The sequence below is a fragment of the Engystomops pustulosus genome, chromosome 2, assembly GCF_040894005.1.
Source record: "Engystomops pustulosus chromosome 2, aEngPut4.maternal, whole genome shotgun sequence".
Lineage (NCBI taxonomy): Eukaryota > Metazoa > Chordata > Amphibia > Anura > Leptodactylidae > Engystomops > Engystomops pustulosus.
Window position 1 is genome coordinate 137,165,266 of NC_092412.1, and position 144,179 is coordinate 137,309,444.

Below are 144,179 nucleotides of genomic sequence, written 5' to 3' on the forward strand. Positions count from 1 at the left end.
TGCTTTCTAATGGCAGTTTATGAAAATATATTTAGTTTAGTGGGTTAATTTGCCTGACGGGTTCTCTTTAGAGAACCCCTGGTATTGATGGGGGAAGGACAGAAAAAGTGCATTGATCAACATTCCCTTCAGCCTTCTTCAATATATATACCTCACAATTCTCTCTCCAACAAAAAGAAACAATGCTGTTAGTAACCTGTTGTCCTGAACATCACAGGATCACAGTGTTGTCCTTCTATATTCTGGGAGATGCAGCACTACTGTAACATCAGTGCCAGCGTAGGATGCGTTGATTTTCTATTTGTGTTTTTGCTTGACATTCCTAGTGTGAACCTTTCCTGATTGCACTCTTCAAACAAAGTCTATCTGAATCTGTAAAAGATGCCTGGGTTGGTCATTCTGACCCTGGCATTTTGAAGAAATTTATGGCATTGGCAGTCCACATTGACCACAAGTTAACGGATAGACCCAAGTCTAGAATAGACACAAGTCATTCTTGTTACCTGTCAGATTTATCTCCTCCTGGGGTGTAAATATCTTAAAGGAAGGATATTCAATCTATCTCACCCAGAACATGAAGCTTTGTGTGAATTTACTTGGAATATACTTTCTTCCCTTGAGTACTCCATAGGGGGTAGATTTTTTCTTTGTTGAAAAAAAAGATGGTGGACCTTGAATTGAACACCAACAATTTAACAGCATTACAGTCAAAAAGAAATATCTACTTCCTTTGATTTAATCAGGTAGTTGGCATCTGCTGGTTCTCCAAAATTGATCTCTGCAGGGCCTGCAGTCTGATTCAAATCAGAGAAGGCCGTGACTGGAAGAATGCAGTTGTTAAATGGCCGTATATGAGGAATTGTCCACATCATCTATTACAATGTGCAAATATATATTGTATAAATGTAATACGAAAAAAATAGAGAAAAAAGAGTGCTTATGCTCACCCACCGAGATGCATGTTGAAGGTGGATCCGTGCTGGATAGAAGATGGAATGCGCTTGGTCTAGATCCGCGTCTTGAGATGACGCGTTTCGGACAAAACACGGTATTAGTCCTTAATCATATCTAACCTAGCATAAGTGTGAAGTTGTATTTAAGGAAAGAAAGGAGGAGGAGACAGGAAAAGGAAAACTCCCAATGCAATGGAACAGCTGTGTGTTAGAGGAAGAGGGAGTTGAAATGTCTGACGTTGGAAACAAGATGTCATGTGATGTAAGTGCACGTGATGAGAAGGAAAACCCTCTCGAAAACATGCAACATTATGGTAACCCAGCAACCATGGACGCGATGTCTGATATAAGTAAAATAGGTATAATATGTGCAATTGTGCTAGAACATGGCGCCGAAGGCTGAGATAGACATATGAGTTAGATGTTAGTGGATGAAATAGTATAAATGGACGCCTTAGTATATGTACATAAGATCATTTTTAAAGTTCATGCCCTTCGGGAATCTGGTATCCAGGCGCATGATCCAATATGCCTCATGTATGTGCAAACGTTTTTCTCAATTGCCACCTCTCTTATTCTGGGAGATGTGTTCAATAGCTAAGACACTCATGTGGCGTACTGAACCCCTATGTAAAATGTTTAGAAATACCAGAGACACTGCGTATACTATTGTTATTGTTGGTATTGGCCCCACTGATATGTTCTGAAATGCGAATTTTTAATTTGCGGGTAGTGCAACCGACATATTGTATATTGCATGCTGTGCAGGTGATGAGGTAAATGACAAATGTGGATTCACAGTTTAGGTAAGTATTGATGGAAAAGGTAAGATTGTTTACACATGATGTGAAGTTGGTGGTCTTGCACATATATTGACAGATGTTACATCTGCTGCCTCCGCAGCAGACATTGCTCTTATAGGAGAGCCAACTAGAATTGATGTTCATTCTGTGAAAGAGATTAGGAGAGAGGATACTGCCCAAAGTGGGTCCCTTAGTGGACACACATTGTATGCCGTTCTGTAGAATAGTGGCTAATGCGGTGTCACGATTTAAAATGGGTAAGTATTTTTTGATGATGTGTGAAATCTTCACAAAGTCTGTACTGTATTGTGTAGTAAAAGTGAGCCTGTTGTAATTGACTCTAGATTCTTTGTGTCGTGTATGGGAAAGGTAATGTGATCTTTCTTGCGATTTGGGCTATGTTGCGGGCTCTGTGGCATAATCTAGTGCTGTAACCTCTTTTTAATAGTCGTTTTGTGATGTTGTCACATTCTGCATTATAAGCGGCTTCACTTGATGAGGCTCTCCTGGCCCGTATGTATTCTCCTATTGGTAAATTTTTTGTGGTGTGATTGGGATGGCAACTGTCTGCTCGTAAGGTGGTGTTACCTGAAGTGGGTTTTCTGTAAAGTTGGGTATGAATAGTGCCTGAGATGGTGTCTCCCTGTAAAAGAATATTCTTTTACAGGGAGACACCATCTCAGGCACTATTCATACCCAACTTTACAGAAAACCCACTTCAGGTGGATTCTCTTATTGTATAAATGTGTTAAGACGAGAAAGCCTCAGGTCTTTGTGTGACCAGAGCCTGTCATAGCAACGGAATGCCGCTCCCTGATGATGTCACGGGGGAAACGACGAGCCAAACCAACAAAGCGGCACAGCGTTCGAAGGGTTAACACGGTGGGTGTAAGCCTTCTCCAAACAGCAGCAGCCGACGCGTGGCATATTAATATGTCACACGTCGTTAATACAAATACTTGGAAATAAAACATCAAGAATCTTTTTTGGATGGCACTTCTTCCAAGAACAAAAACACAACAACCACCTGGGAACACATACTACTATAATATTTTCTCCTACAGGCAGTATATTGGGGGCAGGGGCTGCAGGCTATATACTACACGGGCTGGCAGGCTTTACACTACAGGGGCTGGCTGGCTATATACTACAGGGGCTGGCTGGCTATATACTACAGGGGCTGGCTGGCTATACACTACAGGCTCTGGAAGGCTATATACTACAGGGGCTGGAAGGCTATATAATGGGGGGGGGGCTGGCAGGCTATATACTGGGGCTGGCAGACTATATACTGGGGGGAGCAGGCAGGCTATTTACTGGGGTGGCTGTGACCAATGCATTTCCCACCCTCAGCTTATACTCAAGTCAATAGGTTTTTCCTCTTCCACCAAGCATTGTAGATGTCCTGCAACGGTCTACAGTCCACATCCTCATCCTCCAAAACAAGTTTTTGGGCATCTGGGAACATGTCTGCCACTAGGGTAGGGGCAGGTGGATGGCCCATAAATCCCAGCTAGGAGAGCATTAGTGTCTACTCTATGACCTGTGGGTGAGACGTCGGTGCTGTTTTGAATGGGGTTGAGGTGGAGAACTTTGCACCACCCCAAACTTATTAAATATAACATACCAGAATTTAGGGGATTGCACACTGATTCAGGGGCAATTAGAATTTTTCTCCTTGCCTCCTCCATTCCTGAGATATGAGCCCGGTGTCTGACTATTCAATCTTTGCTATCATCAGAGAGGAGGAGCTGCAGCACAAGTGGGGGGGTGTCAATATGCTAATCTTCTATTTCACCATCCAATCGGTGGTGGATGGTTTCAGAGAACACTCTGCCAGCTGTGCGCTCCCAGCATAAACACTCTGCACTGCTGGGTGCAAACAGCTGCTCGGCTCCCCTCAGCACACTGAACATGTGTGATCTCGCAATATCTTGAAATATCTTGCGGGTGGTGAAAGGTCCTCTTTAAGGCGCTCTTTGTAATGTAATTGAGCAATGCCTTAACTTTGTTTGGCCTCTCCATTATGGGAATGCATATGTAGTACATCACTGCCTTGAAAAGACCACTTATTTGTCATTTCTAGCTGCCCCCACTGTCATTCTAGCCACCCCCTCTTCCATGAACAGTGCTGGTCGGGTCCACTCATCACTACCCATTCTGTCATCAAGCACAATATTTTTATTATTATTTATTTTTATGTTGTTATTTCAAGTACTTTCCCTAGCCCATCGTGGGCAAGGAAACTGCCCTGTTATTCTCACCATTTATCATCCACGCCCCATTTTTGCGTGACAAAATTCAGGTCACACTGGCTTCAATACAATTTGTGTTCGTGTCAAAGTCGGGTCCCAAATCAGGTTTCAGCCAGTTGCGAAATTGGGACAAACTGGCCAAAATTCAAACCCGCTCTTCTCTACTAGGGGCAGATACAGAGGGCCCTACTTGAAAGAGTTTACAAACTATAAGGAAAAAGGGATGCCAGAAAAGGTAAATGGGCCTGGTTTTCAGCATAGTCTTGTCATCTTTTATAAAAACAGGATCAACCCACATAATGTCACATAAAGTGTGAGTTAGTTACGGTGTCTGCTTAATTTCAAGTATGAAATGCGTGACATGTCATTGTTAGTGTTGGATAGTAGTGAAGGAATAGTGAAGAAATAAAATGGACATTGGGCTTTAACCTGTTTGGAAGGTTTGCTTTACAGAGGACATTAGACTTAGGCCTCTTGCCCACGACCGTATGGTCTTTTCTATTCTGTATATACGGCTGTATTCTGGCCTTAAATACGGGACATATTGCAATAGTATGACTATTGGTTGAATCACAGAATGCACCTCCCACTGTTCCTGGATACTGCACGTATATACGGCAGCATAAAGTGCTGAGCCATATGCAGCACGTATTTAGCCCATATTTTACATGTTCCCATTGACTTCTTTGGGCCATACAGAACATAAATTCGGTGGAAAATAGTCCCCGCAGACACGCGCGCTGGCTCTGTATAATTTAAAGGCCAGTGTGCCTATAATTGGCGCTGGCTGGTCGATGCCCTGATAAATTCCAGCCCCTTCCTGTGTCCCCTGCCGGATCTTTGTGCTCCTATGCCTGAGAAAAAGCTGAGGTCCTGTGACCTTGATTCCATTCCTGACTTCGCTCCTGTGCTGCCTATTCTGATCTACCGCTACGTCCACGACTCTGATCCTGTGTTGCCTGTCTAGACCTCCTTCCTGTCTCCGACCACGGTTTTGCCTCACGACTCCGTACTACGCCTTGGCCGCCACCACAGACAAAGCCGCGGCTGTGGAACCACCTGGTGGTACCAGGCCGCAGCAAGTCCAACCCGCTCTGCGGCAGGCTCTGGTGAAAACTGGGTACCACTTAGACCCCACTACCAGGTCGGCTTGGTCCAGTAGGCCCACTATCCCTGGTCCCTGAAAACAGCCATATACACGGATGGCCGTATTGGGTCCGTTTTTATATGGTCGTGTGCATGGGGCCTTAGATAATCAGCAGAACAGAGAGCAGGAGTAGGGTTGTAGTCGGGGATAATGGAGTAGATGCATCCTGTAGGTTGTAATATTATTATTATCCAAATAACATTATTATTTTTATATTTTGAGGAAAGAAATGAACTACACCCTGTTTTTCAGCTCTTTTAAACAAGGAATATTATCAACATTCTTCTGGTAAAGAAATGCAGATATTTGTACTACATGTGTGTTCATTGCTTCTAGTGTAGAGGCTTAAAAAGAGCAGATGTAAATGACATTTTTAATTTGTGGTACAGTATAGCTGAAGGCCCAAGGGGCAAGGTGGCAGCCGGCTGCCAGAGCACTGAGGTCTTGGTCACTAGGGAGAAAAGTATGCTATTACAAAGCAGTGATAAACACAATGAAAGAACAGGAAGAGCCAATAAAAGAAAAGGATGAGGCAATAGATGCCAAAGGATAAGATAATAGAAGGATTTTGTGCTGACTAGTTAAGGCTCAATATAGGGCTTCAGTAGCATGTCCCCCCTCCCTTTACTCTGCGGCTTTTACCAGAGTTTACTAGAAGACACAGCTTGTAACTGGTGAGGATGAGATTCAGGCAGCATCATTTCATTATAATAAGGTAAAGGAAGCAGCTGCAGGACGTAATACCAAGAGTCAGATAGCAGCACTTAAGGGAGACATCTAACAGAGGTATCACAATCATATTCTCTACACACAACTCTACAGATACTTTTTGTGTAAGTAACTAATATTAATAGACATGCTTTCCAGTACGATATTAGCTTAGGTTTGTTATTTGGCTATTTGGTTATGCTGGATTCTAGATGTCAACATCAGAACAACCTTCTGACACCTTAGAAGCAAGGTAAGACCATGATCTACACTCATCTCTTAGTTACCAACTGCTATAATAGTTTTGCTATTTCTATTGCATACAAGACATTAGGGGGAATTTATCACTGCTTCTCTGCCAGTTTTCTGACATAAAAGCAGTGAAATAATCACAAATTCTTGTGCACTGCAAGAATTTGCGATTATCATGCAACTACAACACCTCCACACCATGTGGGATGATAAATCTCCCCCATAGACTCAACTATTGCTACTGGAATAGAGTGTGGCAGCACATTGGTGACCAACTTTCCATTTTGCCAACATGTATTTATGAAATATTCTGTGGATATGTCATACATACTATTAATTGAATACTCTTTTAACCTTTACAGGCACCCCAACATGACTGTATGTCTTGGCAAGAGACCATTTGGCTTACCATGACGTTCAATTACATTGTGGTGCTTGCAAGTCCTCAGAAGCGAGAGGACCAGCAAATACTGACAACCAGGCTCTTGGCCAAGGTCTATATAACACAAATTGCAGTATTGACCACATTGTCGAGGAAGTCCTAAGTGGTCAGTAATTGAGGTGTGCTGATGTATTGTCTTTGCAGCTGTTGGCCTAGTGAAGGTCCCAAGGTCTTACATGCAGCGGAGCCCCAATCACCTTGCATCGTGCTGCCTAACACCTGCTACTGTATGGGAATGTATTGCTGGCTAACAGAGATAAGAGGGCATAAGTCCAAGGCAAGAGCCAGCCATGTAATTCTTTAATTGAGTGTGTTTTGTGCATTGTTTTGATATAAAAATAAAGTTATGAATTTACTTGTTTTAGAATTATTTGGTTCTTATTTGTGGCTACTTAGTACTTTATTTAAGCTTAAAGGGGTATTCCGGGAATATGAACATCTGACACAAAAACCCATGATGATATAAATAAATGAATACAACAATACTCAATGTCATTAGTCACAAAACGGAGCTTAAATAATTTGATTTTATGATTTACAAAATTTATGTCCTCTCTAAGGTAGGTGGAGTTATCACTAAGATGGCCGCCACTGGAAACTACAAGTTCCATGATCCTTTAGTTCTCAGTAACTCCTCCTACCTCTTATGCTCTTCTCCCAGCGATGATGTAACAGGTTTTCTTGCTCTGTTACCATAGTAATGATGTGTAACTGCCATCACCACAGCACTGGCCATACTGGATGCACTGCAACCAACCGGCTACAGCCAAATGTAGTGGTGATCACATGATCCTGCCCAGGCAGGTACAGGACATGTGATGTGGACATGTGACCAGCAGCCATCTTCTGTCCTGCAACGGACCGCACGGAGGAAATCTACAGACTGATTAAAGGGCCGGTAGCATTTTAATTCTTCATTACAGTCTATGTCACCAGCATTTTCTGCTAAGGGGAGCGAAATTTTAAATAACAACTAATTACACATTAGCTTATATTTTGAGTGCCCACTTGTATATGAATTATGCTGATTCCTGGAATACCCCTTTAATTATATTGGTTGAGTATTTGCATGTGAGGTATTGGGTCTTCAATAGTGTTGAGCGGACCCGATCCTCAAAGTATAGATTGATCCCGAACTTTGCAGGTCCGATTCCCTGTGCCTTCTAATCAGGGGGGAATTAAGAATTAAATGGAATATACTTCCTACATATTTAATTATAATTAAGCTTCTTAGGGAATGGAAAATTTGCCCTTCTGTCTGCTTTTAGTCTGTGGTTTTAGTACCTTGGAGGAACTTCAAAGGTCCTAAAATGTCTCTTGTGTATATGTGTATTGTAAGTATGCACAGATGAATGAGTATCTCATGGGTGAAGGTCCTTCTGAGTATAAAATTTAGTGGTTGGTTTGTGTGGACATGGGCCCCCTAGAAGCCTTAGACCCAGGGCTAACACCCATACCGCCTACATTATATTCCACTACTGCTTCTAATGAAGTTCGAGGTCAGGTTCAGCTTAAATCCCCACGCCATTAACGCTTACGCCTGTGATCATTTAAATGGCGCTGGCAAAGTTGCCTCCAGCATTTAAATCACCCATGGCTATGCCATTTTGGGAAGGGTTGTCTCTCTCGATGAAGCTTCCCTGGACGTGGGTAATATAAATGCTGCTGGCGACACGGCCAGTGGCATTTAAACAGTTAACACTTGTGATCAGTGACCGAACCCAGAACCCACACAGCTTTCCTAAATTTGCCATCGGCCAAACTTGGCCAGACCTGAATTTCAACTGCTCCACTCATCACTGTTTTTCTGTATACTCTAAACCAGTGTTTAGCCTATTTGTGTCAGTTGTTTTGCGCTGCGGAATGTTACCCAGTTTTTCCTCTTCCTCCTACACATACAGGCCTGGTTAGCACAATGCAGCAATAAAAGACTGAATTCCATTGAGACAGTCCAGTGTTATGTAGAAGGCTTGGACATAACACCAAACAGTACAGCTTTGAATCAATAACTAGGTGAATTATTTAGTAGCCTGAATCCTATTAAAGCTAAATAGAAGTGTAAAGCAGATTGAGGACCATTTACAACGGTGACTTTAATCAGGCGTGTCTCTTAAGTATTGTAATGTGTCCATTTCACCACATTTCATTGATTAATTTGTCTATGGTATTATATGATTATAGGATCAGTTTTCTTAAACATATGATTTTGAAGTCATATGTGGAGTGTGCTTCATACTGTATGCTGTTTCATTGTTGTGTCTCAATGCTAAATCACCAACCAGTGCCAGACCCGCTACTCTCATGTCTTTTGATAAAATGATTCTGTGTTCTCCCTTTCCTGCACTGCAGATCCCTGGATTTCTGCCCGGGCAGACTTTTGTCTGATGAATAGCGGATACAGGATCCCATCAGCCCATCTGTTTCTTCTGAACTGTCTGTTTAGGGTTTAGCATATGCTGCTGATCCTGCTTCAGCACCATAACCTCCTCTCATGATAATTACAAATCTTGTTATCCTCGGAAACAGTCTTCCTGTATTACAGGAACAGATTCTTGTATTGCAGACCGCAACTCTCATTTTTTTTCTTTACATATAAGCTAAAATTGATGTGAATACAAGTTACTATATTGTAAGTACATGACATGTGCTATATTGTAGTTCAGTGGCCACTGGCCCACTGCAGACACCATCTCTTATAGATGTGCAATGTCCCCCACCGGGACCTAGCCTTTTCTTGGTGGCCTGAAGGCAGCCAGGGCCCAGAATACCAGAGTGGCTGGCTTGTGCGGCCTTTGGCACGCTGTGGTCACAGTGCTTGGTATGGGGACCAAAGGGCTAACCTATGGGCTGGCAGGTCTTCAGCAGGTGGTGTGTGCATGAAATATGGAGGGAGAGACTGATGTAGTGGTTTCTCCATGGGGCAACCCCTGAGGCATCCTGAGGCAACCCCTGGGTGATGGATGTGGAAGCCTGTGGTGGTAAGAAGCCGTATCCAGGGATCATACAGAGGCAACATTGTGCATATCAACTTACAGTTCTTTATTGAAGAGCAGGCAACAGCCAGAAACAGGTAACAGCAGATTCTTTATGTTGGAATGGTCATGGAGAGTTGCTCCGCAGGAAAGGTGTACACAGCCTCCTAGAAGATGCAGGCTAGGCTGGTTCAGATGGAAGTGGTGGAAGCTGCAGTTCTGGGCCTAAGTCTCCGGACTTGTCCTGTGTGCTAGGCAGTAGGCCAGAGGCACTAGTAGTTCCTAGGATTGATGGCTGTGGCAGAACTGAAGGTGTGCTGCTCACTCTGTGCTCACTAAGAGCTAACACTTCCGACCAAGACCATGTGATATCACCCAGCAAGGGTTTTTATACTTCCCCTGGTCAGGTGGTAGCACCTCTCCAATCACCTTACAGCTTGCATAACAGACACATCATTGGATAATGACATACACCAGTTAACTGTTGCCTTGCCAGGCAGTATCTACAGCCGCAATTTCACTATATTCAGATTCGAGAACTTTCCTAGAGAGTTGATCAATCTCCCTAACAGCTCCTGACCTGAGGAGGGCGCTATTTGCAACTGCTCATCTTCCTATGCATTGGAAGGGGTGTTGCAGATGTGAATGAGGGGGGCACTTGCAGTGAGATAGGACAGCCACTACACTATGGGTGGAACTGTCTAGTTCCAGCTCCATCTTTGTTATGTCACATATCCATGTGCAACATCCCCCACCGGGGCCTAGCCTTTTCTTGTGGGCCTGGAGGCAACAGGGGCCAGGAATACTGCAGTGGCTAATGCAGCTTAGGGGATGCTGTTGTCACGGTACTTGGTATGGGGAACGGAGGGCACAACTACAGCCTGGCTGGTCTCCAGCAGGTGGTGTGTGCAAGAAATATGGAGGGAGAGGCTGATATACTGGTTTCTCCCTGGGGCAACCCCCGAGTATCTGTAGGATGAGTCCCTGGGTAAGGCATGGGGGAGCCTGTGGTGGTAAACGTGCCTAATCCAGGCATCAGAAGGAAGGCAATGTTGTGCAAATCAATTTACAGTTGTTTATTGAACCTAAAACAGCAGGCTACAGCCAAACACGATGAGCATCAGGTTACTGGAGTGGTCATGGAGAGTGGTCTGCAGGAATGGTGCACCAACCTGATAGTAAATAAGGTGGAGCTGTGTCCAAATTGTGGAAGCTGCTGCCCTGGGCTAGAGTCTCCTGACTCAGTTCCTGGAATCAGTATCTGTGGCAGCACTGAAGGTGTGCTGCACACACTGTCTCCCTCTTCACTCTGACTGTACCCTGAGACCATGTGCTCCCCCTGGTCAGGTGGTAGACCTCTCCAATCACACTACAGCTAACAATACAGCCATATCATTGGATAATTAGTTACACCAACTTAACTGTTGCCTTTCCAGAATCTACAGCTGCAATTTACATTAAGTTCTCCTAGCATTATCTTCTGGGTGAGTTGATAGATCCTGACATGGAGAGGGCACTATTTACTACCACCTTGCCTATATGTTGGCAGGGGTGTAGCACATGAATAACCTATTCTATTAAATAAATGTCAGTTTACACTTGCCCGATATATATGATGGTCACCTTTTATATGATGGTCAGCATCATTGCAGTATGAGTTAAATCCAAAAAATGCTCCATATACTGCATGAGAAGCAAATTGTATACTACAAATTCAGTTAATTGCAAATGACTAATTCTTTCACTCCATATTTCATTATTCCAGGATAAATATCAATAATTTATATGAATGCCATAAGACATTTCAATTAATCTGCCATCATGACGTGGCAGTCTTCTTATATGTGTTATCCATGGCCTCCACCCTTCTAAAATCAACTTTTTAGATTATGCTAATGCACCTAAAGGGCTCTGTGAGAAGTTTCTAGAGTTGCGAAGCGACATTGCGGGGACCTTCCCTTTCTTAAGCTTGCCACCATGAGAAAGGGGCTTGCCACCTCACAAGGAATGTTTATAAAACCCGTTGTGGCTGAAAAGCTTGCTCTCTTTCCTCCTAAGATGGAATAGGAAACACATGTGTCTGATGCCTGCTGTTCAGACACACATCCTACAACTAAGGTCTCTGAGCCCAAACCAGAGCCTGCCTTGGAGTACTGCATAACAGATCCTCAACTCCAGTCTAACAATTCCTATACCAGGCTGTAAGCAACCTCTGTTGAATGCCATTTAACCAGCAACCTTGAACCAGTTGAATTGTTCCCTGCTGTTGTTGCTTTTGTCGTGTTCCAGAATAAACAAACTGTGAGTTTTATACTTGACATCCCTAGTCTCCTTGTGATCCCTGTCTCACACCTAAGGGCACCCCATTTACCATCTGGCCAGGGATCCCTACACCTACATCGGGAGTCCAACAGGGAGAGATAACGAACATCCGCAGGACATCACTCCTTTCTTGCAAATCCAAAAAGGCTAGGCCCCAGTGGGGAATGTTGCACTAGATTACACAGGCAGCGGGAGGAGGGAGAGAACACGGGGTTGGGTGAGACATGTTCTGCTTTTTGTAACAGACTCTAAAGCTACAAAACTGAGGGTCTCTGGTAACAACCCCAGAGCACTCCAGGCTCATTATCATCATTTTAAAAGTTGATTTTAGAAAGTAAAAGGCCATAAATAATAAATATAAGAAGATTACAACATTTGCGTTGCCTTCCCAACATGTGCCGTACTATTAGGGAACGGTTTTATGGAAAGGGCTCAAGGGCCCTTATGTTTGAACTTTTTTGCAATTTCGCAACTCATAAAAGTTTGTATAAAAAGTGATCAAAAGGTTGTGAAAGGTGTAAATACAGAGCCTACAAGAAAGTGTTGCAAATGTGTTTTTTTCGCCAATTTTCCCACAATTTTTTTTCCCTAATTCCCAGTACACAACAGAAAATATTAAATACCATAATTGAAAAGTACAATTTGTTACATAGAAAACAAGCCACATACAGCTACATGGAAAAATGAAAAATTTATGGATTTTTGAAGGCGGGGCACAAAAAGTGGAAACACAAAAATTAAAACAGGCAATTCGTTGAGGGGTTAAACGAGGGTGATGTAAGGATGTTAGGGATATTTTATTATTTTTTATAAAAAATTTTTTAACATTTTCAAATTTGATTTTATTATTTGTTTTTTGCATTGCTTTTTGTCCCATAATGGCATTTAAACAATATGGGGGAGATTTATCAGGCTGCCTCAGTAAGAATGTGCCTAGTTGCCCATGGCAACTAATTATAGCTCAGCTATAATTAGCTGCCAGTGCTCAGGAATATTTTAAAGGGGAACTGTAATTGGTTGCCATGGGCACTAAGCACTAACTAAGCACACTCTTAGGCAGTTCATTTACAAAGGGTCGTCGGAGCGCATTTTCGTGGGGTTTCCCGGCGATTTCCGTTTTGAGCGGAATTGCCCCGGAATTTTGGTGCACGCGATCGGATTTTGGCGCATCGGCGGCAGCTTGCATGCGACAGAAATCGGGGGGCGGGCCGTCGGACAACCCGATGGATTCGGACAACGCACGGGATTTAACATTTCGAAATGTGTCGTAAGACACGCACTTACAAGCACCGGGAAGAACCAGGTGAACTCCGGCGGACCTCGGCGAGAAGCGACGGATGCAGAAACTCGGGTGCACGACCTTAGTGAATCGCAGCAGACCTGAATCCTCGTCGGACAACGCACCGTGGGATTGCGACAGGACCGGGTAAGTAAATCTGCCCCATAAACTGAAATAATTTTGTATGCATGGTAATATAATATTCATCCCATGCATAAGTATAGTCAGCCTATGCTTATACCTTAGTAATAGGAGTGGGGGGAGGTGAGGGTAGGAAAAGCCAATTAGGTGTCTGGATCATATTTGATTGTAGGATGTGCAGAATTGTGGTCCTGGCTGTTAGTGCAGGGGGAGGGGGTGCTCATAAAACTTTATAATTGCTTTCAATATAATTATTTGCGATATGGATAATTGAAAAATGTCACTGCTGGGGTGGGGGTTATTTTTGTGTTGGAGTTTTCTTTCTTGCTTTTTAAAACTTAAGTGGGTTTATTTTCTACTTAATTTTATGATATGATATGATAACCATAAGACTATGATAACCATTGATCAATAAAGTATATAAAAAATAGAGCTCCCATTCATCACAAACTTTACATGGTTGTTTTAGTCTTAAAGGAAATCTACCATCAGGATCATGGATTATAAACCAAATACACTAACATGTTTGTGCCCCCTTTGTCAGGCTCAACTCTTCTTTTAACTTCTTATGCCCTTGATTTTTAAGAAAATATGCTTTAAAAACTATGCAAATGAGCCTGATGGGCTCCAGGCTCCGGTAACTTCTATGGAGCGTGGAGCCCCTTTAAGCTCATTTTGAAGCCTTTTTTTTCATGAAAACAAAGGCATAAAAAGCTCAAAGAAGAGCATATCCTGACAAAAGAGGCACACTCCAGCATGTACGTGTACTTGGTTTATAAACCATAATTTTGATGGTAGATGTCCTTTAACAAAAGTTACTTTAGTGTTAATGTGCAATCATAATCTTGCCATCTAAGGCTATGTTTACATCTGCATCTTTGGTGTAACTCGAAAAATAATTTGCAGATTCTGTCAAAAATCATTGCTGAAAAGTCCTGTGAGACCATATTGCCACATTAGACATGAACACCAGGATGAAAAACTGATGGAACACATTATAGTCAAGAGGTCCATCAGGATCTCTGTGTGTCCGTTACATGAGACATCGATCCCAGTTGGATTTCAGTTTGATGGGAATATAGCTTAAGGGCAATTACATTATTAAACACTCATATCATCATAAACTGTAGATTTATATTGAATACATAGCATAGCCTCCTGTAGGTTGATTAGTAAGATTAGTAAGAGAGCCACAACTAGAGAGTGGCACTTTGTAATCCTATTGATTTACCACCAGTGCTTTATCTGTCATTTGACATCTAATGAGCAATAGGGGGTATGTTAGGTAGACCCTTGCTGTCAGAGGTTAGCAAAAGCAGAAGTCAGCATATAGGTTTGTAGCTGAGGTTATATGATGGTTTATAGAGCTATGAACCTCACGACCAGATTATGGGGTGGGTTCCCAGGATGCACGGCCTCCCACTATATGTTCGTGTCCGACTGTGTCTCCCGGCCCTGGCTGCAAGAATCAGGCGGTAGCCAGTAGACACTTCTGTCTATGGCAGAGAAGGGAACGATACGCTCCCTACTCTGCCATAATCTGGGGAGGGCACAGGATGTCGGCGTCCTGATGCAGGCGGTGCAGTAACTCTCATGCTCATGTCTCGAGAGAAGAGATCGGCGCACATCGGGGAACATTGGAGTACAATTTTTTATTTAAAAAAAAAGACGTGTTACTGGGGGGAGGTGGCTGTCTATAGATGTATTAATGGGGGGGGGGTTGTATATAGATGTATTACTGGGGGGAGGTAGCTGTATATAGATGTATTAGTGGGGAGGAGGCGGCTGTATATAGATCTATTACTGGGGAGATAGTGGATAGTGAGTAGAAGGAGGTGTATGTATGCTACATTCAGTGGGGCCTTCACCAGAGTTTTTACCCAGGGGGCCCCACCAACCTTCATCTGGCCCTAATGAACCTACATCCATATCCTGTATTGTTTATTATCAAAAGGGTTGTCTGGTTAAAAAGTCCATTTTCAATCAGACTAACACTGAATTAACACCTAACGGAATAGGCTTCTTTGCAAGGCCTTCATATATTAACCAGATTGAAGATCAGCTTCAAATCACGTCTCTCTGTCTCTGGAGGGCCAGCCGTAATCATGAAATACACAAACAGCCCATTGATTTCCATGGGAACAGTGCAATGCTTTATTTCCCCAGTGGTGGCACTGCAGGGAGTTTAACACTTGCTGCCAGGTTGCACTACATACTGTTATGGGTCACAGAAGAATAACCAGCATATTCAATATTCTATTAGCTAAAATATTCTATTTCCAACCTATCATCTCTTATCTAATTTAAAAATAAAAAATATAGTAAAATATTAAAAGAAGCAATTCTAGAATTTATGACAGACTATGACAAATAGGTGACATGAAATTGTACCTTTAGAATGTTCTATTTTGAAGCTGTGTAAATATTAAAAATATATGCATATGCAACATCCTCCCACCCCATCCCCCTGGCTTGGGGGCAGCTAGATTCCCTTGGTACCGGAGTGGCTGGCTTGAGCATTTCCTAGCGCTCAACTGGGTCGTTGGTTCAGGTGGAACAGGCCTCGTCCATGCCAGGCAGGTGTCCAGCAGGTGGATTTAAAAAAAGAGGGAGATGCCGCGGGTGGATAGAACCAGTTCTCCCTGTTGCACTCCCGGTGTATCTATATGTGAGGGTCCACAGGTAGATGGTAGAGCGGAGGCCCTTAATGTTATGGGATCACACTGAGACAAGGAATGTGATACATCAAATCACGGTTCCTTTATTCTCGAACGCCTACTTGACAGAGACCCGTGTAGATGGTTGTATTGTGTACGGGAAAAGGTGCTCACAGCCTGGTTTAAGTAGCTTCAGGCTGGAGATATGAGGAGCTGCTATATTAGTGCTCCAAGACAGGCTCTTGAAGGTAGAGTCCTGCAGAAGGCCATGTGTAGAGATGTGTGCTGTTCCTCAACCCTTACAGAAAGACCTGGAACTTTCCATCCACAAGGAGTTTTGTGAACTTCCCTTGGGAGTTAGCAAGTTCCATTATTCAACCAGGGATCTACTTAAACTATGGAATTAAGTTAAGAAACATGACATCCAGGGCTGGCACCAACACTGGGCATACCTGGGCTGATGCTGGGGGGCCCACATAAGGCAATCCATAAGGAATCCATGGGGGTGAAGGGGGCTGTATCCAATAAATCCATAGGGTATGAAGGGGGCTTACATAAAATAACCATAAGTGGGATGTTTGGTACGATAAATTAAGAAAATATTTTAAGACAGGAGACTGTTTTAGTTTCCAAATTTTGAATGCTGCCATGTGAGTTCACTCTGAAGTCTCTGTCGCCTCGGGGCCTACTGAAACCTGGACCCAACCCTGATGACTTCCTATTGGTCAGTATGTAAACATGTGTGTTCCCAGGCAGGTGTAAAGCAGCTGCAATACCTGCAATACCTATAAACAGTAGATGGCAACATTACTAATGAATGATTATATCATGTTATGGGTAAAAAACATGTTCTTAAAGGCAACTTCCCACGGAACTACACAGATTGCAGTATTAGCTGGCTTTACTTTACCTACATCTGGAGGGCATTGAAAGGGGATAAAGTTTGTAACGTAACCCTTGTGGCAGGCTGCTACACACACATTAAATATTGAGCAATATTGACCTTGCTTACAAATAGCCATTAGCTTCTCCATATAAAGCTTCCTTTTCTGGAGCTCCTTTTTATAATGCCCCCTTTGCTGTGGCCTTTCCTTAGGAAGGGTCTACCAAAAAGGGATAATTATAAGCAGTGGGCTACAGAAAAGGGGGCACTATAACAGACTTTTCTGTAGCCACACACTTAGAATGACCCCCCCCCCCCCATTTATGCTCCCTATCCTGCAGTAGATTATATTTGCTGTGAAGAGAAAAAAACTTATCATATACTCACCTTTCCCCACTTCGCTAAAGCAGCAGCAGTCCTCCTCTTCTATTCTTTTTTTTTTTTTAAACCATTTTTACTAATTTTATAACAAAGGAAATTGACATACAATATATGCCCTGTGGGCACTTATTACATCTTTTAAGTAACAAATGAACAGAAAGCTCAAGTTATATCACTGCATTTCCCGATGTCATACTTCTTGCTCTTGTAATTCTGAACATTTGTATAGGAGTTCTGCAGTAGACATTTCTTAGAATCCGTACTACATAAAGTCGTAGGTGACTGCAAGGCACATACAAACAGTTATAAAGGAAGATGACCCAAAGGTTAAAAGGAATTGTAAATGTCAAATAAGATAGGGGGTTGGTTACTAGACATCTTCCCCTAGTTTAAACAATAGAAGAATAAACAGTAGAACTAGGCCTAGAGAATCATTCGTAAAAATATATTCTTTTTATCCAAGTATCCCATTGTTTTGTAAACGTGTTATAGTTATTATTATTTAGAGAGATAGCTTTCTCATAAGAGCATGTGGTGTTTATTTGGTTGATGACCTCCCTAATGGATGGACTTTGTGTATCATTCCAATACCTCGTAATTGTCAATCTAGTGGACATTAAAACTTGTGCTACTATAGTACGTGATTTAGAAGGAATCTCATTCAGATTCGTTAAAAGAAGTGCTGTTGCTGGGGAAAATGGGATGTTGGTAATTCCCAGGCTGTTGATTAGTTTATATGCTTCTAACCATAGGGGTTGAACCCTAGGGCATGACCATAAGATGTGTATAAGGGAACCTTTCTGGCCACATAGTCTCCAGAAAGTGTTGAATATTTTGTGAAGGCGGGCAGGGGTGAAATACCAACGCATGTGCGTTTTGATTAAAGCTTCCAGGTGGGATACACTGTGGAAAGTAGAATGTGTTAAAGATAAGGCGTTCGACCATTGTTTATTACTAAAGGTGCAGCCTAGATCTTTCTCCCAGGCATACACTCACCGGCCACTTTATTAGGTACACCTGTCCAACTGCTCGTTAACACTTAATTTCTAATCAGCCAATCACATGGCGGCAACTCAGTGCATTTAGGCATGTAGACATGGTCAAGACAATCTCCTGCAGTTCAAACTGAGCATCAGTATGGGGAAGAAAGGTGATTTGAGTGCCTTTGAACGTGGCATGGTTGTTGGTGCCAGAAGGGCTGGTCTGAGTATTTCAGAAACTGCTGATCTACTGGGATTTTCACGCACAACCATCTCTAGGGTTTACAGAGAATGGTCCGAAAAAGAAAAAACATCCAGTGAGCGGCAGTTCTGTGGGCGGAAATGCCTTGTTGATGCCAGAGGAGAATGGGCAGACTGGTTCGAGCTGATAGAAAGGCAACAGTGACTCAAATCGCCACCTGTTACAACCAAGGTAGGCAGAAGAGCATCTCTGAACGCACAGTACGTCGAACTTTGAGGCAGATGGGCTACAGCAGCAGAAGACCACACCGGGTGCCACTCCTTTCAGCTAAGAACAGGAAACTGAGGCTACAATTTGCACAAGCTCATCGAAATTGGACAGTAGAAGATTAGAAAAAACGTTGCCTGGTCTGATGTGTCTCGATTTCTGCTGCGACATTCGGATGGTAGGGTTAGAATTTGGCGTCAACAACATGAAAGCAAGGATCCATCCTGCCTTGTATCAACGGTTCAAGCTGGTGGTGGTGGTGGTGTCATGGTGTGGGGAATATTTTCTTGGCACTCTTTGGGCCCCTTGGTACCAATTGAGCATCGTTGCAATGCCACAGCCTACCTGAGTATTGTTGCTGACCATGTCCATCCCTTTATGACCACAATGTACCCAACATCTGATGGCTACTTTCAGCAGGATAATGCGCCATGTCATAAAGCTGGAATCATCTCAGACTGGTTTCTTGAACATGACAATGAGTTCACTATACTCAAATGGCCTCCACAGTCACCAGATCTCAATCCAATAGAGCATCTTTGGGATGTGGTGGAACGGGAGATTTGCATCATGGATGTACAGCCGACAAATCTGCGGCAACTGTGTGATGCCATCATGTCAATATGGACCAAAATCTCTGAGGAATGCTTCCAGCACCTTGTTGAATCTATGCCACGAAGAATTGAGGCAGTTCTGAAGGCAAAAGGGGGTCCAACCCGTTACTAGCATGGTGTACCTAATAAAGTGTCCAGTGAGTGTACATGTATGGGAGTTTAGACATTGTCCCTTTATTATTGAGAAACAAATAAAAGAAAGAGATATCTTTTTTGCTTGTTGTTTTATCTTGTAGAAATTTGAGGACCTGTTTGTTTATTAGAAGGTTTTCGGTATTGAGGTTCAGCATGCATTTACGGATTTAAAGGTAGTTGAAGATTTCCCCAGGGGGGAGATTGTATTTATTATTTATTATTTAGTATTTATTATTTAGGCTAGAGAAAGTTGCCAGTTTTTGGTTGTTCAGTATGTCTGCCAGGTTTTCAATGTTATGTGACTCCTCTTCTTCATGGAAGAATACTGCAGTGGCAGTATGCAGCTCTAAAGTGGCAGATGCTATATTGTGGAAGAATGGCACCATAAAGGGAGATAGAACAATGGCACCACTATAGCACTACCATCTCCCATGACAGCCAATAAGTTTCCTTGTCTGAAACAACTATTAGATCATGTCATAGAATATATTAAGATCCCAGAAGGATCTTTAAGAAGAGTTACCCCCATGCAAATGGTTCCTGAAAAACAAACCCCCCCACCCTGTACCTAGCAACAACCACCAATTTATAATAGCTCCTTTCCTGCCCCATGCCTTGTACCAGTCCCCTTATAATGGCCCCTTTCCTGCATTTCACCTTATAATGCCCTCTTTTCTTTATAAATGCCTTATTATATGCAGCCTTTTCTCATAAGGAGGGGTTACCAAAAATGGATCATTATTAGCAAAGGACTACAGAAAATAGGCACTTTAAAACCTCCTTTTCTGTAGCCCCTCCACTAAAAATGCCCCTCACCCCACCCAATTTAGTCAACCACCCCCCTTATTTTCCCTGTGAAGGGGAAAAAAAATCATGTACTCACCATCAAGATTGATGCACAGTTACTTAATAACCTCCTTATGGTGGTATCATGGTGGATAATGTGACTTATTATACCACATACAGTCTTACCAATCTGGATCTTACCCTCCCCATATTCTCCTGTCGCTGTATTCTACCATTTACTGTAGCCTCCTTTTATTGTATTCATACCTTGAATTTCCCCTGTGTGGGGTATTTTTTACCTTTTTGTATTATACGACTTCTTATTGTGTTGAAAGCCAATAAAGCCATCCTGAAACTAAATGTAGCTCATGGACTGCTGGTTTCATAATGACCCACCGAATGAAGGTAACACATCGGGGCAGATTTACTTACCCGGCCGATTCGCGATCCAGCGGCGCGTTCTCTGAACAGGATTCGAGTCCGGACAGGATTTATGAAGGTAGTTCCTCCGCCGTCCACCAGGTGGCGCTGCTGCGCTGAAAATCATCTGAACGCGCCGGAATACACCCAGCTGGACCAGGTGAAGGTGAGCGCTTCCCAAGCGACACATTTTCGGTTTTTAAATGCGGCGGTTTTTCCGAATCCATCGGGTTTTCATTCGGCCACGCCCCCGATTTCCGTTGCGTGCATGCCAGCGCCGATGCGCCACAATCCGATCGCGTGCGCCAAAATCCAGGGGCAATTCAGGTACAATCGGCGCAAATCGGAAATATTCGGATAACAAGTCGGGCCCTTAGTAAATGACCCCCATCATGTTTACCAGAAGGTGAACACTTGACCCATATTTTTTCAGTTTCAGCCTGTTTCGTTTTTTTTCTAACCTCTGAAGACATTCTATAGGTTACTAAATTGTATCATTAATAAGTACAAAAATAAAATAATGTATTTTGCAAGGTCGAGAATAAAAAAATGTGTATGGAAAGAACATGAAGTGAAAGAAGAAATGTAAAAAGTGCAGCACTAGACCACCTTTATTCTTAGAATTGGTGGGGGTTATAGCAGTCATATCCCCAACGATCATGAAGTAACTACATAAAAGATGGCCATTCCTCTTGAAATCTCATCCTAGATCATCTATAGCTTCTAACTATACATGAAATTTCATGACTAGCAGCCAAGACTGTACAGTGTGGATAGCCCTATTGGGAAATGTTAAGTAGTTGGTAGGAAACCCTACAAGACAAGATTACAATCAAGAACAAAATCTTAGTCAATGTTTATAGGATATTTTATAAGGAACAAATAAATGAACATAAACATTTTTTTGAATTGCAAGTTAGCATATATTTTTTTGTTTTGTTATCTAAAATCTTGCAGTTCCAACACTTGTAGCTACCAAATCATTAAATTGAGCTGTTATTTTTGGAAAAATATAACAGCAATATTCAGCTATTTTGTTGCTCAGCACAAGGCAGTAATGTTCATAAAGAAACTTATCAAAATGTTCAAGATTTGGAATTTCTAACATTTAGAAATCTAGAGGACAATTGTGCACTTGAGATGAGATCAAAAATCCATTAACCACAATTGGTCACTCCATACAAACCAAATTTGAGAGGTAGATTTGGAGGTAGAGTGTTATTTTGCAATTGCCAGATCTGCTGGAAGACACTCCTATGCTCTTAGCTCTGTGAACACACTGAGCTGGACACATTAATATTATTACAAAGTAGATGTCAGTCTCAAAATATGATGTTTTAAACCCAGCAACAGCGGGGTATTGAATAATTTAGTATTTATGTTTGTTTTTTACTTAAGGTTTTCCTACAAATACTAACCATGGTCTATCGGAAAGCAGTGCTTTTGCTGCACTTGGGATCACTGTGGTATGTTCATAATGTATGTCCCCAGCCATAGAACATCTTGGCAAAACTGTCTTATTAGGGAAGATTTATCAAAAATGTCTAAGAGCAAGACTGTTGCTCGTGGCAACTAATCAGAGATAAGCTTTCCTTTTTTCACAGCAATGCCAATGCAAAACTGTTCTAGTTGCCTATAATAACCAGAGCTCAGCTTTTTCCCACTGCTCTTTATAAAATTAATGACACGTTTAGATTGACTTCCATGGACAAGAGTTTTACTTGTCTCACAGCATGGACTTACATGTCATAAATCACTTTTCCAAACAGAAACTAAATTATTTTTATATTCATGTGACATCCACACAACTACAAAATACAAAGGTCTCTTGGTTCAATGCCATGTGTACTGTATTTTTAATGGATTTGTATTAAAGTTCAACATTTTTAACCGTATGGAGTGCCGGTCCTAAATCTACTTTTTTCTTGGAATTAACCACGGGTCTCCCGCCAGCCCTTCCTTGGGATCCGAGCACCGGACCTCACAGACCAGTTCTTCTCCTCATACCTGTATGGTTTCACGTGAGTGAGCGATTTGCTCAAAGCTTGTTTGTAACTACAAAGTCATGCCCTTTTTAACACTTCATAACACCTTTACTTAACAAATTCCACGTATAAATCCTGTATTTCTTTTTGTATATCTCATGTCATCAAAATGATAACACAAAAGGGGACAGTATAGTGTGCTCCTTATTCTGTAATTGATTTGGTAAGATAAAAAATATAGAACAATTAACCTTTTCAAGACCAAAGCCTTCAGATGTTAATATTTTCAAATCCAAATTTCCCTTTTTGAAATGAAATGTAAATGTGATTGCTTATAGATATTTTATGGAATAGATAGTACTTTATTCTAGTTCCAGAACAGAGCCAGCATCTTCTTAAATTATCTCTTTGAAGTATGTAAAAAACCACTGTGGCAGCCTAAATCGGAATGATTTCAAGATGGGGATATTGCATATATTTAGGGGTCCAGAGTAATTTAACCATTTTAAAATAAATGTATTCAAATTAGTACATAACATATGTCTGAATAGTTTGGCACCAGAATTTATCTGTGTGTTGCTAGTGTGCAATCACTGTTGCAAAGTCTTTTAACCCTTTTGAAAACACCTGTTGCTTATTCAACAAAAGTGGCTAACAATTTTGAATGTAGTTCTCTGTTCCAAAACTTATTTAGGTTGGGGTTGACTTCCCACCTGTATCCTGGATTCTGTTATAGATTACTTGGGCAATGTTTTTATGTGTGCCAGCAATGTGAACTCCAAAAGTTTTAAACGTTTGAAAATAAATCACATTTTCAGGCTGCCCATCAGATACCAGTTTTATTCCAGATTGCTCTCCTCAATGCACTTCAGCTCATGTAATTTGATATTATAATTCCACTACAGTTAGTAATGCATCAAAAACAATATTGTAATTCTTATAAATAAAGAGCTGGTGAATACAAAATTAACTTCCTCATCATGGCTCTATGTCCCTCATAGAATATTAAATTTAGAGCTGTATGCTTCATAAATTCTAATGACTGTCTTTTTTTTAAAACCTCTCTCTCTGGCTATGGACTTGAGTAGCATTATTTGTTGAGGGCTGCTTCAGCAATGAGGCGGTTAATGAGGCATCTCCATCCCAGCTTTTGGCTACCGCAGAAGTGGGTCAGTGCGGTTACCATAGAGACGCTTTAGCAACCAATCTTGCAGGCGCTCCCTCAGTATCTATCCAGAAACCCTTTAAGATTAACAGCTCCTTGTGCTTCCATCTCTTCCTCTCCCTGTCTCCTTCTTTCTGTCTCACTCGCTGTCTCTTGCTGCCTTGGTACTGCCAGCGACCGGCCCTGCTCCATGCTGCAACCCTCCTTCCATGCCCACAGCAGCCTCTCGTCTGGTCGCTGGGAAAGGGAAGGGAAACAGGCAAAGTTGGGTGATCTGTTTGCCTTTTTCTTCAGCCAGTTCTTCTCCACGCCTCCCTGGCACCAAGACTCTGCTAGCCAGCTGGTAAGAAGCGTGGCTGTAAAATGCCATGAATGTCTGCTTTACTAATCTGTCTGCAAACACAACTCCTCTGCTATGTATAGATATATGTCTAATCTGTGTCTCTACTATACTGTCATCTACCCATCATCATGCTGTCTGTATTGTGACAATACAACACTACTACAGAAAGATATTCTAGTATATGTCTTCTACAATTACTATGCATCCTGCTTTATTTACTACCAATATCTGTGTTGTTTTATTGCAATGGATGAAACCATTGTTGGGCGACCGACTATTGTGTGAATGCTTCCTGGCATACTTATGACAATCTAATACCTTACTATTTTACTATGTTATCAAATATCCTCACTGTTCAGTTCCACTAAGACCATCCCTAGTCCTTATGGTCTGGGAAGGTAATAAATAGCAAATGTGAAAGATTTTTCCTGCAAATTCTGCATTTTTCTTCTGAACACTACAATATGCGTCAACTAAAACACATTTCAGCATTCTGTACTAACTACCTGAGGCCACTTTGTGTCCAGATCTGTAAATAATGAATGCCCCTTCACCTTCTTCTCCTAATCCACAAAGCTTGTAAGATGCTGGTATAATTGGTCTCACTGTAGCCTCCTATCAATAGAACACATAGTTGCTCAATTTCATTGATCTCTTACATAGATCTAGAAAAATTAATCACATCTCCGGATTTTGCGGGCCCTTAAAACACAATGACCCTTCCTGACACACTCCAGTGTGTCTGGCTGTGACTCACTCAGTGTGAGGATGCTAATAACATGTATTCTCTAAAAATAAGGTACATCATTTGCCCTCTGGTACAGTGTACCCAGTCTTTCTTTTTCCTTTTGCACCATATTCTGCCCATTATGAATACGTTAATCCAAAGACCTACTCTATAACGTGTGATCTCTAGAGACAGCCAATGCTAATAATGAGAATCTACAGGTCATTGCGTGATCTATTAATAAAGCAAACTGTGGCTACTTCTGCATCATATTTACACTTGCATCTATAGGCAGGTGGGCTCAGAAAGTACATGAGCACTGCATACTGAATACTGATATGTAAACTGCAGCAATGTCTAGATCACGTGACACAGTATACGAAGAGGACAGGAGGTGGCAGACTGTCACATCCAGCTTTCCCAAAATAAATCCAACCTGCCTGTAATAAGCAGCTATGGTCAGACACGCTCAATTCATCCAACTGTCAAGTATAGATGTTTATTGATCCATATTGTCTGTATACGCCTTCTTCTTTGTGTGTGATCATGAATGATTGCACCTTATCAAGACTACCTTTACTTACTGGTAATCTTGTCTTTTTTCAACCATGATGATGAAAAATATGGATGGATATACTTTAATAATTGGTAGAATAACAGGTCTGTTGTTCTGCTGTGGAAAATTTGTAGATGCCACCTCTTCCATCTGTCAGACAGCTGAAAAGTACATCTGAAGCATCTTCCTCCGAAATTGGGTAGTCACACATAGTAAGTGTGAGATGTGCGGCTTCCATGGTGATCAGCATAGAAGGTGACAAGTGTAGTACGTAATAACTGAGGGTTTATTCTAGCACCTTGCCCATAATATGTCTATGTGTTTCCAAATATCTTTACAACAATAATTATATATAATTGACATGGTAAAGTCCAATCTGTCATAAAACATAGAAGAAATCCTTTTCTTGATATTTCATGTCAACGAAGAATAATAATGTTTGCATGTATAAATATTTCACCAATAAACAAACAGGATTACTTAGTGTTGCTTTGAGGCTTATTTAAGGAATACAATTCTTATTACTGTTGTTCTATAGAAATCTCTGACAGGAAGACAAAAAGTCAATAAAAGATCTAGCACTGGGTCTGAAATGTTATTTTCCTTGACACCCTGGGCTAAAAGTGGTGATGGGCCACATGTGAATATGTTTGACCATGCTTTCTATTGTATTATTGCCAACTGTCCATAGTCCATAGCAGTGATAAGATTCTTTGGTGTCAGTCATCAGTAGTATCCTATACTGCACAGCAACAGCATAGATATTACGTATGTTATTCAAATAGAATGAGAAGATTCTCTGGTGCAGTTTATTTCTGGCGTTATTTGACATTCTGCCAGGTTGCATAAGTTAAAAGTATCTATACACCGGACAACAGTAAAAAGCAGCGGAACCCTTTGGAATTCCCTGGATAATTGTGACAATTATAGACAATCTAAAGAAACTAACAATGCACAAATAGCTGTAATATTAAATGTACTATACTGCATCATATTGTTGTGTATTGATTACATTGCGTAGACCATCTACAGTGCAAGGAGCGAATATCATTGTTACTAACAAATGTGGAATTCGGAAGAAAGACTAAATATTGTATTGACATGTCAACAAACGAGCTTAGAAGACTTGTTGAGGGAAAATACTACAAATGCATTCTTCAAAATCTGGGTGTGCACCAATCCACAGTTAGACAATATGGGACATAGTTATCAATCAGTGTACAACATTTATCAATGGTTTTATAAGACACTTTTAGGACTAATGTAACAAATGGGTCATAGGCCATTACTTAGAGGGAAATGGTATGTGGACCAAAAATTATGCAACTATACCAGCATTTTAGCACATTTGTAGGGTATATGCTAATCAAAAATGAAGGAGTTGTAGTAGGACTACATAGCCTTAAAGGGGTATTCCCATTAAAGCAAATTATTGTTATTGTTTGTATTATAACCAGTTATACAATTTTCCAATATACTTTCTGTATCAATTACTCACTGTTTTCTAGATCTCTGCTTGCTGTCATTCTATTGAAAGCTTCTTCATTTACTTTCAGTGGACAGAAATCTGACCACACAGGTGCACAGCTTGTTATAAAACACAGCTCTGATTACTCTATGACATAACGAGTCATCCACCTGTGTGACCATGGTCAGATCTCTGTCCACTGGAAGTAAACATAGCAGCTTTTTAAACCTAGAAAACCATGAGGATTTGATACAGAAAGTGTGTTGGATAACTTTTTGTAATAAAAACATTAACATGATAATTTGCTGAAATAGGAATACCCATTTAACCCCTTAACGCTCTGCGCCGTAGCTCTACGGCGCAGAGGTATAAGGGATGTATGAAGAGGGCTCACGGGCTGAGTCCTCTTCATACAAAGGTGGGGTTTTTTGCATAATGCATAAAACCCCCACCGCTAATAACCGCGGTCGGTGCTAGCACCGATCGCGGCTATTAACCCCCCCCCGTTGCCGCCGGCAAAGTCGCCGGCGGCAGTTAAAAGCAGCCATCTTTTTTTCAATCGCCACGCCCCCGAACGTCATCGGTTGCCATGGTAGCCTCGTGTCTTCTTTTGACACAAGGCTATCTGGCAGCTGCATATTCGTTACAATGAGCCAGTGGCTCATTGTAATGAATGTGCTGCAAAAATGCCATATATTGCAATACAGAAGTATTGCAGTATATGGTAGCAGCGATCTGACCATCTAGGGTTAATGTACCCTAGATGGTCTAAAAGATAGCGAAAAAAAAAAAGAAAAAAAAAAGTTTAAAAAATAAAAAAAATTAATAAAATATTAAAAGTTCAAATCACCCCCCTTTCCCTAGAACGGATATAAAACATAATAAACAGTAAAAATCACAAACATATTAGGTATCGCCACGTCCCAAAATGCTCGATCTATCAAAATATAAAAATGGTTACAGGCGGCGGTGACCTCCGAGGCGGGAAATAACGCTCAAATGTCCGAAATGCGACTTTTACACCTTTTTACATAACATAAAAAATGATCAAAATGTTGCACAGACCTCAAAATGGTAGCAATGAAAACATCGCTTCATTTCGCAAAAAACGGCCCCTCACACATCTCCGTGCGCCAAAGTATGAAAAAGTTATTAGCGTCAGAAGATGGCAAAAAAATGTTTTTCTTTTTTGTACACTTTCGTTTAATTTTTGAAAATGTATTAAAACACAATAAAACCTATATAAATTTGGTATCACCGCGATCGCACCGAACCAAAGAATAAAGTAGGTGTGTTATTTAGAGCGAAGAGTGAAAGTCGTAAAAACTGAGCCCACAAGAACGTGCGTTTTTTTTTCAATTTTTCCACATTTGGAATTTTTTTTCAGCTTCGCAGTACACGGCATGTTAAAATAAATAACATTACGGGAAAGTAAAATTTGTTACGCACAAAATAAGCCCTCACACAGGTCTGTACACGGAAAAATGAAAAAGTTATGGATTTTTGAAGTTGGAGAGCGAGAAATGAGACGAAAAACCCTCCGTCCTTAAGGGGTTAAACAACACAAGATTTATCATTCAGAGAATCACAGGTATCGTTGGGAAAATTCAATTGTATAAAATATAACTTTTAATAATTATACATTAAAATAAAACTCTCCAATATGTGCAAACGTGTGTGCAGAGTCGATGGGGACGTGCCACCCTATCGCACTGGTTGCTTAAAAACGGACTAGTTCCAGCTCAGAGAGTATGACCCACATGTTTCATTAGTAAGTGCACCTCAGTGGCCGGAGAGTAGGTACATCTATAGTCTGGAAAGATGTTCCCATTGGCTCGTGCTCTGTTATGAATACATTGAGGCAATTTCGGGGGGTATTTCCCTAGACATTAAGGTCCTATGTGCTACATGTATTTGTGTCCTAATTTCTCATCACTCCACCTCTACGCGTTTCGCCCCTGATAGTGGGGCTCGTCAGGAGACACCTAGAGGATGAGGTATATTGAGTGAAGATTGCTATCCTCACTTCATGATGGACATATACAAAAACAAAAGGAAAAACGCTGGCGTCCTGATGGTGGGCGCCAGCGTGTATTAGTCGTGTATTGGGCTACGACTAATACACGCTGGCGCCCACCATCAGGACGCCAGCGTTTTTCCTTTTGTTTTTGTATATGTCCATCATGAAGTGAGGATAGCAATCTTCACTCAATATACCTCATCCTCTAGGTGTCTCCTGACGAGCCCCACTATCAGGGGCGAAACGCGTAGAGGTGGAGTGATGAGAAATTAGGACACAAATACATGTAGCACATAGGACCTTAATGTCTAGGGAAATACCCCCCGAAATTGCCTCAATGTATTCATAACAGAGCACGAGCCAATGGGAACATCTTTCCAGACTATAGATGTACCTACTCTCCGGCCACTGAGGTGCACTTACTAATGAAACATGTGGGTCATACTCTCTGAGCTGGAACTAGTCCGTTTTTAAGCAACCAGTGCGATAGGGTGGCACGTCCCCATCGACTCTGCACACACGTTTGCACATATTGGAGAGTTTTATTTTAATGTATAATTATTAAAAGTTATATTTTATACAATTGAATTTTCCCAACGATACCTGTGATTCTCTCTCTCTTCTTGTATCATTGGGCGATACCTAACTCAGCTCCTCAGTGATTCCAAGATTTATCATTCAGCATAAGACACTGTGAAAAATATGGCACATATTAAAATTGTTGGTCTAACTTTTAGACACTTTTGATAAATCTGCCCCAATATCTAAAAATGGAGAACTGTCACCGCTAGTGCTCCTCTCCTTTGGAGATAGTATCCTGTTAAGTCCACTCCAACAAGCGACCTACAAAAAGTGGTGAGAGAGAAAGGGTGAATTACAGTTAAATACCTATAGATTGTCATCTATCGTTTGCCTAAAGCCACCCAGATGTTATAGATTGCCTCTGGGATGAGACAATAGTGGAGCTTCTTAGCACAAATGCATAAAAATATGTCTACAAGACAACGTTCACTCTCACCTTTGCATATACCTGCACAATTGACTTGGCCACAAGTGTCTGAGTAGTTTTCCTCCAGATCAGACAGTTGAATTCTGACTTTCCTTACCCTTATCCCCTCTAATAGCTGTCATTTGGGGACATTGAGCGACCTCATAAGATGGTCAGCCGAACTTGCCAAATGTATAATTTTCCATTTGATGTGTATGTGCGGCTTAGGTCAAACAAAGTATATTCGAAAAAGAAGTTGATTGGTATTCAACATGGCCAGTTAAGAGTTCTGACCATAACCCTATTGAGATACTGTGCCATGACTACAGAGGGCCCTGCTATAAGGACTATGGCATGCTAGCCGAAGAATGGTGATGTACATATGCCTTATGTCAATGCTTAAAGAATATTATATAAAGAAGAATTGTTTATACATACGGTCTTAGTGATATCTTTTTGAAGGCCCTGCACATAAGGTCTGACATAAATATTGGTGAAGAAAAACACATTTGCAGGGAGAAATAGTCCAAAAGTCCTCACAGTTGTAGGAAATTTGGTGTAGGTGGCTTTTACTGAAAAGGTTACTGAATTTTTTTTTATCCTTGGGGGTTCCTTTGTAGTACAACCTTTCATTAGTTTAGTAAGTTTGTGTTTGTCTATAATTGTGACCTATTCAAATAACGTAGGGACAATATTATACTAGTGATCAAAATAGAATTGCAGGTAATTGCATACTTTTCTTAAAACTGTAAGTTTTCTTTATTATTAACTGTGCCCTCAGTATCTAGTCATAGAAATAATTTCTGTGCAAATTTTGCTAGATTTCTATAAATTGAGCAAATCTTGGTCTACAATGATTTTACTACTTGTTTCTAGCTTTGATGGAACCACTATGACATTGTGAAAATGATATATAGCACAAGAAATGCATTTTTTGATAACTATGAGGACCAGTGTTTTTTACTAAAATATACAACTTGCCGACAAGGAGTGCAATTGCAAAGATTGAGGCTTCCCACACAGTTCTGATGTATAAAGTCTTGTTTCCCTGGAATGGGGAGAGAAAGCTAATAAGGGATTGTGAGGAAGGTGGTATGGGAACATCTCACATTCACACTAGTACTGACTTACAGGACACATACATACAAGGTGGAATTGCACTGAAAGTGGAAATTAGAGATGTCAGAGATACAGGGACAGTGTTTCCTTCTAACAATATTACGGATCCTTTTCCTTATTTTGTTCAGAAATTGCTGCTGTTTGTTCCTGTAAAAGTCATTGATTTTTAATAGAACTAAATATAAAACATGAAAGTCCCAATACAGCAATACAGTTACTTTTAACTGATAAAGTTTTACGCTTTTAAAGTTTTTCATTACATTAGTTTTAGGTTATATTAACAAAAACAGATGGAAATAGTTTGTAATTATAATCATTTGCTTCATGCAATCGAACATTGGGGGAGTTGTATTAAGCCAATTTCTCGAGACTTCTGGTCTAATTTATGCAGAAAAAGCTTTCTGACACATTTATCAAGGTTTTTGCAATGTGAAAGGCAGCTGTCTATTAGAGGATTATGGTCATTTAGTCAGAGTCATTATGTAATACAGACGGTCCCCTATTTAAGGACACCCGACTTACAGACGACCCCCTCTACCACTGTGACCTCTGGTGAAGTCTCTGGATGCTTTACTATAGTCCCAGGCTGCAATTATCAGCTGTAAGGTGTCTGTAATGAAGCTTTATTTATAATCCTGGGTCCCATTACAGCAAAAAATTTTGTCACTGGCAAAAATTTTGTCTGGATCTATAATTACCTGTATAGGCACATCATGTACTGTATATATATCTTAAGTTTACCATGATCAGTAGACGGAAAGCAGAAAGAACAGGGCACAGCTAAACATGTATGTAGATTCAAGTTATTTTTATTCTGCATAACTCATTTGAAAAAAGCTGCATAATAGTCAGGCTTTAGGAAGTGCTACTAGTCCAGGCATGGTGCTGCTTATCTTCCTGTGAGTGAGCATGTCTCAGTTTTGTGTACAATAAAAGCATAAATAAAGTATGAAAAAGTCATATTCATTTAATGCAAACTTATGTTTATATACAAGAGCCTATTTAAATATTATTCCTCTTACTATACACTATACAGGTGCTATTTATTCAGATTCTAGATTGAGAGTCCAATGAAACTTCCTTATTTTATTTGAACTGAAATAGAGTTAAAATTGTTTGAGCAGTTCACCCAATTTTGCACTAAAAAATTAGAATTTTAGAGATATGGCTTTTGGAGATGTTACTCTATTACAAAACATACTTTACAAACATCTACTACATCTACAATATATGAATTAGACCCATCTAAGAACAAAAACAAAGAAGAAGAAAACTACAGTAAAATGTATGTGTTTACATTTCTGTATTTTTTCTGTGCTTATTTGCTTCTGTTTATTCTTGCATAAAAGAGAAGACATTCAATAAATCACCATAATTAGCCATACTTTATTTAACACATCTCAAGATGATCCCTTGCAGAGCATAGAACAGATTATTTAAGCTACTGCTAAAATCAGTCAGATATAAATAATTCATGGCATCACACAAATTCAGCTGACAGAAACAGCTACATTTTTACTTTTTTTAATGAATACTGTTTAATTCTGTATATAAGACATGCCTCTTCCTTCATAGGCATGTATAGTTCAGCAATTCATCCCATAGAAGGTATTGCTTTGTTTTCTGATAATGTAATTCTTATTCTTCATGTCACAAAATTAAATTCTATGTAAATGATTATAAATCTATTTTAATCTTCCCTTTTTGCTTTCCTCCACATGTGAAGATCTTTCCTCCCCAAAATGTTCAACGGGGAGGCTAGTTCCTCGTCCAAAAATGTCATCCGCAGCTCTAGCATCAGTGGAGAGATGTACAACCTTGAGAAGGGTACATCAGTATCTTCAGATTCAGCTGGTGGTACTACAAAGAAGAGGAGATCCAGTCTTGGAGCAAAGATGGTGGCAATTGTGGGGCTGTCCCAATGGAGTAAAAGTACCATGCAATTAAACCAGCCTGGTGAGTCACATGGGTTACATTTATCATCTGATTTACAGTTCAGAACAAACATGCAAATAGATTATTCTTAATTACCATTTTTGCTTTTCATTTACCGTACTTATCTCAAAAATGTATGTCTATATTTGAATTTTATTTTACCAACTCCCCTATTCCTGTGGACCCTTATGCATGGGTGAAATGAGAAAATCACTGCCAAAAATCTCTCAGAAGGATTTTGATATTTTGCTGTTGGAACTCTCAATACCTTCGACTCTATTGGGGGGAGTACAGAATCCCCATACACAAAATATTTTGACTGTTCCTATCAAATATATAATATAATATTTTGTCAGGTTTTGCCAGTAAACAAATAATCTATGGCCATCTATCCACATTTAAGGTGGCCAACCAAATATGACATCAGGATGTCTCAACTCTCCCTTAAAGGCAGCTACATTAACAATAGAAAGGACTGGGTTAACTATATCAAGTGTTTAAAGAGGACCTGTCACCTAAATTTTTGGCACTAGTGCTTGAAAAAACGCTGCAGTGTTAGAGTGATAGCGTTACCGGAAACACTGTGGCGGGGTACAATGTAATCATCAGACCGCTCGCAAAGCCCCCGCCCCCAGCTTTGCGAGCTGTCCGACAATTACACTGTACTCCGCAGCACTGTTAGGCTGCATGCACACTGCCGTGAGCCCGCCGCAACGTAGCATGGCTGGCACATGGCAGCGTGGGGAGAGGAGGAGGAGGTGAGCGCAGCTCACCCCCGCCCCTCTCCATAGCGATATATGGCCGCGGTGCCGTAATACGGGAAAAGATAGGACATGTCCTATCTTTTCCCGTGGTTCGGGGCGGTACGTGTGCTGCTCCGTACCACTCCCGTAGGGCGCCGCGAGCCCATAGAAGTGTATGGGGGACGTATATCAGCCGTATATACGTCCCCCATACTGTAGTGTGAATGCAGCCTTAGATAGCGTTACCGGAGGTTTCCTGTAACGCTATCACTCTAACACTGCGGTGTTTGATCAAGCACTAGGAGCTGCTTGATAAATTGGGTCACAGGTCCTCTTTAAAGGTATCAGAACTGCTTCCAGAAGGCAGCTATCATTGGAAGAATGAGGTATTTCTGATGAAACATACTGATCGTTTTTTTTTCCACAATTGATAATCCCCCAGCAACATGGGGTTTGCTTCGCCACCTGCCTACTTTGCATTATTGTTCTGGTCCAATGTTCAGCCTCCTATTCAGTGTCTAAATATGTAATATGTAATAAATGTCATATGGTCTTATTCATGGTAATGGCTAATACACCTCGTTTTTTGTGACTTTTACAAAAAAAATATGAATTGAATTACATTTGACATGAAGTATTTTCTTATATTATTGTCATGCATTAAAAGGAAAAAATAATTAAGTTTGGTATCATTTGTGCTGTTATCCAGGAAGAATGTCCTTCAGTGGTCTTTAACCTCTTCCCGCTCAGCGTCCAATATATCGGACGCTGAGCTCAGTGACTTAGCGCTCAGCGTCCGATATATCGGACGCTGAGCTGATGCCGGTTTGGCTCAAGATCTGAGCCGAACCGGCATCGGGAAAGACGGGGTGCCGGCTGTGACTGATAGCCGGCAACCCAGTGTAACACCCGCGATCGGAGTTGTCTCCGATCGCGGGTGCTTAACCCGTTAAATGCCGCGGTCAGCGCGACCGCGGCATCTAACATGTATCTGGGGGGTCTTTCCCCCACGATCGGCCCCCCCGAACCGTTTTCGGGGTGCGCCGATCGTTGCTTTAGTAACTCTGGGGTCCGATCTGGACCCCAGAGTTACCTGCAAGAATTGCCAGTAAGATGGCGTCTGTGACGTCATCTTACTGGCACAGTGCTAGCCTATGCAAGTGTATAGGCTGACACTGATAATACTCTGCAATACATGAGTATTGCAGAATATTATCATGAAGAAGCAATCAGAAGATTGCTTCTTCATGTCCCATGGTATAAAAGTGAAAAAGTAAAAAAAAAAATGTTATTCAATAAAAAAATAAAGTAATAAATCACTAAAAATGCCCAAAACCCCCAAAACATATAAAGAGACATATAACTAAAAAAAAAGTCTAAATCATAACACAAACCCCACATATATAGTATCACCGCGTCCGTAACAACCCGTAGAATAAAAGTAAATCATTATTGAACCCCCACGATAAACGCCGTAAAAAAAAACTGCTATAAACCTTCCAAAAATTATGATTTTTAGCTATTCAATCCCACAAAAAATGCTATAAAATGCGATCAAAAAACCATGTGTACTCCGACATGATACTGGTGCAAAGTACAACATGTCCCGCAAAAAACAAGCCATCAACCAGCTCCGTAGCCAAAAAAGTAACAATGTTATGCCACTTGGAAGACGGCAATACATAAATGATAGATTTTTCCCCACATTAGGGTTTTGTTTGACAAATTTAGTAAAACGTAAGAAAATATATTCAAGTCTGGTATCCCCGTAATCGTATCAACCCATAGAATAAAGATAACATGATTATTAGGCTATACGGTGAACACCAAAAAAAAAAAAGAGTAAAAAATCCAGTACAGAATTGATGCTTTTCTACTCCTGCCCTCAAAAAAAGTTCCTAAATTTTCAACAATAGGTGATACCAACCCCAAAATGGTAACAATGGAAAAAGCATCTCATCCCGCAAAAAAAATGGCATCACATGGCCCCAATAATGCAAAAGCGAAAATTTTATAGCCTTCAAAAGGGGCCAATGAGGAAACTAAAATCCTGGCAGCTGCAGGGCGCTCCTTCCCTTCTGCGTCTCGCTGTGCGTCCATAAAACAAGTAACGGCCACATGTGGGGGGTCTTTGTACTCAGGAGAAATTGCAGAACAAATTGTATGGTGGGTTTTCTCTTTTTATATTTTGGAAATGTGTAAATTTTAGTGCTAAATGAACGTATAAGGGAACAATTTGACCATTCTAAATTTCACCTCCATTTTGATTCAATTACTATGAAGATCTCAAGGGGTTAACAATCTTCGTAAAAGCGGTTTCTGATAGCTTGAGGGGTGCAGATTTGAAAATGGGTTGGTTATATACGGGGGTTTTGATGCTAAATATGTAAAATTTCATTCCAAACTGTATTTATCCCCAAAATAGTCAATTCTGAAAATCTGGAAAAGCGATATTCTTTTTGTAAGCCGCGTGACATCAAAATAAATTATCCAGACATATCAAAAATTATGAAAATGTAAAGTAGACAAATGGGAAATGTTATTCAGCAACTTATTTAGGTGGTAAATCTATCTGCCTGGAAACGCAATGATTTTGAATTTCGAAAATGGCAAATTTTTCAAAAAATTTATCATATTTTCTTTTTTTTTGTAAATAAACGCAAAACTTATCAGCCAAAATTTACCACTAAAATGAAGTACAACATGTGGGGAAAAAACAATCTCAGAATCGTTTTGATAAGTAACAGTGTTCAAAAGTTATAACCATATAAAGCGACGCAGGTCAGAATCCAAAAAATCGGGCTGAGCCTTAACCTGCAAAATGGCTGCGTCCTTAAGGGGTTAAGTTGCAAGCTTGTCAATATTGTGTTAATACTGACTTCCTGCCGCTAGAAATCTTGGTTTTATAAACTAAAATTCATGAAGACCTTTGTGTTTCTTTCATTGAAGTATCACTTTGCCCTAAAATTGAGTTGACGTTAGTTTCATAAGTAAAACTCCTGTGCGTATTCCCAGTTAACACATTTGGACCAATAATTAAGCACCCATTTTAACCCCCTTCTGTAAGATATTACTAATTAAATTTAGAGTAAAGCACAGCATACACAGCTTTTTTAAATTAGTATTTTTAAAGAAGATCTCTAGTGAAAATAGATCCCTGTAACCTGACCTGACTGTAGTTTTTAATCTGAAATTCTTTTATACAGAAAATAAGATGTTGGTAACATCCCATCCAATCCACACTGGCAAATAAATACAGCCATAAATGTCCATAAATTAAGTTATGTTTAGGAAATGTTACAGGTAAAAGTATTGAACACATAAAGAAAGAGAGGTGCAAACAGCCAGCCAGCCAATCCGTTTTTGCGCCCTGTTCCCGTGTTCGAGTCTGTTTCTTGTTCCGTGTGCCTGCTCTTTTGTTCCTGCCGTTAGTTCCAGTGTTCCTTCCAGCACTGTTTTCCCACTGTCACCCCGGGCCTGGACTGTGTCCTGCATTTCCACCTTGGCCGCCACCGCGGGCTAGTCGCACCTGTTGAGCCTGTTGGCACCCCGCCAAAGCAAGACCATCCCACTTTGCGGCAGGCTTTGGTGAAGACCATGTGCCCCTTAGACTCTGGTCCACAGACCCAGAACACTGACACTCGCATAGTATACTTTGTTGTAGTGTACTTTATGGATTTCTTACTTGCATAAACATATCAGATCACTGCCTTATATAATCTATATAGAATGTTTGGAATTCTGCACTCTAGAGAAGCAGACTATTCACATATTCATCTACACTGAAATTATCTTTGCACTGTACTGCATTTTGGAGAAACCATCATCACAGTTGGATTTTTGCTAATGAGATTAAAACTTCAAAGCAAAGCTTTCTGTCACATAAGATATAATGGATCAGAACGTATTGAAAAGTGATTGTATGATACAATGCAGACAGCTTCTGTGTGGTGCTACTCTGTTAACCAAAGACGGCAGTTCTAAATGTAAAAGAATGATAAATTTTTAAGTCATCACAGGGTTATAACAGATTTAAAAATGCTGCCATTTTTTCACCTGAATCAGGTTTTGCCTATTTTTACGCAAAATATAGCATTTAAAAAATTCAAATGACATTTTTCTGTTTAAATTACACTATTCTGGAACTAAATAAGTCCTAGAAGGTTACTGTGTGGGCGTACAAGGAAGAGTCATGCTAAGGTTACGTTCTACAGCTTCTGTATTTATTTATACACATGGGAATAAAACCCAACATATATCATTGACTTGTAATAGACCAGGGCTTTTTATATTGTTGTTTTTTTGTTTTTTTCTGTCAGAAAACTTGATTTATAAATAAAGCTAAAATTTAGTTGTAAACTTGCTTTCATTCTTACTTACCATTCGACTTTGTTAAGTAGAACGAAAGCAACAATCAGTGATCAATGTCAAAAAAACAAAGGAGATAGTCATCGACCTAAAGAGGAACAAAACTGCCACAGTAGCAATTAGGATCAATGGGGAGAACTAGATCAGGTCAATATCTACAAGTACCTGGAGGTGTACATTCAATATCGACTGGGTATGCAGCAAGGCGATGATCAGGTTGCACATATTGAGGAAGCTGAGGTCATTCCAAATCTCCACCCTAATATTTAAAATATTTTACAAAAAAATGATGGCGAGCATATTGTCTGTTGGGGAGGAGGCTTAAACAGTAGAGAAAAGAACTGTCTCAACAAGGTTATCTGAAGAGCCCAGAGCACTATTGGGGATATACTGTGTCCACTAGAGGAAGCCTTGCAAACCAGATACCTTAGAAAATTTGAAGCCATTGAGAAAAACGGCACCCGCCCATTACACGACACACTACTGCAGCAACGGAGCAACAAAAGTCATCGCTACCACAAGGTGTGTTGTCGTACCTTGAGGTTCCACAACTCCTTCATCCCAAAGGCAATATAACTATTTAACCATATGGTGCCAAAAGCAAAGGACTTAGTCACACCCTCAGTGCCCACCCCCCAAAAAATTAAGGTAGTAATTGTCACGTTATTTGTGTTGTTTATTATGTGAAACACTGTTCATGCCCTGGAGTAATTATGCACAAAACTATTTCCCAACGGGATTAATAAAGTTTAGAGATGAGCGAACATGCTCGTCCGAGCTTGATGCTCGGTCGAGCATTAGGGTACTCGAAACTGCTCGTTGCTCGGACGAATACTTCGCCCGCTCGAGAAAATGGCAGCTCCCGCCGTTTTGCTTTTTGGCGGCCAGAAACAGAGCCAATCACAAGCCAGGAGACTCTGCACTCCACCCAGCATGACGTGGTACCCTTACACGTCGATAGCAGTGGTTGGCTGGCCAGATCAGGTGACCCTGGGATAGACTAGCCGCTGCCCGCGCTGCTCGGATCATTCTGTGTCTGGATGCCGCTAGGGAGAGAGCTGCTGCTGGTCAGGGAAAGCGTTAGGGTGTTCTATTAGCTTACTGTTAGGCAGGAGTGATTCTCAAAGAACCCAACAGCCCTTCTTAGGGCTACAATAACGTTCTACTTTTTTTATTTTAATTTGCATCTAGTACCATTTTGTGAGGAATTAGCAGGGGGACTTGCTACCGTTGTGTTTAGCTCTTAGTGGCACACATATCCATAGCAAAGACCGAAGTGGGAAAATTTAGTAGGGGTTGGATTTCAATTAGGCACTAACTCAGTGTCATCTCATCTGGCATAGTAGTGTGCTTTGATACTTGGCTAGAAAATAGCCATAGGAGAATACAAAGAGCTTACTTACGCATACAGTAGCGTTCTATATATTTGATTTCTGGTTGATCTGCTGGTGGCTGTACTTTCTGCAGTGCATGTACTAGCCAATTCTGAGTAATTTGTAGTGAGACTTGCGACCGCTGTGTTCTGCGCTTAGTGACGCACATATCCATAGCAAAGACCGAAGTGGGAAAATTTAGTAGGGGTTGGATTTCAATTAGGCACTAACTCAGTGTCATCTCATCTGGCATAGTAGTGTGCTTTGATACTTGGCTAGAAAATAGCCATAGGAGAATACAAAGAGCTTACTTACGCATACAGTAGCGTTCTATATATTTGATTTCTGGTTGATCTTTTATCATGTACCGATATTATTTGAGCGCTTCTTGCTCACCTCCTTTGGTTCCTCTCTGACACCCATTGGTTTGAAGCCTGAGTCCAATTAGGGTATGTCGCCATGCCACTCTCTAGCCTGCTGCCGCTGCCTCTGCCTCTGCATGCCGTCCCCTATAGTGTCAGGGTCAATTATTGGATGTTTTACATGCTATCTAGCTTCATTCTGTCACTCTGTCATGGCCATGCTGTTGCCCATAATTTCGGCATAATGGTGCGATTAAGCAGCCTCAGAGGCATCCATGCATGCTGCCCCTGCTGTTTCCTGTCCATTTCCGTGGTGTTTCCATCCTTTTCTGAGGTTCCCAGGTGTTTGGCCAAGCTTCCCTGTGCAGAGCCTTGGTCCCCTTGAAAAATGCTCGAGTCTCCCATTGACTTCAATGGGGTTCGTTATTCGAGACGAGCACTCGAGCATCGGGAAAAGTTCGTCTCGAATAACGAGTACCCGAGCATTTTAGTGTTCGCTCATCTCTAATAAAGTTTCATTCTATTCTATACTCAAGCATAATCTGAGGCTCACACTCAAATCTGTAAAAAATAAACTCAACACTTACCTTTCCGATGCCCCTCTCTACATAACACCCTTACATGGCTTGTGTCCAGTTTCATTTAAGACATAAGGTGCAAAAAGTCCTCCCAAAAGTCTCAATTATACTAAGATGCATGGCCCTATTAACCACTTTTCAGCAATAGAAAAATGTAAGGTGTTGTCCAACTATTAGAAAAATTTTGCTGGTATGGTGGGCAGAGCTTAAAGGGACACTTTCAGTAAATAATTGATACTATTTGTGTAATGTAACGTTCTACAATTTTTAAATATACTTTCCATGTCAATTCCTCTTGGTTTTCTAGATCTCTGCTTGCTGTATTTCTATAGAAAGCTTCTATGTTTACTTCCAGTGGATAGAATTTGTCCAGGCTGATTTAATGGACATGCAGGTGCACGAGCCGTTATTATCACTGAGAGTAATAGGAGCTGTGTGACAATAACAGCTTGTGCACCTGTGTGACATTACATTTTTAATTCTTTATTTTCAAAGTTCTAAATTCTCTACTTTTGATGCAGATAGCACCAAAATAAATTCATAACTTACATTTCCCAAATGTCTGCTTTATGTTGGCATGTTTTTTTAAGATTATACATATTTTACTAGAATGTTATGATTCTCAGAATTTGGGTGCCATTTTTAAAATTTTTGTGAAAATCACCAAAACTAATATTTAGATGGAGCTGCTCAACTTCTAATTGACTGTGAGAGGCCTAAATAATAGCAAGACTCGTAAATTACCCCATTATGGAAACAACACACCTCAACGTATGAAAAACCACTTTTAAGAAGTTTGTTGACCCTTTAGGTGTTTTATAGGGGTTAAAACAAAATGGAGATGTGGTCTACAAATTTTAATATCCATTTGTAATGGATTAAATGAAAAAAGGCTATACAAAGTGTGATACCCAATTTCTCCCGAGTACACTGATACCCCATATGTGGTGGTAACCTACTGTATGGGTGCACGGACGGGCATAGAAGGGAATGATGCGCCATGCAGATTAGATTTGCTATGTCACATTGTACAAGCTATAATTTTTTTTGTTTTTTTATATTGGACCTATAGGGGCTTATTTTTTTGCCACATGAGATTCACTTTTCTGGTAAATAATTTCGGGGCATCTATAGCTAATTGGTGAAATTTTATTAACTCTTTGTTGGTGGAGGAAATGAAAATCATCAATTTTTCGGAACTTTTTTAGTGGTTTTTTTTGGCCGTTCACCATTCCGTAAAAAAAATAGTTTATTATTTTTATTCTATGAGTCTCCACGATTATGGAAAGACCTCATTTATATAGTTTTTTCCCCCATTTTTACTAATTAAAAAGTCATTTGGCGAAAATGTTAATTTAAGCATCACCAACTTTCATATGAATAATTTTTTTATTTTTCAGCTAACAAATATGGTTAAGGGCTTATTTTTTGTGAGAAGTATTGTTCTTTTTAGTGGTCTTATTTTAGAGTGCGTAACTTTTTTAAATCACTTTTTAGAGTATTTTTTAAAAGGCATTAATTAAAAATGATCTTTTTTTCGTAGCGTTTTTGAGGTTCTTTTTTATGGGGTTAATTTTGCAGGTCCAATAATGATTCTGTTTTATAATGCAGTTTTTCACTGACGTAGCGATACTAAATATGTGGGGGTTTTGTGTATTTTATTAAATTTTACTGAATAAAAACAAATTTGGAGAAAATTTTGTTCATTTTAGCATCACCATCTTTTCATATGCAGAACTTTTTTATTTTTCAGCTGACAAATCTGTTTAGGGGCTTATTTTTTGCGAGAAGAGTTGTTCTTTTTAGTGGTCTCATTTTAGAGTGCTTAACATTTTTTAATCCCTTTTTAGAGCAATTTTTAAAGGTATTAACTAAAAATAATTTTTTGTCGGAACGTTTTTTGCTTTTTTTTCCCCTGGCATTTACCGTGCAAGTCCATTAACAATTCTGTTTTATTATTCAGATTGTTACAGACGCGCCAATACCAAATATGTGGCTTTTTTGTGTGTTTGTGTTTTCATACTTTATTAAGTGTTTTTATGGGAAAGTGACATTTTAGGGGCTTATGTTTTTATGTATTTACTTTTCATTTATTCTAATGTGTTAACTTTCATGATTTTAACTTTTTTTACTTTTACATACTTGTACTTGAACCAGCGATCTTCTGATGACTGGTTCAAGCCCAATACACTTCTCTACAATACTTCTTCATTGTAGAGCAGTGTAAACTAAACTGTCTAAGCATGCAGATGCATCCTCAGACAGTTTACAGTCAGACCCAGAACTGGTCTGCCTTCCAGGATCATCGGGCAGCCCCGGGGCACGGGGGATCCGATCCATAGCAGGAACACCCTTGCAAGCATGACCGCTGTGTGTAAGGGGTTTACACCCGCGATTGGAGTCGGCTCCGAACCCGGGCGCTAGCGCGCGATGTTAGCTGTGATAGCTGACAGTTGCTGCTTCTGGTGCCGGCTCCGTTCGTGAGCCGGTGCCAGAAGCAGGACGTTATACTACATCCCGGTGCGCTAAGTATCTAACCACAGGGATGTAGTATAACATACTGGTTCGCCTAGGGGTTAAAGATTAATCTGTTGAACACTACCAAGCGTGGGCCATTTCAGACGCCGACTGTTCAGATGCCGATATCTAATTATATTTGAAACTTATGCTTACACCCCGGGCAATCCTTCCTAAGGTACACTGGGGAATTTTAACCCTTTTCTTTGCACATGTTTACACAAAAACACACTATATTTGTAACACTATGCACTTTGTAATTGAATGCATAACAAGTATATATGTATACTCTTAATGCTCATGCACCCTATTGGATGTGAATTTTGATGAAATTTAATGCTGTATATTTATTATACCAGTTGCACTTTAATGACACACACCCTTATATGTATTGCATACTAGGTTTCCTTTATATACCCTGTTTGGGTCACTTGTTAACTGCTTGAAAAAGGTGTCTAACACCTGCCCGATTTTTCCAGTATCTATCAATGTAAGGACTAAGCCAGGCCTTTTGTGGGCGCTGCACTTCTCCTTCTAAGGGGCTTCACAAACTGTGCGGACTTGAACGTACTTTATTAGGTTCCTTTATCTCTCTGCTGTCAGTAGATACAGACAGAAAGCTGATTTACATAAAGTGCTTGAATAAGGAAGAAAGAAAACAGAAGGACACTTTATAGATAGCATACTCTTTAGTTTCATAGTATATAATGTTGGAAAAAGACATAGGTCCATCAAGTCCAACTTGAGAATTAAACAAATGCTTTTTCCCATAACCTGTGATTTATTTTGCTTTCCAGAAAGGCGCCCAAGGTTTCTCTTAAACATGTAGGAAGATCCTTATGCGGCAGAAACTTCAATAGTCTCACTGCTCTTATAGTAAACAACCCCTGTCCAGAGGATGATCCTTGTCCTGGCCACAAGTCTAGGTATAAAAATATTTCTGTCATCACAGCAGGGGCGTAACTACAACAGGAGCAGCCATAGCAGCTGCTATGGGACCACAGTGTCCGGGGACCCAGCCACCCAACATGACACACTATAGCAGTGATGGCGAACCTATGGCACTGGTGCCAGAGGTGGCGCTCAGAGCCCTTTCTGTGGGCACTCAGGCCATCACCAGAGATGACTCCAGGTATCTTCCTGCAGTCCCAGACAGCCCAGGACTTACTGTGCACAGAGCTATTTTAAAGTGACAGCTCTACCTGGGACTATTTTCTGCTTTATTGATGTCCTCAGAGTGCTGGTATCAATGAAAACTGTGACAGAGAAGGGAATATAAATCACAAATTAAATTTCTGTGTTGGCACTTTGCGATAAATAAGCGGGTCTTTGTTGTAGTTTGGGCACTCGGCCTCTAAAAGGTTTGCCATCACTGCACTATAGAATAAAAGATGTGCACCATTGTATACATATTATACAGCACATTGTATATATGTATATAATAGTTCTCATCTTCCACAGTACACAGCTAAGCCAGCAGATCAGTTAAGAAATGCCTGGGTAGTGGACAGTGGAATGGCAACACTAGGGATCTATCATATATAATTTATATTATAAATGCATGTATATTCTTTGTGTGTATGAATGTGATCACTTTTTATAGAATTTTTTATATTTTTCAAAATGGCAAAAAAGTGCCATTTTCGACTTTGGGCGCTATTTTCTGTTACAGGGTTAAACGCAGTGAAAAACCATTAATAAATTTTGAAAGATCGCCATTTTCAGACACGTTGATACTGTGGGCAGGTTAACTTACCCGGTCATGTCGCGATCCAGCCGCGTGTTCTCTGTGGAGGATTCGGGTCTTCCGGCGATTCACTAAGGTCGTGCGCCCGATGTCCACTAGGTGTCACTGCTGCACTGAATTCCGTCGAAGTGCACTGAAGTTCACCAAGCCAGGCCGAGTGCAGGTAAGGGTGTGTCAAGTAACGCATTTTTTAAAAAAAATACGGCGGTTTCTCCGAATACGGCGGTTTTTCCGACGGCCACGCCCCCGATTTCCGTCACGTGCATGCCGGCGCCGATGCGCCTCAATCCGATCACGTGCACCAAAATCCCGGGGCAATTCAGGGAAAATCGGTGCAAATCGGTAATATTCTTGTAACCAGCCGGAAAAATGCGATTCTGGCCCTTAGTAAATGACCCGCAATGTGTTTATGATTTTTACTGTTTATTTATATAAATTCTAGGACAGTGGTGGCGAACATATGGCACGGGTGCCAGAGGTGGCACTCAAAGTCCTCTCTATGGGCACCCGAGCCATCACCCCAGCACAGAGTTCGCCAGACAGGACACAAGGCCTCTTGCAGTCTTAGAGAGCCCAGGACCCTAGAAGACAGCTACAATGATAATCCAAACGTCTTCTTCTTTCTACTGTATTGGTGTCCTCAGGGGCCTATATACTTTAAACCTGTGACAGAGCAGGGAGTAATAAGTTACTGCTTAAATTGACGCATTGGCACTTTGCGAAAAATATGTGGGTTTTGGTTGTAGTTTGGGCACTCGGTGTCTAAAAGGTTCACCATCACTGTTCTAGGATTTGAATTTTTAGGTTTTTTATTATAATTTTTTTTTTTACTTTTTATATTTTGACAATTTTTCAGACTCCCTAGGGTACTTTAACCCTAAGTTGTCTGGTTTATCCTACCATTTACTGCCATGCTACAGTATCCTGCAGTAATCCAGCAGTGAAAAAGTAAATATTAAAGATTGTAAATCCTTTATCAACAACAATGATTGTTACCTCCATTCATGCATTTGTTCATAGTTCAAGGCAATATGTGCAAAAAAGAACTAGCTGATAAAAGGGACCTTTCACTTAAAAATGCTTTATATTGCACCATTATTTGTATAGTAGTCACATGTAATATTCCTATCTCCAATATTCTATGTACATTCTATGACACATCTAAGAATTCTTAGTAACTGTTTTATTGTTGCATTATTGTATTTTGTATATCTTTACATCTTGCAAGGTTCTGTCCCTGCTGCCGTGATAACATAATTGAGGGGCATGGCTGCTTTTTACAACCCAACTGTAAAAAGCTATTTCTATTTTACATACATGACGTCTTCTTCGTTTTGTATCAAACCCTTGGTATGTAGTCTGACGAAAGATGAAATTGACACACAACTTTTGATATTCTGCATCCTGTGGAAAAGAAAAGTTAGTCATACATTGACAGTGTTTCTGTATTCCAGAAACACAGACCATACGAGTAATCTTGCATGCAGGGATTATCATATAGGAAGCCATTGTAAAATTCCATTTTGGATGAAGTTCCTCCATGGAGATAGTCTCATAGTGACAAATCTTGGTATGCCACAGATTTATGCGTATGTAAACCTTACACAAAACACTAGCCCTGAATATCTTTTCATGATAAAAATGGCAATAAGAAAGACTCTCAGGCAGATCATGAATTCACGGGGATTTTTAAAAGATTTTAATTATACGATGAGAAACAGCACAACGAAAAGAATGGAGAAGACATTAATTACTGTCATGGTCCATAGAGAGACTCACTCCTCCAGGTAACCAGCCAGATGAGAACTTGCACACTTTTTTCCTCCTCCTGCAAATGAATAGACTAGTATTTACACAGCGCCTCTGGCTAGCTGCTAGGCCATTGCCAGTCTATCATTTCTGTAGTGTTGAAAATTAAACACATTTTTAACTACAACCTGATTGTATGTAATTTTCCTGACATTTCTGTAAGAACTGATTCACTTACAGGGCTTTGAGGTATGCATTGCAAATGATCATAAGTAGAATTTTTATTTGGTTTTTGCTTTCTTCCAAAAACCAGTGCAACACCTGAATAGCAGTGTGTAGTCGGACTGGCCCACCAGAGTACCAGAGGATCCTCCGGTGGGCCCTGGCTCAACCCAATATTGAACCCCAGAGGTCCATCAAAAAACACCACAATTTGGAGGCTGCTAGAGTATAAATAAAGAGTGGGCCCCCAAATTGATTTTCTCTGGTGCGCCTAAGGAAACCCAGTCCAACACTGCTTGGCACAACCCATGGACAGGCGTGGTTGTATTTCTTTCAATTAAAAGAATCATGTTTTTCTTATTCTGTACCAGTCTATGTATTGGATAATAGCCATGCATGTGCTACAATGTATGAACACTCATTTTGTTAAGAATGGCCGCATAAGATGCACAATGAGTTGTATGAGGAGTTACACAGAAAAGCTAAAACAGATACCATTTCCCACACATACTTTTTCTAAGAAGTTATAGCCCTTGAATCACATCAGTAGAGTAACAAAAGAAAGAAGTCGATTTAGATGTCTGTGGTAAGATGTAGAAAAAATCATAAGAGGTTTTAGATATTAAGCACCATGGACAGAGCAAAATGAGACAACACAGTGGTAATGTAATAAGCAATCCGAGTAAAGTGGTGCTGGATATTTCTAATTTGTAGTTTATCTTCATTTTTTCTTTTAAAAAAATAGGATTGCTCTATGGCACAGGACAAAAAAAAAATCTCAAAAAATGATGTCAATGTAACGTTTTTGTTATGCTTGCACTAAGTGGCACAATTAAGAAAGTCTGTCATGTGCAGAGATACCATTATGGCCACAGACAGACAAAGCAGACAAAAGAATTTGTATCCATTATGCAAAATAGGTTGCAAATAGCCAAAGGTTGGTCCCACATCCACAGATTTATTCCATGAAGTTTATAAAAATACAATCGACATATACAAATGTGATAAGTTTCCATAGGAATATCTCATGATAAATGATACAATTTTAGCAATAGCAGTGAATATACAAACTTCAGTATAACTTGTAAAGTTTTTGGGGCACATTTATCAAAAACAGTGCAGTCTGACAGAAAACTGGTGCAAACACTTAAATGTGGGCCACTGTGTTATGCAATTGCTGTGCTTACATAATACCAATTTATTTATATATCAGTGCCTAATTGAGGTTCTGGGCTAGAGACTACTAAAAACTAATACTTGCCTTATACCTCTGATAAATGGTAGGTAAAGTGGCCAGGTTTATACTGGCCATAAATCTTATATATAAAGCTGACTGTATTTATGTGTGTGTGTGTATGTATGTATGTCTGCCAAAGGAATCTGCACAGGCACATTTACAATCACCAAATTTTTCACAGCTGCTTTCTGTGACTAGGTAGACTAGGTTTTAAACCCAAATTTTCATCCCGCGTTTTCCACAATACACTTATTAACCACCATATACACAAGTCAGTTGGGCAGATTTACTTACCCGGTCCATTCGCGATCCAGCAGCGCGTTCTCTGCGCTGGATTCGGGTCCAGCTGGGATTTATTAAGGTAGTTCCTCCAACGTCCACCAGGTGGTGCTGCTGCGCTGAAGAGCATCGGAACGCACTGGAATACACTGAGCCGGGCTGAGTGAAGGTGAATGCAATTTTCGTGACACATTTTTTTTTTAAATGTGGCGGTCTTTCCGAATCCGTCGGGTTTTCGATGGAAACCCAATTTCCGTCGCGTGCATGCCAGCGCCGATGCGCCACAATCCGATCACGTGCGCCAAAATCCCAGGGCATTTCAGGGAAAATCGCCGCAAATCGGAAATATTCGGGTAACACGTCGCGAAAACGAGAATCGGGCCCTTAGTAAATGACCCCCATTGTCTGCTGCGGCAGTTAGACACTGAGTTGTGATTGGTTGCTAATTTGCCACAGGTCATTAATATGAGCTCTGAGCTTTGATTAGTTACTATAGAAAATGAGTATTTTGTGTGAGGTGATCAGGATACAGAGATAGGGGGAGATTTATCAGAAATATATAACCAAAAAAAACCTCAATAGCACTGAATAAGTTAAGTAACCAAGACTTCATATGGTACACATAATTAATCTCTATGAATCACATCAGTCATACACAATGTCCAGAAAAAAGTATTTAAAAACACCCCATTAAAAGAGATACACATTAAAAAACCAACAGACAGTGAGATAATATCTGAATTGGGAGTTATCATATATCAAATGTGTAACAAGGTCCTGGTAAAACATCATAAATATCACAGGAGCAATTACACATTTTAGGGGAACAGAGAAGGTTAAATACACAAAGTCTAGTCTAATACTCCAAATCACCCCAAATTATTTTAAGACAGCTATGACACAACCATAATACCAACCAGAGGTCATTCTCCACAAGTCCAGTACCACACTGTCCAAACACCCCGACGTACATTTCACACCCTGCTTCGTCATGGGGTGCCAGAACAATGTGCCACAAAACCATTCAAAGACCATATACAGGTAGAGATATTTATCAGAAAGGGTGTGTTTTGTTGCGGCGCATGTCAGGAAGCGTCCACAACACCTCAGAATCCGGCCGCCAGTGTCACAGATCTAGCACCGCCTTCCAAACGATGCAGGAGCCACTAAGCATGCCCGCCCAAACACCCCAAACTTAACGGTGGTCATCTTGGAAGTGGGCAAAGTTGCCCTATCCTTATAGATTGTCTTTTTAACATATCCTTTATACCACACACAATTAATTTCTTTTAACAAGGTAAATCAGGGTAACTCTTTGGTTGATACAAGACACTTATAGCTGAAACCATATAATTTTACTATGTGAAGTTTCATATTATTATATCACCATTTCAAAAATAGATGCTGAAAACAGTAAATAAATGATATACAAGAAGGTGTAAAAATATGAAAAAAGTGCTATGAGCCTAGTGCATTGTGCATTTTCTCTTCCCCTCTTCCTTTTTTACCCCTTTTCTTTCTTTCCTTTTTCTTCCTTCCCTTTCTCTTCGCCCTTTCTCAAATATAAGCCACCAAAACTTGTAACCTACAAAATATTTTTGGTGATATATCAGAAATGTCTGAGGTAAAACTGTTCCAGTTGCCTGTGGAAACCAATCAGAGATCAGCTGTAATTTTATAAATAGCTGTGGGAAAATGAAACTTGAGGCAATTGGTTGCCATGGGCAACTAGAACAGTTCTGCTCTCAGACACTTCTGATAAATCTCCTCATAGACAAAGTGACAGTGAGAGACAAAGATAGTCAGAGACAGATACAGTCAGAGACCATCAGAGACAATCAGAGACAGTCAGAGAAAACTAGAGTCAGAGACAGACTCAAACAGAGACACTCAGAAACGGTCAGAGACAGAGAAAGTCAGAGACAGAGATGGTCAGAGACAATCAGAGACAAAAACAGAGAAAGTCAGAAACACTCAGAGACAGAAATGTTCAGAAACAGTTAGAGGCAGAGAGTCAGAGACCGCAGAGACAGTCAGTAACAGAGACAGTTGGAGATAGTCAGAGACAGGGATGGTCAGTAACAGAGACAGTCAGAGACAGTCAGAGACAAAGATGGTCAGTAACAGAGAAAGTCGGAGATGGAGACAGTCAGAGACAGATAGAAACCATCAGAGAAATTCAAACAGAAACAGTCACAGAAACAGTCAGAGACATTCAGTCAAAGACACAGAGACAGTCAGAGAGAAAGAGAGATACATATAAACTATTTTTTGTTAACCCATTCCATTTTGTAATAGCTAAGAGCAATTATTTACTATCCCAGGCAACACTGTTCCAATTCTTCCCTTCCCTCTTATGCAAATCTTAACGAATGAAGGATCTGGCGTATTGGATTTCCATATGCCTGATCCTTTGGTTCTCAAGAGAGATAAGCTGCCAGGCGTTATGTCTGGCAATAATTTATGTATTCTACTTTCCTCATTAGGAATACTTGCACGCTGGTATTAGCTGATGTGGATTTCGAAGGGATACCAGTCCACAACAATAGCTATGTAAGGTGTCTGGCAACCTTTACACAGCCAGTTACTTTGGTTGCTTCTTCTAAGAAGAATATCGAAGCAGAATATTTAATAGTACCTATAAAGTAAGATGCACCAGTGTGAAGGATCTTGTAACAAACACTTTAAAAAATATTTAAATATTAACATTAAAAACAGGCAAGTTGTTTCCTGCAGCAGGGGAAGCCTTGCTATTACTACACAATAGGATTGACAGTGAGTGACATTTCCATTTTCATTACAAGCTGCTTTCTTGTTTACATAGCTTTATATAGAAATATTTATACATAACAAGGAACCCTTGAAAATGACAGATTACATTAAGAAATGATTGCAAATAAACACATAACAAAAGCTTTTCTTCTAGTAATAATGAATTTTGAACAGATTGAGTAGAGCATCTGCTTTACACCATCCCATTCCTGCTAAAGAATAATACTCCTCCTTCATTGTCGAAGATATGGTAGAGTGAGATAGAGGGAATATACCCATACAGTTGTTGCTATGGTAACAGAGAGCATCAAACTGATGTGATTCTTATAAAAGTAACTAAGGGGACTATCTCATGGTGACCTGGATCATCAAGGGGTTGCCAAGTAACCTGCAGAGAGCTCGGGGCTTCAATAGGGCACGGCATGATTAGTGGCTGCTTTGTAGAACTCCAGGACCTGTTATTATGTGCATCTCAGATAGCAGTTTTATTGTACTAGCTTATTTATATTGATTTATTGATCTAAATGCATCTCAGTATGCCCCCAAAAGAAACAAAACATTCATCTAAATCGTTTATCTATATATTTATTTATCTATATGTATTGTTGTCTATCATATATGCAGTAGCTGTGTATGTCATATTTATCCATCTTTTATTTATCCACTTGTATCTAGCAATGTCCCTATAAGAAACGATGTTTATGTATATGGGGTATCTATCCACCTACTTACCTCTCTATATAATATTTTATTTATCTAATATTCTATCTATATTTCTTATTTATTTTTCTCTATCTCTATGTATTATTTGTCTTTGAATCAACCATCTATCTGGTAGCTATCTATTCTATAGTTATTTATAAAGATTTATAATGATCTATCTTTTGTATAAAATAAATCACAGTTATCTCATTATTATCCATCTCAAACTTTAATTCACCAGTAATGTGGCTTATTTGTGTTCTTTGCATTGATTTATTGATCTACACTACATGCATCTAGGGAAATAAAAAAAATAAATGTTTATCTGTACTATTTATCCATTAGTCTCTGCATTATCCATCAACTATTGATTTTTTTTCCATATCTATCTATCTTTTATATATTATTTCCATATCTAGCAAGGTAACTATCAATAATTGAAATTATACTACAGGTTGGGGGGAACCTGGGTAATAGTGATCATAATATCATTGATTTTGTATTACACTTTACTAAGAGCGTTAGTGAAGGGGCAACCAACACTCTAAACTTCAGGAGGGCAAATTTTCAGCAACTAAGGGAAGACCTTAAAGGCATAGACTGGGATAATGTTCTCAAAGACAAAGAGGAATAATGTAAATTATTTTTGGAATGTCAACAGTTTAACCCAGGAAGAGGTACGGCGCCGCCTCGCAACCACAAAGATAGATAAATCACCGGGGCCAGATGGCATAGACCCCCGGGTTCTGCATGAATTATGTACGGTGATAGACAGACCGTTATTTTTAATATTTGAAGATTCACTGAGGACTGGTTATGTTCCACAGGACTGGCGCATAGCAAATGTGGTACCAATAAACAAAAAAGGATTAAATAGCGATCCTGGAAACTACAGACCTGTGAGTCTAACTGCTGTGGTGGGGAAAATATTTGAGGGGTTTGTTAGAGATGCTATCCTGGAGTATCTCACTGTGCACATCCTTATAACGCAGCGTCAGCATGGGTTTATGAGAGATCGGTCCTGTCAGACTAATCTGCTTGGTTTCTACGAGGAGGTAAGTTCAAGACTGGATCTGGGAGACGCTGTGGAAGTTGTATATCTGGACTTTTCAAAGGCATTTGACACTGTGCCACATAAAAGGTTGGTATATAAAATGAGACTGCTGGGAATAGGAGAAAATCTGTGTATTTGGGTAAGTAATTGGCTTAGTGATAGAAAACAGAGGGAGGTCATTAATGGCACATTCTCAGATTGGGTTGATGTTACCAGTGGAGTGCCACAGGGGTCAGTATTGGGGCCACTTCTTTTTAATATTTTTATTAATGACCTTGTAGTGGGTTTACACAGTCAAGTTTCAATATTTGCAGATGATACTAAGCTGTGTAAAGTAATAAATACTGAGGTCAATAGTTTAGCATTACAGAGGGATTTGTGGAAGCTTGAGGAGTGGGCAGAGAAATGGTTGATGAGGTTTAATGTAGATAAATGTAAAGTTATGCACTTGGGCCATGGAAACAAAAAGTATAATTATGTTCTAAACAGTCAATTACTTAGTAAAACTGGAGCTGAAAAGGACTTGGGGGTATTGGTGGATGGTAAACTTAATTTTAGTGACCAGAGCCAGGCGGCTGCTGCTAAAGCAAATAAAATTATGGGATGTATCAAGAGAGGAATAGATTCTCATGATAAAGACATAGGGGCAGATTTATCAAGCAGTCTGAAAGTCAGAATATTTCCAATTGCCCAAGGCAACCAATCACAGAGCCCCTTTAAAATATTCATGAGCACTGGTGAAATGAAAGCTGAGCTGTGATTGGTTGCCATGGGCAACTGGAAATATTCTGACTTTCAGACTGCTTGATAAATCTGCCCCATAGTTTTGCCCTTTTACAAATCCCTGGTCAGACCACACATGGAATATTGTGTACAGTTTTGTGCACCAGTGTATAAAAAGGATATAGTAGAGCTGGAACGGGTGCAGAGGAGAGCAACCAGGATTATTAGGGGAATGGGGGAACTAGAATACACTGAAAGATTACAAAATTTGGGATTATTCAGTTTAGAAAAAAGACGACTGAGGGGAGACCTCATTACAATGTACAAATACCAGAACGGACAGTACAAGGATCTCTCCAAAGATCTTTTTATACCTAGGCCTGTGACCAGGACAAGGGGGCATCCTCTACGCCTAGAGGAGAGGCGATTTTACCATCACCATAGACAAAGGTTCTTTACTGTAAGAGCAGTGAGACTATGGAACTCTCTGTCGCAGGAGGTTGTTATGGCGGACTCTATGTACATGATCAAGAGAGGCCTGGATGCCTTTCTGGAGAGAAAAAATATTACCGGTTATGGGGATAAAACATTTATTTAATTCTTAAAGGTTGGACTTGATGGACTTGCGTCTTTTTCCAGCCTTATATACTATGATACTATGATATAATAGATGTTGATTAGTATCTATATATCTACTAGTCTATTATTTCCATATCTATTTATATGTCTATATACCTGTATCTATCCATCTGTCTTCTTCTTTTATTCAGAATGACAAAGCATGGCGTTATTCTTACAACCAATGAGAATATCTTATTGTTGTGGATACCTATGAGTTAAAAGTCTTTTCTGGGAGTGGACCTTTATTTTTTACTCGTCATGTCAGCTACCAGGCAGCTGTATTGGTTTAGCTCTTACTTGTGATGAGCAGGAAGCATGACTTGTGCACCACTGTCCCCATCTGTAAGAAGATATAATTACCTTTAGTGGATAGGATACAGAGGACTGCGTCTCCATGGAGACAGGATCCCCAAGCTTACATTGGCTGACAGACCAAGTGAAGATGCTTGGAGAAGAGGTTTCAGAAGCATGATATATAAATAGAATGTTTATTTATAAAACCCAATTTGTCTGTTTTACATGATTTTTGAGGCTGGAGTTTAGGATTTCAGATTCACTGTTCTTCATGCAGCATACAGTACATCCCAGGATGACTGCCATTCATGTCATTTCGAGTATATCTAAATTAGATAAAATGAAGCTACTTAATAATTCATTATAGGCTACATGGTGGAAAGGGGCACTTGATTCTTTGGTCTTTTCCAGGTAAGCAACATAGATCTGTGCCTCTGCTGGCGTTTAGATCCAGAGATAAATTATTTGTGTCAGAGAAATGTTAGATATTTAAAAGAAAACTGAGAATTTTAACTTGCTGATTTTCCAGTCAGGCTCCAATATGCTACTTTAATCCCTTTGTCTACAAGAGCAAATCTTAGAGCTCAGGTGCTATTTAGTGATGCTTGGCTTTGCTAACTATGTAGAGAGCTACAGCTAAATATATTGTCTATATTCATTATATTAAAAAAAAAGTCTCACTGATATTTATCATTCACAGTGGCATTACCTGAAGCTGTCACTACTATAGTGTACAGGACCCCTAACTATATTGTATAGTGTAGTCATGACTACTGCGTCTGGTTGTCACCTTCTGAAATATGCCCATTACGCACTCCTGGTAACTGTAATTTCTGGCCAAGTGGTCAGTTTTTGATACACACATTATAACAGTTTATACAACTGCAAGAACCACCAGCAGGTAAATATGATCTGCTGGGTAGCCCTTTGACAAGTTTTCAATATTCCTACAGTGCCACTAGAGTAGGGATGTAGCATATAATAATTCAAATCTCCACATATAATGTGTGGATGTGCTAAGATATCCAAAGACAAAGCAAATTGTTGTAGCTGCTTTTTATTTAGTTTCATAGGTAAGCATACTGAACAGGCACTTTGTAAACTCGACAACTCACTGAAATGTATTAATATAATTAATATGGTCAACTAAACTGATATTATACACCATATTTTATACCCCCTCCCTTCTTCTTATCCTTTCACAGTCCTTAATTTCTCTGCCCCTTCTTTGGCAGAATGAGGACCTTGAGAGATGTAGGAAGCATGTGATCAGTCACATGTTTCTGACATCACTCCAGGTCTTGTTGTATGTTGGGAGACACCCAAGAGAAGGCAGTGCAGAGGCTCTGCTCTCTAAGAGATTGTGTAAAGCGCCTTGTCAGCATGTCCCTGATCTCCATTACAGAGGTCAGGAGGGTCTGGCAGTGCTGTATACTCCTGACCTTCAGACTATAAGATGCAGGCACTTTTTAGCAAGATTTTTTTCTTGCTAAAAAGTGTGTCTTATAGTCCGTAAAATACCGTAGATTATAGAGCAAATTGCGCCACTTTCCAGTATTAGTTTAGTTCCTTAACCCCATATATCGGACACATAGTGCAGTGACTTAGCGCTCAGCGTCCGATATATCAGACGTAGAGCCGATGCCGGTTCAGCTCAAGATCTGAGCCAAACCAGCATCAGGAAACACGGGGTGTCGGCTGTAACATATGGCCGGCACACCAGTGTTAACACCTGCGGTCGGAGTGGGCTCCAATCGTGGGAGTTTAGCCCATTAAATGCCGCGGTCAGCATGACCGAGGCATTTAACTTGGCTTTGGGGGGTCTTTTCCCCACGATCGTTACTATAGCAACTCTGGGGTCCGATACATGAGCATTGCAGAGTATTATCATGAACAAGCAATCAGATGATTGCTTGTTCATGTCCCATGGGGGAAATAGTCAAAAAGTGTAAAAAAAAAAGGTTATTCAATAAAAAATAAAGTAAGAAATCAATAAAAATGGCCATAAGCCCCATAACATATAAAGAGACATATAACGCAAAAAAGAGTCTAAATCATAACACAAACCCCACATATATATTATCACCACATCCGTAACAACCCGTAGAATAAAACGAAATAATTATTGAACCCGTACGATGAACGCCGTTCAAAAAAACTGTTATAAACCCTCCAAAAATTCCAGAAAAACGGGTAAAGCAGTTCTTTGATACAGAAAACATTGAAACAATGAAATGGCCAGCCCAGAGACCTGATCTGAACCCAATAGAAAATCTCTGGAAACTGCTTATAGCCAAGAAACCCTCAACAGTCAAAGAACTATGGAAGATACTGGAAGAAGTGTGGACCAAAATCACACCAGAGCAATGTGAGAGAGCAGTGATGTCCTGTGGCTGCAGACAGGGCCAGCTCCAGGTTACAGAAGACCCCCTGGGGACAGTGTCTCAGTGGGCCCCTTTGCAGTGAACTCATGTGGCGGCATTAAAAATTCAGAAACTAAAACAGTCTCCTATTCCCTAAAATATTCCCTAATTTGTTATACCAAACAGCCCCCTCATGGTCATTTTATATAAAGCCCCCCCTCACCCCCTATGGATTTATTAGATACAGCCCCCTCCGATCATGGATTCCTTATGTACAGCCTTATGTGGCCCGCCCAACAGCCCCAGGTTCTGGCACTTGCCCAGGTATGCCCATTGCTGACGCTGGACGTGTCTGCAGATGTGCTGAAGTCATTCAAATGAAAAGCCTGTGCACTTCCTACTGATTGTTGACTGTTGTAACCTTCAGAATTTGTTTTGATCATCACAATTTTTGCAAAATAAAGGTTTTTATGTTGATATACTTTGGTAATTTTGTAAGACACTGTTCTAGTGGCATGGTGTAGCCATTACAAAAAATCCATTAAATGTTGATCAGTTATTTCTGAAAAAAATGAAGTGATTATTCATTGTTTTCTAATTTTGACCTTCTGTGTAACTATTCCTACTGAGATACAATTTTATATTCACTGTAAGACAAAGTCCTCTGTGTTAGTATACATTTCCAGACAGTGCTTCAAAGACCAAGCTTTGCTGAAAAGAAAGCACTTAAACACTAATGGATCCCTATTACACTAATGTCTTTCCAACATATGAAATTAATAACAAGTGATACAGCTACTCCAGACTCTCACTGATACCCACAGAGGGTGAGAGCATGCCTCGCCTATTCCCACTCCTTCACCAACACCTCAATTAGCGGTAATAGATGAGATGATAATTGTTTATGTATACAGATGAGCACACAGGAAAACAAAATATCCAAATATCATGATTCATACAAATTTTTTAGCTAATGCTGATACCCGGATATTGGATCTTTTAACTCTATGAATAACTGAAAAGAAGTTTGTAACATATCATGGAATTAATGTGCACCTTGTTTGGCAAATATATTGAAAATCTTAATGAATATTAGTTATGATTTTAACAAATTTTCATATGTGATTCACCCTTTGAAAACAAATGGTGCTCTTATTGTGCTGGTCGCCCTTTTCTTTGCAAAGTTATGGCATTTTCTGTTATGAAAGTGTTTGACAAAATTCTTTCTCATCAGAGGAAAAGTGGGGGGAGAGTAACATCTGCCTGCTTATGTCCTGAAGTTGAGTCCAATTCAATCTGCCCACAGATCACATGATGTGTTTTATTCTCTCTTTATTCTTTAATTTGCCATAAAATTCATTCATTTTAACACAAGTAAATCCACGTGGGCACGTGCAGTATAGAAAGTTCACATGCATGGGCTATTTATATACTGAGTGGGTACATGCAGTAGAGTAGGGTCCAGTTAAAAGAGTATAGCTGGTTATGGCTTAAAAATGTTTTGGTCAAAAATAAAATTGTGTATACAATGTAACGTATCAATGTGGGAATGGATGCCCCAAAAATATCTTCCAGTCAGGGGCCCCAAAATTTCTAGTGGTGGCCCTGGATATCAGGGTAAATTTTTACTGGAATAGAACAAGTAGCAACACTACAAGTTAGCAGAATCATGACAAGAAAAAAATGGTAGAAGTCTTATTGACTTGCATTGCATTTAATAATTTGCCACACTGTGACTTAATGAAGGTCACAAAATACTACAACTCTTAAAGAAGGCCTCAGCTGAAGTCTCCTATGACGCAGCGGTGTTGGCGCCACGTGACGTCATAGTGTATGCGCTGCACGGGCCCTTACACTATGATGTCACATGGGCGTGACATCGCGGCATCATATCAATGCACAAATAAAAGTTCAAACAAATGCAGCACCTTATCAGTGGGAAGAGCTCAACCAACGGTCCCGGATGGATCCAAACATCCGAAGATCTCTGTCGGAAAATATTATATAGTGTGACCGGAGCTCTATATAATATTCTAGTCCCTCAGTTTCCTTCCAGATTTGTGTTATATGTATAATCTTCGATAAAATCACTTGGCCTGTTGAACCATTAACACCTCAGACGAAGAATAAGGCACCATACAGACACGGAACCGCTTAAATGTCTTTTTAGTCCTCAAAATCTCCTGGTATTATATTCCAGACAGCACCAAGTCATCGCCCGACCCAGGGTTTCGCTGGTTTGCTGCCCCGGAAGAAGCAAACCAGCGAAACCCTGGGTCGGGCGATGACTTGGCGTCCTTGTGGATTTGTTATGCACATTTTATTTACCTCTATGTGAGTATGTGAGTAGTGTCTACGCTATGTCTGAATCTTTTCTTCTCTGTATAGCGGAATATGCTACCAGAAGATTTTGAGGAATAAAAAGACGTTTAAGCGGTTCCGTGTCTGTATGATGCCTTATTCTTCTGAGGCGTTAATGTTTCAACAGGCCAAGTGATTTTTATCAAAGCATATACATAGCTTTGATATAAATAGAAAGTGCTGACATGGCAATTTAAGCAGTAACATGTTACTACCTCTTTTGTCACAGTTTTTAATTGTATTGGCACCCTAAGGACACAGATACAGTTGAAATAAAGAGGAGAAAATCAGATTATCATTGTAGCTTCCTTCCATGGTACCCTGAAGAGAAAGAATTGCGGTGCCCATAGCAGGAGCTCCAATAATAACGCAGCCTTGTCTGCACCTCCTTGCTCCTCCTGTAGTCCCAGGCAGCTAAGGATGTGTAGCTTTAAAATAGCACTGATCACAGCACATCCTGGGTGGCCAGGGACTGCAGGAGGAGGTTTTGAGTCCTGTCTGGAAACTCTGTGCAGAGGTGATGGCCTGGGTGCCCACAGACAATGCTCCGAGTGCCACCTCTGGCACCAGTGCCATAGGTTCGCCACCACTGGACTGGAAGATTATATAGAGCTCCGGTCACACTACATAATATTTTCCTATCATATTAATGCGCCTAGGCCGGTAGAGGAGGATGCGTAACCGTGAGAAGAAGATAGAGCCGCAGGGACAGGGAGAAGAAGTCAAAGGTAAGTATAGTTTTTTTTTTCAAAAGGGTCCTGCTGTGGGCATAAATAATGGGGGAGGTGATTTATGTAACAGGGCATCTGGGGTGGACATTTCATTAAAGGGGGGCATCTGGGGTGGACATTTCATTAATGGGGGGCATCTGGGGTGGACATTTCATTAATGGAGGGCATCTGGGGTGGACATTTCATTAAAGGGGGGCATCTGTGTGGAAAAGTGCTGGGGCTATCCATATACTGAATGGGCACGTGCTGGGGCTATCCATATACTGAATGGGCACGTGCTGGGGCTATCCATATACTGAATGGGCACGTGCTGGGGCTATCCATATACTGAATGGGCACGTGCTGGGGCTATCCATATACTGAATGGGCACGTGCTGGGGCTATCCATATACTGAATGGGCACGTGCTGGGGCTATCCATATACTGAATGGGCACGTGCTGGGGCTATCCATATACTGAATGGGCACGTGCTGGGGCTATCCATATACTGAATGGGCACGTGCTGGGGCTATCCATATACTGAATGGGCACGTGCTGGGGCTATCCATATACTGAAAGGGCACGTGCTGGGGCTATCCATATACTGAATGGGCACGTGCTGGGGCTATCCATATACTGAATGGGCACGTGCTGGGGCTATCCATATACTGAATGGGCACGTGCTGGGGCTATCCATATACTGAATGGGCACGTGCTGGGGCTATCCATATACTGAATGGGCACGTGCTGGGGCTATCCATATACAGAGTGGGCACGTGCTGGGGCTATCCATATACAGAGTGGGCACGTGCTGGGGCTATCCATATACTGATTGGGCACATGAAGGGGCTCTCTATATACTGATTGGGCACGTGAAGGGGCTCTCTATATACTGATTGGGCACGTGAAGGGGCTCTCTATATACTGATTGGGCACGTGAAGGGGCTCTCTATATACTGATTGGGCACGTGAAGGGGCTCTCTATATACTGAGTGGGCACGTGAAGGGGCTCTCTATATACTGAGTGGGCATGTGGAGTAAAGTAGGGTCCTGTTAAAAGAGTAGAGCTTGTTATGGTTGAGTCACTATGTCTGTATTCTTGTTCTTTTTTACTTTTGCAATTAAACATTTGCCACACTGTGACTTAATGAAGGTCACAAAATACTGCAACTCTTAAAGTAGGCCTCAAGCTGAAGTCTCTTCTGTGTGGCTGATGAATTTGTTCAAGCTAAGATTGAGTTCAAGAATTAGAAGTATTAGAAATAATGAAAATCCAATTTTGTTATATGAGACCGTTTGACTAGGACCAGGGTCATTGGACTTTAAGATAACCAAAACATTTGCAGTACAATTTACTAGATATTGTTAAACCATTGTTAAACTGTTTAAGAACTACATTTTAATTCTGTCTTTTTTATGTTTGCAGATGGTACAACAAAGAAACTACGCAGTAATATTCGACGAAGCACAGAGACAGGTATCGCTGTAGAAATGAGAAATCGAGTAACAAGACAAGGAAGTCGGGAATCCACAGATGGCAGCACAAATAGTAACAGTTCTGATGGCACGTAAGTCTGATTCCTTTAATTTTCACTAAAGGTGGTCCCGACTTAAGGACACCCGACTTACTGACGACCACTAGTTATAGACGGACCTCGTTGACCCCTGTGACCTCTGGCGGAGCTCTTTGGATGCTTTACTTAAGACCCAGGGTGCAATGATCAACTGTAAGGTGTCTGTAATGAAGCTTTATTGATAATCTTGTTCCCATGACAGCACAAAATTTTGAAAATACATTTGTCAAAAGGACAATTTTTTTCTTTCTTTCTGGAGTTACAATTATAAAATATACAGTTCGGATGTACGTACAAATTCAACTTAAGTACAAACCCAAATAACCTATCTTGTATGTACCCTGGGGACTGCCTGTACTTAGTTTTAAATATGTATCTTATCTATTATTATAAAAATCTTCCTATTTCTAATTACATTGTTCTTCCACTTGGCAAATGAGCTTCACCGTGGATAAATGTAAGGTTAAGCACCAGGGGGCTAATAATACACATGCAATATATGTCCTAGGGCAGTGGTGGCGAACCTATGGCACTGGTGCCAGAGGTGGCACTCGAAGCCCTTTCTGTGGGCACTCAGGCCATCACCAGAGATGACTCCAGGAATCTTCCTGCAGTCCCGGACAGCCCAGGACTTTCTGTGCACAGAGCTATTTTAAAGTGACAATTCTAACTGGGACTACTGGAGGAGTGGAAAGGTGTGGACAGATCTGGATTATCATTGTAGCTGTGACAGAGCAGGGAGTGTAAATCACTAATTACATTTCTGTGTTGGCACTTTGCGATAAACAAGTTGGTCTTGGTTGTAGTTTGGGCACTCGGTCTCTAAAAGGTTCGCAATCACTGTCCTAGGGGGAGTAAATCTTGGAGAGTCCCTTGTTGAGAAAAACCTGGTGTAGATCATAAATTAAACAACAGCATGCAATGTCAATTAGTTGCCCCTAAAGCCAGCAAGATGTTGTGTATCAAAAGTGTTATGGACTCGTGATAGGGATGTAATATTACCACTGTACAAGGCATTGGTTCAGCCTCACCTGGAATATGCTGTCCAGTTCTGGGCACACGGTTGGCTTTTAAAATGTGCATGTTTATGGTGGAGTTATGTGATGTAATTCCTATGATAACATAATTATCAGTTGGGGGGTTTTCCCTACATATTATGTACAATGTCCTTTGGCAAGAAGAATGATAAAATAGGCTTCAAAGCAGTAGAAAAGCATGTAATTACATGTAACACCCCTTCAGGCCTACCTCTGCAGGAAGGGTGTATGGTGACTTAAAACTCAATATGGCGCAGTGCCTCCACCCGAATCTTGCTTGAAGCTCTGTAGGCAAGCAGGAGGGCTTTCCTCTTCTGCCAGGAGTTGACTCGGGAAACAACTTGGCAGGTTTATTGTGAGGGAAGGAATTAGGGATGAGCCAAGTGCAATGAATGCAAACAGGGAAAAACATAAACAGGAATAAAATATTTACAGAGACAGATTTTCTACTAAAATGTACTGCTAGTGGCAATAAAGGGCAACTGCACTCCCCAGGTCTGGTTGGGATAATGGTGCAGAGGGGTCTCTTTAACTAATGAGCTCTGTGAGCAACAGAGGGGATAAATCAGAACACAACAGAAATGACACCTGTCACTATCACACACTCCGCAGGTGACAACACACTCTCTCTACCTGCACAGATTATACTCTTATGCTGCAGCTATGCATATTACACAGTCCAATCGTTGGGGCCCTGTTGCCGCGGACGATGGCGCGCTTTCTGTAACGTTGGTGCACTTAATTCTTGCAGCACTCCTGCAAACTCCTTACTAACAATAAAGTCTACTCACAACTCTGAGTAACTGCACCCAGGCTTCTGCTTGTGGCTGGGACCAGGCACCTGGATGGTAATGGAGGGGCAGGCAGGAACCTCCTGGGTGGAGGATGTGGAGACCTCCTGGGGATCAGGCTGTGGTCCTCTTAGCAGGGGTTACATACATACTAAAACAGACATGTCAGGAGCACAGACAGGTCCTCTTTAACATTGATGTTAGAAATATATAGAACATTCAACAGGAATAGTGGTCAACTAGATCAAGAAGAGAGCTGTGTTAATATATTCCTGTTATTAGTTGTAAAATTGTTAATATGACACTATCCTTTATGGGCACATAACTAATATCCTATATCAATCCCATATACGAAAACTATGTACAGAAAATGGAAGGAACCAGCGCTTCAGACGTTTGTAAACATAAAAACTTCTCTTGATCCTTTATTCATACCTCTTTAAAAACATAGATGATGGCAGACCGCACAACACAATGGCAACACAGGGCAAATTCCTACGCGTTTCGCTCAGCAGAGCTTAGTCATGGATGCATCCATGACTAAGCTCTGCTGAGCGAAACGCGTAGGAATTTGCCCTGTGTTGCCATTGTGTTGTGCGGTCTGCCATCATCTATGTTTTTAAAGAGGTATGAATAAAGGATCAAGAGAAGTTTTTATGTTTACAAACGTCTGAAGCGCTGGTTCCTTCCATTTTCTGTGCTGCTGCCCCGGGTCCACGGGGGATCCCTTCATGACCGTGCGCTGGATGTTCTACGTCTGATTGGTGAGCCGGATTTTACCTTATTGTCCCTACGAAAACTATGTAGTACCTTAAGCTGTACATTTATAGAGAAACAGGATTCCACTTGGCTTGAGAATATGTTGAAAATGTGCCAACCTGTTCTTCATCTAAAATATACAATACATTGATTCTCCCATCCATAGGGGACAAACCTGCATTCCTACTTTTGGGGGAAATGGGGATACCTATATGATTAAACATATATTGGGTACTTCTCACAGTTTTTTAAAGATATGAGTTGATACAATAGGCAGTTAAAGAACTTTTATTCAGGTGGCATAGGATCCCTGAGCTTGTGTACCATCTTACACTCTCCAACAGCAATAAATCCTGGAGGTGCAGAGTAGTAGTTGGCTCAGATATGATGGCACTGCCCTGAAAAATTCTCTTACTTTAGGATTGATTAGTCTCAAATAGAAGGAATGGTAATAACACAGTCAGCTCTAATCGCCCTCCGATAGGCGCAAATGACTCTGTCTAGTATTGTTGAATGGGTTGTTAAGGTGCAAAAATATGTTGCATGGAGGTGTTAACCAGCAGGAAACAAATATATCCACCAGAAAAAACCTCCTAAGCTGGTATTTTTGTTTAAAGTAGACCTTTCTACTTTAAAAGTAGACCCTATGTGGACATACATTTTACTAAACTATCAAACATTCCATAGCCCAGATTCAGGCTGCGCCAGTTTTCTTGGGCACTTGGCACATAAATACATGTGTAAACTGCTTGCACATGTATTTATGTAGTCGTTAAACCAGTTTTGTGTCACGGCTACACTATGACCGTTGTTACACAACGGGCACTGGGCATTCCGGTGCTGACCCACAATGGCCGCCATATTTATGTCGGAATTCCAGATTGTGGCGCATGCTCAGGCATGTTCAGGGTGCGCCAGATTATTGAAGACTCTGGTCTTTAATAATCTGATGCACTCTGCACATTAGCGAATGCACATAGTGCAGTTTGCCTCACTTGTGATAATTCTGGGCCTATGACTTTTATTTCTGTAATATTCAAAGGAACATCTCTTTTATACCATTTTCAGATTTATCTTCCCTACAACACGATTAGGAGCAGAGAGCCAGTTCAGCAATTTTCTTGATGGACTTGGACCAGCACAAATTGTTGGAAGACAAACTCTTGCTACACCTCCCATGGGTGAGTAAAATTTGGTACATTAAACTCTATGGGAACTGGGTATGTAAATTAGTGAATTTAGGTCTCTGAATCCTCCAATTCCTTAAATGCTCAAGCCTGGAGGCTGCCTCACTACGTTCTTCATGAGTGATGATATGTATTCTCTTAAAGTGGTTGTCCATCTACTCACTGAGTCCTTTGTCTTAGGGAGGGGTATGAGGCAGGGGTGCCCTTTGTTTCCATTCCTGTCTGTATTGACTGTTAGAGCTGCTAGTAAGCCTGAGCAGGTCTTTTCTCCATTTCGGCTTTATAGGCGGACAATATGCTACTTCTAAATGATGTTCTCACTTCCATACCACCAGATATGGACCTTATCAAGTTGTTCAGTCAATACTCTAGATTCATTGGAGTAAGTCTTTGCCAAAAAATGCTCAAAGAGGAGCCGCAGGCCCGAGGCAGGCACATATCCCCTAAGGTATCGAGTATGTCACTCTCATCCTCCCACTCGTAGAGAGGGCTACGGCTCCTCATTTGTTGCATAAAGTAGGGCTCTGCCATCACTTCTGTATTTGATACATATGATGTGGGAATGCCAGGCTTTAGGTTGCTTTTGAAAGTAAGGTTTGGCATTGGTACTTAAGATATATGGCAAATGTCCAAATTTGAAAAATCATGGGGCCTGTACTCCCTGCTGTACATTTGTCGCCCATTGCATAATTTTGTAAGGCTTTTAACATTTTTTTTTTGTTTCTGCTGCTGTCCTAGGTATGTCAGTGGGTTGCAGGTGTGTTTCACTTGTATGTAGAGACCAGAAGTTTCCCTGCAGGTTCAGGTTTGGTTGCATCCTGTGCAACCCTATACATCAAAGCCATGGCTAGTTGGCTAAGGGTGCCAGCCAATCCAGCAAATTGACGCCCCCTTGCCATGGCTGTGATTGGCCAGGGGGACATGCTCATATCTCCTTGTATGTTTTTATTAAAAATCTTTAATAAAATTAACTTGATTAAAAGAAGGCGGGAGGCTTGTAAGGGATTACAAAAAATTTACATATTTACATATTGAGTGGGGAAGGCTGTAGAAAGTCAAATAAAAGTGGAAACTCTCAGTACTCCTGTTCAGCTGCAGCGCCACCCTCTAACTGCCAGCTTCTGTTTGTATACAGAGGTCCCATGAGACTTCATGTTGACAGTGCAGCGCAGCTACAGCATGAGTTACAAGCTGTAGCAGGCATAAATGTTGGCGCTGCTCTGAGCAATCTCCCATTCCCTGCTTTATGGGTGCATTCAGGGTGATGTACAGAGTGTGCTTTCCTGCAAAGACAGCTTATGGGTGGAATAGGAATGTCTCAATTCTGACACAGACTTTTTTCTGCTCTCCTCCTTCAAAGGATGTTAATTTATATTTTTCTGAGAATGTAGTTAGAGGCTTAATATTGTGGGTGAGTTATATGTTTTGGTAGAAGTATTTAATTTACATTTAATTTACTGTTTTAAAAAATGTTTGTGGGGGTTCATAAAACACAATGTGGTGGATATATTAATCTGTTAACGACAGAATTCTGTCGTGGTTTGCACTAAAAAACTGTCTGCAACACATTTATAACGGTTTTTAGTTTTCTGGCTCTGCCACAACTAGTTTGACAAAAGGGGCATGGCCTCGTGGCAAAAATGTGCATGCACCAGAAATAATGCTAAGGCCCGTTGTACACTTGTGAGTGTGATGCAATGAACTCGCGAAGGGGAGAGGGAAAGACAGCAATCCTAGGTAATTACGATTTGAGTGGTGCTCGCAGCTGGGGATCCGGTGCTCAGAGTCCCATAATCAGCATAAGGAATGGAGAGAGCCACAGCACCCGGTACGATTCAGTTCCAAAAAGTGAACTCGCATCACACTCTCAACGCGGGCTTCCGGGATCTTCCAGCCCGAATGCTGCAAACCGGGACTGAACTCGGCATGTTCATTGCATCGCATCACACTCACGAGTGTAGAAGGGGCCTGACCCGACAGAATTGTGTCCTAACTTTCTGGCGTAAAGTTAGTCAACTTATAGGAAGTGCAAAATACGACTAGACAGTCTTATACTAGGACAGATTTATCAACGAGCATTAGACACTTTTATAAATCTGGTGCTGAATAGACTGTCTAGACTAACTCTGCATTGTCTAACCTTAGGACACTTTTAATAAATATGTCCCAATGTTGCCAATGTTTTAATAGTTTCACTAACTTTATGCTGAGGGGCAGTATGAATATGACAATATCCAGGGCCGAATTAAGGTTGGTGGGGACCCCTGGGCGCAAAATATGGTGGGGGCCTCAATTAAATGTAGTTTAGACAGGGAACAGCAATTGCTATATACCACTCCCCAGCAATAACTATATACAGCACCCAGACATCACTATATACAGCTCCCCCAGCTATCCCTATATACAGCTCCACCAGCAATCACTGTATACAGATCCCAGTAATCACTATATACAGCCCCCAGCAATAACTATAAACAACCCCCCAGCAATCACTATATACAGCCCCCCAGAAATCACTGTATACAGCTACCCCAGCAATCACTGTATACAGCTCCCCCTATAATTATATACAGCCTCCCTATAATAACTACATACAGCCTCCTATAACTATATACAGTCCCCCTATAATAACTATATTCAGTCCCCCTATAATAACTATATAAAGTCCCTTATAATAATTATATACAGTCCCCCTTTAATAACTACATACGCACAGCCCCCTATAATAACTATATACAGCCTCCCTATAATAACTAACTACATACAGTATTCCTATAACAACTATATACAGCCTACCTATAATCAATAGCTAAATACAGACTCCTATTATTGCTATGTACACCCCCCTCTCCATAAAAAATATAAATAATCCACCTATAATAACTATTTACAGTCCTCGACAAAATACTAAAATTGGACTAAACTCCCATCGGTCCCCCTCCTGGAGTCAGGGTGGATGTCAGATTTAAACAAAGATGGCGGCACCCTGCTACAGTGAGTTTTGAATGTGTAAAAAAAATTATGAATGAAAAGTTAGTTTGTCCTCATAGTCCCCCAGTTGTAAATTATTTGGGGGATATATCACTATCCTGTCTGGTTTACTGCCTTTTTGTGACTTTTCAGGTGCAAGGAAGCGACGTGCACATACTCCATTGCTGTGCCTCTTTTTAGGTGCAAGTGCAAATTGTTCGAAAGAAAAATGGCAGTGGATCACACCTGAGAAGTCGAAGGACAGTTATGTGCGCCCAAAATGCTGAGCAACAGTGGATTGTGTCTGATAAAGGTGCAGGTGGCTGCCCTGCACCTAAAAAGTCGCAAAAACACAGCCAACAAGCCAGACAAAATTGTGATACTGTATATATATTTCATTGTCTTGATAGCAGATGCCAGGGGCGTTGCTAGGGTGGTAAAACATCCGGGGCACGGGCCCCAACGCATATGTATAACACTTTCAGTAATGCCCACCCCTGCATATAACCTATACGCAACACAAATAGCTACATAAAACACAGGAGAAATCCCTACCTGTTACATCCAGTGCCAGGAGGTGCTTCCTAATATAACATGTTAAAAAATCCATAAAACCTATATACAGGCGGTCCCCTACAGGCGATCCCCTAACAACCGACTTACAGACGACCCCTAGTTACAAACGGACCTCTGGATGTTGGTAATTTACTGTACTTTGTCCTTAGGCTACAATAATCAGCTGTAACAGTTATCACAGGTGTCTGCAATTACGATTTAGTGTTAATCCTGGTTCTTATGACAACCCAACATTTTTTAAATCAAATTGTCACAGAGACCAAAAAAATTCTGGCTGGAGATACAATTATAAAATATACAGTTCCGACCTACATACAAGTTCAACTTAAGAGCAACCTACAAAACCTAACTTGTACGTAACCCTGTATATATTATAAACATCCATTCTGGCTTACACACAGTACATGGTCCCCATAGTGGGGACACGTTATAATAAAGCTGACAATTACTCCCCCACCATAGTATAAGTCCCCATAATTTACATTTCACCCCTTCAGTGTGCCACCTACCTAATAATGTTCCCTGATCTTGAACTAACAAGTAAGAATGCAATTTACACTTAATAACTGTGCCCCCCCACTAATTAGCTCTTAACGTGGCCCTAAACTAAATAATGCCGAGCCTAATTGTGCCCACATAAAGAATCCCCTCACCTACTACCTACACTAAGTAATGTCCCTCACAGCCCCCAATAAGATGTTCCCCAGAGCCCCCTGTAATGTTCCCATTAGTCCCACTAAGAAGTCCCCCAAAACCCACAATGTCATCACAGCCCCCGATGTCCCCCACAGCCCCAAGTAATGTCAATTATGACCCGCCCCATGTCAGCACAGCCCCCATTAATGTTCCCAAAGCCCCCTAGTTATGTTCCAAAAGCTCCCTTTAAAGTCCCCCACAGCCACCCAATGTCGTTGCAGCCCCCTGTAATGACCCCCAAAGCGTCACTAAGAAGTCCCCCACAGCACCCAGTAATGTCTCCAACAGCCTTCCCAATGTCTTCACAGCCCCCCAGTAATGTTCCCAAAGCCCTCTGTAATGTTCCCAGCACCCTAATGTCCTGATAGCCCCACTAAGAAGCCCCCAGTAATCTCTCCAATAGCCCCCCCCAATGTCTTCACATCCCCTCAATAATGTTCCCAAAGCCCTCTTTAATGTTACTCACAGCCGTCCCAATGTCTTCAGAGCCCCCAGTAATGTCCCCCACATCCCCTCAAATGTCTTTGCAGCCCCCTGTAATGTCCCCCACATCCCCTCCTATGTCTTTGCAGCGCCCTGTAATATCTCCAAAGCCCCTTGTTATGTTCCCCACAGCCCATTTACAGCTCCCAGTAATGTCCCCAAAGGCCCCTGCAATGTCCCCTACATCCCTTCCCCATGTCTTGGCAGCCCCCTATAATGTCCCCCACATACCCCATGTCTTCGCCGTCCCCTGTAATCTCCCCTACATTCACCCCAATGTCTTCACAGTCCCCAATAATGTCTCCAAAGCCCTCTGTTGTGTTCCCCACGACCCCCCAAAGTGTTCACAGCCCCCACCCCCAAAGTCTTCATAGCCCCTAGTAATGTCTCCAAAGCACTCTGTAATGTCCTCCACAGCACCCCTCTGCAATGTCTTTACACTGTCTTTACTGCCCTCAAAGCCCCCTGTAATGTACACACTGATACTCACCTCTGTGTCTCCCATGGCTTCTCTCCGTTCACTCCAGCACTGAGGCGCGATGACGTCATCACCCAGCGTCTCCTGCTCCCGGCGATGTAGTGAGCTGCTTGAGCCGAAGGCTCCTTCATCACTATAGTGCTCATCGCTATCTATACCCTGAGGACGTAGATAGCGATGAGAGTAGGAAATACGCCTGGACAACAGTACATTCGGGGCACAGATGAAAAGATCACAGATCTTTTGACATAGTCGACACCCCTGGCAGATGCAATACACTTCAATACATTATTATTATTGCAATGTATTGATACAGCATTCCCTGACTATCCTTGAGACCTGATCTGCGACCCACAATTTTGTCACAGTGGGCTCATAAGGAGTTAAAACCCTCAGACAATGTGAATAGTACTTACCAAAGCACCTGAGTGGGTTATACCTCTTTTTTTCTTTTGTGCTCTCCTCTCTCCATATATACATGGTAGATGGAGGCTCCTGCGTGCAAAATCTGATGAGGGCCCCCACTGAATAGGTACACATTACTATTCTAAATTCTCATTAATATTCTACACTTTCTACTCCTTACATGTTATTCTAGCTGCTAGTCTAACTGGCACAGTGGAAGTGGCAGTGGCAGTAGTACTGACTACTAGTCCTAGTCGCCACGCTGGTCCCACGTGCGAGAGTTTTCTCACCTCCTCTCACAGATCAGCCCGAGAAAACCTGGCAACCAGTTCAGCCAACCAGGAGCGGATTAAGATGGCCATGGGGCCTGGGTTGTATGAATATTATAGCCTTACAGGTCTGGAATTCACTTCCTACATATTATACTACAATCAAGCTTCTTGGGGAATGGTAGATGCATGCCTTCTGTCAGCTTTCAATCTGCGGTTTCAGGACCTGTGGCGGACCTTCAAAAGGTCCTGAAATAGATCTTGTGTACATTTGTATTGCAAGCAGAAACAGATGTCAGAGGATTTCATTGGTGAAGGTTCTTCTCAGTATTAAAGTTGGTTGTTGGTTTTGCTGGCCATGGGTCCCTAGAGGTTCTCGGTCCTGGGCTATTATAATACTCTATTGTAGCCAACCAGTGTTAGGTCCCCCGGGGAAAATAAGCTCCTGAAAAGCAAGATGCATGCATAGTGAAATTGAGTATGGCTAGGCATGCTCACTCTCAATGACAGAACCAGTTAGTCACTGTAACAGCTTGCAGGGCAGCACATATGTGGCACACTTATACCAGCACTGTGCATTACTCCCAGAGACAGCTAACAGTTTTGAGCTGACTGTAGGACAATTCTGGTCAGGGCCCCTCTATGGTCAAAGTGTTGGGGGCCCAGAGGAACACACCCCTGAACATACTCCCTATAAACCGGCCCTATATACCTTAGGACATTACATCTATGTATATTAGTACAATTAGTGGGACACTTCCCACCTACAACTTCTTATGGGACAGTGGCTTAGTATTCCAAATTGCCCTGACAGGTTCACGTCAATAGCTTTCCTCCAGAGATTTTAAGGTGACCGTGTAAAGAAATTACATAGAGTCATCATGATATAGCCAGTCATCCAGTGGTAAAATCTGGGTCCCCTTCTAGTTCACAGCATCTGATAACAATCCTGGTGTGTCAAGACTAGCGACAGACAGCAGAGGAGGAGTGGAGGTGTGTATTGAATCCTATTTGCCCAAAATTATTTACTGTAAGCTGAAATTTATAGTCTGCTGACCTATTTGCAATTCAATTGTAAGACAATAAAAACACATCCCTACCATATTTGATTGAGATAGTTCTTGTTATAACGTATAATTCTAGCTTGAATTCCCTAACATATCCATTTAGGTTTAAAGGGAACCTGTCACCACATTTTAAACAAATATAGGTAATGACAGGTTCCCCTAGAGCCATTGTAACTAACTGTCACCTTTCTTTTAGCTAAAAATTGTTCCCCTTAGATTACCATATTTTTAACTTTATAGTTTTACCTGGTATCTAAGCATGGCTACAGGGAGTCGAGGTGGGCTGCTGTGATTGTCTTATGTGGTCAGATATGTACATGGGGTACAGTTTTAAGTAGTTCAAGGACCTTTGATGATGTCACCCTGGTCACATGACATTAGCCACGCCCCCTCGACTCTCTCCAAAGATGCATAGATACCAGGCAAGATTACAACACTGATTTCAGTGAATCTACACTAAAGTGGTTGTCTCATAGGCGCGGTGGTTGTCTCAGGGGTTCACGTGTTCAAGAATACTTCTACTAGGGTCCAGAATGCAAACAGCACCTTTACTATTGGACTGGACATATAATTATATGTCATTGCTAAAACATTTTAGAGATAATAGCTCATCTCCTGAGGTCTCAGTTTAATGCCTGGCTATCTTTAATAAGTTGTCAAAACACTGTCCCTAAGTATTTGGTGTCCAATCAGAGCAGCTGAGACTCAACTGCTAAGGACGTTCATGTAGTTAAAAAAAGAAACTGCCATATCTGAAGCAGAAAAATAAGATTTTTCTAACATCAACCTATAATTGCAGTTACTGCTTTATGAATCAGTATTTATACATTTTATTATAGCTCTCTGGCAGTTTTGGCACCAGGAGATTAGGGATATAGTGCAATGGTAAATGGTTACATCCTTTTACACTGTAATAGCTTATATGGAAAGTATTACAAATGCATTTAATATACTGTGGGTATCAACTAAATATCCTCATCATTTATGTTTCATATTATTATTAATGCCACTGCAATAAACATAGTGTACTATAACGATATTCTTAGTTAATGCAGCTTTAATCTGAGTAAGCGTTCCTCTTTCTTAGCAGTGCTGACTGATGCACAATCGCCCGCAATATTACAACTTGCAATGCAGTACTGCCCCCTTGTGGGTATTATTGTGAATGCATTTATCTGCAAACTTGTACCTTGAATACATTTTAGGACTGCAGTTAATTGTCATATAAAGCAAGAAGCATAACACAAGGAAGCAGATAAAGATATACTGCAGTTTTATAGGTTTTGGTATTGTGCTTGTTTGTAATAATTTCACAATTTATGAATAACGTTTTTATACAGCTACTATTTTTTTACTTGCCATTTATTTTATTTGTCCAGGTTCAGAAAACTTTTAAGTGGGCATGTATCATACGCTGGCACATGGTGTGTCAGAGTTTGATGGCAGTTCTATGGCAGGTTCTGTCTGGCGTAGAATTCCCCTTTGCCTGTGCTAGTTCTTGGCACAGGCTGTAGGTAGTGCGTCCACACAAGGAAATAACGCCTGCTCCTCCTTGCCCACTCTGAGTAGAGGTGGCATAAGGCAGGAAATAGGTACAATTCCTGACTGAGCGCCAAAAACCCGGGGCAATTCAGGGAATAACGGTGTAAATCGGAAAAATTAAGGAAACCCGACGAAAATGCGCGAATCAGATCCTTAGTAAATGACCCCCAATGTGTTTTTTTTTTTCAAGGAGTTGATCCTTTCAGTTCCCTGGACTGCAGGGGACTTGGGCCAATGATTTGCCACCTAAACCTCTTGCATGCCACATTCCTCTGCAGGAAAATCTGCAATTAAAGTGAGGACTGTAGATTGGATGCGGGAGAGGGTAATATTAAAAGGTTTACTACTATTATCAGTACTATTAATTTTTGCTATTTGGTAAAAACAAAAGTTAAACTAAAGAATTCTTATTTTAAGGGCACAGGCTAAAATACATCTTAGGCTACATTCACACACATCGATGCTGCGGAGAGGAGCAGGGGATGAGCGCTGCTCACCCCCGCCCTTCTCCATAGGAAGATACAGCGCACAGCGCCGTATCACGGGAAGAGATAGGACATGTCCTATCTTTTCCCGGGCTACGGAGCGGTACGGTGCCGCATGTATGCTGCACCGTACCGCTCCCGTACAGGGCCGTGAGCCCATAGAAGTGTATGGGGGACGTATATATCAGCCGCATATACGTCCCCCATACATGTGTGTGAATGTAGCTTTAGTCTGTGGAATTCATGTAAATTATTACAGTTGGTTTTTCCAAGCTTTGAATAATGTACAGTACAGATCAAAAGTTTGGACACACCTTCTCATTAAAAGAGTTTTCTGTATTTTCATGAATATAACAATTGTAGATTCACACAGAAGGCATCAAAACTATGAATTAAAAACAACAGAAAATATGTCTTATATTCTAGGTTCTTCATAGTAGCCTGCTTTTGCTCTGATTACTGCTTTGCACACTCTCTGCATTCTCTTGATGAGTTTCAAGAGGTAGTCACCAGAAAAGGTTTTTGCATCACAGGCATGCCCTGTCAGGTTTAATAACTGAGATTTGCCTTATAAATGGAGTTGGGACCATCAGTTCTGTTGTGCAGATGATAGTTCTACTGAATAGACTGTTATAATTTGTATTATGGCTAGAAAAAAAGCAGTTAAGTAAAGAAAAATGAGTGGCCCTCAGTACTTTAAGAAATGAAGATCAATCATTCAGAAAAATAGGGAAAACTTTGAAAGTGTCCCCAAGTGCAGTTGCAAAAACCATCAAACGTGACAAAGAAACTGGCTCACATGAGGACTGCCCCAGGAAAGGAAGACCAAGAAGTCACCTCTACTGCGGTGGATACATTAATCAACAGCCTTAGAAATCACAGGTTAACAGAAGCTCAGATTAGAGACCAGGTTACTGCCACACAGAGTTCCAGCAGCAGACACATCTCTACAACAACTGTTAAGAGGATACTGTGTGCAGCAGCCTTCGTGGTAAAATAGCTGCTAGGAAACCACTGCTAAGGACAGGCAACAAGCACAAGAGACTTGTATGGGCTAAAGAACACAAGGAATGGACATTAGACCAGTGGAAATCCGTGCTTTGGTCTGAGGAGTCCAAATTTGAGATCTTTGGTTCCAGCTACAGTGTCTTTGGACTCTATATACCTGGTTCCCACCATAAAGCATAGAGGAGGAGGTGTGATGGCGTGAGGGTGCTTTGCTGGTGACACTGTTGAGAATTTATTCAAAATTGAAGGTATACTGAACCAGCATGGTTACCACAGCATCTTGCAGAGGTATGCTATTCCATCCGGCTTGCATTTTGTTGGACCTTCATTTATTTTTCAACAGGACAATGACGACAAACACACCTCCAGGCTGTGTAAAAGCTATCTGAACAAGAAGGAGAGTGATGGAGTGCTACGCCAGATGACCTGGCCACCACAGTCATCAGCCCACCCACCCAAGGTGGTTTGGGATGAGCTGGACTGTTGGAAGACCATTTCAGGTGACTACCTCTTGGCTACTTTGAAGAACCTAGAATATAAGACATATTTTCAGTTGTAATATTCCCACTTGTTTGTTAAGTATTTTATTCCAATTTGTTAATTCATAGTTTTGATGCCTTCAGTGTGAATCTACAATTTTTATAGTCATGAAAATACAGAAAACTCTTTGAATGAGAAGGTGTGTCCAAATTTTTGCTCTGTACTGTACCTGAATGGAAGTACAGGTGGTAAAATCTTTAGGATTGAGGTTCCCACAAAGAAACAAAAGGGTTTATGTTACTAATAATAACTAGTGGACTTGTATATAATGGTCATTTGGGAATGTTAGAACTCAAATGCTTGATATGAACTGGAATGGCTTAGAGAAGCAATATGGGGTTATTAAATTGAGTTGGAAACAATCCTGGTGTGCTATACTATTCATTATTTAGATGATTGTACAGGAGGGTAATCTGAACACTTCTTCCCTGATATTTCCCCAAGCCTAGATGGATTTTCTCTAGAGAGTCATTTCTGGTAAGACAATCTTCCTGCTGCAAATTGTCCCCTTCCCTTGGGAACAATTGCCATCTCTAATTACCTTGTTAGTGTTTTACAGTGGAAGCTCTAGCCCAGAGGAATGATATCATTCGCATCTAGAAACTACTTCCCTGCTCTTATTCATATTTGGATTATTTCATCCTGTGCTTTTCTTGAAATGATTGCCAAAAATGCCAAGTCTGAACTCTTTTGTACTGACATGTACAAAAGACAACAGTTTTAGGGGACCGGGAACATTTATGCTTCCTTCAGCTCCTTTCTGCAAGCCAAGCCATTTTCAATGCTCCTACATTTATGAACTCGGTTACCAGGATGCTTTCCGTGGCTACTCACAGTTTTGGAGCATTTGTTTTACGAGTTTACTGCTGACATTTCTATCTTTGAATGTAGAAAGTATTTTGGACTTTTTCTTATTTTTAGTACTTGAATACAATCATTTTCCTGATCTAGGTTAGATATAATTATTTTATTCAAACTCGTATATAAAATGAGATAAATAATAATTGAAAATGAAGGTCTTTTACAAAGATATGCAATGAGGGGAATTTAACAATTTGGCGTAAGGTCCGCTAGTGTGGAGTTAGACAACACTAGTCTCTTGCTGGGACAGAAGTATCACTGTAGTCTGGCACAAATTAAGATTTTCGAGTTCTAATTAGACCTTCTTTTAGTTAACTATTAGCTGCCTGGCCTTACACCATTTCTGGAGGCATCTCCCCTTTTCCTCTTAGTCAAACTAGTCAGAAAAGTGTCAAAATGCCTTGAAAAATGTGGTGCAAGGTATTTTAGGCAGTTTTTGTGCAAATTACACCAGAAGTGACACAGAAAAATTGGATTAATAAATTCCCCCTATTGCTGAATTACCTTATGTTTTTGCTTTTGGTATTTGGCTATTAATAAATATTAGGCAGGACTTCCTATAATAACTAAGTCTTCAATATAGTTCATTAAAAGGATTTCCCTTTTTCACAAGGTTTTAGAGAGACTATAATCATCTCTTAGCCTTCACATTGTACTCTCCTTGTACAGAAACTTGCTAAATCAGTAAAGCATAACCACTATGTAATAAAACTTGATGGATGTTTTAGTCACTCATCACTTCCAAGATCTCTGCAGTTAAAAAAACCCCTCTGCCAACTAACATGTCACAGTTAGTGCATGCGGTGCATGTTTGACCAGGATATCTACCACCTGGATGAAGGATTGTAAGCCAAGCACACTGACATAGGTGTGTGCCTCCTCCGGCAGGTCCCACTCTTGCCCTTGTTTATAAGAAAAAAAAAAGGCTTTAAGATAATGCACATTATGCATGAACACTTACAGAGCCCAGAGCCCCTCAGGTTCATTTGCATAATTCTAAAAGCCTTTAAAAAAAAAAAAACATAGGGCATAAGAAGCTTAAGGAAGAGTGGGTTCTGAGGGAGCACAAACCAGCGTATAAGTATGCTTGGTTTACAGTCACTGATCCTGGTTGAAAGATTTTGCATTTGGAGCTCTTAGTATATACGGCAGCCTGGTTTGTAACTGTATTGATAGGACAAGAGGAGCTGTGAAGGTGAGTTTAGACATGTCTAGGATGAAAGTATACAAATTGCTATGATAATGTGAATCAATAAAGATATTTCTATTCCCTATCCAGAGAAAATTAAAAACTAAAATGTAATTAGAATTATTACAAAGTAATCTATATTTAGTTGTCCCTGGTGGATGTTGCTTGACACTACCTACCACCGGTGACCTTCTGAATCTGGTGACATCATCTAACTGCAACATAAATCTCTATTTTAGTTATAAATAGTGAAGATTCATATAGATGAGGCAGCAAAACCTGTCTATAATAAGACATTGACCTACATTATTTCCAGAAGGGCCTGTGAGCGCTACCTACTGTTCAGTAAGAAGAATGCAATTTATGATACAATTGCTGACATTATTCGCAAATATGGATGTAGATATGTTATCTACATGAAGATGTATAATAACTATATGAGAAATCAATAAAGCTACCACTAACTAGCCTGAAATGGCAGAGAACAGAGAACAACTGCTTAGGAAATGCAGATTATATATACAGTAATATACGTGACTGGTTTGAGTTCACATGTTAATGACTAACCTTTAGGATAATTACACTGGATGAACATATGGCATTTCCATCCCTGTAGAATTTTGTCTGAGATGGCAACCCCCTGTTTCTTCCCTTGTACTATCTGGACTGTAATCTAGGTCTTCTCTGCTGTACTCATGAATAATATTCTAAATGTGTATACTATGACTCCTCATTATTCATCCCTCTACACTTCCTAAGCAATTCTACTACCCACGTATGAATCATGTCTGCAAAAAAACAAGGCAGATATTACGTATTACTTATTGCATTTTTATTGCTACACTTTCGCAAAATACTGTGCACTTTATGCTTCTTGCCATAAACAGGACATAGCCACAAGCATGACCCTGTTTTATGTGCCTCTGGTATAGAATGAATGGGGAGCTAAATCAAAATTCAAATTTACGCTACGAAGACAACTGCTGGGCCAAAAGTAGCAGACGGAGACACGGGGACGGGGAGAAGAAGCCAAAGGTGAGTATAGAGGTTTTTATTTTGTCAAGAGGGCTGTGGACATTACATTAAAGAGGGGGCATCTACTGTGGACATTTCATTAAAAGGGGCATCTGGGGTGGACATTTCATTAAAAGGGGGCATCTACTGTGGACATTTCATTAAAAGGGGCATCTGGGGTGGACATTTCATTAAAGGGGGGATCTGGGGTGGACATTTTATTAAAAGGGGCATGTGCAGTGGACGTTTCATTAAAAGGGGCATGTGCAGTGGACATTTCATTAAAGGGAATATGTGCAGTGGATATTTCAGTGAAGAGGGCATCTGCAGTGGACATTTCTGCTCTGAACTTTTTTACTAATGAGGTTTGGCTGCTGCTGGATATTTAGAGTAGCAGCTGCATTCCCTACATTTTATTGGCACCATTTCATATTCCATGCATAGTACTTGGAAGGCAAGCATGCATCGGCGCCAGAGAAAGGCGCAGGGGATGAGCGCTGCTCACCCCCGCCCATCTCCACAGTGAACAATACACGTGTGCTGCACCGTACCGCTCCCGTACGGCACCGTAAGGCCATAGAAGTGTATGGGGGACATATATACACCATATATACGTTGGCCATATATACTGTACGTCCCCCATACGTTCGTGTTATAGTAAGTTATTTACTATCCTTACAGATTTCGTTTTTTGTGGTTTTGACCATGCACTCTAAATGACATATAACCTTTTTTGGAAGGACAATCAGTTGTTATCATCCCATTTTGGATATGTGTGACCTTCTTTTAAAAGTTTTATTTAGTGACAATAAAATAAAAAATGTAAATTTACATATCAGTATATTTTTTTACATAATGTTTTTCAGCATTTGGGTTATAATGTTAATTGATGCCTTAATAAGGTTTTTGTCAGATGTAGGAATACTTATTCCAACAAACATATATATAGCAAAACAATGACAGTACTTTGAAATAAACGGTGGACTGTATTCCAAATTTAAGTTTTGCCTACCACTTTTTGCTTTATTTGGATGTAACGTCATGTATGGCTTTGTTGGCTGGCACCCTTGTATACACTATTTTTCTATGCAGTGCCGCTGTATATTCTTTTTGTGCATATATTTTGTATATAATATATTTTTGAGTTTTTTTTACATTTTTAGGCTCTCTATGGTGAAAATTAAGGGGTTTGACTGCTGATACAATGTACTGCAATACTAAAATGCTGAGAGGCTACTGGCTGTCATTGCAATTAATTTTCACCCCAGATGGAGTCCTAGGGAAGAAAGGGGAGTTGATCATTGGAACTTTATTTAAAAAATGTTTCTATGTTCCTTACAATTACAAGCTGAACAACTATTAATATATTTATCCTGCACTATTTAAATCCAAAAATTACTACAAAAACTACAGGTCATACTGCATTCGCCCACACAGGACCAGAGAATAAAGTTTTAATGTTGTTAACGTCAACACAGCAAAGTTGAAATTTGAAATAAATTTGTATTTTTTTAAAATTTTCCCCTAAAAAGGGATAAATGTTTATCAGTTATATACATATAACCTTTAAATTGTGCTAATTAAAAATACAATTTATCCCCAAAAACAAGTGCCTGATGCAACAACACTGAAAGAAAAATTTAAAAAAAAGTTATGGCTCTTGGGACATTAAAAAATGCTTTGTTATTAAATGCCAAGTACAAAAAAGTATAAAATACACTTTAAATAAACCTTGTTTTCTGTTTTTAATTATTTTTTGTTTATTTGTAGGAGATGTAAACATTGCAATGGTAGACCGGAACGGCCAGCTTGAAGTGGAAGTGATCCAGGCCAGGGGTCTAACCCCAAAACCAGGTTCTAAGACAATACCAGGTAAAGAGAACCCTGCAATCATAAAAGTCACCATAGTTTATTTGTCTTGCACGCATAGGTCTAGAGTTACTCAATCTATTTTGGTTAAAGAACTGTATATAACATTGCTTCAAATGAAGATCGTGTGAATCATTTTTGGCTATTAAGAAAAAAGAAGCATAAACCTATAGTCAAAGTAGCAAAAAGAATTGAACCAGAAGACTATAATGAATCCTTTACTGCAACCTGTCCTCACAATGACTGATAAATTACACCAGGGGTATAACTGGAGGGGGTACAGAGGATGTGGTTGTACCTGGGCCCCAGGTGCCCATAAAGAGTATCTTCCCCATGCAAAAAACAGCAGTATAAACAAGACAATATGGTTGTTCTTTTATGCCAAAGAACTGAAATAATTGCAATGCCTTGAAAACTACCAAGCATTGCGATTACTATCCCCTTTATGCCAGCCCCTAGGGGAGCATAGAAGGGTGTGAAGGAAGGTAGGGGTGGAAAGTGAAACTGGTGGCGGAGTGCAAACAACCTAGATTATGTGAATGTTCACGAATGTTCACATGGTTTTTGTGCAAAACTACACCAGCTAGCAGCATACATTGGAGCACCAGCATATGATAAATCTCCCCCACTGTCTGTCACTTATTTGTTCTTTTTGTCTTGTCAGCCCCATATATCAAGCTCTATCTAATAGAGAGTGGAGCATGCTTGTCTAAAAAGAAGACTAGAACAGCTAAAAAAACCTGGGATCCAGTATATCAGCAAGTTCTCCAATTTGATGAAGGACCTCAGGGCAAGTTACTGCAGGTAAGGTTTGGAAACATCACACTATGTAGTGTAAAGCAACATCTAATCCACAGTATAATGAATACAAAATACAAAAAGGCAACCACAGCTGAAAAATACCAAACATCTAATTTACTATTCCATTCAACAGAGCCTTAACTTGATACTACTGGGTCCTAATGCAATATCTGCTCCAGGCTCCCCATCCATAATGTAAAGTTTACAGTATTGGGCTCTTTAAAACACCCCTAAGGTTTGTGGGCCTAGTGTAACCATGAATACATTTGTAGCTATTCTTACTCTAAACTTCATATTTGCAATCTAGTTAGAAAATTAAGTGCTATGTGTATTTAATGCAAATTTACCTTACCTAACATGTGATCAATAGTTCTACTGGTGATATTCACAAAAAAGACCACTTGTGTACCTTCTGTAGGTAATTGTTTGGGGAGACTATGGCAGAATGGACCACAAATGCTTTATGGGGATGGCACAGATCCTGCTTGAAGAGCTTGATCTAAGTTCCTGTGTCTCAGGCTGGTACAAACTATTTCCCACTTCATCACTGGCAGACTCCAGCATTGCTCCTCTCACCCGACGACTATCACAGTCCTCACTGGAGAGCTCCACCAGTCCATCTTGCACCTAACCTGTGGAGGAAGAAGCATTTGTTCAAATATTCCCTCCTTTTCCTGTAGCCTAACCATTCACCTTCTTCTTCATAGCACCAAACCTACAAGCATAGACTGGTTATTCAGGGCCCTGGAAAAGGAGGGATACAACTATGGCTGAGGACCCTGTGCAACAATAGAATATAAAGCTGCCAATTAATTGCTACTGCAAAAAAATCCTATATACACTTAAAAATATCTCTATAATATAATAAACACAGAGAGACTGTTATATTCAATAGTACAACATATTACAGGGGAATCAAACAAGGATCAACAAGTAGAAGAGAATCAGCAAAACATCTCTGTGCCACCCTTGTTACCTTGAAATGCCTACAGGGGTGACTTATCAGCTGCCTTGGCAATCTTTACCTTGCTGGAGTAAATGTATGCCAATGCATCTCTGCAGTACTATGATAGGTTTTATAAAAAAGCATATATACACGAAGACAGCACATAGATCTCAATATATATTAAATACATGATAGAAGCCCCATGCATTACAGAATTGTATTTCCCTGTTCTGGAAAGCAGTGCCCTACCCTATATCAGTTCTCTTCATGTCCTACTACCTACTGTCCTCAGGCAGCCAGAGCTGAATGTTATAAAGTTGGCAACTGTGATATCATGTATATTTCATACAAAGCTATATACACACATACATCTGAATGCATTTACATCTCTTTACTGCAATTGATATTTTTTCAGGTAAAATATTTTTTTTCTACATTTTTGCATTTGAACCGGAATGTAGCATTTAAAACATGCAATTTTATTTCTGAGGTTTTACTAATGAATTGCAAAAGGGGACTTGCTACTTCTTGTCGACATGTTGTTTGCTGCACAAATAAGCAATCTTTTTTTTATATAAATACTGATATATATATATATATATATATATATATTACTACTGCATGGTCCCAAGTCATTGAACTCATTCATTTTCTTTTTAAGTGCTTTAAACTTTTTGCGCTGCACTGAATTCTTAAAACACTTTAGTGCCAGGAAGACTTGCTATGTGCTTCTCTACCACAACAATGATGTTCCTTGCAAAATAGCCTGGATGGTCTAGGAGCGCAAATCAATGTGCCAATAAGCTTGGTAGAAGACAGCTCGGAATAAGAGTGCTATCCTTTCTGATACAAACAAGTCATCTTCATGGCGTTATCAATTTCATGTGAGTTGTCTGCATTCATCCTTGATGCACAGAATTACAGTATCTCATTATTCTCAATTTTCACTTTCATCCATGATAAGCAGTGGACGGTTTTCACAAAAAAGAAAGACACAGGGAAGCAAGCAACACAAAAGCATATATGTAGCATGTGATCTCATGTAGCAACTGATATTGTTTCTTAAAAGATGTCTACTGCAACAACTCAGGGCTGAAACAGACATGGGTCTCCTATGGAACTGTGAGCTTTCTCTGAACTAGTCTGTCTGCAGCATGTTTTGTCACCAGGACAATGGATAAGAGTTCCAGGTATTTACTTAAAAAGACTAATGGACTGAAAAGGGAAATACAGAAGCGCTTGGATGGATTTGTCAAAGTAGTCACTCTGTAATACAAGGAATGAAAAGATTCCTCTTTGTGTTGCCATTTTGATAACACAACACACTAAGTATCTCTTCTACTTAATTCACATAAAAGGATGAAATATTATGCATTCACAGTCCAAATAACTGTAGACAGAATTTTAAGGCATATCAATATGCAACTTATAAAATTCTAAAGATTCTATAACATCTACAACAATGAATATGATATTCTGATTAGTATTTTGGGCTATATGTTTATATAAATCTAAAGCTTTAGCTTTAGAAATATCTGTTTTTAGAGTTCATTTATATTACCTGCCAAAGATTACAATGAAAGTGGCCATAGACACGCAGATAATTTAACCAATAACATCTACAAAAATTCACTTGTTCTACAACCAATCACCTCCCTTTTAACATATCACAAGACGTTTAAGAATCTTTACTTTGAAGTATATTTACAAAACCCAGGCTAAAACCAAGTGGGGTTCCATTGGATTTTAAACACAAAGCCATTGGAAATTATTTTTACCAGTCTAATACATTCTACAAGGCTTTAAAACAAACGTTTTTGCTATTTTGAAGGCTTTACTGTATGTACTGATCTAGAAAGTTCTAAAAATAAAATGGACAGGACACAAAAGCATTTAACATGACATAACTCAATGCATATTGCTTAAAATAAAAAGCCATGGTAAAAATTGGCAATGAAAATGGAAGGTGACTAGTTCTCTTAAACAATAATTTCACTGAAATGAATTTTACTTTAAAAAAATGTGAGGTCATCATATGTGTATGCTGCTTATTAATGATTGTCCTGCTAATACATATTGAAACATTTGAGTGAAAGGGCCTACATCTTCATGTCTATGGCCAGCTTTGTCCAGTCCTTCCTCTTGTCTAGAGATCCTCAGATATGTCAAGCGTCATTGCAGCCAATCTATTGCATGAAGAAGAACATGTGAAGATTATATGTCCCTGTTCCGGTATCGTCAACTTTAATCAATGTCCAGTTTTGTTTGTGATTATCCCTTAACAGAGCAAAAATATTCAGCACCACTGGTATTCAAGCTGTAATTCAGTTTCCATGTCAATCGGTATGTGCACATGTATGTTACTTGACTGCCCAATACCACAAATTTATCTGGATACAGCTAGTTTATCCGCTACATTATCTGTATATATTTAATTGATATTTTAAAAATGTCCAGCATATATGTTTAATTCTATTTTTGCAGCACTCTAAGCATCATATGAAAAACACACAGGTGTATTTGTCCTGGTAGAAAAGACACCTAGCCCATGACCATTACATATAAGGTCTGCCTGGAAGACTATCAGCTCGGGTGGAAATCAACACAATGCTGCCATCCCTGAGAGTTGCTCTTGGGGTCTGCTTTTAATATAGGCCACTATATAAAAGCTTTATTAGTTACCTCCCAATTTTTATGACCTTAGATCCTCTTTAGGATATAATCATACATACAGTTATTGATACAAATAGTTGGTACAAAAAGAAGGAAACATTTAAGAGTGCTTCTGTAGACTTGAATGAAACTTGACTTCAAAGAAATGTTTATCTCGGCACCAATAATTTAAAACTTCTATGTCTTTATTTATACATATTAAAAGACTTTGTGACCAAAGTATACAAAGATCACTGACACGTTTCTGGCAGTCACCCTTAGGCCCAGTTCAGACGACCATTATGGGCTTTAAACCTCTATAGCTCCCGGTCACGATACGTGTTCAGGGTGTAGTGAGGCATGGTGCATGCACCTCCCTGTGAATCCATCTAATAGAAGGCTTTGGGTCTATGAGCTTGTCACACATTTGTAGTTAGCTCACAACCTCTGCACACGTCGTGTTGATGAGCCCTTACACTGGTGATGTTATATTAGACCCCTCCCTGTCTGTAAGCCCTGTTACAGCCTATGAATATATTAGAAAGCAATCTCCCGGCAACAATGTATCTGTGCTTGGCTATTCATGGAAAATGTATGCAATGTAATTAAATAGGTACACCAAAGCAACATAATAAGGAGAGAAAAACACAGTTGCACCTAGTCACCTTATTTGGACATGAGGTATTTTGGACCTCAGTCTTAAAATATCAATACCGAATGAGACAATTTATTTATTAATACATTAGTCATCAACTTTCCCCTCCCGTGGTTCTTTTGCCCATTCATGTCTTAAGGACAGATGGTGATATTTATAGTATGGAAGCATAGAGGCCTTATATGACTTTTTAAAGAGTCAAGGCTCAATGATCTTAATGTCATTTGCCACCTATTGTAGCATATCTATTAAGACGAAGGCATCTCAAGATAAAGGCCAGCCACTATAACAGCAGGAGGCTAGATGTATGCACAGGCACATATTGTTTTAGATCCTCATTAGGGATCCATCTGGACTTGATAACTAATGCTTAGCAATTAAATTAAATCCAGGGAATAGAAAAAGTAACAAAGACCATCATTTTCACAGGTGCCTAGTAAAATCTCTGTTATTCAGCAAAAAAAGGCTAGTTAAACAGAATGTTCATTCTACTGTTGTCAGCAAAATACATGAAAATCTTGGAGGAGGTGTATGCGACAGAGGAATGAGACATAATTTACTAGAGGTAAAAGGTAGCAAGCTCAACTAATAATAGGAATGCTGTAAGAAGTTTTTTTTCCTCAAGAATAATTGTCAGACCATTTGCATTGATTCCAGTTGCCTAGTAAATCAGAAATCCTTCTAAAATCTAATCTCATGTGAAATCTTAAAGGAACCATTTCCTACACCTGATCACCAATTATCCAACACTTAACACCCAGTAAAGATCAGATACTACTTGTGAGTCATTTTTACATTGGTTCTCTGTTCTTGCCAAATAGGGACTCTCCAGTATGACCTCCATATGCCCTTGTTACACTACCTATTTAAAGAAACTCTACCATCAAAATCAAGCATGATAAACCAGGGAGACGTGGTACCAGGGATTTTGATGGTAGATTTCCTTCCACTTTACATTCAGCTATTTCTTAGTCTTCAATTCAAGTAAAAGATAAAACACTACAATTAATATAATTTTTCTGCTCATATAGCAGACACTTGCAACCCCAATGACCACAAGACTGCCATTAGTGCTCGTCACTTGACATCAGTAAGCCAGGCAGGTAACCATAGAATACTATATTAAGACTTCATGTATGATGACTGTTCAGGGACTATTCTTCCAAAAACTTTACTCAAGTTCTAATTGGGCAGAAACATTTAATTTTACAGTGGGTTGCAAAAGTATTCATACCCCTTTAACGTTTCCTCATGTATAAATCACATGACCGTTGACATATTTTTGCGCACTGGGAAGTAAACAATGAAGCTTCCTTTTCAATGACAGAAGAAATGTGGACAACAGTGAGGAATTGAAACGCATAGTACATTATAAAATTGTACAACCTTTCACTATACAAGCAGCATTTATTTTGTAAGACTAGAGAGCACCTGTATGTTTATGATGTTTAGAAAGGCGGAAAAGTTCAAAGGCAATAAGAACTTTTGCAACCTACAATGGTAATGAGAGTACAGATAAAACCCTGAGACACCCTGCTGCCTTACAGAATAGAAAATGTATAAACCATTTGATAGAGATAAAACACAGCTTTAATAAAACAAGGAAGTGTTATAGCAACCAGAAACTCTACAGTCACACCAGTGCAGCAGCTTGGGGTAAGACTGTAGAACAAAGTTTATTTTCATACAGTACAATACACCAGCAGCTTGCAAAAGCAGTATAGAAGACAAGTTAAATAAAAGCAGAACTCAAGACAGCACAAGCAGTCGTGGCTGCCAAACAGACCATAAATGGTCTCATTCCATAGACAAGCGCCTTAATAGCAAGAATAGCCACAAAGAGGCAAGAATCTGGCTAGCTGATTGATCCCGACTATGAGGCCACATGACAATCCCGCTATCAAATACAGAATAGAGAACTGTTCACATAGTACTTGCTAAAACAGACTGCCTCTTCTTCGTACAGAAGTGCCCTCCTTTCTGGCTCACTGTTGAATGTTTGTAACGCTTTAATGCTCTGAATGTGGTGTCACATGGTTTGATACCTGCATTTATTTGTAAAGCTTTGTGTATGGCAAAATAAAAAATATATGAAAAAAAAATACAAATATTATATTATATATATTCAAACTAAAGGCCAAGTATGTGATAGATAATGTTTGTTATAAAGCAAATGAGAAATCATCTTTATGATCAAAAGGGAAACCTGCATTTTCTACCTGTGCTCTGTAATGTTTTATAGATGTGGTCTTTAACGTCAAATCCTAGTATTTTTGTGGTTTTCATGCAGCAGGACTGATGACTATTAAAAAGAAAAAAAAATGCACGATTCTTCTCTTTTGTAAAATATTCTTGGCAATTTTTGAAAAAGGAGAAAAAAATGTGAGCACACTTGGATGGTCAGCTTGTAACGCATGTATTCTGGGAGATGAATAAAAAAAAATTAAAATTAAACTAATATTGTAGTGTGTTTCTTTAAGTGTCAATCACATAATAAAATATATTTTATACATTCATGCATGGTTTAAATGGAAACTGTCACCACTTTTGCACATATACAGTTAGTGACTGGTTCCTATTTATTCCTATTAACTGACTGACCTCCTTCTTTTAGCTAAAAATAGTTTTGCTTACATCCACATAAATCACCTTTTATCTTATATTACCTGGCATCAGAGGGGGTGTGTCTTGCTCATCCGGCCCCTCCCATCTAAGCCTCCCCTTGCCTTATGCCTTTTTACTGGTCACAGTTCATGTCATGTGACCAGAGTGAAATCATCTTAGGTACTTTAGCCTCTTAATAATAGCAAACTTTACCCCATGCATGTATCTGACCACATGAAGTCACAGCAGCCTCCATAGACTTCTGCTCCTTTCCATTCTCCATGGAGGCTGCTGTGATTTCATGTAATCACATACATGGTGTACACTTTGCTATTCTTAGAGGGCTGAAGAACCTGCAATGATACCATTGGTCACATATCATGAATGTAACACAAGGCACCATGTAAAAGACATTGACACAATATTTCCAATCTGTACATAGAGCTTTATATGTCTGCAGTTGAAGTACAAGGAGGTTGGACAGTGATTTGAAGAGATACAGAGCTGTCAGTCAAAATAATGGGGCATGGTTTACTGCCAGCCTGAGAGAGAGATGAGTCACAAAGACCAGACATGAGTCAGAAAAGCTAATTTGCATATCAGAAAAACGTCTGTAATTAAGGTACAGTCCCCCACTGGCAGCTAATTTTAGGTGATATGGGGAGGACTTGTAATCCTTTGTCAGCAGGCGTTGTTACTCAGAGGGGTCAATATCTGATGACAGGCCCTCTTTAAGCATTTTATTACTCTTTCCAGAATAAGTGCAAACAGTCCTGAAGTATGCTAAAGTATCAAAACATTATGGTTGTGAAAGACTTACTTTTTTAAGGTAATTTTTTTTTTAAACAAAACTAGGCATTTCACTGATTGTATGGACCAAAGAGTAAAGAGCCTGTGTCATTTGGACCAGACAGTGAAAAGTATAAAAACAAAGGCAACATTAGTTTTTTTGAATTCCAGCACATTTTCATTCTTTTACAGCTTTTCAATACTTTTCAGTATTATTAACAGTAGGAAATGCAGGTAGGAGTTTTAGAATAAAGAAGATATTAATCTTAAAAGCCATACACACATACACAGGAAGTCCCCAGTTTATGTACAAGATAGGTTCTGTAGGTTCTTAAGTTCTGTAAGTCGGAACTGTATATTTTATAATCGTAACCCCATTCAAAAAACTTTTGGTCACTGTGAAAACTGGATTTTAAAAATGTTGGGTCGTCATAAGAACCAGGACAATAAAGCTTAATTGCAGACACATTTGGTAACTGTTACAGCTTATCATTGTAGCCTAGGACTAAACTACAGTAAGTTATTAAAATCCAGAGGGCCGTTTGTAACTAGGGGTCATAAATAAATTGTGGAATCCAGTCACACTGATTCTAGTTGCTTTTTAGTAGTTTTATTTAGAAATGCAAATATGTGTAATGTTTCGGTCAATCCCTGACCTCCGTCGGACACAATTAGACGATATGTATGATGTGCATTGTTGCTGTGCAGGCAGGTAGCGCTGGGAGGAATGGCGGGGAGTCCGCTCTGTGAGGAACAGTCCCCTACTGTTCTTAAGTAGGGGACTGTCTGTATATTACATATATTAGGGAAGCATGAAGTGCTCTAAAATTTCCTGGTAGACCACTGCGCTGACTTTGGTCTTGATAAAACACAGTGGACCTGCACCAGTAAATAACATGGCTCCCAAAACCATCACTGATTGTGGAAACTTCACACTAGACCTTGGCAGCTTGGATTGTGTCTCCACTCTTCCTCCAGACACTGGGACCTTGATTTCCAAGTAAAATGCTAAATTCACTTTCATCTGAAAAGAACACATTGTACTCCTGAGCAACAGTCCACTTCTTTTACTCCTTGGGCCAGGTAAGATGTTTCTGATGTTGTTTATGGCTTGACACAAGGGGTGCGACACTTGTAGCTCATGTCCTGGATACATCTGTGTGGGGCTCTTGAAGCACTGACTATATCAGCAGTCCACTTCTTGTGAATCTTCCCAAATTTTTGAATGACCTTTTCTTAACAATCCTGTTAAGGCTAATACCTGTTGCTTGTGCAACTTTTTCCTTCTACTCAACTTTTCGTTAATCTTATGCAGCACTGAACAGCCAGCTTCTTTAAAAATGAAATTTTGTGGCTTACCCTTTTTGTGGAGTGTGTCAATAACTGTCTTCTGGACATGCTGTCAAGTTGGCACTCTTCCCCATGATTGTGCTGCTTACTGAACCAGACTAAGGGACTTTTTAAAATGCTAAACAGATGTTTTGTGTTATTTATTCTAATTTTTCCGAGAAAAAGGTAAAAAGGTTCACTCTGTTTATAATGACTCTATATAATATAATTTTGAATTGAATTACTGGGAAAAAATTTATTGAAAGCACCTGCATATAGATGGCCCAAAAAAGATTCTAAAAAGTATGAAAAGAGGACAGTAGATAATAAAGATATAATAATGATGGGTGTATATTGATCTGAACCTAACAAGTGAAAGGCCAAAGTTCAATACATTCTTACTCAGGGTCAGACTGGCCCACCAGTGGGCCGCTCACTCCTTTTAGCTTCACCACCTGTGTGTGCTGACTTTACCCCCCATTACCACTGACTCTGCCCCCTGATGTCCATGTCAAGATGTCCGGAGAGGACACAGATAGAGTTGAATAACATTATGGTGCAGAGAGCATGTGCATGTGAAGCAATCAGCGGATAGAAACAGGGTAACCCCCCCCTCCCCCCAATGTATAAGCCTTATCCTGTTTTGTTACTATTCACATTGAGGGGCTAAACCTAATGTATATGGCTTCCACATTCAAGCAAAGATTGTACACACTAAAAGACTCCTCCGTTAGCATTAGTATTCTGTAGCTTTTATTTACTATAACATGTGGTTTTTAGCATTTTTAATAACCGTAAATCACACAATTTTTTGTATTGGTTTGTATTTTTATTTGTCATACAAAAACATTTATATTAATAAATAATATTTTGTACTATCTTAGTTTAAGTATTCCACTTTATGTTCAATGATTAGGGTTTAATGCTTGGAATACATATAGGAAACCATTTTGAATCAGTGAATTTGTAAAGCCTTATTTTGCTATGCCTAGCACAGCCATTATAGAATGCATAGTTGAGTGCTTGATGAGCAATGTGGAGAATGCAGCACTCGTCTGAATCTCATTATTGCTTTTCAAACACAATACTTTACACTGTATAGTGACTTTCCCTTCAATTGTAACAGAGTCCCAAGGTGGACTAGGCCATGTGACCAAAGGATTTGACATAAGAGGCCTGGGAAAAGGAAGTCGAGCTCAACGGAAAGTAGTTTATCAAAACCACCAAAACCTTGTATACCAGAAAACAGTTTGAAAAGGCATTATAAATTGCCCCCTTTGTCTGACCCTTTTCTCACTCCCTCCATGTGATTCTACATTGTTGAATACTTTTAATGTCCATATATTTTACAATTGACCATATACAGTGTACTGCATATACTGACAACTTAAAGAACATCTACCATCAGTTTAGTGATGGTAGATGTTTCCTAGTAAGAAGTTCCTGAGGAATATCGTTCCGAAGGACTCCTTATATTATAACTCTATATCTCACGATCATGAAAATATAGAATTATAAAAGTTATGCAAATTAGCCCGGGGTATTCATGCTATGTCACCCGAGTGCCTTTGGGAGCCTAGTATTAGTATTTAGTGTATGCACAAATCACCCCCCCCCTCCATCTCCCCCCTAGCGCATTATATGCATACAAATGAGCGTGAGTATGGTATACATTTAAAAAGTAAAATTAATTTTATAATAATGATAATAAAATAAAAGTCTAAAATAATAAATCTAAAGCAATATTGAACCCGCACGGTGAACACAAAAAACTTCCTGTAATATATAATTCTCCATCAAATACCCTCACAAAAATGTTTTCAAAACAATAAACCAAAAAGGTGGTCTCCCAAAATGGTACCACTGAAAAGAACCCTAAAACAGAAGCAACTTTCTCCAATATCGGTTTTGCTCAGTAAAATTGAGCAAAGACAATAAAAACTATATAAATGTGGTATCACCGTAATTGTTAGAAACCACAGAATAAAGATAAAATATTTTTATGTTGTGGTGAGCAGACAAAAAAAAAAAGGCTAAAAATCCAAAACAAAAATTGATGGTTTTCTTTGTGTCCACCTTGAAACAGTGAATAAAATCTCATGAATAAGTTATAGACAACCCAGAATGAATTAGCTATACAGTGCATCTCATCCTTCTAATAATAAGCCCTAATATGTTTGCATTACCAAAAGAAAATTTAATTTTATAGCCTGCACATTGTGACAATACAAATCTGCTCTGAATGGCGCTGCTTTCATTCCATGCCCGGCCATGTGCCCATACACCTGTTCACCATCACATGTGGGATATCGGTACACTTGGGAGAAATTAGGTATCAAAGATTGCAGAGCATTCCAGCATTTAAATAATTGTGAAAGTGTCATTTTTGCCCTAAATGAATGTGACTTCAGTTATTCAATTAACATAAAGTACAATGTGTTAGGAGAAAACAATCTTAAAATCACCTGGATATGTTGAAGCATACTGAAGTTATAATTATCGTAACACGTCATATTTTAAAAATCAAGTCTGGTCATTAAAGAGAACCCATCAGGCAAATTAACCAACTAAAGTAAATATATTTTCATAAACTGCCATTAGGAAGCATTGTCTCTATCCCTTCATTGTCCCTCTACATGCCTGTAAACTTAAGCAATCAGGTACTAAAGCTGTATGAGATGTCCAATGAATTATCATATTCAGCTGTCGAGCTTATTCATGAGTAGGAGGCACAGGCAGGGGCGGACTAAGAATTTACAGTGGTCCTGGAAAAAAAAACTGTAAAAGTGGCCCCAAAACAAGTAGGGTGACGATGTGATGTGGGTGGAGTTACTAAACTCCACACAAACTGTTTATAGATGGTCTAAATCAATATGTACAGCACAGAGAAAGAGACTCATACTGCCTCCCTCGTACAGGAATAAAGTTTCTTTAAAAAAGTAAAACTCAACTTAATACTGCCTTATATACAAAAAACATCCTACTACAATAAGTTCTCTGATAAACAAGAATACTTCTATAATACTGCCCCTAAGTAAAATGTATTATAATAGTGCATTTTATGTACAAAAATTGATAAAATTTACTCACAAAATTTTCTTTTCCTGGAGTCCAGAGGCAGCACAAGAACACTGGGGCAGATTTACTTTCCCAGTCCTGTCACGATCCAGCGGCGCGTTCTCTGTGGAGTATTCGGGTCTTCTGGCGATTCACTAAGGTAGTGCGTCCGATGTCCACCAGGTGTCGCTCCTGCGCTGAAGTCCATCGGAGTTCAATAAAGTTCACGATCCAATGCTGGGTGCAGGTAAGCGCATGTCAAGCGACACTTTTTAAAAAAAGTTTTTGCCGAATCCGGAGTGCTTCGGATTTACGGAAGAAATTAGTTCTTTGGATATATATCAGAATTGCTCTTCTGGCATCCAATAGATGCCCTTTTCTCTGTTCCTCATCTTGTGGATTTGGAAACAAAACTGGTAGACAGATTTCTTGTGTAATATTCTTGAAAGATGGTACTTTGGGTAGAAATCCTGACATGGTTCTAAGGATAAGGCACTCTCCTAAGTCCCTTAAAGGGAACCTGTCACCAGGAGACCCATTTTTAGAACTCCCCTAGTCCCCACAGAGCATAGTACATACACTGCCAAAGTGTTTTTGTATTAAAAATTGGTTTTACAGAAAAAAAGATATGTTATATTGTACCTTTCATTAGCATCTGCTGTGTGACTAGGCAGTTGCCAAATGGGAGGGACTGGAAAGGAGTAGTTCCCCCCTACCCTTGGGGAACATATATATATACCTTTTCAAATATATGAAAACACCCATCACTTGGCTTAGCGACGCCCCCTGCTCCTCTACAGCCAATCCCGAGTGAGGGGAGTTATTCATATATTTGAAAAGGTCACATGTTTCTCAAGGGTGGGGGGGACTGCTCCTTTCCAGACCCTCCCTTTTGGCAACTGCCTAGTCACACAGCAGATGCTAATGAAAGGTACAATATAACATATCTTTTTTTCTGTAAAACCTATTTTTTATACAAAATCACTTTGGCAGTGTATGTAATATGCTCTGTGGGGACTGGGGGAGTGCTAAAAATGGGTCTCCTGGTGACAGGTTCCCTTTAAGTATGGATCTCTATGGGACAAGGCTTGTAGCTCGCTAACACCCCTTGCGGAAAAAATAGCCACTAGGAAGGGAGTTTTCACTGACAACCACTTGATTGGAGCCTTTTGCAAAGGTTCGAATGGTGAACCTACGAGTTGTTCTAGGACCGTAGGCAAGTCCCAGGAAGGGGCTGGAGGATGAGGATTTTGATCCATTCTTGAGAGAGCCTTGAAAAAAAAATTTATCAAGGGATTACCCGAGAAGACATTCTGCAATTGTGCGTTTATCGCATTAAATTGAATCTTGAGGCCTTTTTGATATCCCTTATGCAGGAACTGTAGTATTGAATTTAAGGAATTAGGAGTAGTGGTGTTTTGAGCACACCATGACTTAAACAGAGACCAGACTCTATTGTAGACTTTCACTGTAGAGGGTCTTCTTGATAACAGCAGAGTGTTTATAACTTCCTTTGAAAAACCAAAATTTTTCAAATTTTCCCTGTCAGTCTCCAGGCCGATAGTTGAAGCATTTCTGGGTTCGGGTGAACCTGATCTCTCTTGTGGGAAACCAGAAGTTTGATAGGATCTTCTTTCGAAAGCGACCACGCGAGTGAGAACCAGGCCCTGCGTGGGCGAAAAGGAAGGATGGCTATAGCTTCCGTCTTGTCCTCTCGGATTTTCATCAGGACCCTCGGGATGAGGGCAAACGGAGGAAATACATATATCAGGTGATGTGACCAACTGATTGATAGACCGTTCAGAGCTAGGGCACTTGTACAGAAGTGAATGCATTTTGAGTTCTCTCCACCATTGCCATCACATCCATCAGTGGTGTACCCAATCTGCTTGTCAATAGGGAAATAATCTGACGATTTAGTGACCATTCTGCTTGGGGAAGACAATTCCTGCTGAGGCTGGCTGCCAGATGATTCAGATGACCTTTGACATGGACTGCTGAGATGAAAGAGACATTGGGGGTCATTTACTAAGGGCCCGATTCGCGTTTTCCCGACGTGTTACCCGAATATTTCCGATTTGCGCCGCTTGTACATGAATTGCCCCGGGTTTTTGGCGCACGCGAGCGGATTGTGGCGCATCGGGGCCGGCATGCGCGCGACAGAAATCGGGGGGGCGTGGCCGAACGAAAACCCGACGTATTCGGAAAAACCGCCGCATTTAAAAACCGAAAATGTGTCGCTTGGGGAGCGCTCACCTTCACCTTCTATGGGATGGTGCATTCCGGGGCGTTAAGATTATTTTCGGCGCTGCAGCGCCACCTGGTGGACGGCGGAGGAACTACCATCTTAAATCCCAGCCGGACCCGAATCCTGTGCAGAGAACGCGCCGCTGGATCGCGAATGGGCCGGGTAAGTAAATGTGCCCCATTGAGTTGTGCCCAGTTCATGAGCTGGTTGCACTCCATCATCATAGAGCGACTTCTGGTGCCACCTTGTTTATTTTATATAATAAACTGCGCAATATTGGCTGAAAGTGTAAGAGGGCCAATTTGACTGCCTTCAGCTCTTTGTGATTCGATGATAGGTGAGAAGATAATCTACATGGGCACCTCAACACCAGAAGGATGCATTGATAGTGAGAACCTTCTGTGGCCGGGAAGCCAAGGACATATCCTTGAGGAGAGAGGATGGCGTTTGCCCCCAGGAGAGATCCCTGATCGTCTGTGGAGAAACTGTTAGGTATAACAGTAGATCCTTTTTGCCCCGGCACTAAGCCTTCAAAAGATCTCTTTGGAGGGACCTCATTTTTGCTCTGGCCCAAGGCACTGCATCGATTGTCGAGGTCATCTTCCCCAGGACTTTCATAGCAAATCTGTCCACTGACTTTTGAGATTGGACACCATTTGTTGAACAGACTGTATTTTTTCTGATGATAACGTGATTCTCCAATTTACAGAATCTATGATGAACCCTAGAAACATTATGTTGCAAGAGGGTGAAAGGTGCGACTTTTGCTGGTTTATGAGAAAACCATGATCTAGCAGTGTCCATAAGGTGCTCTGAAGGTGAGACTCCAGAAGAGCTTGGGATGAGGCCTTGAACAGCCAGTCGTCTAGGTATGGGATGATGCATATATCCTGTAGTCTTAAGACTGACGTTAGTATTATCACCACTTGGTGAATGCTCTCGGAGCCGATGAAATTCCGAAGGGGAGGCACGTGAATTGGAAATGATGAATCCCCAGTCCATCTTTGATGGCATGTCTCATGTATTTCCTGTGAGGAGGAAAAATGGGAATGTGTAGATATGCATCCCGGAGGTTGATTTTGGCCATGAAAGCTGGCTCTCTTCCTTGTTTCCTTCCAGCGATTCCAATATTGTGGATAGCTGAGGACCAAACATCAAGAAAGGGTAAATTGCAAAAATTAATCTTAGATACCACATCACCATTCCACATTTTGAGCCACAGGGCTTTTCTTGCTGAATTTGAGGCTGCTAGGGATCTGGATGAGCACTTGAGGACGTCAAGATGAGCATCAGCAAGAAAATTCAACTGCAGATTTCAATATCGGCATAGTCTCTGACAACACCTCTCTGGGGGGTACCTTCATCAATATTTGTTGTAAGATCACTTAGCCAGACTCTAAAGGGCTCTTGCTACTGGAATGGAAGCCAGGGAAGCTTTACAAGCGCTCACTGTAGATGTATATGATTTTTTCAAACTAGAATCTGCTTTGCGATCCATCGGATCTGACAAGAGGGAAGAATCTTCTGTAGGGAAGATAGCTTTTTTTGATAATTGAGCGACTGCTAAATCCACTTTGGGGATATTCTCCCAATCTTTATATGCTGACTCTTCAAGTTTGTAGAGGCTCTTAAACCTAGGACCTAAGTCAATCCTCTTATCTGGCTTAGACCAGTCCCTTTTCATCCAGTCTGATAGAACGGGGTGACTAGGGAGAACCTTGTTTTTCGACATAGGAAAATAAAACAGTTGTTCCTTTTTGGATTTATGATCTACATTTCTGTCAGATTCAATTGTATCCTTAACGGCTTTAAGCAAAGCTGGAAATTTATCCTTCTTTAATATGTGATAATCCGCTGGATCTTCCACATCAGAGGAAGATACATTCATATCAGAATCATTCTCAGATGAATCATAAAAACAACTGAACCAGAGGGGGATCTCCCTGTTACCTTCTCCCTTTTTGCATCATTGAATGCATTCGCAAGTTGATGCTTGAACCATGCAAAGAAATCTGCCGACAGGTTACTGGTAGGAGGAGGTGGAGAAATTCAGCCGTTACATAGATCGCCATCCATGTCATCTGACAGGGGATGTTGGCAGCTAGAGCAGAGTCTATGATGGGACTTGCGGGATCTCTTGCGGCCTGATCCTGAGTTAGAGGCTGACATCTAACAGGAAAAACAGATAATACAAGCAGAAATCATTATGCACATATTCACCAATAGAAAGGTGCGTAGGTCCGGGTTGATGGCAGAGTGCAACCTGAGACTAGGCTCGGGTGAGTTTTTAAACTTACCGCTCCTCCCCTTACTTCCAGTCATGCTGAGCGTGTAGAACGCCAATCCGGAACCTTTCTGCATTGTCTGCAGGGGAACACAAGGGGAGATGCACGTACCTGCCGAACCATAAATCGCGCGGGGCTGCGTGACGTCACTTCCGGTTTGCCCGAAATACCATCCAGCCTGGCGCCTGAGAGATGCTGAGGTCCCCAGAGGCAAGCCCACACCCGGATGGTATCATAACTCCCACGGCGTGTGACCACCGCAGCCGGATAAGGGGGTATAGGGGGGGATTAACACATGTGCCCCTCCGTTGCCCAGGAGGAGCACACCTTCGGAGCGAGGGACGCTACTACACAGCGTATACAATCCGGGTGTTAGGGCTTGGAACCCTTACTGCGTCTTACGTCTTGTCTCTTGGGAGAAAGTTTTTATGAAGTAATTATTTTGGGTGGGTTAATTTTATTTAAATGGCAGGTTCCCTTTGAGTTACATAAAGTAAATAGCGGGGATGTGCATGAAAACTGGCCACAAGAAATAAATATCAAATGTACATTTGTAAATTCCTTACTTTATTGTGATGCCATAGCACTGACATAAAAACATTTAAAAACATCTGGCCACAAATGCCATAGTTCAATGCATAAATGCATACAATACGTGCAATATGCTGACAACCCCCAATAGGTCCGGTGTGGACTAACTCTGGTGTGGATCTAGAAATCCTGGTCTGCTGGGACTAATTATGTATACAATGCAGATTGATCCGACAAATAAAGTGGCAAGTGCCTATAAAGTGATGAATGTGCATCTTATGCCATGAGCAGTCAAACACATGAAGTCCAAAACAGCATAAAAATGATATCACCGTGTTGATGTTGGGGGATGGAAGGTTGTGGCCCACGCGTTCCGCCTCCACAGGCTTCCTCAGGGGTATGATTTGTATGGGGTGCTGAGCGTTGTTTATACCCTAAAAGTAAGTGGCATAAGAGGACTCACCTGTGTGGTTCTCCTGTGTGAAGTCGCGTGTGGTGCGTGTGGTCGCGGCCGTGGAGGAGCGCACTGCGCATGCGCCCACCCAGTTCTCGCGAGACTGGCATAATCCTCCGCCTCCTGCTTGTGCCGGCCGCGCGTCACCAGGTAGGCGCACCCACAGCACGCCCCCCAGCGCCGCCCCGTGTATTTTCGTGAATCTTCAGCATTTGGTAAGTACAATAGAATAATTGCATGATAGTCACTGTAGGTGGCATGAATCATGGTGCGTATAGTGTTCAAAAAAGATACATCTGGAACGTAGGGGAACTTGTCTATAAATATATGATGACGTAAAGCCAAAGGTTAATAGATGTACATGTGTATATGTACATTGGGCGGAAAAAATGGCTCTTATTGAAGATGCCAATAAATATGAGTTGTGCCCCATCATATGTATAGACGCGGGGCATTAAACTCTCACGGCTGGATCTGAAAAGATGTGGTGATGTCGGCTACTGCGATATATAGGGGAATGAAAGTCTATATTTGTGCCGCTGATGTGATATAAGGTGAGAGAATTTTTTGAATGAAGTGGAAAAGATCCTTGTACTTGACATGTATAAGTAAATTGTAAACATATAGGTTCCCTTTGAGCTCATCCTCTGCCACAGTTTCAACAATATCAGTGTCCCGAGGATACAGATACTGTTGAAATAAGGAGGGGAAATTAAGATTATCATTGTAGTTTCTCTCCACAGCCCCCAAACAGGATCGCTTCCGGGATGGCTCATCAGTTAAATTCCTTCTACTTCCATTAATACTTACCTGGAGGTATCTGGACATCAGTGTATACCCAGGTAGTCAACATCTGTGCATTGATGTGTGTCCGTCCAGTAGCAACATAGATGAAATTCGCGTATCCGGGCTAAAAATGAAAGCCGGCATTGTCCAACAGTACTGCACAGCGGAGCAACCGCTGAGGAGTGTCCAAATACACCTCTGCCAAGACAGGGGATTGACAACTATTCAACAGTGGGTACGGTAAGTATTCAGACTTTCCGTATGTTTCACTTTAAATTTTTCACTCTTTGCTTGATTGCAGCTTTTTTGGAAGATCAAAAAAGTTATTTTTTTTTTGCTCAGTAATGTACACTTTGCGCCGCATCTTCAAAGGTGAAACTTCAGCCCAGAGCACTCTGGAAGTGAGTTGTATCCAGGATATCTATTTACTTGGCCGTATTTATCTTTCATTCAATTGCAACCGGTCATCGTGCCCCTATAACTAAAAAACACCCCCATAGCATGAGCATGATGCTGCCACCACCATGTATGACAGGTGATAAGCAGTACCTGGTTTTCTCCACATACATTCACCGGCCACTTTATTAGGTACACCATGCTAGTAACCGGTTGGACCCCCTTTTGCCTTCAGAACTGCCTCAATTCTTCGTGGCATAGATTCAACAAGGTGCTGGAAGCATTCCTCAGAGATTTTGGTCCATATTGACATGATGGCATCACACAGTTGCCGCAGATTTGTCGGCTGCACATCCATGATGCGAATCTCCCGTTCCACCACATCCCAAAGATGCTCTATTGGATTGAGATCTGGTGACTGTAGAGGCCATTTGAGTACAGTGAACACATTGTCATGTTCAAGAAACCAGTCTGAGATGATTCCAGCTTTATGACATGGCGCATTATCCTGCTGAAAGTAGCCATCAGATGTTGGGTACATTGTGGTCATAAAGGGATGGACATGATCAGCAACAATACTCAGGTAGGCTGTGGCGTTGCAACGATGCTCAATTGGTACCAAGGGGCCCAAAGAGTGCCAAGAAAATATTCCCCACACCATGACACCACCACCACCAGCCTGAACCGTTGATACAAGGCAGGATGGATCCATGCTTTCATGTTGTTGATGCCAAATTCTGACCATACCATCCGAATGTCGCAGCAGAAATCGAGACTCATCAGACCAGGCAACGTTTTTCCAATCTTCTACTGTCCAATTTCGATGAGCTTGTGCAAATTGTAGCTTCAGTTTCCTGTTCTTAGCTGAAAGGAGTGGCACCCCGTGTGGTCTTCTGCTGCTGTAGCCCATCTGCCTCAAAGTTCGACGTACTGTGCGTTCAGAGATGCTCTTCTGCCTTCCTTGGTTGTAACGGGTGGCGATTTGAGTCACTGTTGCCTTTCTATCAGCTCAAACCAGTCTGCCCATTCTCCTCTGACCTCTGGCATCAACAAGGCATTTCCGCCCACAGAACTGCCGCTCACTGGATGTTTTTTCTTTTCCGGACCATTCTCTGTAAATCCTAGAGATGGTTGTGCGTGAAAATCCCAGTAGATCAGCAGTTTCTGAAATACTCAGACCAGCCCTTCTGGCACCAACAACCATGCCACGTTCAAAGGCACTCAAATCACCTTTCTTCCCCATATTGATGCTCGGTTTGAACTGCAGGAGATTGTCTTGACCATGTCTACATGCCTAAATGCACTGAGTTGCCGCAATGTGATTTGCTGATTAGAAATTAAGTGTTAACGAGCAGTTGGACAGGTGTACCTAATAAAGTGGCCGGTGAGTGTATATCGTTTAGAATTCACTCCAAAAAGTTTAATCTTCCTTTTATCAGACCAGAGATTGACTCCCTACTGTATCTCTGGAGCTCAGCCACAGTGATCTTGAGGTTCTCCTTTACCTCTCTCACCAAGGCTCTTTTTAGTTTGGCTGGATGACCAGGTCAAGGAAGAATTGTGGTTGTCTCAAAATTCTTCCATTTAAAGGATTATGGAGGCCACTGTGCTCTTAGAAACCTTGAGTGCTGCAGAAATTTTTTTGTAACATTGGCTAGATCAGTGCCTTGCCACAGTTCTGTCTCTGAGCTCCTTGGGCAGTTCCTAAGACCTCGTGATTCTCATGTGCTCTGACGTGCACTATGAGCTGTGAAGTTTTTAAACAGATGTGTGTCTTTTCAAATCATGTCCAATCAGTTTGAAATGAAAGGTTCATTTAGATTGAAAGTCAAAATGAGCTTCTGTAAAACGAGTATAGAAAACACAGAGATGTAATTAAAAATATGTCTGAAATATCTGACATTATATCACATATCTTGTACAAAACAAGAAAAAAGGTTTATATGGGAAGGGGGCATTAGAGAGGAGCAACATAGCGAGAAGAGAAATAAAGCAGAAATAATAGGATGGGGTAATAAAGGGTAGCATAAAAAAGAGGGAAGTATCAACATTACCCTAAGAATACTTTCCATATTCCGGAGACCCAAGGAAGTCCAGCCATGGGGACCAGCATTAGAAATATTGAGTGGTGGTAATATGTAGGTCCACAGTAAGCTCCTCCATCCTCTAGATGTGTGCGATTTCCTCAAACCAGTCCGACATGTTGGGGACTCTGGTTGCTTCCAGAGTCTGGGGATCACTGTTCTGGCCACAACCAAGAGGTGGCTGAACAAGCAGGGCAAGAGTTTGCGGGTACGGAATAGGGAAAGCAAAACTAGAGTAGGTTCTCCCCAATTCCTGCTCCCATCTCTGGTAAAATGACAGAAGAGCGATAGGACACACTGCAGTCTGTGCAATCTATATTGCGGACACACACCCCTTCAATAAAGGCGGAAAGACGCATAGTTCTTCAAAAGGGGTAGGATCCCTACACAGGTGCAGTGCTGTCTTACTTGAGTTGTAGAAATGAACAAGCTGCTGATAGTCCCAGCAAGAAGGTTGTCGACTAGTAAGCAAAGTAGGAATGGGATTGATATTGGATGCAGGTAACACTGTTCTGAATGTCAGAGGAGGATCTTCCCTTGTCCTACCTAAAAACGACCCATCCCTACCTGGGGGAAATCTGGGCCACTTGTGATGGGAACCAGAGGGCCGTTAGAGGTAAAAAGTGACAGTCGTCTAAGGTTACAATGAACAGACACAATGAACAGTAGATCCAAGGGCCTATAAGCAGTGGCAGCAAGCCAAGTTAGGACTGTGAGCGGGAATGAGGTTTTAGCAGGATAAAAGCAGTCTAAGATCCACGTTGCTGCAGAGGCTATGAAATACGCCGTACAATCTTAGAGAGCCAACCCCCCTGAGTGTTTCCCACGGATCAAAATAGACTGTGCCACCCTAGCTGGAGATGACGCCCATAGAAATTTCCCCAGGAGAGAGGATAATTCCCGGAAGAAGCAGGTAAGCCAATAGGGTTGTCTAAAATAGGTATAATAGTTACAGTACAGTTTTCATTTTGATACTGTTGATGCGACCCAACCATGAAACTTGTAATTTTCTACACAATGCCAAGTCTTGTTTCAGAGATGCTATGAAGGGTATATAGTTCACTGTGTATGTATCCTTCAAATACGCAGGGACCTGTATTCCTAAATACTTCACTGAGCAATTTGCCCATGCAAAAGGGAACCTTTGTATGCTGCTCCTCTTCTATTTTTTTCTACTTTTCTTTATAGACTTGTGAATAGAGATGAGCGAACACACTCGTCCGAGCTTGATGCTCGTTCGAGCATTAGCGTACTCGTAACTGCTTGTTGCTCGGACGAATACTTCGCCAGCTCGAGAAAATGGCATCTCCCGCCATTTTGATTTTTGGCGGCCAGAAACAGAGCCAATCACAAGCCAGGAGCCTCTGCACTCCACCCAGCATGACGTGGTACCCTTACACGTCGATAGCAGTGGTTGGCTGGCCTGATCAGGTGACCCTGGAATAGACTAGCCCCTGCCCGCGCTGCTCGCATCATTCTCTGTCTGGATGCCGTTAGGGAGAGATCTGCTGCTGCTGCAGGTATAGCGTTAGGGTGTTATATTAGCTTAGTGTTAGGCACGAGTGAGTCTACAAGAGCCCAACAGCCCTTCTTAGGGCTACAATAGCGTTATATATATATTTATTTTTTATTTGTTTGCGGCTGGGCTTGCTTTCACTAGTAGTGCAGCTAGTACCATATTGTGAGGAATTTGCAGGGAGACTTGGGAACATTCTATTTAGCTCTTAGTGACACACATATCCATCTCAAACACCTAAGTGGGACAATTTATTAGGGGTTTGATTGAATTAGGCACGGTCTGGTGATTTTTTTTTTTTACTTTTATTTTTTTTCAAAACTAAAAGTCATCACAGGCAAAGTACAAAATCCAGTTGTGTGCTGTAAGTGTAGGTTACAAACTAGCCATGTCCTCGACGAGAACAGGTTGGAAGAGGCAGTGGTGGGGCCAGACGGAGAGGCAGGACCAGAGCTGGTGCATCTGCGCCAAATATTTCACGTAGGGATCATAGGAGAGAAAAACGAGATGCGTATAGATGACAAAAGTATGAACTTTATTGGTATAACATTTAAAACATACTTAAAAACCCAAAAAAGGTTTGGGTGCATATCACAAAGGCTCCCCAGAGCAACCTCATGCATAAACGGTATACAAACCGTGAGGAATACAGTACATAAGCAAAAAGTTGTAAAAAGTGCACACAGATATAGACTAGGACCAAGGAATATAGTTGGAAATATCAAAAAATGTATATATATATCAAAAAGTATATTATATCATACAATCAGTGTATACCAAGGTCCAAATAGCAGCAAATAAATACATAAAGTGCAAAGTTACATTACCAATTTAACAAGGTGCGATCCGGGGAGAGAAAGATGCCCCACGCGTATCGCCCGGCTCAGCGGGCTTCGTCAGGGGATGTCAGCACTGAGCAAGTGATATGCTTATATATCCTGAACGCTCCGCCGCGGCACAGCCCACTTCCGCCCTATCGTGACGTCACATCCGGTGACGCGCCTTCCGGATTTTGCCTCCCGAACCGGACAGAAGGTAATGCGTTCCAAAAGGCCGGATATGGCCAGTATAGCAGGTAAAGTCTGCGTTTCACCAGCTCTGACAGCGCAGGACTAATACGAAGGTCTCAAAAAAAAGGGGATCACCATCAAATTAGAGTATATCATCTACATGAGTTAATATACTTTGGTATCTTAATACAGAGTGGAGCAAAAAATGAAAAATAATAAAAAGTAGATGACATATAACAAAGCGGCGATAATCATGGTTTGATCCAAGGCTAAATATATAAAGGTTACCCAACGAGTATGTACAACAGACATTATAAATAAATAAACCAAGCTCCAGCCGACGAAGAGCGTTACTATAAACATAAGTGAATAAGTGAATAGAGTGTAACTAACATTATATTTATATTGGGGGTCTGAACGAAAAGTTATGTACTTATTTGGATTTCTTCCTTCAACCCCTAGTTACCGAATTATCCTCGTACGTTCGGGACACCACACATCTTATTCAGAGGATTGAAGAGTTCGAAACGTCAACTTCTATACTGCTGGTCACGCTTGATGTGGAAGCTTTGTACACGATCATTGGACACCAGGTAGGCATTGATGCCATTACATACTTCCTTGACAAGCAGTGGTCGATGGATAGGAGGCATGACTCCTTCTTGCTTGATCTCCTGCACCTGGTTTTACATCAAAATTACTTTCTTTTTGACCGAGTCTATTATAGACAGGTATCGGGTACGGCAATGGGGGCCAAATGTGCCCCCTCATATGCAAATTTATTCATGGGGTGGTGGGAGGAGAATGTGGTCTACCACCTTGACGCCTTTAAGACCTGGGTAGCAGGGTGGTATCGTTACATCGATGACATTCTCCTTCTGTGGTCAGGTACCCATGAGGACTGCCACGACTTCATCAATCAACTTAACACCAACCCATGGAACATAAAATTGACTGCCCACATCTCAGACGTGTCAGTGGACTTCCTGGATATCCAAATCAGGTACGTACACCCCAAATTAACCACCTCCTTATATCGTAAAGAAACGGCCTCTAATAGCCTCTTACATTTTTCTAGCTTCCACCCAACCCATCTTAAGAACGGTATACCCACGGGACAATTTTTTCGGGTTAAACGGAACTGTAGCAATGAAGAAGATTTTAAACAACATGCATATGATCTAACCTCCCGTTTCAGGGACAGAGGCTATCCTCGCAAGACCATTTCCAAGGGCTTCCTTCGAGCTAAGAACAGCGAACGTTGCCAGCTACTTCAAACCAAAGTACGACCGGTAGATCCTAGACCGAGACTGATTACAACTTATAACAATCAGTGGACAGAAATACATGGCATTCTAAGAAAAAATTGGAACATCCTTAGGAGTGACAACAGACTCATCCCGTTTCTCACAGACAAACCACACATCACAGCCAGACGCTCAAAGAACCTAAAGGACGCTTTGACTAATAGCCACTTTCAACGCCCTCTGACTCCTCTGGGACGAGGAACACGTCTACTGGGCTCTTTCCCATGTGGAGAATGTTCCGTCTGCCCCTTCGTCTTACGATCTGAGTGCTTCGAAGACCAGACATTGAAGAGAAAATATAAAATTAGGAGCTACATCAATTGTAAAACAAAGGGAGTTATTTATATTCTAATATGCCCCTGTCGCAAATTATATGTGGGTCAGACCACACAGGAGCTCCGAAAGAGATGCCAACAGCATCTGTCAACAATTCGGACGGCCTCCTCGGACCAACAAAAGGGCAAAAAGCTGACCTCGGTTGCTCTTCATTTTCTACGGTTTCATGGAGGTTGTTCACGGGGCCTCAAGATTGTTGGCTTGGAAAAAGTCACACTTAACAACAGGGGGGGCGACATCGTCCCACTTCTATTGCGCAATGAATCCAGGTGGATTTACATGCTGAACACCATGGCTCCTAATGGATTGAACGAGGAACTTCTTTTCACGGGACACTACAGAACATAGATCCACATTCATCTTAATGGTATGTCACCTCTATTTTCAATTCTTGTCCCGCTTTCCCCAAATGCAACATGTAGACATCATTACATATTTTTTTGACATGTAATATATATACTTCACCTCACGTTCTCATTATTCCACACATTCTTTTACCACCAATATAACACACCATCACATTTGTTGTTCACCTTAGTCTTTCTCCCTCTTATATTCACCACTATTTTTATACTTCTTTTGCATTGATACTTTATATCTTGTTCGGCTGGTATATGATTTGTACACGCTCTGGACCCCCTACTGGCATTTTTCTACATTGGGCCCCTTATGATTTATATACACTGTGTTTTTGGTTTTCATCTATTAATTCTTTGCTTTTTCTTTCTTAAGCTATTTACGTTTATGATTCTGCCACTTTGTTTTGGGGAAGCCTGTTCGATCCAGTTGAACTCATCTGCTACACGGAAGAACTGATCCACCGCTATTCCTTACATTCCAGCTGCCATTAACTGGCTATGTTCTACACTATGTATCCTGACTCTGTCTCCCTTTTTTTCCATGGACTTTTTGTCACTAATAATTAACTGTCTGCATTTTCACCCTTGAGCGCAGTATATGTAGCATAAATACGTTTTATTCATTGTCCGACCGACCCGGGGTTTGGGTTCTGCTATCATATTAATAATGTGATCATTCTCTCTAACATATTTTGATAACTAGATCAACATTCTTTGACTTGTATATCGTCTGTTTAGTCTCAATGATAATATCTGTTACGTTCTTGTGTGTCCTGGACGCTCCGTTGTGGCTCAGCTCACGATATTTTTTGTTCCGCCTCCGTTGTCTCTGTCGCTTCTTGGTGCTCGCTTTTATAATATATAGTAATATCCTTCATAAATATAACATTTGCCGCACACTTTAGTGTGGGCCCACTTTTTAGTATGCCTAGCTTCAGACACTTAGCACTTTAGACGTCAGCACGATGTATTATATACCTTGATAAGTTTTTTAACCTGCCACTTTGGGTTTACAACTCCTCCTTTTTTAGATGTTTAAACACTTTAAAAAGAAAATGTTTGTAATTATATTGCTCTCTCACAGCATCCTGCTTTTTCTTTTGACACTACTTACCCGTATTAGATCTATGCACTTTGTTGATATGGGAAACTCCTGAATACGTTCATATGTTCCGTCGTAGATTTCTTATATATTTCACCTGATTTTTTTCACCAATACTTACCATGTTTGGAGTCCTACAGCCCTACAGATACTTACTATGATTGGAGTTTTACAGCTATACACTGATATACGTTTCTTTTACTTACTGATGCTTCCTCGTCGATTGGAGCTTGGTGCATCCCTCTTGGCTGCACTTTTGTGTAATTGCGAAATTGCTGTATATATTAGTACCTGGGATTATCTCCAACATGTATTGTCTGTAGTTTATCCATACTAGTTCTTCTGTATCTACAACGTTCGATAAATATACTCTTTGGTCATCTTTTTCGCTATAGACAAATCCAACCTATAGACAAGGGGAACTAGTGGATTTGCGTTTATGTTTCGCCGTGGATCTTCTGTAAATTTCACTATATCCTATATTGACACTTACCATGATCATAGCCTTGTAGCTATATTTATTCTTCTTTTTTCGTCGATATCTGTGATATTTCTTACCAGTAGGGTTTCCATTTAGACTCCGTCTATAATGTTAGTTACACTCTATTCACTTATTCACTTATGTTTATAGTAACGCTCTTCGTCGGCTGGAGCTTGGTTTATTTATTTATAATGTCTGTTGTACATACTCGTTGGGTAACCTTTATATATTTAGCCTTGGATCAAACCATGATTATCGCCGCTTTGTTATATGTCATCTACTTTTTATTATTTTTCATTTTTTGCTCCACTCTGTATTAAGATACCAAAGTATATTAACTCATGTAGATGATATACTCTAATTTGATGGTGATCCCCTTTTTTTTGAGACCTTCGTATTAGTCCTGCGCTGTCAGAGCTGGTGAAACGCAGACTTTACCTGCTATACTGGCCATATCCGGCCTTTTGGAACGCATTACCTTCTGTCCGGTTCGGGAGGCAAAATCCGGAAGGCGCGTCACCGGATGTGACGTCACGATAGGGCGGAAGTGGGCTGTGCCGCGGCGGAGCGTTCAGGATATATAAGCATATCACTTGCTCAGTGCTGACATCCCCTGACGAAGCCCGCTGAGCCGGGCGATACGCGTGGGGCATCTTTCTCTCTCCGGATCGCACCTTGTTAAATTGGTAATGTAACTTTGCACTTTATGTATTTATTTGCTGCTATTTGGACCTTGGTATACACTGATTGTATGATATAATATACTTTTTGATATATATATACATTTTTTGATATTTCCAACTATATTCCTTGGTCCTAGTCTATATCTGTGTGCACTTTTTACAACTTTTTGCTTATGTACTGTATTCCTCACGGTTTGTATACCGTTTATGCATGAGGTTGCTCTGGGGAGCCTTTGTGATATGCACCCAAACCTTTTTTGGGTTTTTAAGTATGTTTTAAATGTTATACCAATAAAGTTCATACTTTTGTCATCTATACGCATCTCGTTTTTCTCTCCTATGATCCCAATATTTTTTAGATGTGTGATGAAACCCTCTCATCTTTGAGTATTGTCACCCCACTATTTCTAAAGTAACAAATATTTCACGTAGTGAAGCTCCCGTGGTGAGGGCTAGATTTTCGGAAGTCTGGAGGTTCTTTAAAGAAACACCGGATGACTGACGGACTGTGGTGTGCAACCTGTGCCACACCAGGATCAACAGGGCTTCCACCACCAGTATGCGCAGTAATGCTAAACACCTCCGGACGGGCACACCACTGCTCCTTCCCCTGTGTCATCTGCTGCCTCTGCTAGTCAGCCCCCTGCCCAGGACCCCGGCCCAAACACCTCCCGTGCGAAAACCACACCTTCGCCTCCACAATCCTCCACAGCATCCACCAATGTCTCCATGCACAGCGTCCAGCTCTCTATACCCCAGACGCTTGAGCGCAAGAGGAAATAGAGTGCAACTCACCCACACGCCCAAGCCCTGCACCAGCACGTGTCAGACAACATCATCCGTGCCCTGACCAACGCCGTTTCTGACAAGGTCCACCTGACCACTGACACGTGGATGAGTGCTGCCGGGCAGGGCCACTATATATCGCTGACGGCACATTGGGTTAACTTGGTGGAGGCTGGGACCGAGTCTGACCCTGGGGCTGGTCATATACTGCCGACGCCGAGGATTGCGGGGCCTACCTCGGTCCAGGTCTCTCAGGCCTACTATGCCTCCTCCTCCCACCCCTCCTCCACCAAATTACCATCCGTGGGCATGGCGCCATCAGTCGGTAGCTCTAGGCACAGCAGCGGTGCCGTCGCTAAGCGACAGCAGGCGGTGCTCAAACTGCTGAGCCTAGGCGATAAAAGGCACACCGCCCAAGAGCTATTACAGGGCATCACGGCGCAGACTGATCTGTGGCTGGCACAGCTGAACCTGAAGCCAGGCATGGTTGTGTGTGACAATGGCCGTAACCTGGTGGCAGCTCTGCAACTCGGCAGACTTACACATGTGCCATGCCTGGCCCATGTGTTAAATCTCATAGTTCAGCGGTTCCTCAAGACATACCTCAATCTGTCTGATTTGCTCACGAAGGTGCGCCGCATCTGTGCGCATTTCAGGAAGTCCAGCACAGATGCTGCCACTCTCAGGGCAGCGCAGCGCCGCCTCCAACTGCCCGCTCACGACTGTTGTGCGACGTGCCCACGAGGTGGAATTCAACATTAACCATGTTATCCAGAGTTTACCAGCAGCGCAGAGCGATTGTAGACTGCCAGATGTCAACTTCCACCAGAACTGGTAGTTAGGTCAGTCAGCTTCCTCAAGTCTACAATGAGGAGTGGACGTGGATGTCTGATATCTGTCAGGTGCTGAGTAACTTTGAGGAGTCAACACAGATGGTCAGTGGCGATGCCGCCATCATCAGCCTCACCATCCCGCTGCTTGGCCTGTTGAAAAACTCTCTGTTGAAGTCGGAAGCTTTGCGCTCGTCACAAGAGACGGGGGAAGAAGATTCCCTTGTTGATAGCCAAAGCACCCTCAGGTCTGTTTCTCAGCGCATATCGTAGGAGGTGGAGGAGGATGAGGAGGAAGAGGAGGAGAATGTTGGTGAGACAGAAGAGGGGAGCATTGCTCAGTCCTTCACTGTTCAGCGTGTATGGGCAGAAGAAGAGGAGTTGGAGAAGGAGGAAATGGGCAGTCAGGCCAGTGAGGGGAGTGAATTCTTGCGCGTTGGGACTCTGGCGCATATGGCAGATTTCATGCTAGGCTGCCTATCCCGTGACCCTCGCATTCAAAGAATTTATTCCAGCACCGATTACTGGATATTCACTCTCCTGGACCCAAGGTACAAGCAAAATATTTCCACTCTCATCCCTGGAGAGGAAAGGAGTGTAAGAATGTATGAATACCAGCAGGCCCTGGTGCACAAGCTGTAACAGTATTTCCCTTCTGACAGCGCTAGCGGAAGAGGGCGTACTTCTGCGGGACAAGTAGCGAGAGTAGGCGAGCAGGCAGCTTGTCCAGCACTGGCAGGGGTACGCTTTACAAGGCCTTTGCCAGTTTTATGTCACCCCAGCAAGACACTGTCACCTGTCCCCAGTCTCGGTAGAGTAGGGCTGATCTTTACAGAAAGATGGTGAGGGAGTACGTAGCTGACCATACCATCGTCCTAAATGATCACACAGCTCCCTACAACTACTGGGTTTCAAAGCTGGACATGTGGCACGAACTGGCGCTGTACGCCTTGGAGGTTCTTGCCTGCCCTGCCGCTAGCGTGTTGTCCGAGCGGGTTTTCAGTGCAGCTGGTGGCATCATCACCGATAAGCATACACGCCTGTCGACTGACAGCGCTGACAGGCTGACGCTTATCAAGATGAAAAGCCTGGATTTCTCAGGATTTCCATTCTCCACCAGGTGAAAGAAGCTCAACCTGAATAATGTATGCACTCCTCCTCCTCATTTTCCTCCTTCTCCTCCTCTTTGTACACTAAAGCAGAGAAAACTGGCTATTTTTTGCCAGGGCAAACTGGCTCTAGCTATAGTACTCTATGTATTTAATTTTTCTGAAGGGCCACCTACCCGGTCCTCTTGTTTGAAAACTTTTTTGGACTGCCACATACAGGCACTATCCAAATTTAATTGTCTCCATAGCAGCCTCCACACGTCGTCCTTATAGCTGCCGCCACACGTTGTCTCCATTGCTACCTCCACACATCATCTCCATAGCTGCCTCCCAAAGTCGTCCATATAGCTTCCTCCATACATCGTCCCCTTAGCAAACGAGCTGTGTCAGGCAGAATTTTGGGTTGTTTTCATGGCTTTCACATCAAACTTGTTAACTTTGTCACCACCCTGCTGTGTTATCCACAAAATATACTGGCAAACTTTTATCATTTACCGATATTATTTCAGCGCTTCTTGCGCATCTGTTTACATTCCCCTCACCCACCATAACCAAGCCAATTGCTTATAAGAACAGTACTACACTTGATCTTATACAAAAGGTTCTTAGAAGTGCTGTTTGTAGCCCCCGCCTGCTTTGAAAATGATACTTTTTTCAAAGTAAACGCTTCTGGCCCCCAAGCCCATTTTGGGTGGGGAGGAACTGAGAGACAGGGGCTTGGACAGGCGAAAACTCGCCTGGCAGCGGACCGCCAGCTCCATCCCAAGATTAGGAAGCCTCAGAGGCATCCATGCATACTGCCCCTTCTGTTTCCTGTCCATTTCGCCTCCACGATCCTCCACAGTGTCCACCAATGTCTCCATACGCAACTTTCAACTGTCTATACCGCAGATGCTGGAGCGCTAGAGGATATACAGCACATCATCCCCTTATCAAATGAGCTGTGTCAGGCAGAATTTTCGGGTGTTTCACCAGATACGTTATGGAACTTGGTCACTATGTCGCCACCATGCTGTGTTATCGACTAAATATACCGTAGGAAATCATTTCAACGCTTCTTGCTCACCTCCTTTGGTTCCTCTCCGCCGCCTTAACCAGGCAAAATACTGATACATACAGTGCTACAAGTTATCTTCGCCAAAAGGAATTTTTTAAATTGGTTCGAAGCCTGAGTCCATTTGGGGTATGTCGCCATGCCACTCTCTAGCCTGCCGCTGCTGCCGCTACCTCTGCATGCCATCTTCTATAGTGTCAGTGTCAATTATTGGATGTTTTAGATGCTATCTAGCCTCATTCGGTCACTCTGTCATCGCCATGCTGTTGCCCATAATTTTGGCATAATGGTGCGATTAAGCAGCCTCAGAGGCATCCATGCATGCTGTCCCTGCTGTTTCCTGTCCATTTCCGTGGTGTTTTCATCAATTTCTGAGGTTTCCAGGTGTTTGGCCAAGCTTCCCTGTGCAGACCCTTGGTCCCCTTGAAAAATGCTCGAGTCTCCCATTGACTTCAATGGGGTTCGTTATTCGAGACGAGCACTCGAGCATCGGGAGAAGTTTGTCTCGAATAACGAGCACCCGAGCATTTTAGTGCTCGCTCATCTCTACTTGTGAAACCAAATTAACTTGCGCAGTGCTGATTTTGCCCAGGGCAGGAGTGAGACTTGAAATCAGCAGTTGTCTGAGTCATTCCTCGCAATGTGCTTTCAACTAATTTGAACTACATGACCAATGCACACTAAAAGAGGATATCATAAATCCTCCCCTAACAGTTGGAGGTACTGCTGAGATCCCCGTGAAGTAGGACCAGAACGCCTCCCACTTACGGCACCGCTTGCAGCCTCGGGATCACCGCTCCCCATTCAGGACTGATCAACCCACCATCATGGTAAGTTTCAGATTACATATGTTAACCTGTTGCTTGCCTGTGACTCGAGGGGTGGTGATACTGTGGTTGTAGGTATCTGGGATTTTCATACAGAGACACGGGACTGTCTCTGTCTGGGACTTTGGTACAGGCCGCCAGGATAGTGGATAAATAGGCCAGGTGTCAGGGATTTTGGCAAGCAATTAGGACAGGATTGAGATAATTAAGGGGGGCCTTCTGATAAGACTCTGTAACCGACACGCAGTGAGCTAAGTCTCTGTAACTGGTGATTGGTGAGTTGGAAGGTCAGCTCTTATACCGGTGAGCAGCTGCACCGGTAAGGGTCTCGGGATAAATTATGCTGCGGTCTTGGAAGAGAAAGAACGTCCTCCCGGAGGGAGCTACTGGCATGCTAGCGATAGATCAGAGCAGGGAAGGGAAAGATGCACAGACAGAAGGTTGGCTTGATGTAAGTTGGATGTTGAGTTAAGTAGGACTGTTGGAAAAGTGCAAAGTTGACATAATGGAACATAAGGGCTGGTAGCATTGTGGTGAAAACAAAAGTGATACAGGCAGTCCCCTACTTAAGAACACTCGACTTACATACGACCCCTAATTACAAACGGACCTCTGGATATTGGTACTTTATTGTACTTTAGTCCTAAGCTACAATGATCAGCTGAAACAGTTATCAAATGGGTCTGTAATGAAGCTTCTTATGACAACCCAACATTTTTAAAATCCAATTGTCACAGAGATTAAAAAAGTTCTGGCTGGGATTACAATGATAAAATATACAGTTCCGACTTACATACAAACTCAACTTAAGAACAAACCTACAGACCCTATCTTGTATGTAACCCGGGGACTGCCTGTAGTGAAGTTTTGAAGGTTTTGCATGTGTCATACTCTCTTGAATGTACAAGTGAGTAACTTGATCAGATTTGCAAACAGACACTTAGAGCCTCTGGATTTGACGGACGGACTAGGACAGAGTGACAGGAATCCTTCAGAGTGCCCATTGAAGAAAGAGACAGGCGATAAGGGACATTTCAAAGTTTTTGATGTGGAAAGAATTTGAGAAGAAAAAAAAAATTTTATTATATTTTCCTCCCTGGAAAAAGGTAAGAAGATGGCCTCTAGGACCCAGACCAGTACCGTCTTAGACTCCAACCCTGTATCTGGTGGTTAGAGAAGATGACATGCCCTACCATCCTTCAGTGGTGGCTATCTTAGAACTGTTAATTGCATATGACTCTACTCTGTTGGCAGCCATAAAGGCTGGTTGAGGATAATAGTTGGAGAAAACAACTGTTTTCATTGTAGTTTAGCATCTGAGAACCCTTGGAGAGTCTTGACAGATGTCTGTAATAAGAGCCGGCAAAGGGTGATATTTCACTAATTCCAGATTTCTGCTAAGATAATTCTTGGAGTGGGAAGTTGTTTTGGTTTATTATGAACCAGTTAAAACTTATTTCATCCTGCCATTTGTAGAAAAATTACTATAAAAAGTGTTGCAATGTCTTTGGTACCTGCTTTCTGGAGTTTAAAGGGTAAAACAAGGGAGATCGCGGGGACTCCAAAAATCTGGGCTGTTTTGGCTGGGAATGCTGTGTCTGTGTTATCTTGGTAACCATGTAAATGAGGGACAGCCGGAGGGTGGGTGGCGGGTATGGGCCAGTGAAGCTACGGAATCTGCTTTTTGTTATGCTCAGAACTTACAGGCAAATGACCTTAAAGTGAAGAATTTCTCCAGATTGAGCAATTGGTGATGCAAGAATGCAGTTTGCCCTGTATGCCATGCGATGTCCCCCTGTGTACTCCACGAACAGACTAAGTGACGACAAGCCCCAACTCTAAGACAGAACCTTTGACTTTAGTTTCCTTTGTGACTAAACCCCAACACTTAATCAAAGTGTACCTGACTTGTTTGAAACACTGCAGTCTGGCCAGAACTTTATAGATAGCACAGAACGCGGGGCTAGAAATAGTTAAGGAGGAATCCCATATGTCTAGATGAGAAAAAGCGGAGATGTAGACGATTAAGTGAAGAGTTCCACAGATACTGTTTACAGCTTTTGGACACGTGGGGTATGACCTGACCCCATGTGTAATGTACACCAAATGCACTTTGCCAGCTGTTTTGTAATTGTTACCAAAAGTGTTAACATACTAAGGACATCTCTGCCAGACTGACGTACAGTGGGACCGACAAGACTGACAGGAGAATCAGAGACCAGGAGCAGCAGTTTCCCAGACCACTGCCAAACTGAGACTGTTCTGGAAGTACCAGCCGATAGACCCAAGTAGGCCTGCTTCAACGGCGGGGAGGAGACATTTCCAAAGTGACTAGAGTGAAGTGAAGGAAACTGAAACGCCCCCAATAGGGTGGGACTAGGGGGGTTGGTAACAGACGACAAGCACACCCTCCCCAATACTGTTTCTGTGCCTCTATTATACAGGTTTGCCAGGATGCATCTATTGACCTTATGTGTTTTCTGTTCCAGAAGGGTTGCAAAGCTTCCGAAGACAAACTCCAGTACTGCCAGGAGAAGGTGGTCTTCCTAGGCCACTACTTCTCAGCCATAGGCAGACACCTGACAGAGGAAAGAAAGCTGGCAGTCCAGAATATGCCCCTGTCCCGAGGCCCTACGCCTTTTCACATGTTTCTTGGACTGGCCAGCTCCTGCAGGCTTGGGATAAGTTCTGCTGCCTCCAGCCTGATGCTGCCCCTTTATGACTGCATTGCCTCTTCCCCTTTTGCCCTGAGACAGGAGGCAATTGATGCATTCCATAGCCTTAAGCTGGCAAATCCTGTCTGCCCCGGTCCTAGCCACACTGGAACAAACCTTTTATTTTGCACTGAGTATCTAGGCCATGCCACAGCCCAGGAACGTGGTGAACTCCCTAGTGGCCCACTATTAGGCCCGGTTAGACTCAGTTGTGAGAGGACCCCCTCCTGTGTTAGAAGCTGCAGCCAGCAATCTGCTCAGCAAGTCCAGTGAGTCGATCCTAGATCACTCAGTTACTGTGCAAACCCCACATGACTTGCACAGTGTCTTCACCCAAGTACAGTCCAAGCATCTGAGCAATGGCCAGACAGCTCAGACTGTAGTGTGCACTCCTGATGCCCCAGAACGTCACCCTGAATCCTGCCATTTTGTCGCTAGTCTTACAGGATTCAGAAAAGGGGGGGGAGAAGGGTGCTTAACCCAGAAGTTGATTTTTTTCCCGTAGATGGCTCCAGGTCTGCAGAAGACAGACTAGGCCCCTACTTCCCACAAACCCTATAGCTGATGGCAGGAAACCAGGTGGAATATGCCATACAGTTGAGTCAGGCCTTTGAAAAGGTCCGCAAAAGTGTTTCTGATTCCTTTTCAGATCCAGGCAGAGACCTCGGGACGCATATCCTGAAGCCTGGACACTATGTGGTGGTAAAGAGAAACACCAGAGAGAGAGAGTCTGGAGCCTTACTACGACGATCCTTTCCAAGTCCTGCTGACAAGCACCACGTCTGTGGAGCTAGAGGGAAGTCCACATGCTTTCACGCTTTTAATTTCAAACTTACTTATTCTTCTTGCTAGCTGGTCTCTTCTGACCGACTGTATGCTCAGGGACACCCCAACCATGACTATCACTGTATCTATAGGACTGACCAGAATGTCTCCAGAGTAGGAGACTTTACCAATGGTTGGTGCAACAAGACAATGACCATCTTTAACCCCTTAAGGATGCAGGGTTTTTTCACTCATTTGTCACTCTCCACCATCAAAAATCCATTACTTTTTCATTTTTCTGTATACAGAGCTGTGCGTGGGCTTATTTTGTGCGTAACAAATTTTACTTTCCTGTGATGTTATTTATTATTCCTGGGAAGCAGGAAAAATTTTTATTTTTTTTTTTAAACCGCATGTGCGTCACGTTCTTGCGGGCTCAGTTTTTATGACTTTCACTCTTCGCTCCAAATAACACCTCTACTTTATTATTTGGTTTAGCAAGTTCGCGGTGATACCAAATTTATACAGGTTTTATTGTGTTTTAATACATTTTCAAAAATTAAACGAATGTGTACAAAAAAAAAGGAAAAAAAAATGTTGCCATCTTCTGATGCTAATAACTTTTTCATTGCTACCATTTTGAGGACTGTGCAACATTTTGATCGCTTTTCATTAAATTTTTTATGTCATGTAAAAAGATGTAAAAGTCGCATTTCGGACATTCGGGCGCCATTTCCCGTCTTGGACGTCATCGCCGTCAATAACAGTTTTTATATTTTGATTGATCGGGCATTTTGGGACGCGGCAATACCTGATGAGTTTGTGATTTTTACTGTTTATTATATTTTATATCAGTTCTAGGGAAAGGGGGGTGATTTGATCTTTATTATTTTATTTTTTTAAATTTTTTAAACTTATTTCATTTCTTTCTTTTTTTTTTCACTATTTCTTAGACCATCTAGGGTACATTAACCCTAGATCAGTGATGGCGAACCTTTTAGAGACCGAGTGCCCAAACTCCAAACCAAAGTCCATGTAATCATCGCAAAGTGCCAACAAGTCTATTTAGCCTAAAATCACACCATACCACTCTATAAGGGACATATAATACTGCTACATGATGACCATTACCAGAACAACAAGATAAATAACACCATACTGATAATAAACAGACCACTAAAGAAAGACCAACATCACAAAGCAGGAGCAAATACAGCAGAGAACACTACCCCCAGTGAGGAACACTACCCCCATCCAGAGAGGACTCAAAATCTCTTGAGGAATGCTTGCAGCACCTTGTTGAATCTATGCCGCGAAGAATTGAGGCAGTTCTGAAGGCAAAAGGGGGTCCAACCCGTTACTGGCATGGTGTACCTAATAAAGTGGCCGGTGAGTGTAAATAATAGTGGATACCTCCCACAGTCAGGAGGGTGACACATGGTGTGACAGCCTCCCCCTGGTTGGTACATGTGATTAGTTTAATGAAATATGTGTGTGGTAGTGATAGGGTTAATAGGAATAGTTTATATTTGGCGCTTATTTGTTCAATAGGTAATCTTATTTGTCATTGGTTGAATAAATAGAGTTAATTAATAACGGTTCCGCTGCTTTTAGGCGGGAAGCATAAAGCAGGATAAATAAGAGGTGCTGCGTGGTCAAGCAGTTCTTTGTGTTAAGTCTTTTTACTATTTAATGTATTTATATTGTAATTTTGTCACTGCCGCTTATTAGTGGGTGGACTGGTTTATTTCAATTAATCTTTATCATTATTACATGAATTATTCTATTGGTACACTGATGAATATTTATTTACATCGTTTATTTAATAATTCATTTTATGTAACCCATAATAAAAGCTGCAGCCTACTTTATTACATAAAGTCGTTGTTGCATACTTATTTATTAATTTATTCAGGAGGTGGGGATACCATGAGCTTGTGATATCATGAGCACTGCCATTGTGGCTCTCCCACGGGCTGTACAGCCATGCCCTACAGTAGTTGATGTATGTATTATGGAGTTCTGCAGTCAATTGTTGCGAGTTTATGGGCAATAATATAATATCTGGGATCTCTAGAGATTATTTATGGGGAGCAACATTTTACAAAGGAAAAAAAAAAAATTATTGGATGGGGAGCACCAATATATCAATATCACGCAGGGGTCTCCACCACCCTTAATCTGACCTGGTATGCGATCATTTGACATTAGACAGGCAGTGACTGTGCAACCCAACAGTAACTGACAATGCAGGGATAACAGCAGTACTATGTATGTGACCATTTTGATTCAGGGGGATCGATACATCTGACCAGTTACCCTGTATTCAACACCTCATCACTTGCGGGGGGGCGGTTCGGGAGGAGGTCCAATCCATGCTGAGTTTACATCTGGGCGATTTTAGAAAACCAATTTAGATATACCTTTCTATGGTCATTTCATAGTACTGGTGTTAGCTCGCTGTTGTCGATTATTGTTGGGTTGGTCAGTTTCCTTTGAGAGTCGAGATATATTAGTCCGTGAAGCTATAAAAGGCCTTTCACACGTAATTTTGCTACTATTTTCCATGGTTAGGCAGTGACTGCAGTATGAGACAGCTAGCTTTACCTCCATATAACGACCTCCTATTTCTAACTAGATGCCTTGAAAAAAGCAATTATAAAAATTTCTAAGTCCCTGCCCCTCCATCTACTCTCTACAATGGTCCTGGGACGTTTGACCTTGCCTCTTATACAGCAGAGTCACATATCCCACTGCCAATCACAGCCCAGGATGCTTCTGACTGGGTGGATAGTTTCATGAACCGTTAACTGAACTTCAAACTTCTGACCTGGTTACCACTTCCCAGTCTTATAGCTGTGCATGCATCAATGCAGCAGAAGTGAGGGGAACAAGTGAGGAAGCCGACGCCCCAGCGACTCACTCAAAATTGCTGGCGGGGAGCCAGCTGAACTTTGATAAATTTCTATTTTAGAAAAACCACCAAGATTGCCTATAAAAGCATCAGATCTGTATTACAATGGCTGTTGAAACCTGTCAGCAGCTAAGATTGCATTCCTGGTGACAGATTCATTTGCGTGTAATATGGTAATGGGCGTGCAAATCTTTTTAATCAGGGTATGGTAAATTGCTAAAATGTTATTTTAAGATTCACGGACATCCAACAACTGGGACATCCACCAATTTGGGAATGAAAGGGATGCAGTTCTTAAAGGAAACCTACCACTTTAAAATGACCCTTCTGACCCACAAATACCTTAAGCAAGCTCAGGATGAGCTGATGCCGGACCATATTTTCAATTAAACCAGAAACCGCTGTATTTGTAGAAAAATGATTTTCTTGTGGTAGTAAAATCTCTCTTCGGCGCTTCTATAAGCGTCATGCGGCGCGCACCCCGGACCCTGCTCCGCGGTCACGCTCTCGTCAGCGCCGCTCCCGTCACTAATTTTGCTGTGCCCGAGAGCCGGTGACGTCACCGAGCTCTCGGGCACACTAGCGCATGGGCACCACCTCCTCCCGACGCGCCGCGGCCGGATCCCATTGCGCATGCGCGAAGTCCCGAAGCCTCGCGATACTACGAGGCTTTGGGACTTCGCGCATGCGCAATGGGATCCGGCCGCGACGCGCCGGGAGGAGGTGGTGCCCATGCGCTAGTGTGCCCGAGAGCTCGGCGACGTCACCGGCTCTCGGGCACAGCAAAATTAGTGACGGGAGCGGCGCTGACGAGAGCGTGACCGCGGAGCAGGGTCCGGGGTGCGCGCCGCATGACGCTTATAGAAGCCCCGAAGAGAGATTTTACTACCACAAGAAAATCATTTTTCTACAAATACAGCGGTTTCTGGTTTAATTGAAAATATGGTTCGGCATCAGCTCATCCTGAGCTAGCTTAACGTATTTGTGGGTCAGAAGGGTCATTTTAAAGTGGTAGGTTTCCTTTAAGACTCATTTCATGAACATGGTAGTTCCATCCAAACTGGATGGTTGAGGTCCCAGTAAGGTGCACTAATTGATGAAATATCCTTCCTATGTAACGTCACCTAGTAGTTATTGCAGAACCTTCTCCACCCCCAAACAAAAAACCCAAAACACCATTTTAATGTTTATTGACTATTTTTAATCTGGAATGTACATATACACAGATGTGTAGCTGCCTCTGTATATGATATCCACCTTCAAATGAATAAAATACACAAGAAACCATAATCTCTTTACAATCATTGTTACAAAAAAAAAAAAAAAAAAAAAAAAATAGAGAAATTATAGAAACATCTATTCAGACATGGACAGAACAAAAAATATTTTTATATACCTGTAAGATTATCTGCATTAGATGTGTTTATAACTTAAATGTTCCTTGTAAAATAGGTTAAATTAAATTTTACTTTAACGCTTTCATTGCTAGAAGAGAACAACTTTGACAAATTACACGGAAAAAAAAAAAAAAAAAAAAAAACACACACAACAGGTTAGCAAAACAATAGAAACATATGTTAAAGCTACATACAGAAAGTGCAAATATTTCACATTCATAATATGTATTTATTTCCCAGCACGTATGGTAAATGAAGTCCTTTTGTTGGAAGGAATTTGGTTCAGCTGATAGCAAACAAAACACTTGATGACAGTAATTATCTAGAGGCCAACATGCTAAAACCTTGTTTTTCCTGGGAAACCATCATGCAAACAGCCAAGTATCAGTCTATCCTACTATGACATAACAATTGCAAGTCTTACAGTCTGCTTAGGAACAAGATACAGAACACCAGGGACACTTTGTTCCACTGGTTGTGTCTTACCTCAAATACATTCACTGCTAGTTTAGCACAAGCAGACCAGCTCTGCATAAAGAACTATAATAAACCTGTATTTTAAATGACCTATGAGGACACTCAAGGGTGAATTATGCACAATGGGGGAAATTTATCAGAAAGCCTAGGGTACAGTACAGGAGTGGCTTGTTATACATACATACACTTTGAGAAGAAAGTTGTGCAATTTTACAGGACAAGCATAAATATGTAGATAATGATAAAAAAAAAAACATATTGAAAGCTTGGGGTTTTCTAAGTACTCTCTAAAAATCTGCTTCAGGAACTGGCCCAAAACATTGCCCTCAATGTGGAACTATGCAGTTTGAGCAAAGAAGATAAATGCCGGCCTTTTGCCTCACATATATACAAAGGAAATTACCTTAGGCCTGTTTCACAAGATGCACTTGTTTAATCTTTTGACATACAATTCAATCTCAATGTGTGAACATGGCTTGGGAAAGTTTATGGTCATAAATTGCACTTCACCATGTGATCAACTAACTGCACGTGCGATTGCATCCTAAGCAATAAAAATAAATAAAAACTCTGCACAGAAAACCTCTTTAGACTGGATCAACACAAAACAAGTGGAGGCCATTACTTATGCATTTTATTTATCTTTAAACATGCATGTTAGGCTACATGCACATGAATGTTTTTGTCCGCTTGCTATATATTTTTTTGCTGGCAGCAAAGCGACACATTCGTTTCAACGGGCTCATGGACATATTCACTGATCCTTGCAGAGGCAGGTCCTATTCCTCCCATGTTTGCGCCTTCCCACAAAAGACTATGGGGCTGTGAAAAATATTAATGCCACATAGGCGTCATCTGCATTTTTATTTGCCTGAAAACTGCATGTGCTGTTTTTGTGTCCCATCTGTTATTGGCGAATGCGTGCTGCTCACACCCTAAGGACATGAGAAGAGACTTCTCAGGCCACAAAATTGGGCAGGAATAGTTCCCGATATATGATGTGCAGCTTGGGCACGAGGCTGTGGAAAACAGCCACATGTCTGATCCCATAGAAGTAAAAAGGGAATTGTGCAAGCTATAGAAACAGCCAGCACTCGTCTCTCGTTATACACTTGTGCACAAGGCCTAAAAAAAAAAAACAAAAAAAAAAAACAAAAAAAAACTGCATGTGTGAAGAGAATATATATGGTTTTCTTTCCCCTGTGTTAAGCTGTGGTTCACATTAAAACAGAATATTCATATTTATCAACATCGCTGATCAATATGCCAGACTCTGCATACGCTTCCCAGGTTCAGACATGAAATCTATGTACACACGTCACTTAGCTTTAGGTCTACCTTAAGGATAATCTTAAAAACAGGGTAAGAAAAGGACAAGAAAAGGGGGTGCTGAAATGTTTATCAGTACTATTAAAGTGCATAACATGTGGATAACAAGAGGCAAAACTGGCTATAAAAAATTAGAAAACAATGTACTAGATATTTGAAAGCTTTAAATGTGTTACATTGCACCACAAGATTTAAAAAAAAAAAACAAAAAAAAACATTATATAAAATAATGCATGGCCTTATACAGTTCTGTATGTAGAGAACACTATGAATTACCACGTAAAAAAGGCTATGCTTGTAATGTAGTTTACATGGATATATAATTTGTAAAGCAGTCCAAACTATCCAACATATCCATTTCATAGGAAGACCAGTCCATCACATCCCATACCAATATATACTTTTAAGGCAGACATTTCTCTTCATACATATAATCATGTGAACACATACACAATATGTGTGGGAATTACAAGTATGATATGTAAGAATTGAAACAATATGGTGGTCATAAGGGGCAAGGCATAAAAATTGATAGGAACAGCACCATATTCCATAACATTACTATGAAATCATTACAAAAGTGTAACAATAATGCATGAGCCATTGATGATGTGATAAACCTACATTCCCCTCAAGTGTTTAGATAACCTAATAAATTATGATCCATGCACAAATACATTGTGGATTTCTACAAGGACTAGTTAAGCTGAATGCCAATTTTCTCCTACTACGAGACTTAACCCTTCCCTGCCATAACATTAATCAGTCCTGTACATTGCACACCAACATGACAGAAAGGGTTAAAAAGCCACTAGACTGAACACACATAAGTTTGTTGCACTCAGCAGACTAATATTTAAAAATTAGGAAATGTAACACAAGAAGGACAATTAGAAAAGTTGAGCAAGTATATGGCCCAAAAACAGTTAAATGTGTACCTCCAGTTTAATTTTAGAGGATATCCAGCTGTATAAAAGCACTGCATCTGATCTCTAAGACGCTGTCCAACATCTATAAACTATTTATGACATATCCTGAAGATATGCCAGGAATAGTTCAGATGGGAATAACCCTTTAAAATTGAATCAGTCACCACAAATTACCTACCCAAACTAACTGATATGGTATGTAGGGCTATGCCTGCACATGCCACCCATATTTTTCTTCCCAGCTGTTCCTTCTTTGCCAAAACTTTACTATAGACATATAATAATGAGCTTAAAGTGCTCTTCTCCTCTCCTGTGATGACTTCTGTATTCTGGGAAATTTATCATTATACAGAGCCATAATTTTTTAAATAACTTGTAAGATCACTGAGGATCTGTCCATTTGTGCTAATGTCCTAGTGACAGGTGTTAAAAATATATATTTTAAACTGAGTATCTGCTTGACCCAGAAGTCCCTCAATAGGTGGTAACAGGTGGCACCACTCCATTCAATTTATAAGAGACTACAGAATGGAGAACCGTTATTTGGAATCCCCATTACTTTGCTAGAGATTGGCAGCCATTGCTCCACCGAAATGGGTAATGCAAGAACTTTGGGGTGCCCACTGCTCTGAGTACCAGAAATCAGGACCTAAGATTAATTGTAGAGGTTGTCACTTTATCACTTATGACTTGTTTTGGCCTATGGAAGCAGTACAATGGAAAACACCAACCAACATTACATTTATATTACTTTCATTGCTCCACTTTCATAGAAATCTTTTCATACAAAAGCCATATGGAGAAAAGTAACTGTTCCCTTTAATTTGTAAATAATCACAAACACACACTTCCTCACAAAGCAGTTATACAGGCACATTCCAATATTTCATCCCAGAAAAAAACAAAAAACAAAACAAACATATGCCTTCCTATTCCAGTCGCTGTAGAGAGAGGAGAGATACAGACTAGCTGCAGACCTGCAGATGTTTGCTGGTGTAGTAACACAGGTCTGTTGTAGCTATGTGGCCATTTGTATCCAGCTGGTAACAGCAGATATAACTGGAGCCTAAGCCTGTTTCTTGTCTTCTCCACATTATGAAATGTGCAGCTAGTCTGCAAGTGTGCCTATATAGATTCTTAGAAAATCCTATACTACACTAAATATCTTTAATGGTAGCTTCAAAAGAACCAAATGTGTCCCTGTAAAAGTATGGGAAAGACTGACAGGAATTTAAGTGGAGTGAACTTAAGAAAGCCTTGGGAATATGAAGATGCTCATTTACCACCGGAGAATGACCAGCTTAGCTGGAAGAGTGAGAGGAGCAAGAGTTCATAGAGAAAGGAGTCTTCATTTCCACATTGGTGAACTGAGGGTTTGGTTAGGTCCCTGGTTTGTTGTTGGCTGTCCATATCCTGCCATACCTCCTACGCCGAAAAAGGTCATTCCTGCCATCTGTTGGGACACCTAAAAATATTTATGGATATTAATAATCTACTTATTTGAACATAGTTAAAAAGTAAGTCTTAGTAAGTCTACTAAGAACAGGTTACATAAAATTTACCTGAGCAACATTCCACTGTAATTGTTGTCCGGGTTGCATGCCATACATAGGCTGTGCCACAGCACCCATTCCTGTCACATAGCCTGCATGTTGTGCCATCATTCCATTTGGTACACCCATGACTGCTGCCTGCATTCCACCAACATAGCCAGCTGGGACAGCCATAGGGGCAACTACACCTGGGTGTGCTGGTTGAGTCATAATTCCCATTGGTGAGGCCATCATACCACCCATTACACCACTAGGAGAAGGAACTGCTGGAAAGCCAGTGTAAGGACTTGGGTATGGCATTTGTGCTGGTGCCATGAAAAGAGCTCCTGCAGGACAAAGAGCAAAGATGTTATGTTAGTTATAAGAGTAATCAATGTGTTGCAGATTGGCAGCTGCAGTCAGCAGTTTTGGGTCAGAAAATTGTAGACAATGCTAGGTCAGAGTGCTAGAGAGCCTTTTATCCACTAAGGGCATGACCCGTTTGGGGGAAAAAAGCCAGCCTTTGTTTTTGTTTGACTTCCTGACCATCTAGAACAGTGATGGCTAACCTATTAGAGCCTGAGTGCCCAAACTTCAACCAAAAGCCATTTATTTATTGCAAAGTGCCAGCGCAGCAATTTAAGCAGTAATTTATTTCTCCTTGTTCATTGACAACTTTCAATCCTTCAGCCTCCCAAGGACACCAACCCAGTTGAAAGGAGGAGGACAAATTCATCTATCATTGTAGGAAGGTTCTGCAGGCAGATTCTTTGAGTTCTGTCTAGTGAGCTTCATTCTGGGGTGATGGCCTGGGTGCCCACAGAAAGGGCTCAGAGTGCCGCCTCTGGCACCAGTGCCATAGGTTCGCGACCACTGATCTAGAAGATCATATGCTTTTTAGTGAAAAGAGTGGCATGTTTCAGGCTCAGTTTTTAAATAAAATTAATTCTTTCTTGATCAGTAAGGGAAAACAAATTCAGTAATTTTTTAATTCAAAGTGTTACGCTTCTTAAAACGCCTCTACTGACCGTAATAAAGGAACAGAGTCTTCAGCTACAAAATTATCTCTGATATTAGAGGTTTTCTAATCGAGAGATTTGTGATATATAATTGCTTGATTAGGGGCTAGAGTTGTGTCTACTGGCAGCAATTTGATGCATTTATATACCCATTGATTAGAAATAAATATTGAGTTGCTCCCTTTGAAAATTCAGACCTTGAGCTGGAATCTGAGGAGTCTGAGGTCCATACAGAGAGAGAATGGAGTCCTTTGAAAGTTGCTTTTTTGTTCCTTCTTCAGCTTTGCCACCAGATTCTGGAAACAAATTAAGATTCTCTGGGACAGATCCTGAGACAGTTACTGGCATGGAGCTGGCAGTCTGTTGAACGAAACCAGAAAGCAGGGCTCAGACGGCATACAATAATTCTAGAATACTATAAATACTATAATTAGATTAAATAATGCTGAAAAATGGTACGACTGAAGTGATAAGAAAGCAGCATGTTGACTTTGTATAGACAGTTTCTGATATACTGTATATACTCGTGTATAAGCCGAGTTTTTCGGCATAAAAAATGTGCTGAAAAACATCCCCTCGGCTTATACACGAGTCAATACGAAAGTAAAAATTACTTAAAAAAAAAATAAACTTATATACTCACCCTCCGGTGACCCCGATGCGTAGCGCTGCTCCCCGGATGTCCGCGCGGCTCATCTTCAGGCATCCGCGCCCGTCTTCTGTCTTCTGCTGGGCGCCGCCATTGTTTTTCTCCCGGGCGGCGCCTAGCATGACGTCAGCAGCGGTCCATCATACTATGCACCTGCCGGGAGAGAACAATGGCGGCGCCCTGCAGAAGACGGGCGCGGATGCCTGAAGACGAGCCGCACGGACATCGGGGCCACCAGAGGGTGAGTATACAAGTTTATTTTTCTTAATGCTGGGCAGGCTGTATACTACTGGGGGCAGGCTGTATACTACTGGGGGCAGGCTGTATACTACAGGGGGCAGGCTGGGTTGGCTGCATACTACAGGGGGCAAGCTGGCTATATACTGGGGGGGGGGGGGGTCTGTGACCAATGCATTTCCCACCCTCGGCTTATACTTGAGTCAATAGGTTTTCCCAGTTTTGGTGGTAAAATTAGGGGCCTCGGCTTATACTCGAGTATATACGGTAGTCAATATATGTCACATACATTACACAACGCACCACATGAAATAGTTTACCTGACTGGTCTTTGAGCTGGCTAAACAACCAGAGCCAAAAAGATCTAGTTCTTTTTCCAAGGAATTGGTATTTGATTTTCCATTGGGGACAGCAATAGCCACTGGAGCATCTAAAAATAATAGAGAAAGCAATGTAAAATAGTTATGCTAAAATAAAAGAACTGACTAGAACCCAACGTATTCCGTAATTTTTTACTGGTTTGTTAAAAAGGAAGGAGCCACCAAAAATTTTTCCAACGAGATTTCCATGGTTTAATAATAGACTGACAATTGCCAATTCTGTACGAGTTTTCTATACACAAGTCATTTCATTTACATCACAAGAGGATTAAAAAATACATCTATGGAAAGCATTATGAAAGTTCATCACTATTATCAGAACAATTGACTGCTGTCCACATGCAAATTAGCTAGGTAAAACTGCTGTAGGAACCTTAAGTGGAAGTATATTCGCTATTTCAACCAAATGCCCAGCCTGGAAGTGTAAACAAAAAAAAAAAAAAAAAAAAAAAAAAAAAAAAAAAAAAAAACCACACATCTCACCAAGGCCAAGGAGGTCCATGACTGGCTCTGCTGTTCTTTGCGGATAGTTTTTAGCTAGCAGAGGATCATCCTTTCTAAGTGGCTAAAAAAAAAATATATATATATGTTAATAATAAAAATATTATTATTATTATAGAGATCTCATAGCAGCAAAGGAATGATAGTATGGATAAAAAAAAAAAAATACTTAATGAAGCTGAATAATGAACCTGAATAAAATTAATTCAAACCTTTCATAAAGATTTAGGCTCACAAGCCATCACCCAGCCGTTATCCAGAAACATCTCAGGATCACAATTTACTGCTATATTCTGAGTCAATCACGATTATGCAGGAATAGTTCTCTTAATGCTGTGTTCAAATGACTAGTAAGGAGTCACAGGGGGAAGAGAAGGGTCATGTTGGTATGTCCCATACACCAGGCATACAACCACAAGGCTGGTTGTCAGCTACTAAAGGTAGTTTTTGATGATGTACCTGTCCTATGAAGCAGTTTTCAATCCAAAGGAAAGGCCTGTGTGTTCACAGTCCTTTTTCTCTAAAGTAGATCTCCCAGAACATAAAATTACATCCTTGTGGTTTGTAAGTCTTAAAGGAGTTTCCCCCCAAGCAGGTAAGGCTCTATCCTGTGGATAGATCGTGGTGGTCTCAGTGATGAAACCCCAACAAATCAGGAGAACAAGGGTTTCGATGGAGTGCTAGGTACCTCCAACAGACCATAATGGAGCAGACGGCAGTGCATAACCGTTCTGCTCCATTCACCTCTATGGAGCTGACGGAGATTGCCAAGCGATGCGCTCAGAGAGACAAATGGAGCAGAACGGTCATGTGTGGATATCTGCTGCACTCATCTCTGGGAGCATAAAAGGGGTCGACCGAAGTACCTGGGACCCTCATTCACGTAATTTGTGGTGGTCTCATCGCAGAGACCCCCACCAATCAACATTCATGTTTCACAAGGTGTGAAAACCCCTTTAAAAGTGAAACTGTTACAAGGAATGTCATTTTTAACTGGTGATAGGTTCCATTAGCCTATGCTATGCACATGTTAAAAATGCCTCGGTATTTTGAATACTGCCACTACTTTATATGACATTACCTGGCTGCCTGCCAGCAGCACGTGGTCAAGTTATACAGCATGAATAACTGTTTCCATGTGCCCTTGGTTTATATAGGTGTCTAATGCCATCTAAAAACAGCAGGAGTAGTGGAGTTCTATACATTGGGATGTTGGCAGGGAAGTAAGTGAATAGCCAATGGGGTCATCTAAAAAAAAAAAAAAAATAACTGCCTTTCCATTTTGGGCCTACATAAATCAATTCTTAATCTCTCTCACACGTAATGATTAAGTGCTTATACGCAGATATCCCAATTTAGTAAGAAGTTATACAGAAAAAAAAAAATCATTACCAACTTAACCTTCTCAAATATAACCGGCTCAGATTTTATTTCGGGTGCAGATTCTGATTTCTTCCATTTAGTTTCTCGCTCTCTCTGTTGGAAAAGACAAAAGAAGACTTACATACCAGTGTGCAAGGGATATACTTATTGGAATAGAATCAATTTTTTTTAAAATAAAAGACTAGTTTATAAAAAATAAAGCACGTCCCACAAAACAAAACATGCAAGGTTTTTTAAAAATTTCCATCGCAAGGTATCATTTGGTATAGAGAATCGTGATTCTACACCAAGCACCAGTATATATGTTTAGTATGAGGTATTCAAGTTTTTATTATGCATGCAATTTTAATCTGTACACACAGTACATATAGTGCTATCAGTTTATGCATTTACAACATTTGAGTATACAAGTATAACTTTAGAAGGAGTTGTATAAATACTGCACTTGTACTAAACAGTACACAATCGAATATTTTTTGTATCCAATATTGTGAAGTCAGTGCCAGAATAAACCTTATCTGTTACATTATCTATTATTATCCTTTAGGTATCAAGACCATTCTTGAGCACAACTCCACAAGAAAATGATGAAAATAAATATAGGCATTTATATCCCAGAGCTACAGTCAAATTAAATTTACCCTAAATGCAATGATGTCTATGCTGCGATCCATGTACTTCTTCTTTTCATATTTGTCTCGGATAAAGGTTTCTACTGATCTATAGATGTTAAGTGAAGGGAAAGTGTAACCTCATATGAAACAAACTTATTCCTTCGAAATTCTTTTGGTTTAATGTTTTTTGGATTAGTTTAATAAAAAAATAAAAAAAATCCCTCAGCCTAAGGACCGTTTCAAATCATGCATTTTAAGTCCGTTTAAAAACGCATGCGTTTTTGAATGATTACCATGAGTTTGGCTGCTTTGAACCTGTTTATCTTCATCTCTAGAAGTGTAGGCACCCGTGAAACAGATTAAAACTCAACAAACGCATGCATTTTTAAACGGACTGAAAACACATGCTTCAAAACAGTCCAAAAATGCTACGTGTTGCATCACCTTTAGGCTACATTCACACGACTGTTGGGGGGACATATATACCGTCGCAAGCTTGCAGCCATATATATGTCCCCCTTAGTCCGGCAACGGGCGCAAGGAGCAAAACGTTGCAGCACATGTACGGCACCGCGCCGCTGCCCGTGTTACGGCGCCATGCTTTGCTACAGTCCTCCCAAATAACACTTGTTCTATTCTACACTAGCACTGCCATTAATCATTATTGAGTGAATGACACTTTGTTGGGAGGTGACAGTGAAATACTGTGGTCCACATGTAGACTTGCTATTTAGGGAGAAAGCTACCAAACATCATCCAGCAATGTGCCACAAGTGCCCGCAGTGGTCCATATGATACATTTCTGAATAAAGAATTATGGTTCTATATATACGCATCAATGTCCCAATTTTTTTATAATGACAATCCTAATGTTGATATAACATCTTCAAAATAAATTCGGCCAAAAAAAAAGATACTGGTCAGTCTGCGGTCGGATAAAACTTTCTGGCAAGAATGCTTCATACAGACGTTTTGCTTTTCCATTTCCCATCTCTTCCATGCACTGAAAAGTAAGCAAAAAAAAAAAAAGGTTGATATATAAACCTTAAATTTATGGATAATACAAAAAAAAACAAACAACATTGTACCTGTATCTGTTCCTGAGTCCACTGGTCCAGATTCACAGATTTTACCCGAGAGATGTGGACTCCAAGGTTCCTGTGTACACCAGCACAGCGTATGCACACAAATACCCCAATATTCCAAGACGCCCATCTTGGTCCTGCCAAGAAACACAAAGAACTATTAAAAGAGATATACTAAGGATCAGAAAAACCCCACACAAGAAGACTCTGTTTGGAGGGCCCCACCAATTGCTTCCCATTTTCAGAAATTGGACGAGAAGTGAAGACATGGAGATTCATTAACCGGAATTTAAATTTCCGACTGAAAAGCTGTGCGCCACATTGATTGAGGGTTTTAGACCATTTTCGGGCAGTTTTACGACTTGTCTGAAAAAGGAGCAAGCATCTACCCCCGGCAGGCCCCTTGTTAGGCATGGCCAGGCTGCCTCCTTGATCTCTAGGTAGCTGACTGAGATTACCGAGTAGATCGCTCGGCAATCTCCATCACCTACATAGAGATGAAGGGGATAGCCCTGTCATGCGCGACCGGCTGTTCCGCTCATCTCGGGGAGCGATGAGACTACATTGGACCCCCCGTTCTCGTGATCTGTGGGGGTTACCGAGACCTTCATCGATCAGAAAGTTGGGCCCTATCCGTGGGAAAACCTTCAAAGCTTTTGGTTTGGTTTCATTTTTTTCTCTCCATGGAGCAGATGAAAGTTTGCTTCTGGGTGGGGCATTAAATAATTAAAAAAAAATCTTCATGCATCAAGCACCCATTTCTGTCACATATGAGGAAACATTACATCTCAGTTTAGTTGCAAGTGCATTATTTTCCCCTGTGTACATTGTGTCACACACAGGAACTTGATAGCAGCTACGGAAATAAGAGGAAGGAAAGAAACAGAAAAGTATTAACCTCAGCAGAAGTGGAGAGACGGCAGATCACATTTCTAATGCAGCCTGTCCTAGAACTGGGTGTCAGATAAGAGTCAAACCCATTTCCTGCACATCCATCATCTCCACTTATCTGACTATAGTCTATACAATAGGGTCACAAATATGCATTGGCTTGCAAAGGAAAGGTAGGTCACAGGTCTCAAGGATGCACTTCACATGACTTCCCAACACTTGAAGACTCAATCACCACAACAGGCTGGAAGTTATAAAAGCCATAAATCAATATTAAGAACAGAATAGGGAGAGGGAAGGGATCAATGTACCGTAGTTACTTCACTTTCTGCCTTCACAATGGCTCCTGTCCCAACCACCTGCATCAGGTTTGAGACTTTCTGGCAACCCACTTCCACCTTAGTCAACATGTGAATTTAGATGTGGTGGACAGAATGATGAAGTGTGACTTTTCAAAAAAAGTTACTAATTTAGTCCTCGGTGACTCAGTGGTCACAAACTCACTTCAGACATGAACACCTCATCCCCAACGTTGAAACACATTTATCACTATAATAAATCTGCTGAGCTAAATATGCCAAAAGACCAAAGGCACTATAAAAACTGGAGTATGATACCTGCCTAGTGAGAAATGTGCCACACTGATATTTATCAGGTGCCATATTCTCCAGTACGGTTTCAAGAAAATACATACAATACATAATGTTAAGATAAAATGACAATTATAAGATCATAACTAACCAGTTAGGGAAGATTTAACATCTTCCCATATTTCTTAACAGACGTAACAAGATTTTTCAGTTTTCTTGCACAATTTGTTTCTAAAGTAACGTATTCAGAAATTGCAAAACCACAAACTAGAAAGTCATATATAAAGCAAAAAAATAAAGGCAGAAACAAAGCACTCAATTGTATAACGAAAAATATGATTAAAGGGAACGAGTAAATATTAAAACAAAAAACATGTAGGTTGTTCTAGAGCAGGAAGAGCTGAGCAGATAATACATATTGTACTGCAGGTAATATGTTAGAGAGCCAGAAAGAGCACATAGGGCCACATTTATCACTCATTTTTTCTGTTGTTTTTGCGCCTTTTCGTTTAGGCGCACCGTTTTTGCGCCATTTTTGCGATTAAACGTCAAATTAGCCGCGCAGCTAAAATAACCACCTTTCCCTCATCTATCGTTCAATTCCAGATGTTTTGCTGCGCCTAATGATATTCATCACGTGCGACTTTTGCATTTAGGCGCAAAAACGGGCGCAAAAACACTCCAGCTCGAAGGTGGCGTTATCTGAGAAGAAAGCAGTGAGCCCCTTTGCAGAAGAGCTCATTTCTAGCAGCAAAGCTTAGCCAGACACTGGAACATATAATACAGACATTAGATACACTGCAGACAGGAGCTGCAGACTCTATTTACAGTTCATCACATTCTATTTACTAAATATTCTGCAAAACGCTGAGCTCACAGCAAGAGCAAGAGAAGTTTTCACAAGTTTGCAGAAGTTTGCAGATACTACAAACAAGTGTCCCCCATGTAATTCTGCACAGTGTCTGAGGGGGATACTGTACAGAATTACAGGGGTGCAGCAGGAGACCAGCACTTGGGGATCCCCTCCAGGAGAAGCCCCTGCTGAGGAGGTCACTGGGTGCAGGGTGTCACACACCTGGGTGCTGCTGTGAGTGTTATCTTCATTCTGGGCTGTGGGAGAAGCAGAGGGGAGCTTGTAGCAGGATCACATGTAAGTGCCCGAAACAAACATTGCGCCTAAACTGCGCCTAAACTGTGTTAGGCTACATTCACACGAACTTATGGGGGACGTATATACGGCCGACGTATATACGGCCGATATACGTCCCCCATACACTCCTATGGGCGCACGGCACCCTACGGGAGCGGTACGGTGCAGCACACGTGCGGCACCGTACCGTTCCGTACCCGGGAAAAAGATAGGACCTGTCCTATCTTTTCCCGTAATACGGGGCCGTGCGCCATAGGTTGCTATGGAGAGGGGCGGGGGTGAGCTGCGCTCACCTCCTCCTCCTCTCCCCGTACACTGCCGTTGCCCGCTACGGTACGGGCGGGCAACGGCAGTGTGAATATAGCCTTAAAGTAAAGTGATTAATAAGAGGCAGGAAATTACCTTATCACAGATGGTTGTAGCTTGTGATAATTCTGGAGAAACAGTGCGCCAGAATTTAGGCGCAACTACTACACTTAGGCGCACAAAAGTGATAAATGTGGCCCATAGTGCCCTATCTGCAGGCAGCATGTAATAGAGCAGGAGGAGCTGTGCAGATACATCATTGTGGCTCTCCCACTGCCTTTGATTCTGTCTGACCTATTTAACAGCGCATAGCACCAGAAAAATAAATTTTGCTTCCCCAACTCGGGCCAAAAAGGGGACATGGTTCTAAGTTCTCAAATACAGTGCTACTAAGGCATCTGTTTTTTTCTGACACTCCAGAGTAGCAGTGCCCAGACCCAAAAATGAAAAAGAAAAAAAAAAAAAAAAAAAAAAAAAAAAAAAAAAAAGAAGGAGGTTGGGGCGTCAAGGGGAACTACCTGCTAAATGCCAGCTGCATGGAACATCTGGCACTCCGGAGAATAAGGGTTTGAGCACCACAAATATCAGCAGTACGGCACAAATTACTATCTACACATTATTTCAGGTAGATAAACAGCAAAAAGGACTCATAGGGAAAGCACCCAAGACCTTAGACGTTGAATGTTACTAACAGATCTGAAATGCAGAGTTTGAAGGTTTCAGTCAGGTAATGGTTAATAAATAGGAGCTTGTGCTCTGCAGCACTGGTGTATGCCAGAGATACTGCAGAGTCAGAGCCGACTACATCCTGATAAAGACAACATGACTGAGCTCTAAGCAAGCCAAATATTAAGGTTCTTTGAAGGACATTGCACAATCTAGGATTTCTCTTCCTATCCACAGGCGGTGAATCACCGGATATATTATTTCCCAGCAAATGTGCTCCCAATGGAATAACTCTGGTAAACCACGCTCTGCTCTCATTGTCTACAGAATGCGACTACTAGTACTATCTTATTAGGAATTTTATATGTACATATGGTGTTTAGAAATAAAAGGATGATACAGAAACCTTTAAAGGTGAGAAAATAGAAGTGTGTAGATACATTATACAAGAAGGAAGAAATAATGTGCTGGGGAAGCCATCTACAGGTCAAAGAAGTCCTAGAAAACTGACATGTCTTCAGGAGGGCAACATGACTTCAACAGCACAGAAATAGAACTGATACATCACATACAGGTACAGAGGAGACAGAACATGTAATTCTCTAGCAGTGCAATACTTGGTCCATTGACAGTCAGGTCATGAGATTTGTCCAGTTCTCAGCCTGTAGGGCTCTCTAATATACAACTGCAACCCCAAGTGTGTTCTAACAGATAGATACAGTTTCGAGTGGGAGCTTTTCATCTACTTAAAAGGCACAGGTAGTGGCCAAACACCCTTCTCATGTGTTCTGGTCAAAAGGAACACACATGGAAACCTAGAGGTGAGAATGTGTGCACAACACTCACACCCCACAGTAGACCAGATGATGGACATTTACCAGCAAGGTCAGAGCCCTATAAGACATCCCTTTTTGTAATAGTTACAAGACTGAAAATATATACCAATTTTTAATTCGGAGCTGCAAATTCTGAAGGCACTCCTAGACACCAACTGCTGTCTACTATGAGCTGTGGGGTGGTGGAGGAGCACTTCAGAGTGAAGGACCGCCCCCAGTGCACTTGCAGCTATTTGTATGACTAAATAACTCTCCGGGGCTGAAACAGAGCATTACTACTAGTACTGTATGAAGGAGCATGCATGAACCAATACCAACAGAGAGAACACCGTGTATAACACTCCAGAAGCTGTCACAATGGAAACATCCATGATGTCTACAGCAAATACACTGCAGATAAGTCAGGTATGAAACCTAAGCAGAACATGTAACATGACACGAGCCGGGTCACCTAGTGCCACCTGCCATTACAGGAGGGTCACATGACCCCGGCATGGAGTGGCACACCTCTAGGCACTGCCAGTGGTCCTATCCCTCTGCCTCCTCACGTCTGACATCCAGGAAGTGTGTGGGGTGTAGCAGGGAGAGCCCGCTCCGCACCGCCATATCCCCTAGTCCGTGTACCTTTAGCTTGGCAGTCGGCGCAATACTTGTTCTCTTCCCGCAGCAACAGCTCGGACAGCACGGCCTGGTACCGCTCCACGTCCCGTACAGACTTCCCGGTCATCTTCCCGGGAGACAGTAAAATGGCTTCCCCGTGCTGCGGCTTTCAGTTCCTGTTTCCGGGTCTCCTCCTCCCGTAGCTCGTCTCCACAGCTTAACGTCTCTTAGCCGCGCCCACTCCTTCCAAATCCTCTGCTCAGGGTGAGGAATAACAGCCAATCAGGAATAGGGTCCTTGACGCCCACAAGGGGAAAAAATTATGAATGGAGAATGACGTCACTTAGTAACCTAAATGCAGGGAAAATGGGATGAAGACTGATGGTAGTGGCGGTGATGCGACTGTAGGTTGCGCATGTTGTGTCTTATGGAGATGACAGTTTGCTGTACAACTATATAACAGGGAAAAGGCAATTTCATTACATTACACAGAAGGACCATTTCCATCTATTATATAGTGTGGTGTCATGTAGGAGAGGTCCTTCTGAGTTATGGGATGAAGAGTTAAAAAGGCCTCCGTTACACATAGGGGCACATTTACTAAAAACAGTGCAAACTGCGCTATGCTCTGTATGTGCAACACCCCTGCCAATGTGTAGGCAAGGGAGTGCGGGCGGATAATGCCATCTACCTATAGGATCCCTCTAGAGCGGTGGTGGCGAACCTATGGCACGGGTGCCAGAGGTGGCACTCGGAGCCCTGTCTGTGGGCACCCAGGCAATCACCAAAGAGGACACAAGGGAACTTCATGGATTCCCAGACAGCCCAGGACTTTCTGCGCTCAGTGCTATCTTAAACGACAGTGCTGCCTGTGACTACAGGAGGAATGGAGAGGTGTGGATAGATCTGGATTATCATTGTAGCTTCTCTCCAGGCCTGAAAATTCTTCCTATTCAGGGGAACCTGAATGTGTCACCCCTTCTTTCTACTGTATTGGTGTGTCAGGTTCGCTAGGGAGAATGCTGGGACTTCTGGTTCTTCTGCTGGTGCCAGCAGCGTTCTCCGACCTCCGGCACGTATCCGCGCAAACTCCACCTCTCGTCCCGGGCTGCGGCTGCTAAGATCTCGCGCTGTCTAGGAGTTGTGTTCGGAACTGCTGGGACTTGGGGTACCTCTGCATGGTGCCTGGTTGTTCTGCACTCTGAGGGGTTAATTCCCAGAAGCTTCCAGCTCCTATCAGGTTCTGGAGTTGGAGTTCTGGCTGCATAAATTGCAGCTTCACTAGACACCTGTGCCAGTGTTTGAAATCCCTTCATCACTTGCTTGCTGCATTAGGTGTGACTCGCTCTGTATCTGTATCTGTGTTGTTGTGACCTCGGCTAGTTTTTGACATTGACTCTTTGCTTACTGATTTTGCTCTTGACGTACCCTCTCGTTGTGACTCCGGCTAGTTTACCATTCTTTTGTGTTTTATGTTTGTCAGTCTGTTTGTGTTTCCCTTCCCACACTTATCCAGTGTATTTCGAGTCTTCAAGTAGTCGCCCCACGGTTTAGCGTGGGGGGGCTATAGGAAGGGACAGAGGTTGGGACAAGCTCAGGGCACACTATCCCCTGTCTTCTGTGTTACCCAACCCTAACAGGTGTTTTTAGAATTCTGATACAATTTTAAGCCATAACAGAGAAGGGAGCAAAAAGTTACTGCATAAATTGTACTTAAATGTTGACACTTTGGGATAAATAAGTGGGTTTTGGTTGTAGTCTGGGCACTCCGTGTCTAAAAGGTTTGCCATCTCTGCTCTAGAGGGTATGTGTTTTGATTTACTGTCATCCAATGATATTCCTTGTGAACTGGAATGTGATTGGAGAGTGAGCACCACTTAGTCTCTTAGTCCCCTGCTCCTGAGACAGGAGCACATCTCCACAGGCCGCCTAGGCCTCAGCTCCAAATATAGAGAACAGATTATCAGTGACCAGAGAGATAGTGTGTCACACCTCTAGTGCCACACATAGAACACCCAGCACAAAGCTGCAGCTTCCATACATGGACACAGCTACCTCCCAGCCTGCACCTACTACCAGGCTGGTGAATCTATTCCTGAGGATCACTCTCCATGACCACTCCAGTAATCCGGAATCTTCAACAATCTGGCATCTGTAACCAGATCGTTTGGCTTGTTGCCTGCAGTTGTTCGAATAAAGAACCGTGAGTTATTTTTGCACAACGTTGCCCCTGTCTGTTCCCTAAATACGGCTGTAACACCAAGGGCGCCCCATCCATTACCCAGGGACTCATACTACGGACATTAAAGCGGTTACCCCAGTACATCAGCCTCTCCCTCTACATTTTCTTGCACACACCACCTGCTGTAGACTTGCCAGGCTGTAGGACAGCCCTCCGGTCCCCATACCAAGCACCGTGACATCAGCGTGCCTAGGCCGCAACCGCCAGCCACTCCGGTATTCTGGGCCCCTGCTGCCTCAAGGCCCCAAGAAAAAGGCTAGGCCCCGGTGGGGGATGTTGCATATGCCTGTGAAGTCTGCAGAGTGCAGACTTGTGGTGCCCGTTCTTCATAAATCTGGCACCCCCTTCAATGCTCCGACATGGTGCACCTATTTTTTTTTTTTGGGTGCACCTTTACCATGGGGCGTGCAACACATTTCTGACAAATTCTGCATGATAAATGTGGCACAGGGTCTCACTGTACACCGGAATGCCCATTTCAGTAACAAAATTTGTGTCACGTAAAGAATAGTGCAGCTGCAACACGTGCAGGGGTCACGTGCAACATACACTCACCGGCCACTTTATTAGGTACACCATGCTAGTAACGGGTTGGACCCCCTTTTGCCTTTAGAACTGCCTCAATTCTTCGTGGCATAGATTCAACAAGGTGCTGGAAGCATTCCTCAGAGATTTTGGTCCATATTGACATGATGGCATCACACAGTTGCCGCAGATTTGTCGGCTGCACATCCATGTTGAGAATCTCCCGTTCCACCACATCCCAAAGATGCTCTATTGGATTGAGATCTGGTGACTGTGGAGGCCATTTGAGAACAGTGAACTCATTGTCATGTTCAAGAAACCAGTCTGAGATGATTCCAGCTTTATGACATGGCGCATTATCCTGCTGAAAGTAGCCATCAGATGTTGGGTACATTGTGGTCATAAAGGGATGGACATGGTCAGCAACAATACTCAGGTAGGCTGTGGCATTGCAACGATGCTCAATTGGTACCAAGGGCCCCAAAGAGGGCCAAGAAAATATTCCCCACACCATGACACCACCACCACCAGCCTGAACCGTTGATACAAGGCAGGATGGATCCATGCTTTCATGTTGTTGACGCCAAATTCTGACCCTACCATCCGAATGTCGCAGCAGAAATCGAGACTCATTAGACCAGGCAACGTTTTTCCAATCTTCTACTGTCCAATTTCGATGAGCTTGTGCAAATTGTAGATCATATTTATTGGTTGGTTCAAAGCTTTTTACTTTCCCCCTTGGGTGGGGGGATTAAGTGACATACATTGTCCACTGTGTGTGCGGTTGGGCATGTGCACTGTCGTAATGGTGGCAATGTGGAGGTCTTATACATACCTGTATGCCTCCTTATTCAAGGATTGGATCTACGAAATATAATACGGTCTCTTCCTCTTGGGGGTGAACGATTGAACATGTGACATTTTTCATGCTATCATGTTCCAATATTATAATATAACTTATGCACTTTTTAGCACATGACACTTTAGATCTCTCCTTGGCTATCCAAGTGAGGGATTCAGCAAGGAACATTTAAATGTATTCACCTTACAATTCATCATGGTAGTGATTGTTGCACTTTATCAATAAGCACATTACACTTTATACACATAGCACTTTATGTAGAGTCAGAGCATTACTTCACACATAACTATTGGGTGAGTCTAGCTTTTCACTAGCCACATTATGCCACAACAAATTCGGGCTACAAATTAACTTTTTTACATCTTCTGGTGCCAGATGGGCATTAATACACTGGATTCACATTCAGATATAGCTATGTGCTTAACAGACATTATCAACACTATTGAGCACTTAATACACATTTTTATGCATTCACCTATATGGACACATCTCGTTTTTTCTTAATGAGTGATGTCCATCTAAATATTAGATTCGGACACAGCATATATAATTGTTTTTATTATTTTTTCATATATTTGTTTTGAATTTTTGGTTTTTGTTTTTCACTTCACGTTTTTTTATATGCACATGATTAATTAATAAACAATTAATAGTCCAAGGTATAAATGTATAATATTTATTCATACCATCTATGCATGAAAATAAGTTCATTATAAATACAATTATGGTGGCTTTCCATGTATATTTGATGTCATCATATTTTGACCTCCGGTACATATTGTAACAACTTTCTGTTACCCTGCTTTGTATACTTACCTTTAATGATCTCTGGTATATCTTGTGCCCACACTTCTTGCCAGCATCCAAGATGGCGGTTGATGCGCATTTCTCCGGCGCATGCTCTGAATCCGGCGACGGACCCGTACTTCCGGTCAGCGATGACGCGCATGTATGCGCGTCATTCGCTCTCCGGAACTCGGGCCTGTCTTCCGGTCACGTGCCTGGCGGCCGGAGCGATGCTCCACTAGTATACACCTGCCTCATTACATATCTTGGGTAAGAGACATTTTTCATAGGCTCATATTGGTCAGCTGGTTTTGTGTGTGAGGGTAGATATATCTTCCCCCTGCCTTGCCACAGCACACCCCCTTGAGGAAGCGACGGCGAAACGCGCGTCGGGGTGCTGTGGTGGTGGTCTGGGGATAATTTGACCTGAGGCACAGGTATAATACTCTGACACTTGTGATTTAACTGTGATGTAGTTTATATTTTCTGTGCTCGGTATAGCCCTTATCTCTATACTTATGGATTTATTTTGTAGATTGTTATGACGTATTATTCTTTTCTATGGCTAATGCATTGACCACCACCATGCTGTTTGTTCTTGTGGTTTTAATGTGTATGTTTTTAATGTCCAATTTTTGATTGTCTATATGCATTAATAAAGATTTATATTTTGAATTTATTGGTACTTGTAGTATGATACATGGTCTCATATGCTCTTTGTTGGTATTCTCTGTTTGAACAGCATAGTGGCCTGTTACCAAAGAACTGGGCACGGTTATTGGTATTCATTGTGCAAATTGTAGCCTCAGTTTCCTGTTCTTAGCTGAAAGAAGTGGCACCCGGTGTGGTCTTCTGCTGCTGTAACCCATCTGCCTCAAAGTTCGCCATACTGTGCGTTCAGAGATGCTCTTCTGCCTACCTTGGTTGTAACGGGTGGTGATTTGAGTCACTGTTGCCTTTCTATCAGCTCGAACCAGTCTGTCCATTCTCCTCTGACCTCTGGCATCAACAAGGCATTTCCGCCCACAGAACTGCCACTCACTGGATGTTTTTTCTTTTTCGGACCATTCTCTGTAAACCCTAGAGATGGTTGTGCGTGAAAATCCCAGTAGATCAGCAGTTTCTGAAATACTCAGACCAGCCCTTCTGGCACCAACAACCATGCCACGTTCAAAGGCACTCAAATCACCTTTCTTCCCCATACTGATGCTCGGTTTGAACTGCAGGAGATTGTCTTGATCATGTCTACATGCCTAAATGCCCTGAGTTGCCGCCATGTGATTGGCTGATTAGAAATTAAGTGTTAACAAGCAGTTGGACAGGTGTACCTAATAAAGTGGCCGGTGAGTGTATATGTGGCATGGACACTTGTAAATACATGTGCAAGCAGTTTGCACGTGAAAGAATGTGCAGTCAGGCAGAAAACTGGCGCAGGGGCTTTAGTAAATGTGCCCCATAGTGTCTGAAGACTATTCTGCTGTAGTAGAAGATAGGATTCTTCTGGGTCATCTCAAATCTTGCCTGTTTTGCTTATAATACAGCACTTTGCATTCCCTAGGGGTTTTAGCATATTTTTTTCAGTGGAACTACTGTACACCTGTCATACTACTGGAGTTAATATTCGAGTGTGTTCAGTACAGAGCCGGATAGATGGAGGGGTATAAGGAAGAGCCCATTCTGGAGTCAGTATTCTAGTGTGCTCAGTACAGAGCCGGTTACAGGGAGGGGCAACAGGAGGAACCCCCTCTGGAGTTAGTATTCTATCATGCTCAGTACACAGCCGCTTACTTGGAGGGGCAACTGGAAGAGCCCCCTCTGGGGTCACTATTCTAGTGTGTTCAGTACCGAGCCAGATAGATGGAGGGGTATCAGGATGAGCCCCCTCTGGAGTCAGTATTCTAGTGTGTTCAGTACAGAGCCGGCTATATGGAGGGGTAACAGGAGGAGCCCCGTCTGGAGTTAGTATTCTATTGTGTTCAGTACAGAAATGGCTACATGGAGGGGTAACAGGAGTATCCCCCTCGGGAGTCAGTATTCCAGTGTGTTCAGTAGAGAGCCGGCTACGTGGAGCGGTAACAGGAGGAGCCCCTTCTGGAGTCAGCATTCTAGTGTGTTCAGTACAGAGCCGGCTACATGGAGCGGTAACAGCAGGAGCCCCCTCTAGAGTCAGTATTCCAGTGTGTTTAGTACAGAGCTGGCTAAGATGGAGATGTCAGAATGGGTGCTTTCATAAATATGGAAAATCCCCAGCCACAGCTAAAACAAAAAAACACACACTTGCCCACTTCAGCTCCCAGTTCCTGCATTGCTCCAGTGCTAATGGTTTCGGGCCCTGTGCTCAACCAGAAGTCCTAAGGGGACCCATCTCCTCCAATGACTGATTTCCTTGGACGGGATGTCAAGGTTTTCCAGGGGACTTTTTCATCCTGTATTGTCCCCTGCTTACAGGAGGCTAGTCATTACATCAGAGGTGCACAACACGCAGCCAGCCGACCCTCAGGTTGCGGACGCTGTCCTGCTGTCTGCAGCTTCCAGTGCACCAGCAGGGCCACAATTTTATTCAATTTTCGCCGTGATTCGCAGCAAAAACGGAATCAAACATGAATCCGAATCTGCTGTTTGACCGTTTTCGCCCGTTGCATGCTATCTGTTGTTCAATAAAAATCGTGAGTTGATTTGCACAACGTTTCCTCCGTCTGATCCCTGGATACGTCTGTACCACCACGGGCAGTGAAGTGAGGGAAATTAGAACTGGGGGCATCAGGAGGGACGGGTCTAGAACTAGAGGAGAGGGGAACTAGAACTAGGGGAGCATTGGGGTCTAGAACTGGGGCAGCAGGGGGGGACCTAGAACTGAGGGAAGCAGGGGGGAGAGGAACTAGAACTGGGAACAGGAGAAGGGGGACCTAGAACCAAGGACAGCAGGGGGAAAACCTAAAATTGGGGGCAGCAGGGGAGGGGGACTAGACCTGGGGGCAGGAGGGGAGACCTAGAACTGGGGGCTGCAGGGGGAAGCCTCCAGTTCTTCCATTGCTGAACCTTTGCATTTCTGGTTTCCAACTTCTCTTCCCAATTTAGCTTGGCGTTGTCTTCCCTCCCAAATTTAAACCCAAGGATTTTAATATGGGTGGAGGCCTTGGCAAATTGTGGCAGATCAAAGCCTAGTTCAGATCTCGACTCTTCTCAAGATTGACCAGAGACCCGGAAGTCTCTGAGTAACTTTTGATGGCTGCATTCAACATCTCCACCTCACGAGTCTCAGATATCCCCACAGTCACATCATCTGCGTAGACGACTACTTTC

At 41.4% G+C, this 144,179-nt stretch overlaps 3 protein-coding genes across 3 annotated transcripts; 2 read left to right on the forward strand and 1 right to left on the reverse strand.

Annotated features, from left to right (window-relative positions):
- Positions 1-23,760: 23,760 nt before the first annotated feature.
- RIMS3 (regulating synaptic membrane exocytosis 3) lies at positions 23,761-87,988 on the forward strand. The gene is made up of 7 exons (XM_072136640.1): positions 23,761-24,092; positions 32,697-32,926; positions 61,107-61,248; positions 64,910-65,022; positions 80,382-80,483; positions 81,145-81,284; positions 81,700-87,988. The coding sequence occupies exons 2-7, from the start codon at positions 32,713-32,715 to the stop codon at positions 81,910-81,912; spliced, it is 924 nt and encodes a 307-aa protein (XP_071992741.1). The 5' UTR covers positions 23,761-24,092; positions 32,697-32,712; the 3' UTR covers positions 81,913-87,988.
- A 17,420-nt stretch (positions 87,989-105,408) lies between these two features.
- Positions 105,409-108,934, forward strand: LOC140117055 (uncharacterized). The gene is made up of 3 exons (XM_072133485.1): positions 105,409-105,626; positions 105,702-106,633; positions 106,999-108,934. Exons 1-2 carry the CDS (start codon positions 105,409-105,411, stop codon positions 106,612-106,614), a joined length of 1,131 nt encoding a protein of 376 aa, XP_071989586.1. The 3' UTR covers positions 106,615-106,633; positions 106,999-108,934.
- Positions 108,935-121,068: 12,134 nt separating this feature from the next.
- SMAP2 (small ArfGAP2) lies at positions 121,069-136,868 on the reverse strand. The gene is made up of 10 exons (XM_072136641.1): positions 136,486-136,868; positions 131,426-131,559; positions 131,255-131,340; positions 130,365-130,443; positions 129,733-129,816; positions 128,323-128,404; positions 127,780-127,889; positions 126,771-126,933; positions 125,585-125,901; positions 121,069-125,487 (listed from the first exon to the last, which is right to left on the reverse strand). Exons 1-10 carry the CDS (start codon positions 136,586-136,588, stop codon positions 125,371-125,373), a joined length of 1,275 nt encoding a protein of 424 aa, XP_071992742.1. The 5' UTR covers positions 136,589-136,868; the 3' UTR covers positions 121,069-125,370.
- Between the last annotated feature and the right edge of the window lie 7,311 nt (positions 136,869-144,179).

What these genes read in the sequence shown, in the direction of transcription:
- RIMS3 (XM_072136640.1), top strand. Translation starts at nt 32,713, where the DNA reads ATGTTCAACGGGGAGGCTAGTTCCTCGTCCAAAAATGTCATCCGCAGC. An exon ending in CATGCAATTAAACCAGCCTG is followed by an intron (nt 32,927 to 61,106) that starts GTGAGTCACATG and finishes TTATGTTTGCAG; the next exon opens with ATGGTACAACAAAGAAACTA. An exon ending in TCTTGCTACACCTCCCATGG is followed by an intron (nt 65,023 to 80,381) that starts GTGAGTAAAATT and finishes GTTTATTTGTAG; the next exon opens with GAGATGTAAACATTGCAATG.
- LOC140117055 (XM_072133485.1), top strand. Translation starts at nt 105,409, where the DNA reads ATGGGGTGGTGGGAGGAGAATGTGGTCTACCACCTTGACGCCTTTAAG. An exon ending in TTCCTGGATATCCAAATCAG is followed by an intron (nt 105,627 to 105,701) that starts GTACGTACACCC and finishes ACATTTTTCTAG; the next exon opens with CTTCCACCCAACCCATCTTA.
- SMAP2 (XM_072136641.1), bottom strand. Translation starts at nt 136,588, where the DNA reads ATGACCGGGAAGTCTGTACGGGACGTGGAGCGGTACCAGGCCGTGCTG. An exon ending in ATCCGACCGCAGACTGACCA is followed by an intron (nt 130,444 to 131,254) that starts GTATCTTTTTTT and finishes TAACATCTATAG; the next exon opens with ATCAGTAGAAACCTTTATCC. An exon ending in TATTTGAGAAGGTTAAGTTG is followed by an intron (nt 128,405 to 129,732) that starts GTAATGATTTTT and finishes TTTTTTTTTTAG; the next exon opens with CCACTTAGAAAGGATGATCC.